Below are 108,430 nucleotides of genomic sequence, written 5' to 3'. Positions count from 1 at the left end.
GAGCCTCCAGCAATCAAAAGCATCATCAGACTTTAAACTTTTATATACATATTAATACATATTATATATACATTGTAATCGTGGCATGGATCTATTCAGGGAATCTGTTTTGAACTGAAGATAGAAACAAATTTGATTGATGAAAGTACCCTTCATGTTATGCTGAGGAATAATTTCTTAAAATATGACAAACATACTCATCCAGTATGAAGATGTGTTGAGGGGAATCAAGGGTCAGATGTAGGTCATGACCTCTTAGAGTATATGTACGAGAGGGTCAAGAATCTCTTCCTCAAGATTTGCATTTTCATTTTGAGATGCACCTACTCTTGATTATGTTAGAAAAATTATTATACACTATACGTATACGCCATACTAAAACTAATGCTAAAAGATAATCAAAATATAAAGTATAAATTACTAGTTTCATCTAAGAGCTTAAACGTTTGAATACACATTCACAATCAACATTTCACTCAGACTGATTTACACTGTCTCAAGACAAGCTTGAAACAGACGTAGAGTCATGACAACGTTAATTTAAACGTCGGTTCGTCTGCCCTTTTCACACCTTGGGTCGTGGATCAAAAGAACGAAGCAGGGACACACCCATGAGGGGGGTGGGGGGGGGGGGGGGGCTAGGAGACAGGAACCCCCACCCAAGAACATTTGAATGATTAGAAAAGGAAACAAAGTAGGAAGGACTCTCCACAGGAGATCGTGACACAGGAGTTTGAAGGAACCATTAGGGCGATAGGGGGAGGACCTCTCGGCCCGGAAATTTGCCTTAAATATAGCCATGTTTCTACAGTTTGAGACCGTCTCTCCCGGAGCTATTGACCTGAAGAGCTGCCGGCAGAGAGCGTGTCCGATCGATCGTAAAAGCTTGTATTTTGTTTGACTTGAAGTGGCGAATAAACACTGTGCATTGACCATTTGTCTCCATAAAGCAAAGTATTAAGACCCGGAAGTGACGGCGTATTACAGCGACGGAAACGGACTCCAGTTTTGACCGTTTTAATTAACATGTGAGCCGACAACGTACTGTATTTCTTATGCTTGCTCACCTTTAGAAAAATACATTGGACGCCTCAAACCTTACACTGCTCCAACGATCAAAATTGTCCTCCAGACTTCATGTCCACCTCCAAACAAATCCTTCTAAAACCTCCATGAAATCCACTCACACTTCTCTAGACTCACCACACTCTTAACTTGTCCGAGGCCTTTCCGCGTCACGTCGTATTGTTACCTCTGCCAAGGAGAACAAGCGCACGTTCTCGCTTGTTTTTGCTGTGCGAGCAAGTTCCATAGTTTTCAGCTACCAACATGTTAAATGGTAATGAAGAATGAAATTATATAAAGTAAATGTATGTCAATCATGTAGGATCAAACAATATCATCTGAATCTTTGCCCGACAACAGGACAGTCTTCTTTGTTTTTTTTTACTCAATCCTACGTCCTGCAGGTCAAACGAGGTCTGAAGAATCATGGGAAGTGATTTATTGTTGCTCTGCTATCAAACAAAATACTCACACGCTCTCACATGACGGTAATGAAAGCTTTATTTATAACCTGATCCACCCAAAACAGCTTGTTTATGACTGTTTGCTCTTGTGAAAAAGTAAACACAGTTGCCGCCGGGGGAGCGAGTAAAACCGGGAGCTCATGGAATGAATTCGGCTCATGACCTGAACGGTCTGGAAGGCTGCTCGCGTGTGCGTGTGAGTACGAGTGTGTCCAGCGCACACACGCAGACACACACATACAGCAAAGAGCACCTGTTGTCAGGGGTAACAATGTCCCACCATGGACCAACATTTCTGTCCGGGCACAGCTGAACTTTCTGCCTGTGCCTCTTTTCATTTTATGAACTAATACTACTGAAACCTTTCGCCCAGATCATAAATCTACCTTTTTAATACAAGTTTTTTTTACAGTCTGACAGTCAATTACTTCACACCGAAATGGACCTGCAAACAAAAGAACAGAAAGAAATCCTGGTGAGTCAAACAAGATTCTTATAATATGTAGGAGTATTGATTATTGCTGATCGTGCGTTTCAATCTTTTGTTTACTTTCTGCCTAACCAAACTCTTTGGTTTGATTTATTTCTGTGTCTGTGCTCCAAATATATTTAAAGTACCCAAGAAATACAAAAAAAAAGTTCGTAAAAAACTAAAAAACTTTATCAATGTGCAATTCCAAAAATTATAAAATGCTCACAAGCGTTAAAATACAGTAGTAAGATGTTTTTAAGTCGGCATAAATGTGTCAAAAAGAGGTGCAGGAAGGAAATACGATTTGAAAGCTAAAGAAAAGTATACAAATATTGTACTATTTCAAAAAAGTGATTAGATACTCACAGAAGTGTTTATATATGATCAATATATTTGGATCAACAGCAGCGTTCTTTTAACAAAAAAAATTCAACTAAATAAACCAAAAAATACTTCTACTAATATAAGTTATAATTATCATGTTACAGCAACAATGTTTATATTAAATAATAAAAGATTTTAAAGAGTAAACTACTATATATGTATTTAATCCAAGGTCAAAATGTTTAAAGTAATGATTTGGAAGAATTGTCATTGATGAATCTTCAAGTGATTTGTAGATCCAGGTGGTAATTCAGAGCAGCACTAGTTTTGCACGAGTTTCAGCATTTTTTAAATATGATTTCCTATGTAGCTATTTTGCTACGGATAGAAGGCAACGTTCGTTATGTGATAAAAATTAAAATTCAACCTCCCCAAGGTCTACAACTAGAAGATAAAAATAGCAGTTTTGTATTTTTGAGCATGGAGTTGCTACATTTAATTGAAGAGAAATCAAACTCAAATTTGAGCCATTTTAAGCAAAGGAAAAATGCATCATAGTTGAATTAAAATATAATAAAAGTTTGACTCACATTTCAGGATCAATAATATAGAAACTTAGAAACAGTGAAAATAGGGAATATATATTTGAATAAAGAGCCGAATGCATTGGTGTTGACGGAGCAGGAGCTCATATAACAGAGCTGGAATTGAACCCATGATTTTGTTGCTATGAAAACCACGTTCTAGTGCCTCGTTTGAGTCTAATGTAAAACATAAGTCAGCCGAGTAGATGCGATTTATCCAGGACATTGTTTTAATTCCAGCCGTGTCGTGAGTTTATGAGAGCATAAACAGCTTGCTGTCGTGTTCTCCCAACTCTCCAGCCACAGCTTTTATCAGCCACCAGTGTCTGTGGTAGAGTTGTAACTCTTGTCTGCATTATTGCTCCCTGTGATGCTGTGGAGGTGAGGCCGGCGAGCGCCTCCTCTCATGGAGACAAGGAGGAGAATAAGATCATCGACCCTGTGGTGAGAACTTATAACGGTATGTTTATATTAAAGCGATTATATTAACTGGTTTGTATCTTTAGTCAGTCAGTCCAACACAATTCATGAGTGCAGCCACTCAGGGCAAAGTTGAAGTCGTGGACCAGTATCTGGCTGAAGGTGGAGACCCTGATGTTCACGATGAGGTACTTCTTATCACGACTTAAAACAAAAAGACGGTTTTAATTTGATTCCTGGAACAAACAGCTGCGGAGGACGGCACTTCATCGAGCCTCCATGGAAGGACACACTGCCGTGATCCACGTCCTCCTGCAGGGAGGAGCCAAAATCAACTTCAAAGATCGAGTGAGATGATTTTATGTTGTCGAAAAAGGTTAAAAAAAACCTGAGCAGGAGGGAAGTATGATATTAAAACAGAAAATTATTATAAAGTAATAGGTAACACTTTAGAATGAGAATTAACTAGTTATAAGTTATTTATTCATATATGTATTAACAGAAAATTACCATTACAAAGAACTTACTCGCACCTTGTTCATTGTGATTATATTCTTCCCTTAATAGCATTATAATAACAGTTCAAGCTGAACAACACCTTAATAACTTTTTTTTAAAAGGAAATAAAGAAGTTATTGGGTTTGTGAAAAATCGTCTCTCTCTATTTAACCCTAAAGTACAATTAATCATTAATAATAATGTCTCTAAGTAAAAAAGCACAATTTATAAAAGTGTCAATTGCATCCTAATTACTCATAAATAAGTATTGGTGAATATGTTCCCCATTCTGAAGTGGCATCAAGTATTTGAACGGTTATAACGTCAAAAATATTTTACACTTTTTCAACGTATCTACAAGTATTAAAAGCATCCTAATAACTGTACATATTCACAATTACAAATACTTATTTTTGATTCATTATGATGCAATACAAGTATAAGTTGGCTTTTTTCTTTTGAAAGAGAATATTGTAAATAGTGAATTACTTCTCTCACTTAATAAGAGATAAATAGAGAGAAGTTAGTTTTCCCCAAAGTTTATCTTTAATTACTTCTTTATTTCCTGTTAATAATAACCAGTTATTAAGGTTCAGCTTGAACTCATATTATCATTATATATAGGATAGGATAGGATAATAAATATAGTCACAATGAATAAAGATATCAATAAGAATCTTATTAATAGTTAATATTTTGGGTGGAAAAAACTTATGGTTGTGACATCTTTTAAAAAATTAATACTGTGGATATTGTGTGTTGAGCAAAAAAAAAATCAATAATCTTCTGTAGATAACATAGTGATGTTGTGATGTTTGGTTGTCATAAGTGGGTCAAACAGCTTTTGATCTTTTGTAAACGAGAAAAGATTTATACGTAAACAACTGACCGTGTTGACTTTTAAAGCTCAAACTAGAGGGAGTTTAATCTGCTAGAGCAGGGGTCCCCGACCTTACTAATCTTACTTTAAATAAATTTCATATTTTTCCTTCACAAAGGAAATCTTTCATATAGTAATAATCCATTGAACAAAACATTATATATGTTTTTTTATTTCCTGTGTGACCCTTTACCAAATTCCTAATGCCTTCTGGGGTGAGATCTGTTTTTAAATGCACTTTTCGCTAACAATGCAGTTGTTTACTTGTTTTGCTAAACATGTCTTTAGCTGGGCTCCGGGGCCATGCACTGGGCCTGTAGAGGAGGAAGCTTGGACGTCATCAAAGCCCTGATAGATCGTGGAGCCGATCTCAACGTCAAAGACAAGGTGAGCGACGCTCGTCTCCATCCTGTGCCTGGTCATGTGACTCGTTTCCTGACCACAGCTGTCCAGCACGCCTCTCCACGTGGCCACCAGAACCGGCAACGCTGTAATTGTGGAGCACCTGCTCGCCTGTGGTGCCAAAATCAACCACAGAGACCGGGTATGTTGACACGCAACATGACAGTGATTTCAATACGTAATTCCGTTCATAGAACTCTTAAAATACATTGTTTTAACTCATGAAGTGCTGGTGAAGAGAAAAACGGTTTTCATTCCGATTCTAGTCGACGTCTGTCCTCGATGAGCTGAATATAAAAACACAAAACCTTCTTATTTACCAATATTATATATATATGTATATATATATAATTATTTTATTTTGTCAATAATCATGCATATTTTTTTAATTAATTAATTAAATAAATATATCTAATAATTGATATTATTGACAGAGGTTTTTGCTGTAAGTTCACCTCTTTATTTAGCTATTCTTGTTCCTCACGGTCCTGGTCACATGACTGTTCTCTGTCAGCCATCTTTCTTTCACTGCCGTTAAGAGACTTGTAGGCAGTGGTGATGGTGCCTCATCATTCTCTATGTGGTGTAAGCGGGACATGCAGGCAATTCTCTGGAAGAACCTTATTTCGTCGGCCCATATCTTCCTCTTAAAATGCTGTCAGTGTCTTGTGATTTCACTCGGAGCCTGTGTTCCACTTACAAGTCCCATTATGTACTGCAACACTTATCATTGAACAGCGTGTAAGTATGGAGGCTGTTCCTGAACACGGTCCGTGTCATAAGTGTTTTCACTTTTGCCTCCCTGATAATGGTGGCAACGATTCCAACGTGATGGCTTTTATTCTATTTCATTTGTTGAGTTTCACGACTAGTTAGATTCTATAGTTTCACTTGGATGATGAAACAAGGTTTAAATAATTTAAATAATTCACATTGTTTTTTTATTGAACAAGATTTAAGACCCAAAGTGGAGGGGTATGAAGACTCTGGAAGTAGCAATGGTACTAAGAAAAGTAGTCGATCTTACGAACATCTTCAGTTTTCAGTTAATAGGTCCAACTGCTGTTCAGAATCTTCAGCCAAACCATCCAAACATTTAGCAATATGTAAAAAAGTATTTCAGGAAGAAGATCTTAACCAGTTTTTCTCAAATCTTCAACAAGCGCTCGTTCACCATTAAGTAGAGGAAACTAAGAACAAGGAAACATCTGACAAATCTCAAAAAATAAAAGCTGGTTTTAATCTTTCATCGACTTTGTTTGTCCAATAAAAAGCTCATTGTCACCATTTCATATAAGACGCCAACGAAGCGATAACGAAACCAACAATTCATTCAGTAAATAAAAGACAATTTGTATTTGTTTTGGTGAAAATAAACAGCAAAACAATCAAAAATGTATTGTATAGATCCAGTTGTGCACAAGTCAATTGAAGTGAATCAGAATGTATTTCTTAATTTATAGCATTTTTCTCATTTTATTTCATTAACATTGGTTGATTACTAACGAAAAAAAAGTCAAAACTTAAAAAATACAAATGCTTTCACTCACCAACATAGATCTCCTCCATGTCGCCTGCTTCATTGAAAGCAAAATCCAGTCTTCTTTCTTTTCTCAAGAAGACCTTAATGTCTCTGTTTAAGAGTTTATTTATTTTCTTTAGCTCCAACATGGTTTTATATTCACATTCAAATCTATCAGTTCTCCTCCTTCATGGTGTATATTTGAAATATTTTGTGCCGCTAACAAATTGCTCATCCAATCACAGGACACGACACAATCATGTTAATCGACTGTAAGTGGTTCTTATCCAATCACGGGACACGTAAATCTCAGTTTACATTAGGCCAGAGCTGATTGGCTAACGCATTTGCCTCCATGTCTCCATTCACCTAAAGCAAAGGTACGCCAGCTATCTTGATTTTGCTGGCCTCACATCTGATGTCATAGTGTGTCATATTTGACACTGGAATGTTTTTCTACTTCTTATTTTGTGTGTTACCTTATTTCAATTCTTTATCCTGTACTGACACCATAAAAAACAGTGCATAACATGAAACATGCATTAACTTTTCTGAGTCCAGCAGATAAAACCCTTGCTGGCCCTGACGATCCACCACTGAGATCTACTAATGTCTCCATTCATGGTCCACTCAGGAGGGAGACACGCCGCTGCACGACGCTGTTCGGCTCAACAGATACAAGATCGCGAAGATGCTCATCGCAGCAGGAGCCGACGTGAAAATGAAAAACAACGTAAGTCGTTCTCGTGACCTGAATGTTCCTCGTCAAAAAGGGCGTGACCCTGTGTTTCAGGAGGGACTGACCGCCGTCCAGCAGATCAAACAGTGGCAGTGTGACATCATGGAGACTCTGGACAAGCCCGCGGAGGAGTCGGTGCCCGTGGAGGACGCCACCCGAGAGGAGCGACGCGTCGTGACCTAAAATTCCAGTAACTCCAAATGTCGTTTCATCCAGAATGATTCTGTGAACTTTGTGTTTCCTTTCCTGATTAAATATATAGAAACTTCAAGACAAAATGGCGCCAAATATCCCTGTGAGCTTGGAAGTCCTTTAATCCTGTCAATACGTTAAAATGAAGACAGACAACTGGGCTCCAGATGCTACATTAAAATGAACAAACATTTTTGTCTATAACTCTAAAAAGAAACAGTGAAAATAATCTCAACCGTTAGTCGACATGAGGGTGAGTAGAAACTGAGTGAAGTTTGAATTTTCGAATCACCTAAACTCTGAAAACTTTTGATCGGTGCCGATAAAAACGAAAAACAAATAATGACAAAGGAAATGAATTTGACACAATATTGAAATAAAATGTTGTAATGACATAATAAAAAGAATTATTTCCCTGATGAATCTTGACTGTAAATCGATAAATATATAAATAAATACGTCATATTTTTTATATAATTTTTTTTCTAACTTTTATAAAAATGTATTGAAGAAGGACGCTCATTGGTTAAACGTGTATCATTTCAATAAAACTTGAAATAAGAAAGAAAAGTAAGTCCTGAAACAAAGTAGTTTCAATAAATGTATTTAAAAAGACATCTGGAGAGAGAGTGTCCAACTTTTCAACCTCAATTTCATCCACTCGATCTCTGAGGGTTCGTCCAGACTGAGACTAATGTCGCCTTGTTCTTCAGCCAGAAAGGATAATCAGTCAAAGTTGTGTTCAGGGACCGACTATCAATTCTGCAAGACTTCTGATGAATGTTCGGACCGACCATTTGGACCGCTCGAGTTACAGAAAGATCTTCTCTGAACAGCTCCACTGTTCGTACCGACGACGGCGCCAACCCAGCAGCACCTGTCCCTGCGGCACTTCAAACGTGACTCGGCGGTAAAGATTACATCTCTTTGCATCACGCAGCTATTTCACATTTGTAAGAGGCTTGAAATCATGCAGGTTTCAAGCATGAAGTGATGCACCTGCTGACCAGGTGTTGGTGTTTTGCTTGGACAACACAGTCTTGTCAGTGGAATCCAGATTCCCTTGAAGCAAACTGACATCAGCTGAGGATGGCCGGTATGTCGCGCTGGAGTCACAGAGCCAGAGCGACTAACAGGAAATACTTTCCCTCTGTCATCAGGAGCTCAAATGTTCCCGGTGGACGTTCACAATTGGTAATCCAACACTGCCCTCAGCCAGTGTGTTTATGTTTGTTAATTATTGACAAATATATCTGGACGTGTGTCAAACATCGACTTTATATTAATGATCACATAAGAACACAATGTTCTTGTTAATAATACTTATTGATTATATCCTGTAACTACTCTGCTTTATTAGTGCACTAACATCACTGAGTTCTGGGATTGATGGCAATTGGTGACAAACTTCGATGCATGACCAATCACAGCAGAGTGGGCGTGGTTATGGTAAACAAGATTTTGTCTCCAGAAAGTGGTTTCAAGTACATTTCCTAATTAATATAATTTATTTTGGACATTAAATGTTTAAGTTTTCAAAGAAAATATCTCTACGAAATAAATTATCAGTGAAAGTTTGTAGTACATCGACACAACTGGACATTTTCTGTTCTGAAAGTCTGAATCATAAAAAAAAAAGAAAAAAGGTTGCAACTCTCTCAAAAATGACAAGCATTCTAACTGAAAACTGACGTTTCAAGCTCCAAATCTGACACCAAATGCTTTTAAATGTTTGATTTTAATTCTTAATATGAGGTAAATCTTCATCTCTGTTCTGGGTTCTGGATAGAAAATGTACATTTCACATCTTGATCACTGACCGGAAGAGTTGCAGCAGCAGCTTCTTCTGCCTGAACAACTTACTGATGGTTCCACTCATGCTTGTCGGTCCAGAGGAGAGAAAGTGTATTTTACCTGAACCAATCTGATGTTTCAAGGTTCCAGCTCTTCATTTAAAATATTTTTTTTACGACTTCCTAAAGTGACGCATGTGACTGTGAAGAATCTGATTTGACTCTCAAATGATGACATCACCAGCTCCTAATGCTCACGTGTTCAGTTAGCAAGTGTTCACCAGAGAAACCTGGACGTCCATTCATAATAGAAGTTGATGTGGTCGAGACTGCTGCTCTCATGACCTCAGACGAGTGAAACAAAAGTTGCGTGTGAAAATGTACCTTCAGGTTGCTTCAGCTGCAGAGGGCAGTCGTGTGAAATAATCTAAACACACACACACACACACAGATATACAGTCACAATTAAACACACGTCCTATTTCTCCAGCAGGCTTTTATTAAACACCAGCGGCCCTGATCGCCCGTCATACACTGTTCTCCAGGACTAGTTGGTCTAAGAGCACTAAAAGCAGCAACATTATTTTGGTGCTGAAAAAAAAAAAGGTTACCATGGCAATGATATTTCTCTAGGCAGGTGAGTCTAGAGAGGCACCAGCAGGAAAATCCATGTTTTTAATAAAGGAAAACATGTGTAAACATTATGTCGACCAGACAGATAAACCACATCGAGCCTAGATTTTCTATTCTTTTATTATGGTATTAAAACCATAAAACTGTTGAATAATCCAAAACCTTATTTGGTTCCTCTGATGTTTATTTCATGATCTAAGGACCGGTGCCCGATCATTGTCCGAGGTCACTCGTGGATCAACATCATTCACTCATCTTTGGACCCGAGGTCGTGTTCAAGCGACTGCAGACACGCTTCATAAGGCCTGTTAACGACAGTTCAAGTAATAAAGTTTTGATCACAGACGAACTTGTGATAGGCTAAATGGTGAGCTAACACCGCCACGCTTGCTAACCTACAGAGGAAGGATTACAGGTTTGATAGGTCCAAGTGATCACTTCAACACACACAACTACACACGTGTTCAGCTGCCGGGGACAAATCATGGAAACATTTGTTACAGCGTCAAGAATGCCGGAGAATCAACATGTAAAAGATAGAACTCTAAACCTCGTTTCCATCCTTTTTTAGAAATGTTTTATTCAAACAGTCTTTCTTTTGCTGCCACTCGTCAATCAGACCCTGGCGGCTAAAAGCGCACTCGCGCCGGCTGCTCAGTCGAGGACCCTCAGGCCGGTGAGTGGGATCAGATTTGAGTGCTTCGGCTCCTCAAGGCGACACTTCTTTCCACAAAAAAAATCTATTGAAAATGAAAATTCCAGCTGTGGAAGTGACCCGTTCCCATCTGATTTTTGACCACTCACGGACGACAGACCCTCATCAAAGCACTCCGTGGAATACTCTGAGTCTCTCACAGATGATGGTTGCGTTCTCCAGCTCTTCCTTTTACATTTAAGGTATAGTTCACCCCAAATTTGTATTTAATTTTCTACTCACCCTCATGTCGACTAAGGGTTGGGATTACAGAGTAATCTGGTCCTTTTTATAGTTATAGACAAAAATGTTTGTTCATTTTAATGTATCTTCGTCTTCATAATTACTTCCATGTTTGAAAGTCAACTCGCTGTATTATCATGAAGTCACATGACATATACTGTACGTGTGCACATCTTTAGCAGCCTGTGGAGGGCACCGAAGCTACTCTGATTTTCCAAGAGTCCGGTTTGTGAAACACTGGCTTAGAGTGACGATTAATCTGAGCGATGGAGGTTTTCAAGTGAACTCTCTGAACCTGTGACGAAGCTCGAACGCTTCCTTTAAGGCAAATGTAGAAAATGAACCTTCACTTTCAATGTCAAATTAACCTTGACGTTGAAAGTTATAGATAAGCATTCAGTGGATGACCTTGAAGGTCAAAGTGGATTAAAAAAAAACAAACATTGAAAACATGATCAGAAACGGGGTTTCATGTTCTGGATCACATGACCTTCTGAAATGAAAGGTAGAGGGTCCGGAGGCTCTCCACGATGGTCCGGCCCCCGTCAGAGAGCCAGACTGCGAGCATTGGTGGCCGCAGACTGAGCTTGCTTCACAACCGCCGGACACTTCTCCCTCCGCTGAAGCTTGTGGTCTTGAAACAAACCTTCATTCCGGGGAACGCCGTGGGTTCCGTGCGGGAACGTCAACAGGCCTGGAGGGTCAAGACAGAAAGTGCCGGTGACACCTGAACGGTTCGGGAAACATGACGGACTTTACCGTATCCTTCCACGCGTCCGTCGTTGAACTCGCCCTCGAACTTCATGCCATCGAAGCGACTGAAGATTCCGGAGCCCTGGAACTTTCCGTGAGAAAACTCTCCCTCGTACCTGACAAGAGAAGACAACCATTTGTTATATTTGTTTTAATGGAAGTAGTGTAGTGAGTTATACTGCTGTCTATGAGTCGATGATTTTATTCTAGTTCTAGAGTTGAGGCCGAAGACCTGAAATAAATATGTTTGTGGTATCCCTTGTGTTGTCTCTGGGTCAAGGTGACCTGAAGGCCTGAAAACAAATATGTTCTTGGTATCACTTGTGTTGTCTTTGGCCTTGACCCTGAGACAAGGTTTAAAAACATCTGGAACTAAATTTAAAATAAAAAATCCATAAGAATATGATGAATATAACGTTTATTTTAACATCACAGCTTATTACCTATTTATGACATTATTTATGTTATAAAGTTGTTTTTTATTTACTTGAATTTACCAATTTAAAAAACTGAAATAGTATAGTAACAATGATTAAGCTTTTAAGAGTATAATTCTTAAAGGGCAACTAATGTGAAAACTCAACTCTCCTGACTCATTCACATGTTTGAGTCTTCCTCTCCAAGATGCAGTAAGTCTCTCATCATGATGATGTTTTGAACTTATTACTTTAACTTCTACCCTGTCTGAAATCTGGGCGAATGAGAGGTTACGAGAGTGGAGTCCATTATGACGCAATAATGGCTTCACTCCTCCTCCAGCCAGCTGTAATAACGGTCTGCTTTGTTTATACAGCGAGTCCCTTGGAGGTGGAAACTTCCGGGATTGATGACACAGGATGACAAACCTTGATGCTTGACTAATCACAGAAGAGTGGGTGTGGTTATGGTAAACATGATTTAATCTCCAGATACACAGTATAAAAAGTATTTTTAATGGGCGGGGTTTACACATTTTCTAATGTAAATATTTAAATGAAAAGAGAGTTTTGTACAGACACATACTGATGAGTACAATAAAGGTTCAAGATCTATTTAACACTTAACACATTAATTGAACTTGAACAATCATCAGCCATAAAATGGAATTAAACCCAGAAGAGACCCAACAAGTTAAAATAGAGAACCACAGTTCTCAATATTAAGCTCCATGTAATTTGTTCACTGCGTATTGAGCTAAGCCAGAAGCCTAAGATTCTTCATTTAATTGACTCTCTTTGTCTGAATTGAAAAGCATCCAAGCAGAACCTACATTAGTGTCATAGACAAGGATCCTAAACCTAAAGTATATAAGATGAAGTGGGAGATTTTGAAACTTCTGAGCTGAAGATATTCAAGGGTGTTTCTTTATTGCACAACTTCAGCCAGATTTTATATCCTCTGCTCCCTCACTGTTACACACCTGGATCCATCCGTGAACAGCAGAACTCCGGCCCCGTGGAAGAGCCCGTTCTCAAACTGACCGGTGTAGCAGGTCCCGTCCAAAAACTTCAGCTGGCCGACCCCGTACCTCCGACCTGCAGGTCCACAGAATCCAGAGAGGCTTAGACGAAGAGGAGGCGCCGTGATCTGCTAATAACTCACTTCAATTTAAGGGTTTAGTGTCACTTTGAGAACATATTCAGCGCCTGCTCGCCACAGATTACTCGATCGCTCGGCGTCCAATAAGAGTCGACCAGTCAAAGTGACATTTGAATTGGCGACAAGGCTCAAGGCTTTATATATGATACAGACACTACACATGTCACATAAGTCAGTATGTCACTTGGATTTAAGTTAGCAGCATCCCTCTCTCTCTCCCTCTCCCTCTCTCTCTCTCTCTCTCTCTCTCTCAGTTAAAGGTTTACCACTGAATTAGGAGTCCCATCTGCCTCCTGTGCAGTGGGAATTACTGGCTTCTAATCCTGCAGATATTTTAGCAGGGATTTCTACTTTAGGATCCAGACTGTGAAAAGAGTCAAGGAATGTGATTTACTTCCTCTCAAAACACTCCTGACGAGAACCTGCAGCCACTGAGTATTGAAGCACTGATGTATTTAAAGAGTTGTCTTTCTTTTACGTCCATTTCTCCTCTCAACGTTTAATGGGAGATCTTTTTGTATTTTTAGAGAAAGGTTATTATGTGTGTATTACACGTTTTTAAAAACAAAAGCTACATTTGTAACAGTACTTTTTTATCACGATTTAAACACCACAGCTTAGCTTGAATGTTCTGTTACAAAGACGCTGTTTCTTTAAGTGATATCAAAGACAGCAGACCCTTGCAGGAGCCAAGGTATAAAGGAGGCGAATCCCAACAAAATGTATATGTTATTGATTGTTAAAGACCCGTAACACAGAGCAAATGTATTTAAAAAATCTTTTTTTTCTTTACTTTAAAATTTCTGGTTTACAGCTTTTCTTAAAAAATGTAAACATAAGAAAAGATATCAACCAGAAACTTGAATGACTTTAATATATATATATATATATATATTTATATATTCAATAGACTTGCTCCTCATTACAAGGTGTCTTACTACCGACAACAAATAAATTAAGTCAGATTTTCTAGGGATTTTCCTTCTTTGTTTCGTCTGTGAAACAGTGTCTTTGTAATAGAAGACTTAAGCTAAACTGTGATACCAACATAAATTGTGATACATAAAAGAAATGCACCGTTTAAAATTAAACTTTTATTTTTTTCAAAAACATAGTTTAGTATCGAAACATCATGTTAATGAAAAATCAATGACATTTGAAGAATATGTGCTAATTCCATGTTGGACTTTCTGGACTTTTAAAGCTTTATTAGTGGGCCACAGGTTTATGTTGGGCCCCTGACTCTAGTGTGTCAAAGGTTCAAAGGTTGAATGTTATGTCAATCAATTAAAGCAGCAACAAAAATTAACATTTATAAAAGTAGTTAATTCGTCATGAATCGGTGTTGTGTTGTAAAATTATTCTTAATTTCCTAGTATTGAAAAACGTTTCGACGGCTCGGAGAATAATATACTCATTTTGTTAAAGAAAAAAGAGATATTTCCAGTTTTATATTAAAAATTCTGAACATCTGCACCAACTTTCTACCGACCTAAACAACCCTCTCTCTGCACTCTGTTAACAGCCTTCTGTTTTAACACAGTCTCTCTGTCCAAAGTCTAATCCGGGAGATTTGTCAAATCCTGGTTCTGTAAATCTGGTTCTTTTCATCACGGGTTACCACTGAAGGCTAATTGGGATTTGACTAAATAGCTTGTGCCTGCCTGGTGTCACCGCGGGAGACGGTTTAAAAAAAAAAAAGAAATCGCCAATTTACGTCATCAAACGTCCAACCAAACCAGCAAAGTAAAGCCTCTCTTCATTAAACAAATTCTGATTTACTTGACTAATGTTTCATCCTTGTGTTGTCTCAGGGTCAAGGTGACCCAGTGGCAACACAGGGGATACTGTAAACATGTTTGATTTAGGGCCTCAATGTCACCTTGACCCTGCTATAACACACGGTTAAAGAGCTTAGAGATTTAACATTGTTTTAGACCCAAAGCTAATAGTAAAAATGATGTGTTTATGACTGATTCAACTCAAGGATAACGGCAGGAAACTTCTTTATATACCAAGTGTGACAGAATATTTCTATCAACACAACATATTCGAGTCGACACCAAAGCTCCAAGTCATGGATGCACGTGTTAACTGGAACCAAAATACATTATTTTATATAAAATTCACTTGGAACCGAGCAGTTTCAGACTATAATTACAACAGAATATTGATCATTTTGTTTCCTAAATTTGGGTCTTTCCACGGATAAATTGATGGCAACCGAGATTCTGTGTCTTCTGGGGATACGATGCGTATCACTATACAGGTACGACGATACAATATATTGTGATACTGGAGTAACAAGGTTATATTTGTAGTATTGTCAAGTACTTGACTCTGGTATTGCATAATTTACAGACCACATGACTCTTGATGAAGTCGTAACTGAAACTAAAACATGTTCAGACATCAGCTTTAAAAGCTGCTGGAGTCGACTGTATCCTCTCATTCTCAGTCATGGTCAGGTATTTCGGTGTTCATTTATCTGCAGAGGTCGTAACGACTGCCGTCATCTAGTGGTCAAAGGTTCAATTGCAACAGAAAAATGAACAAAATAATGGATACAGTGCTGTTGAATATAAACACAGTACAGTGTAAAAGAATAGCATGTTATATTACCATAATTACTGGAATAGTCCTCATGTCATCGGAACAAGCTGAAGAAATAACATTAGTGTGATCCTCAACATATGTTAACCTTATTTTCAATGTAACTCCCATCACTCATAATGCACTACAGTGGAAATTAAAATGTACTCTTGATGGTCAGTTTCAGAGACTTTAATTCATGTAAATCCTAAAGTTGGCGTGAGAAACCTCTTCCATCCTCGCCTTTTATTTGCATGCGATTCTTGATTTCTCACCGACACTCAGAGAACATTTGATCTTTGCAATGGAATGTCTTGCCTTCTTTCCACTCGCCATGGTACTCCTCTCCACTGGCGTAGGTGAAAGATCCTCTGGTCAGAGTCATGACACCCCTGTGGACCAAACACATGAAGGAGTCAAAGCAGAATATTAGTAATAATAGAGGATGTGAACATCAGGTATATATTTATTTTATTATCATTTAAGTGCACACAGACAGGAGGCTTCTTCTCAAACAAGTGTCTGCAGAATGGCAGCCAGGTGTAATTTTACACACACACACACACACACACACACACTGGCTAACTTGAATTACTATCGGTATGTCTGGATCCGTGCTGCCTTCCAGGACATGTTCCTGAACTAGTAGTGAGGACGTAACAACACTGACAGAAGGAAATCGTTTACCTTTACGTCGTCGTCTGTGCAGCATGGACTCGGAGTACGCGGTGTGAGGGGCGTAAAAATATGATAACACCGGCTCTCACAAACGTATGTCGCCTTCAGGGGCACCTCGTAAATTCGCGCTGCTCGTTCTCGTCGCAGACTGTTGATGATTAGCCGCGATGGGTTGAAATGCTCCGATAGCACCTGAAGGCATCACGACGGCGTCACTGCGGCCATTGCGATGATAGTGATCTAAAGAGAAACTATCTTTTCCTTGACAATGATTCATGCTCGGGGAGTTATTCCAGTTTGAAAAGAAAAAATAAATGTCATTTTATTACATTTGACTACGTACTTGTTTCATTTCGCACTTAAGCCATTGTGGTACCAAATAAAAAACACATATATCTATTTAAAAGAAACATGTTGTGTCCATTTCATGAGCTCTGGAAAACTTGTAAAAATATATATAATAATAATTATATAAATGAATAAATGTTTAAATTATTCACGCTCAAAGCGATTGATACATTGTATGTGCCTCACATAATTCATTTTTATTTTCTTTATAAATATTCATATTAAAAAGATTTACAAAAGGACATAGAGGATTTGAGGATAATGCTTGGAAAGTCCCATATAATTTTAAATATAACTATAACTAAAATAAAAGACTGTTTGTATTTGATATATAAAGTGTAGTTGTCTTATAAATTGAATATATATTTGTTTCTGCAGGAAACATTTGATGAAATACAGAGATGAAAATGAATATTTGGACACAAATAAAGTGAGTTATTAAATGTATGAGCAATAATATAAATAACCTACCTAACCTAACCTAATAGAAAATAAATGTATTTATGTTTGTTCCTGCTGTCCTTGTTGTTCCTGATACATTGTTTCTGGTGGTCGATCCGAGCTACTTGGGGCTTGAGATAAAAGACTCCCTTCAACATGAACAAAAACATATTATCATGTAATTATATTAAAACATCTGTCATAAAGTTTAAACAGAAGATTCTTGCAGAAGAAACTTGTTATCATTCCAATGCTTTCTTCATACATGCGAACATTATTTATAAAAAATATTAATAGAAATTACACTTTCATGATAAGAAAAAAAGTGAATAATATGTTTTTTTTATTTTAATTTAGAATTTCCTATATATTATATATGTTGTTTTTTCAACCACTTGAAATGCACATATGATTTGTAAACATTTGTATACCGACCACTGTGTAAAAAATCAATAGATGGTTATACATTTATTCACCATCCAGGAATGTAGATTTTTTTTCTTTAACCAAAGCGACAGAAACATTGGAGCGTCGCCCAAAAACTCACTCCTAGGCTCAGACTACTTCGTGGTCTTCTCCCAGATGCATGGAAAAACCAGATGAATATTTATACACCTCCTCGCTGCACAGAGAACCAGCATTTAGACACTTTGTAGGGAAACTGAACTCTGCATTTTCAATACTTGAAGGCTAAAGGTCAAGGTAGACACAAACATTGTTTAGAAAATATACAACGTATTTATTATTTACCCTGTGAAATATAATATTGGTGGAGCCTGGAGAATCTATCCTGGAACCAAAAAACAGTAAATGTACTTGTTTGCAGCAGAAAACTATTTAATAATAATATTAATAACAATGGCTTTTAACAAGTTGGTCAAACTGGACGATCAGGGTTATAGTGATCATTTTATCAGAGTTTGATTATTTGAATAATTGTTGTTATTTTTACTGTTTTTCTCTGTCGATGAATGTATTTTTATCTATAACTTGTTTGTTTACGTTTGGTGTTCTGTGGTAGGTTATGGCAACTCTTTCTCCAACAGTTTACAGAAACATTCATAAGTTCATTGGTGATTCAAATTTCATCTTAGAACAATTTTGAACGAGTGTGTGACTGGCTTGTGACTTGACAACTCTGTCCTTCCTTTGAAGTCAAAATAAAATTTGCATAGTAACACGACGCATGTCGACATAGATAGATAGAACTTTATTGATCCCTCAGCAGACAAATTATTGTGATTATTGTGAGATATTGTGACGCATCAAATTGTTCACGTTGTATAAACGAAGCGGAGCGTGATTACAGCTGGCTGGAGAAAGAGTGACGCCATATTATGTCATAATAGACTCCGCTCTCGTAACCTCTCGTTCGACGAGATTTCAGACCGGCGAGAACTTTTAACTTCAAAACATGGTCATGATGAGAGACCTACTGCATCTTGGGAAGGAAGACATTTTAACAATGAGAGTAGATCAGGAGAGTTTGACATTAGTTGCCATTTAAAGGGAGACATATCAGTGTTTACTATTTTCCCTGTTAAAGTTGATCACTGTGGTCGGTTTATTAAATATTTTTAATTTCCTATTCAGAAGTTTAACGTTTTAGCCTCTTTGTGTGATTAGAAGTATCCCACAGAGCAAATAATAAACAATAACTAGTTTAAATAGTGAACAATGCGCGTGTGTGACGCCGCCGCTCGTCTCACCCGCTCACCCTACCCTTCCCCCATGCGGCGACGCGCGCGTCCCCGCGGCGCCTCGCGCTTCCTCTTTCCGTGCGGGTGCCCGCCAGAGAAGAACGATAGAAAATGGCGAGTCAGTGTAAAAGGCAGCAATGCACAATCGACAGGCGCGGCTTTCGGCAGGAACTGGACTCTTGGCGGCACAAACTCATTCACTGCGTAGGTAAGAATGGCGCCGCTCACTGTCAACTTTGTGAGAACTTTGAAATATCCGTGTGCTTTTGAGATATGGCTGTAAATAAACGTGTAATACTGGACGCGCATCCCCGAGCGATTTTTTTTTTGCCTTCAACTGTTTCGTTTACTTCTCCAAAGTAATGCTGTGTAAGTTGTTGAGTCGCCATTTATTTAAAGTTCTTTAAGGAACCTTTTGGTGAACGGTACTTTGTTTAAAGGGCAGCGCGTTAAAGGGAGTGTCTTACAGGAATTATGCATTGCGTCGGCTAAACAACAGAGCCCGTGTGCTTAAATGCGCGCTCTCGTGTGATGATACTGTATTTTGGGTGGGGGAGGTCAAACATCTCACTCTCATGGAGCCCCTCTGTCCAACATCAGCTTGTGTAGGTGCATCGAGGCAGGCATGTAGCTGTGGCTTCAACGGTAATAAACAAACTATATCTGATTTAAGATCATCAAGATCATTTCATTTTTCTTCCACGTCGTGCAAAACTGCATTATAACTACTATTAACCAACCTCCTGGTTTGGTTCAACCTTAAATCAATACTAGATATGAACGAGCCATCTTGCTTTATAGCGGTGTTGAGCTAAGAAGCTAAAGAATATCTGCTATTCAAACCAAAAACGTGTCAACATATTGTTTATGCCATTGAGATTCTTGACAACCCTTCCACAATTCAAATGTTCCTCCCCTACTGCTGTTTTCATTCAAGGATTTGTTTTTAAATGTGAGAAACCAAAGTAATAAACAGTGCATCTACAAATCTCCTCTATGACATGTTCAATACACAACATTTCGCTGACCACTGCAGAAGATGCTACTTTTAAAATGTGATGCGTTTATTAACACCATAGTAAGTAAGTAAGTAATTTTTATTTGTACAGCGCTTTTCCAGACCAGGGTCACAAAGCGCTTAAACAATCAAAACAATATTCAATAAAGTATATACTTTAAAGGTCAAGATAAAACTGATAACAAAACAGGAGTTCTGGAAAAGCCTGAACAAATAAAAACTTCTCAAGATGTTTCTTGAAAGAGTAACTATAAAGTATAATACTTTTATGTTTTCCTGTAAAAAACATCAAACCAATTGATGGTCATGAGAGTCATCTTTAGCTATCCTTGTGAAGGTGGATGTTTGTACATGTTCTAGTATCTCGATCATTGTTAAAATAGTTATCATTTCGGTTATTGGTTCGTTTCCATTATTCGTCGATGCAGTTCTGAGATTCAAATACACTTCGCTGACCACTGAAGAAGATGATATTTTCAAAATATGATGCGTTTAAAAAATATAGTGATCAATGAATGTACATAATACTTTTTCGTTGTGTTCAAGCATCAAACCTAGTTTGTCTTTCAACCGCATCCAACCAATGGACATGACGGTTAGGGTTGAGTGGGATAGCTGACTTTATTAAGTGTGTGGTAACTTTATTAATTTAGACAGCGTCCATATTCTAGCCAGATACATTTCCCTTGCTCTTTGGTTTCAAATGTTCTCAATTTGAAGGTATAATGTCAGCGTTTATGATGAACAACTGCTGTTGTATCTTTGTTATTGATGGCTGTATCGGGTTCTACGACGGTATGTTGGAAAATTGCTTCCGTACCTGCTTTTTCGATTACTGTTAACTAATTGAAATTCCAAATGTCAAGTCATTTTTAATTTCACAACAGGTTAAGTAGGGAAATTGGGCCTTTCAAAAAGTAATGTAATTACTATCTTATATGATTGTTAATATTTAGCATGTATTTTTTATATTACAACAGGTAACGGTAGAACTCGCAGGTAATTAATATTTAAAGTGGAAAGCAGAAGGTTGGTGACTCATTTTTGTTCAAACTCTGATGTGTGTTTGGAAATGGCTTGGTAGATGTATATATTTTATGTAACAGCAGGGCGCATATTATAACTTAAGACAAGTCTTGCACTTAAAAGATTAAACATGTTGTAAGGCAAAAAAGATTCTATCATGCATATTCACATGGATGAATGCGTTCAAGTCTTCTAAAGGAAGACAAAGCTTCTTTTAAAGCTGTCCTTGCAGATGTTTCTCTTTTGACTTGTACAAAAGGGAAGGACTGAATGAATTGGCAATGAATATATGTTTAGCCTTGTATATTTGCACAACGTAAAACGCTATTACCTTTTTATTTTATTCGTTAATTTAAATGTATATGCTTTCATCTTTATTCAATTATTAATTTTAATGCCATGTCTTTGTGCCATTTTTAAACCACATAGTTGCACATTTATTGCTTAATCATACATTTATGTATGCTGCGTTTCTCCCAACATTGGATCCCAGAATTAAAGCAGAATATTAAAACAGCCAGTAGAGCATTGCACTCTCGCAGCTGCACTTCTGATGATGCTGGTCTCAAAATGTCACATTAAATCAATCACAAGTAAAATCGCTCTGTGCATGCCCTATTGAAACATGTTCCGTTCGGCATGCATTCCACGTATGACCAACAATTTTAACTTAGTGAGAAAGTGCCTATGTAAAGCTGGCGTCAGAGCTGCAACATGGAATGACGGGAATGTAAATTATTTTTAACAGCTTCTCACCAGTGATAATCAACCAGAGAGGTTTAATCTTTCTTTTCCTCACTTCACACCTTAACACTATTAAAGGAGATGGAAAAGCTGTTAAATTGATCAAGATTGGTGTATTTAAAAACGTTTTTAATCATTTAGTATGTGTTTTCGTTATGCAGAAAAAACCCAGTTGCAGCAGGTTTGCATTAATAATCTATAATATATAATTTGTTGGCTACTATTTGGTTATTTTGTGGCTGAATTGTTTTTATATCTTCATCAACAATTAATTAGTAAGGAAGTGATTTTACACCATAGTAAATATTTTGAGACTTGTAAATAAAAAAAATGAATAAAATCAGGAGGTCTGGGGGAAAATGCCTCTTTTTTAAACCGTTCACTTTAAATTTCATCATTGGTGTTGTTTATACTAACTTATTGTTTTAGTTTGAATATTTTATAACCAGTTTGACTGTAGATCAGTCTTAATAATGAATAAGGTAGCTGTTGGTGTTCGCTAATCCTGAGATTCCTCCCGACTAAAGAGAATGTTGTGTAGCCATTAAAGACCAAGAGAACCCAGTGCAAAGTTTTTGCAATTGTCCATTATGTTTGTGTTTTAACTATATCTCTAAAGATAAAGCAATATGTGGTGACATCAGTGTCTTTGGCAGAATGGTGTTCTCAGTCATGATAACAACACACTTCTGTTTGCCTTTTTGGAGGAAAGGGCTTCATGCCACCACTGCCACCCTGCTGATGCTGACATGGCCATTTTGTCTTTGTGTGTATAAGCTGTAAAACTGTGGACCAGAGACGAGGACAATTGTCCTGTTGAGCTGTAGACACAATTGTCTGTTTATTTGCTTAAACGTGTTCATTGGTCGTCGTCCCCCAGATGCACACCGTGTTTGGTCCTGGTGTGTTCTGTGCAAATCTATGGTAATTTTGTAAATGCCAAAATTGAAAATTATACATTTTGACATGTGGGTGACTGGTATGCAGCATGTATTGAGGCAGGGAAAAAAGAGCACCATTGTCACCAGGCAGATTGTCTTATGTTTAATTTAGGCATGTTCCATATTTTCACACCCCTTCTGCTGCGCTTTTGGCCTACATATCCCAATTTTGCACATGCAAATAAACCATTTGCAAAACATAAATAAAAAACTGATTGCCTTTCTGAGATTAAACAGATGTGTATAAAACCTCTTGCTTTTAAGTATAATGTCACGCATCTATGTTTTGAAAAAGCATCATTTTCATCATGTAAGGAATTCAGTGAGGGTTTTTTTTTGTGTGATGCTGGAAGCGACCATCTCACTGCTGCACACTCTGATGCCTCTACTGTATATTGCTCATAATAAACATTGTGTTTCGCAGCCATCTGACATGCACCACTTTGCTCATGAGCACACCACTGCTCACATTTTAATCCCAGTTGTGTTGCTAAAACAAAAAGACACTGTGGTTGTTTGGTATTCCACGGAATAAAAATAGCCATGCACTCAAGCCTCAGCCATTTGTGCAACTTTTACCTCTGTGCATTTTTATCATTGCTCCAATTAACAGGAAACATTGCTCAGGGATCTTGTTGACCCTTTAGTGTAAAATTAATTAAAATAACTGGATGTAAAGAAAACTCCTATATGCAGAACTGATCTGACGAAAATGATTGCCTATTATTTTGTGTTGGCTTCTTAGGGAGAGATGTAAGATTTTTGACAAAAGATTTTTTTTTTTGCTCATGTTCTCCCTCCCTTAGTTGTGAGTGTACAGTAGTTACAGTGGGGGATGGGCTGAGTGGGGGTTGATGCAGCGCTGCGCAGCCTCAGCACCAGTGTAGCATCAGAGGAAGGGTGGGTCTTCCAAAGAAGAGCTCTGCAGTTTCGTGATGTGCCTTTTTAATGTTTCTGTTTCTATGACATGTCAGTTACAATGATGCAGTCAGCGTTGAAGTTTGTACTAAATCAGAGATTCTACCCTCCCTCTGTCCCAGCTTTCATTCTGACGGGCATTCTTCTGTACTTCTAGTTTTACTTTTCATGAGAGTAAATACATTTTTAGTTCTGTCATCTACATCTTCCTCTATAGCAGTTGGCCCTATGAAATCACAACCAAAAGGTTTTTACAGTCTTGGGGGTTGGGGGACATCAAAAGATCTTTGGAGCTCATGGTTGCGTGAAGGTACACTGTCGAACATCAAGTTTCTTAGGTGCATCAAGGCAGTATGGGCGTTTTATTCTCCTGTTAAAAAATAAGTGGCATTTACTTAGCCAGCTGTCAATCATGAGCAGTCAAGATAAAAGAACTTGCTGTAAAAACAGAAATGGGGTTGGTACATCAAAGGAACTTGTTGTGTTTTTAATCTTGTTAATGTTATCTTTAATATTTCATGACGTGCCGATCTTTAGGGAAATACTTTTGGTTGTATTTTACCTTTTGAATGATCAGCAAAAGATCGATACCACAGGTTATGGAACTCATTCTTTATGCGATAATACTTCTGAATAAGTCAAATCAAATTTGAGCCACTTATTTACATCCAGCCCCATTTCTAAAAACCACATGTATGTTTGTGCTGATGTGGTTCTGCTTCACTGCCTGAACAGCTTCAGAGACACCGCATATTTTTAGCAGAGCATGGAGTCTTCTGAAAACATGCAGGGATATTTCCGGACGAATCAATTATGGTGCTGCACCATCTTTGACGATGACTGCCAGAACAGGGAGCCGCCATCTCTACTGGCATTGCTCCCTTAGCCTTTTTCTCAATGTGAAACACTGAAGCCAGATTCGGGAATGTAAAAGGATGTGAATTTATTCATCAGTCAGATAGTGCCTCAGGCTCTGAATATGATGTATTTCTCTTTCATTTAGTGATGGGCAGATCTAGATTTTTTTTGTTTTGTTTATATTCTTTGTGCAGATATTCTGGCACATTTTTGACTCCCTTTGTGGTAAACGTTTAGTTTTATTTATTGCATTATGAGGAAAATCACACTAAATCCCCTATTTTTTAACGCATTAAACATGTACCCGTAAAAATTCCAACATGCCAAACAAAAAGATTTTAACAAAACACATTTATGTCATCAGGGATGACAAAACAAAAATAATATGCAAAGTTAATTTTGGTTAGTCAAAACCACTTAAACTGGGACATGCATGCAAATGTCTATGCACATTATGGCAGCAAGACATAATTTGGTTATGTGCTGTTGGTCTATTATTTAGCCCGACTATATGGAATCAATCTTTTAAAAGCTAGTCAATCAATACACAATGAATATGAACATATGAAAAGGAGTCTGAATTGCAGTAGTCCCGGGTTGGGGGTAAAACAATTGGAATGAATACTGACTTTTAATGGCTCTAAAATGCATAATTAATACCAATTTTTTTAGTGATTTATTTTCAGGTTCTTAAAGTCTGTAAATAATCACACCTACACTGCATGAAACAAACCAGGTTAAATTTAAGAAAAAATAACAAGTGGAAATGAAATGTATAAACTGTGCATGGTAGTAGACAAACCTTCTTCCAACTTCCTTTTTTATAATTCAACATAACCATGTGCACAAATCAATTACAGATAATCAAATCCCAACCAAATGTTATCCGACATTTTAATTCTTAGTAAACTAATATATGTCCAAAAAACAAAAGTTAAAGTAATCAAGTTTTTATTTACATCTAGTATTATTTTTAAAATGCTATTATTATTTTCTTGTCATTCCAGTCTTGTCACCTGACAGGCTAGGGTTATCTTGACAATGTTTACTTCTATACTCCGTCTTGAGTTGAACTTGTTTTTGTCATGCTTTTGGTTGTTGATTCTTCATGGCTCTTTCTTTGGTTAGAAGTTTTTCTATTACAAGAATCCTTATGTTTTTAACAGATAAGCAATGTGCAGCCACCACAGTTAACTGACAGAGTCCAAGGTTTTGTTGAGTCATAGGTCAAATCTCTAATTAAAAAATGGATAAGAATTATTTTGTGGCATTTCAAGCATCTGCTGTTATTTCTCTTGCAGTTGTGTCAAGTTTATTATGTGAGTCTAATCTACCCCAAATTCTGAAATGCATGAAACCCTCTTGCCTCCTTCCTCGCATCGATTTCTTTAACTAAATATCTCTTAAAAAACTGAAATTTGTGTTACAATTATTAATTTGTTTTCAGGTGGCAGGCTCACCAAAGCTGGGTTTGACCCATGTCCCTGTCATTTTGAGTGGGGTATTAAATATGTAGGTCACTGGGAGGCTAAAGCATGTTGGTGTGTCCCAGCTCACCTTGAGCGGCAAGAAGCTTCACTGAAACACAACCCTGATCCCTTCACTCAACTGTAATCATCATGATCAATGTGTACTTTCTTTTAGAGTTTTACATTAGAATATTTCTGTGCAGAAGATGAATAAACACTAAATGTTATATTTATGACACTTACTTAACCATTCTCTATTGTTGGTGTTATAAGTGTAAATACTGTACTGGTATTGTCCCTGTTAGAGATACAGAATAAGTGAGGACAACCATTTTGTAACATAACATCTCTGGATAATATATTAACAATAATATTCTGAAAATAAGATTTTGTCCACATTATAGTTAACCAAAACTATTAATTATGTGAAAGATGATATTTACAAAAATAAAATAAAAAATGTATTTAAGATTATGTATTTTGATGCTAAATACATTCTAATTAAAATATGAAGTTGAAAGACTTCAACATCCCGTTCAAAAGCTAATGATATGTAAACGTATTGCTCAAGATTTAACGATGGAAGTTTTATTGAAGAGTTGGTGTTGTTGCAATGTAGCTGAGGTTCTTTAAAGTTTTTTTGCCTGCTCAATGGTTTTTCTGCTTGGAACCGAAACGCAAAATAATTTGAGATTGCTGTATCAGTATAAATGGGTTTAGACAAAAGGCTGTGTCAAATGTTCCTATATGTTGGCTCTTCACATGTCCCCTGTTTTGCAACTACAGGATGGAATAAATCAAAGTCATCCTATTAGGATACAATTAAAAAAATTATGTCAATCTACGGTTCAGTTCTGTGATTGTAGCATCAAATCCCCTTTTATTTATAATGACACAAATGTGTGCACATTGACTTCTGAGGTAATGCTGCTGTGAATGAGATTTTAAATTGCCCAAAGGCATGACTGTATATATTTGGAGTTGTATCCAGATAAACATTTGAATAACATCCTTGAAAATGCAGATGAGTAATGCTCTCAACCATAGGAGTCTCGAGCCGGGAAAATGAGACATCAGGGTGTAAGATGGCTTCCGACAATTTAGTATAGAAGGCCTTTTTTTTTAATGAGACTGAGTGACATGCTGTCAAAGCAATTAAACCTCTAGGTATTTCCTTCCATTTTGGTAGAAGATTCCCTACCTTATTAACCTGAAATCTTTGTCCCAAATGTCATTTCATTAGTTCCTAATTCTCTTTGTACCTATATACCCTATATACATAGAAGAATGTGATTATTCCAACTCAAACTAGAGGTATGTGGACGCCAAAAGAGTGACCTAGTTTCTTTAAATTAATTTTCAGGCGTTCTGTTTTAGGTGCGCTGTTTCTATTGTAGATTAATAGCTTATTTTCTTTTTATTTCGACATTGAGAAGCTATTTACAGCAGCACGAAAGGGCATCGAAGCCTTCCGGAGTCCCTTGTCCATCAGTAGCTTTTAGAAGAAATAACTGTACACGGTAGTACAAAAATGAATCCTGAATGCCTTTCTTAAAGGGAATATAGGTGTATAACTGCTATTTCATGGATTACTTTAATTTATTTTTACACCAAATATAAAAGGACTGATGGCAATAGCTTAGTTTGACTAATATCTCTGTCTTTTTTATGTAATGTAAGTGGCCTTTACAAAGCTCCTACTCTTTTAAAATAAATAAATTGAGCTGATCTAAGAGGAAACAGGATTAGCTATTATTAGTACTAAACAGATCTATTATGCTTAAAGATACACCAAACAATGGGTATTATGTGGTTGCTGTTGCAGGAAGTCTTCACAGATGCAGAGGCGCTTCATAATTAGTCAATCTCCACGTTTTAATAGTAGAGTAAAGAGAGTATTTAGGTGTTAATTCAATCTCCTACATAACACCTTATGTTAATTGTGACTATTAAGCTCAATATTATGAACCAAATGAATATTTCAGCAGGTCCAAATTGAAATTCTTGCCACATTCAATGCAACAAAAAAGGATGTTGTGCCCTTTTTATTTGTACATATACTGTGACTTTATAATGCTGTAATATGTTTTTGTGCACATTTAAAATATATACTGACCTTTTATTATTTTACCTGATGCATGTGTATACTGCTAGCGCATCTAAAAATACATTTGTGCCGCGTGCAGTATTTCTTTCGGGGTCTTGTGTGCAGATCTAGTCTTCAAGTGACTCGGATCCAAGATGCTCGAAACCAAAATATCTCAGCGTCACAATTGCCCTAGAGTCATGGTGTTGCTCATCACAGCCCTTAATGCCTGAAACGGAATTCCTCAAGAGTAGTTGGATGTCATTGCACTGTACTGTCAAAGTGGTTGACCTACTTTCTCTTGCTGCCTCTGAAATATTTCAGAAGTAGGATTGGATAGCTGAAGTCCTGTGCAGTAACCCAGAAACGCTGCCGCTATAGGCAAGACTGTGTTTCACCACTTTACGCTCACTCCTCCTCCTCTTCATACCCCTCCTCAATCTCTCTCTCTCTTTCTATGTTTGGCTGTTTAAAAGTGGGTGGGAATCTGTTTGAAAGGAAGAGGTATTAACAGATGACAGCTTTTGGCTGAATTCAGTGTGGAAGTGGAGAGAGGCTTGAGATCAGCTGTGGAGACCAGATGTAAGTAGGCCTTAATTGTGGTGTGAAGTAATTGAATGATATTTGATCACTTAACTGCTTTTTTTAAATTGGATATTTGAATCAAATCTCTGTTTGTTCAGCCTCGCTAACACATGGTATAGCTCTGTGCTCAGTCGAGTTGGATATATCCTTTCCTGCTGTAAGATTTGGATTAATGTACACATTTGAAATCTGGTCCACTGAACAGATGTGACCTCTTTAGCGCTTGATTTAATGCATGTAGTGGTTTTGAATTGGTTATCCAGACCCCCAAGCAGTCAGCAGACATTATGTGTTGTGTTAATGCACTGCAAAGTGAAGTCCTATGAAGCCTACACTGCACAGCTAGAAAGATAGGACACACTCTTTCCAGGCCATTTTTATTCTACATATTTTTTTGTTTGATTTGCAAATGTCCATCAGCTCAACAGGGCTTTAATGCAAACAGTTGATACTTTGGAAGCACAGGCTTTTCAGTTGTATTTTAATGTTACTGGAATAAAACATACTCGACTCTTTAGTTCCTTATGTTGCCTGGCAACAAGGATTGAGAACATATATTTAATGTTGAAGTAAAAACCTGCGGTTAAAGCTGATCTGTTTTTAACAGTGGGGGGTTGTTGAGATCAAAAAGATGTGGAGATGAAACTGGTGGATAAGATCTCATCATGTGAAAACCTTGAACATGTATAACATTATTCTCTCCCTTTCCCTTCACAGTACAATGCAAGGCTATGGTTATGAGGATTTAAAAAAGGCATTTTTCAAAGGTGGTTTTGTGATGGTAGAGAAAATATTCACCAAACCTCTTCTGTCTTTCAGGTTTTGAGAGCATACTCGAGGGTCTCTTTGGTCCAGAGCTTGTAGAAGATCTGAAACTCTTCAAAGGTAATACAACTTTTTTTTTTAACAACATAAGAAAGTTAAGGGTTTAGCTAAGTAAGTAAATCTATTAATTAAAATCGAATGTGTTTGGATCACTGTCTTCTTTGTACCATCTGGTACCCCTTTACATTCACTCCTGTCTAGAATGACACCCCCTGGTCCACATGAGAACATGTATTGTTTTCCAAACAACTTGGTGTATAAGATGGCGTGGGGCCAGTGCTAAAGTGTACAGTGTTCTCAGACATTTTTTTTCAATGCGTGATGAGGGTGAAACAATACTCTGTATTATACGGCTGCACAGTTTATGCCGTAAGTAACACTTATAATAATGTTCAATTTCTACTTGCACAAATCAAAGCACTTATTGTAGCCCACTAGATATGCATGAACATGTGCATTTTGTTCCTTTGTTTATTTTTACGATTGTACAAATCTAATTGAACATTTTTATCAATCCTACTAGCCACGTTCCTATTTTGATGAGTGCTTTGTTAATTGGACGAGTTGGAAATTTAAATAATAATAAATTCACCTAAATAATAAAAAAAAGTGCTGATGTAAAATAATATTTAACAACATTATTATAATTCCAGTGTATGATGGCAAATAGAAATAAATAGTATTGTTTAATCAATTTTTTTTATTTAATAGAACAATCTTGATATTTTTTAACGCAGTGAAAATGGATGTTTCTAAAAATGTTTTTGAATAATCTGATTTGTATGGAGAAAGTGTGATTTGTATCAACAATGCAATCACTCTATAGATTTGGAGCCTGTCGCTGCATCTGACTGGTCATCTGATGAAAACTGTCAGTTCTGCTGTTTGAGAAGAGACAAAGTAAAGGTATGGATTTCTGACCAAAAGTCTATAAAGATTGTTTCCTTATATGTTTTTATTCTTTTACTCTCCAGGAACACTTGATAGGATTAAACAAGGAGGGGCTTCCAGACCCACTTAGACCCCACCTGGCCAAAGATCATGCCTCAATCCGTAAATTAGAAAAGCAAGCAGAAGAGTTTCTCAATGCGGTCCTAAACAGAAAAGGTGGGACAACTTTGCTTTTTCTACCAGAAGCATTGTGTCTTTTATTTACTTGTATCTAAGTAAATGTTACATTTATTTTCAGACGTGCCAAGTTTCTCGGACCCACACATTCCAGTAGTGGCCCGTGAGATCCTACAGAGAATGATCCGACAGTTTGCTGCCGAATATACCTCAAAAACCAGCCCTCCTCAGGATAGTTTCTCCGATAACCAGCCAAGCTCCGACCAAAGTCTGACGAACTCGCAAGAAGCGCCCAGCAGCCCCACCGCTGCCGTGGCAGGACCAGCACATAGCCAGAACCCTGTTCTCAGCAAGCTCCTCATGGCTGACCAGGATGCTCCTCTTGACCTCACAATCAAGAAGCCACATTCTGAGCCCAGTGAGCAAGGTATTGACGCACCTAGTTACATGACGCACAAATATATTTTATACAACAAAGTGTATTTATCAAGTTGTTTGCTTACTTCTGTTCAACCATATTGTCATGTAATTGCATTATCCATTTTGTCTCCTGGATGAATTTTCCTGACATCATGGAAATGAATCCATCTTTTATTATTTTCTGGATTTGAGCAGATGGTGTCCTGGATTTGTCCATTAAAAAGAACCGCCACAGTAGCAGCGCTTCAGTCCCCAGCCCTCGTCTTTCCCCACTCACATCCACACTCAAAGGGTAAGTTTTATCTCAATCACATCCATCTTTTTTTCTTTTAAATGATGCTTCAGATTCTAGGGGGCAAATGGCCAGTAAAAAGGCATTCAGGCACAAGCCGTTTGAGGTTTATTCGAAGTTACATCGTAGCTTGAGACTTTTGGGAAGTTGGGGCAGGGAGTGGCTATAAATCCACCTTGATATGTCAGTATTTCCTGAATGTGAAGCGTCTTCATTGTGTCATTTTCCTTTTTTTTTCAGTCACAAATGTGCATGTTGTTGAATTTTTTTTGAATTCATTTGCTTGCAGTCTGTGATTGTCGCACCGTGTGATATATATAATTGTCATTGTCCTTTTAGTTTGACTATAGTTTTTTGTCTGCCATTCAACATTGATTTTTTTGCTTTAGACATGGAAAACCAACCTTTGATAAATGTAAATTTAAAGTACATCTGAATGAACTTAAAATAATTTAAAAAAGAGTTGGTGTAAAGTCTATTTGTGACTAACTAACAAGAAAACAAAAGACTATAACTTGTATTGAAAATAATTACTTGTAAAGATCTATATTCTGCTGGTAATTTTGTTTTCTAATTTAAACTGCACACAAATCAAATGGACAAAAATTCTTTAAAAAAAAAAAAATCTTGACTTCTTACATGGGGGTAGACAAATGAAGACCAATGCTTCATTAAGTGCATCTGTGGTTCCTCCGTCACACACAAAGTCCAATTGAGGACATATTTGGACTTTTTAGAATTTGTCAAAAATATCAACAATCTTTTAATTAGAAATTTGATATATATGTAGTACTACAACAGGATCTGAAGCATGACTGCAAGATTTTATTTTCATGCATAACATTGTCCCTTAAATAATCACCTTTATTTTATTTATCTAGTGAAATGATCACGTTCACTCACTCGGTTTTTATGTTTGCTACACTACCACCCTCTGCTGGCTAACTCTTTTATTGCTTTGCTTGTTCAGTGGTAACGTCACACACACAGACACGCAAGATAACTTCTCACATATTGATGCCTTAAATTTCACGACAATCAAGCTGCTTTACAGCTCTTATCCTTATATTTCTTATCTCTGACAATACTCAAGTTTCCCTACTTTCTTTGGTTTTCTTCCTTTCAGTTTTACTCATTTCCTACCTTTGCTTTACTTCTGAGCAATTAATAAAACAAATTTCGCACACATGACCAGGGTTATTCTAACAGTGATGTTACCAAAGCAATAATAAATAATAAAGGAGTGGCCATCATCCTCCCCTCCCCAACCCATCGTCCTTTAGAGAAAGAATGAGCACTGTGCAAGCTCTGCTTACACCCAATTTCCTTCCATCCAATCAGGCGATCGTTGAAAGCGGACGGACAAGATGGGAGGAGGCGGGAGAATCTCGGCCACTCCACCCGTTTTAAGCCTTCCTCGTCTCTCTCTTACTCGCTGCACATCAAAGAGGAGGTTGGTCTGGAGAGCGACCAAGAGTCATCTCCCAGTCAAAACAGATCCAGAACCCATGACCTCTCCAAAAACGGATCCTGGAATTCTAAAACACATTTTGGGGCGCTTCTTAAACTTAAAGCCAACTGTGAGACCAAGGAGCACCTTAAAGACATTCCCCGATTGTTGGAAGCCGCTGAACTTTTCTCAAAGTCACTGGCTAATGGGAATGGCTACCATCAGGATGCCTGTCAAGACCACAGCTTCTCAGGTTCTCAATCATCTTTTGACCTCAAGATTCCTCAGGTGCGAGTTTTGGCCACAGAGCCGGACTCCTCCTGGGATCAGCTACCCTCTGAATATTCAGGTTCACTCAGTGAAAATAGTCTGGGAAAGAAGCTTTGTTCCATTCTCCCCAGACACAGCCAGAAAAACGGCAATGGCTACTCCGGTTCTAGTTTGAAGAGGGAATATTGGTCGTACGACAATGACCGGCAGACCTTGGATTTAGATTCAGATCTTGGAAACAAGCAGCCGAGGAAGAAACGTGGGAGATACCGTCAGTACAACACCGAGCTGCTGGAGGAGGCAATTGTTGTTGTGATGGGTGGAAAAATGAGCGTTTCCAAAGCACAGTCCATCTATGGCATTCCACACAGCACCCTGGAATACAAAGTCAAAGAGCGACTGGGGACCCTGAAACATCCCCCGAAAAAGAAGCTGAGGCTGCTCAACCGGCTGGAGGAACAGGGCGTTGCAAAGTCTCCTGAAAGTAAAGAACTGCAGCTGTTGGTTTCGGAGGAAACTGTCAGTCCCTCCACTGAGAATGGGAATGGATTGCATGAAGAAAGCCTCTCACCAAACATGTGAAACTAAATAGATTAATCCCAATGTCATGTTTTTAACAAGAAAAACTGGATTTGCCAGACATTGAAATAATAGGATTGATTTTTAACCAATTTAATGTGAAGTTTAATAGTAATTTATGAATAATTCCAAAACACTCTTAGTGTAAATGTATTCTTCATCGTTCTAAGCACTTCAAATTGTGTAAATAGGTTTTTATTTATTCTTAATTTTGTTGTTGACTTTATTTATTGTTAAAATATTTATTAATATTACATGTTAAGATCCCTGACTCTTACAGTACTTAGAGCTTGATAACAATAATACCTATATTGTCCTCTAATGGTATTCTACATAAGGCTCACTCTTCTCATTCAATGTTCCGGAATATATCAATAGGTTTTAAATAACATAGCAGCTTACTAGTTAGCGACAAGAAATATATTCTATCAAAAATATTCTATCACTATTTCTTCAAATGCACTTGTGTTACTGAACACTGGAGTTATAACATACATATTACTTTAAAGAATAAATAATTTTATTGTTTTAATCTGTTCGATCAAGAGAGAATTCTTCATATAGTTTCTATCACAAGAGCAAAATATTCTATGGATTTCTTGTGTAGGAACCTTTTATTGTTGGGTTTTAAATCTCATTGCCTTCACAAAACCTCAGGACAGGTTCACACTGCAACGCATAAGTATACCTCATCTTGAAAATCCACAAACCGTTGCCTAGTTTGCCATAAGTAACCTCAAGCAGCCTCTATGAGGGAATGATTCAGGATATTTCTGACAAGTGTGTCAGAATCACTCGTCGTACAATGACCTCATGGCAAAACCTTCAGTAGCATTTCGGTGCCAGTGTTAGCCTTCAAAAGCATTTTTAGTGTCTGCCTCTTTTGTAGATGAAGCCAGATATGAGCCTTCCATATCACACAGAAGAATGGTAACCTCTCTCCCTACCAGTACACCTGACCTCTATGTATGCAGTATCCTCAATGCATCTTCTGTCCTCATCGCTCATCTATGGATTTACAAGACCATTTGAAATGTTTTCAATATGTATTTTATTTCTTCAATGGTATGTTGAGATTATCAAACCATTTATTTTCACCTGAACATTAATACAGGTTAAATAATAAGGTGTTTGACTTAAAGATTCAAGCCTTGTGCATCAACAAGTACTGATTTGCATCTTTTCAATCTCTTCGGTCAAAGTCGGTGGTGAAATAAAACTTCTACTGCCGTTACAAATGTACAAGTGAGTGGTTTAGTATCATGCTAACTCAGACTCGTACCCCCTCGCATGTTAACTCTGTATTTATCCCCCTTTCAGTAGTTGCTGATGCACAAAGTACATTTCTCTCGGGTCTTTACACTGTTCGATCGACCTTCTTCTTCGTACACTCGTCATAGACTCATGTTTACCGCCTAATGGATGTTTGATTGCAGTTCAACAAAAGAGATTCATCCCATTTTCAGTCAGAAGTTATTTGCTTCATATTTTTCTACTATCTTCATCGAAACAGATTAACAGTTTGTGTTACATGACAAAATATCACACACTGATAACAACGGCTGCCTCCGCAAATGAATATCTGCAACCATTCCGTGACTTCTCCGGGTTATAACTTGTATAACCACACAGACAGCAAATACTTTATCACATAGATCTATTATACCTGTATTTTGAATGTATTTTCTTTAGTGTGTTGGGTTGAATATTTCATCTTTTAAACACAACATCTAAAGCAATATTTTAAGATGCTTCCATAAACTCACAAGTCAGCCATCAGGATCATTGCCTTAGTCCAGACACATACTCACAGCTATCAGGGAATAAACTTCAAACTCTGGTCTGTACTGCCTTCAGGTGGACTAACACTTACTAGAAGATGCTGTTCTAACGGCAACCTTAGCATTTGAGAGAGTCGGTCTACTACTATCGATGGCTTCTCAACCTCTGTGACACACCTCACACCTCAGTCTGCATTACAGTAAAACCTCAGGACATAGTGGACGACAGGTTAGCTACTGTTGTCCAGAGATCAGGTTAATACAGAGCTGTAGCACTTCTTGGTGGTTCAGTGGTTTGGCAAAGGCATTAAGATGTAAACAAGGCTTCAGAGAAAGATTTACAAAATGGAATAGAAAAGTATACACAGCAACAGGATGATGACGTTCATAATGAGTCTGAGAGAGGATGACCACTTCATGGTCGTTTTTGCAAGCTAAGGGTGTTTTATTTTTATGTACATACAGGGATCTTTGTGTTGTCTGTCTTTACACGTACTTTTCTTAATTTTGTTATTAATTATGATTCTTAAATGGCTTATTAAACAACATGACCCATGAAATGGTAAATGAAAAAAAAATGTTCCAAAAATGTAGACAAGATAAAAAGATTTTTGCAAAGACAATCATGCAAAAAAGTTAAAGTGAAATAATTCTATACACATGATTGTTATTGATTGATGAATATTTGTATGCAACATACTACTTGTAATCGTAGCTAAATTTAGTCAAATTGATGCATTTACCATTTTTTTTTTACGCTATCCCTCTGTGGACATTAATTCAATCTTAATATGAATTTGGGTCATAAGGTTCTTTTTAAAATGTAATTTACGTGTAAATATAAAGTGTATTTGTGTGCATGCTGATGTGTTTCAGTTGACTCATTCTGGGCCTTGAGTGTAGGATTTTAGGGATAGAAAATGGAAAGCATTTAAAGTAATTTATAAGATATGTTTCAGTCTGACTTACCTCCTCTCACACCATCTTAAGCTATTTGCAGATGCAGTATTGAATTGAAACGGTCAATTGCCGCGTTTCCCAGATGTGATCATTCTTAATGACGTAAGAAAGGGTTCGGTTAAGAAAGAGCGCCATCATGGGTGTGTTTCCCGGGCGCTTTCTTAAATGCCTTCTTAGTAGAACCTTAAGATCAAGCCAAAGACTCCTCGTAAGAAGCTCTTAGTGGGCTTCAGAAACTCCTTTTCTATAGAGTAGCAGGTGGGGCCTCCCTGAGTTCAATGACACCTGTTTAGAGTTGTCGTTTTTGATGTGCGCTTGTTGGAAAACCCATGCTTTTTATTTTTTAATTGTTTCATTAAAAAAAACTCCTTCGCCCTTGAATGCATCATTCATGTATGACAATCGGTGCAGCAAAAGTTGAGCATGTTTTTTGGGGGGGAAAGTAGATGATATACATTTTCCTGACAGGACTTTTATCCTAAGAAGGCTGTTATGAGTTGGTCAGCGTAATCTTACGTTTCCTTCTTGGTGATAGATCTTCTTAAGCTAAGATCGACCATAGGAAACGCACCCTTCTTTCACAGTGATCTTAAAACCACTCCTAAGAAATTCTTAACCAATCTGGGAAACACGGCCATTAACAGTTTAAGTAACCATGAATGTAAGGCTTTAATACAACTACAGAAGAGTTCTATAGGTATGGTAAGTGTATGTACAGTGTGCTTATGGGTGTTTAGAATCACCTGATAGATGTGAAGGAATAACAACGTTTGCTTGTAACTTCTGCTAATGTGTTTTCAAGTGAAACTCTGTTGCACAGCAGGCAAATGGTACATATATAGATGCAGAGTTAGTTTGATTTCTGCTAAAAAATGTATAAAGAGTAAAACATTGTGTTCCTTGCATGCAACAGTTAGCTGTGTATGGTGTAGTTGATCATTCAAGAGTTTTTGTTGGAACTACTGGAGTTTTGTTGGTGTAATTGTTATCAATGAACTGTGAACAGGAAGTGTTGTAAACCAGCTTCAAATAAGGACTGATCATTCAGGAAGAAAAAGCATTCTTAACGTGAAGGATTGTCACGTCCAAGCTTGTGACATGTGGTGTGTAGTTTTGTTTGCTTTGCTTTTCATACAAGTTGTGTACCTTTTTTGTATGGACGCGGCAAGTGCATGGTATCGCAAAGTGAGACGAAGAGAAACCCCCCTCAGGTATAAAACCCCAAACACTGAATATTCAGGTACTTTTTCCTCAGATTTCACCAGCGGGGATAGAACCCTTGAGCCAGCGGGCTACGTCTGTTCACAAGAGATGTTATTTTTGTTGAAAAACTATTTTTAAATCAGTAATTGTTATTTTTAAAATATTTCTCTGTATAAATATATTTCGTCCCCTACACCCGTATTTTTTTATTGATTTGCGCAATGAATGTCGACGTTGCGAATTTGATAGTTGGCTCTCTGCCTGACATAGGACATTTTATTTTGAAGTAAACGTTCTACGCTGATTCGTCTCACTTGTTGTGCATGCGTTTAATCGTACACACCTTTTCTAATTATTATAACGAAACAGGTCTTCACTTCTTGAACTGTTCAAGTGTCGCCTCATAACTCCAAATACGTTTTTTCTTTTTTGTTGTTGTTTTTTACAAAGTATTGTATTATAGAATTAAAAAACAAAACTCTTATATTGCATCAAAAGATGGTCATATATTTATTCTGTGGTTCTGTAGAAGCATCCCAGATACTGGTGGGTTATGGTCAAACTACCTCGATGAAAGGTTTAACCAAATGTATATGTACATATAAAATTGACGGTTCCATAAAAGAAGGATTTTTTTTTGGGTTAAATTGGACCATGAAAGCAGTGTGATACATTCTTGTTATTAATTTATCTTTTTTAAACACTTGTACTTGGATATGCTCTGCACTTCGTAAAATGTATTGTAATTAAACTACCCCCAAATGTGTTTGCTCCTCAAGTGATATTAATGTGACTTGTTTTACGCAAAGTGGGCCACCATTACTCGATGTCTTGTGCATGTTTGACATTTTTGATGTATGTGTAATGTAACTTAAAAAAAATCACTGTGCAAAGAAGTTGTTTTAGTTGTAACACTGTAATTGGTCTGGATTGATGATTCACTTTAAATCACTTATTCTTCTAATAAATATGCAATTCCAAAAAAAATCTGTTAGCCTCTTTTTTTTTTCTTGATATTATCTTGAGTCTCAACTGCCTCCTGTTTTTCCTTCATCTCTAACCTTTTATTATTAAGGTTAAATATGACTTATTCCAAATTCTTGTGCATTTAAAAATCTGTCATTTTTAAGCAGGAATTGAACTACATTTATGATTGTAGCTATCCGTTTTTTCTGTTGATATCCTCATTAAATTGAACCATATTTGACAATTTCTTGTTATAAATTATCACCTAAAACCCTAACTGTGTGTTTGTCACTGAATACCGTTTAAATAACTCATTTTGTTCTTTTTTTCCCCCCCATTTAGTGAGTCTCATGACTTGCGTCTTGCAAAGACTAAAGAGCTACAGTCCACCCCATCGCTGGAGCATTTCATTGCAAAACTGTGCATTCACCATCAGAGACAAATCGTCACTGCTCTGGGTTATCTTCAGTCGGAAATGAAGGTGCTCTCAAATACACAGCCTTGCATCCAGAAGGCCACAAGACCGTCAGTAAAGCCCAGCACAATCACACCTGTGAAGTTCTTTGATCCTGTCAAAGGTCCCTGTACCTCCACACCAAAGGTGGAGCTCCATGACATTTCTGTAACTTTGCCAAGTGTTAAGAAAAAAGCTCAAGTTTTCTTTAAAAGCGACGTGAATATTTCAGCCATTGAAACCCACCGTCCTTCGTTGAGGAGTAAAAAATCGTTGGCCGCGGTTGCTTCTGTGGACCCCGCAAGCAACCGCCAGAGTGACCACGTACCTCTTAAGATGAAGATAATGAAGACAAGTAATGTTGCTGCCGGAAATAAGTTGTCCTGTGTTTTGACCACGTCCATTTCTTCCGACCTTGAAGACGGGTCGGATCACACAAAAAGCAGTCATTCAGCAAGACTAAGTTATCATACTAAGAAGCAACATCAGTCAAGTCATCTGGTCAAAAAAGCCAAAGTTGTACCGACAAACCCATCGACTGTCCATCCAAACATTTCTTCAGACTTGCCTCGGACCGCGAGGAAAAGCATTAGGGCAGCAATGGAACTCAATGGAAAGGAATGTGCTCAGAGGATCATCGTAGACCCCGATATTGGTCAGTGCGACATAGTGTATATAAACAAACCAATCACGGAGTGTTTCAACGAGCCGAGGCGCCACATGACTCCACGTCGCAATGCTAGAAAGAGCACAAGAGGACACCTGTATTCAGACGACGTCTGGGTTGTGAAGACTGTCCGCACACTGGCTGGAAGGGGCAACTGTCCTAATCCTATGCCTGATTTTATCACATTGGTCACCCCCAAGCAAATGATGGCAAAGCCTGAAAGTGTACCCCCAGTAGACGGGCCATTTGTAGGAGCATGTGTCGAAACTGTGGTCGACTCTGGGACCACAGACAAGTTGTTTGATCGCATAACAGCGGGCTCAGAAGATGTGGTGGAAGTCGCAGTCAGTGAGGCCGACATTGGTATCGAAACCAGCCAGACGGACCAACAACTGACCCCACAAGACTCGTACCCACAGCCTCTCGCAAGAGATGTTGACAATGACACGCAAGATGTTGACAGGAATATAATTGCCATTTCAGCAGAAAATATTGCACCAGTTGAACTTGAAATAAACGGCAGGACAGAAGGTCAAGAGGAAGAAAGTTGTACAGTTTCTGAACCGAAAGAAGACGTGGGCCATGCTGTCATGGAAGTTGGCAAAACTCTTTTGTTGGATAATAGTCATGCTGATGGAACTATGTTGGAGGCTGAGCAGCCGCCACAGAAGAAAACTAGTGAGGATGTGATGGAGGAAGTGAAACGGGTCACACAAGAAGAGAATCAATCTCAGGAACATTGGGCACCAATAACCAGTGAACATCACCCTGTGCTCGAAAAGAACAGCACAGCAGCTTCTAAACCTGCACAGGACGGACAAGCCATCGACAAAGTTTCATCTGTCCTCTTAGCGGAAGATACAATTGAAGATGATGCTGAATTCTCAAAGACGCCTGATAAGGATCTACCTCCTTTAATCGGGAAAGGGGGATCTGTGAATCCAGCTCTAGAAAAAGTAGAAGAAGTGATAGTTGGCTATGTGAATGGAAAACCAATCTCGGCCTCTGACAGAAGCCTAAGGCACAAGTTGACTACCAGCCCTTTAAGTAATAAAACTGAGAAATCCAAATCCAAAAAGACGCCCCCACCTAGAGCAACAGGACTTTTGTCACATCAAGAATCTGAAGGAATACCAATGGAGGCAGAACCAGAACCAGCTCCACAACAAACGCCACCGCAAATTCCTGTCCAACCATCCAGTGAAAATGCTAAAACTCCTACAAATAGCAAACAAGTGAAAAGGGAGAAGAGAAAGCTAAATGATTCAACTAGCAGTCCAGAACCTCATGAGTCCAAGCGACAGCTTAGATCATCAAGCCAAAAACAAACCGTAGAACTACCGAGCACCTCCAAATTATCAACATCTTCTAAAAAGCTATTTTTGACACCAACTGATATTCCAAACACGGTTTGTAGAGGTGAACTGGTAAGTTCAGTGTCCCCTCAAAAACATGAAGATGCTCAGGTTATTTCAACCCCCATTAAACCATGCAAAGTGTCTACAAAAGTGGAGGATTCTGATGCAGGTCCAAAATCTAGTTCCTCCCCTCTACCTCCTTCATCCCCAGTTATGCCCAGTGGAGGGTTAGCTTCTCAACCCCCATCTATTCCCCAGACAGTGCTTGATGGCAGACCACCACTTTCCCCTGCCGCTGAAAAGCCTGATGATGACATCATTGTTCCACCTTCTGCTTCCTTTGAAAAGCCTGACAACCAAGGCTCTCCAACTCAACCCATGGCAATCTCGGCTCCAACACTTGAAGCTCCATCTCTCGCCAGTACATCCAAAAAGTCATCATTGCAATCTAACACAGAAGACAAACCACTGGCAGACTCGAGAGACCCGCTGAAGGTTGAAAGTTCACAAGCAAAACAAAGGCTGAGATCTGCCAGGGTCAGCGAGCGATCTAATGGCACGGGAACTAAAGCCGCCTCATCCCAGCCTCCTCCCTCAGCTCCTCCAAAATCTGGAGTCGATGAATTACTTTCAGTCGGTGCAACCCAAAAATCTTTAGCTAAAGAAACACAAAAGGATGAGAGTGAAAGGTTGCAGACCAAACACAAACTAAGATCTGCCAAAGGTAAAGACCAATTGGACACGGTTGAAGCTTTTCCTCAAACATCGGACGCCAGTGAATCAACTCCCAGTACATCTCAAAAGTCTTTGGTTCAGACAAACACTGAAGCTCAACCAGGCGTTGTCAAGACTGTGGATACCCAAACGGACAGGTCGGAAAGCTCACCAGCCAAACAAAGTCTCAGATCTGCAAAGGTTGGTGAGGATCTAGAAAACTCGAAGGCCAATGCTGACACGATGGCTGCTCGTAAACCTGAGAGTCCGATGAGTACACGCAGCAGCAAGAGTGAAACGGAGGCAAAAGACCTTGCTCAGAAACCTGCACTCGGTGAACCATTGTCTGTAAACCACCCCACTAGTGCTAACAACTCCCCCGAGCCACAAAGACCCACCAGGATGCCCCTGAGGAGTGAGAGAAGTAAGGCTGACTTGCATAGACCAGATGAAAAGAAACCAGGTTTGAGGTCACAGAAGCATTCACAGGATGATACGAGTGATCGTTCAGTTGATCTCGCGTCACAAAGCAGAACGATCCCTAAAAAACAAACGACCCTTCAGCCAAGATCTCCATCTTTACCTGTCCAGCCTGTGCCCCAAACATCATCCCAAACAGTCAGCAGGTCAAGAACAGAGTCTTGCAAGAAGGTGAATAAATTCTTCGAGCTGCTAAATCACGAGGAGAACAAGCAACTTCTGACAAACATGAACATTAGGTTTGATAAAATGCAGAAGGGCTGGGTGCAGCTCGACAAAGAAACCCCGCCCGGAACAAAGAACAAATTCAAAGCTGACAGACAAGCCGCTATATGGAAAAGTAAACGCAGGGTTCGGAAGCCAAAGTTATTGGAACATCAGAAATATTCTCCAGTTCAAATGCTCTTCATGAGAGGCTTCGATCTCTCCAGCATCTGTCACTGGTTCCTCGAGTCGACTGAAACAAAGTCCCTCGTCATAGTCAAGAAAGTGAACACCCGTCTTCCATCTGAAACCCAGCTGTGCTTTCACAGTTCATCCAGTTCTTCGGTGGGATCTCTGGGGGTCTTCCCGAGTCTTCAGGCAGAGCGCTTAAAAAAACATTTGAAAAAGTTCGCAATAGCTTCGCCTGTGAAGAGCAACCCCAGGAGTCAGAAGCTCATCGCGAAGGTGCTGGGCCTGGAGGCGAGTGCAATAAAAGGGAAGGAGAAGAAGGATGTGTCAAGCGGCGCTCAAACGTCCACCAAGTCCCGAATGTCAGCCGAATGCCCAAAGAAGAAAAGTGAATCTCAGAAAACCAGCAAATCTAAGAACCCCACAAGTGCCAGAATATTGAGAAAATACTCCAATATCCGAGGGAAGATGCAGGTGCAAAACACCAACGCCAGACGCAAAGATACTTCTGGAGGTTTAAAAGCCAAAAATGTGAAGGTGGCTGCATCCAAGTCAAGTTCTAAATCCAATCCAAAACCAGCTGTCAAATCACACAAAAATCCAGTTTCCATTGGGAAACAAGCAAAAGAGTCAACAGAACACTCAGAAACCGGTAAAGTGAGGAAGACGTCGATAAGAGTTCCAGAGAAGACCTTCAAAGTCAAGAAGGCGGATAGAAGCCAGACAAAGAAATCTGAGTTAACAAAGAGATCTTCTCAACGTATTGGTTCTCCAAAAAGATCTGAGCAGAACGCCGGCGAGTCTTCGCGGACCAAACCTGAGAAGGAAGACGCAGAGAAGCAAGAGTTGAAGAAAAGTCCGATCAAGTCCAACACAAAAACTCAGGCAAATCCTGAAACTAAAAAGACGAGAGCCGCAGTGGAGTCCAGCGAGCGTAGCTCAGATGCAAGTGCGACGCCCACAGCAGTCCAGGTCCTAACCAGATCCCAGAAGAAGGAAGCAGCGGCTCCTCGAACGAAGACCAGAAATGTAACCATGAAAACGCAGCAAAAAAACCCGAAAGAATCTCGAAACAAATCTCAGAAAAAAGGCAAACCAACCAGAAGTGGGGCTCCGACCAAACCCACCAGGGGGTGTCCGGTCCCTGCCGGTCCCAGTGCGGCGAAGAAGGCAAAGAAAAGAGCTTTGGAGATTTTAGCAACTCCGTCGAAGCGCACCAGGGTTTCACCGTTAAAATAATTGAGTCCAGCAGGGGGCGCCGTAGGCCCTTTGGAGATGTTTAATTTATTGATGTTGGTTTTAGAATTATGCCGGTGCAGCTGTTACAGTGGCGGGCGGCGGTGAATAGCGCGTGACCAGGTGCCTTATTTATGTGTGAAGTTGAGGAATGTTTTGCGAAATGTGAATTCTCTCCGAGGTTCGGACCCCGATCCGGTGCTGGAGAGACAGAAGACATTTGTTTGCACCGCTGAAAGTGCTCTTGCTTGGTTTCTGTTCATCAGCTGAGTCGGCATCGTATAGCATTAGCTACTGTTGTAGCGCGTCAAAGGCAGACGACCGTTTCCTTCATTTTGTTTTTTCTCAGTTCTTGACGTTCCACTGCAGTTTTGTGTCCTATTGATCCAGAATAACTTGTATTTAATGTTTCTCTGCTTCCTACAGATTAACTTTATTTTCATTTATATAAAAAATGCTTTGAAAGAGTTTGGGTCTGAAGAAATGAATTGTTTGAGATGTAAATGTTAGTTTTTACAGGTTTTGACAACATCCACCTATTTTTTGTAAATATATTTTCTGTCAAACGATGAGTTGGTAAAATGTGCAGCACATGAGCATTTAAATGTGAACATTTCCCTCTTTTTGCTGATAAGAAAACACCTTATGGTTATTTATGTAGCGTTAGCAGCCCAACAAACTTGAACACGTGAATTCTTTACATCTGCTATTTAAGTACGTTTTTTTTGTATATTAGAAAAAATCTGCTTTATTTGTTGTTAATTACATATTCTGTTAAGAGTTTGTGTCCTTATAAAGAATATTTGAATTTTATCTGTGGTCTTGTCGTCTTTTCTCCGGAATTATCAGCGTGCAACCAATGTATCATCAGTGTCTGTTTGTACAAAACTCTCTTTTCATTGAAATATTTATATAAGAAAATGTGCTTAAGCCCCGCCCATTGAAAACTTTTTTTTTTTCTGGAGTTAAAATCTTGTTTACCATAACCACACCCACTCTGCTGTTATTGGTTAAGCATAGTTTGTCACCGCGCATCATCAATTATGGAAGTCTACACATCCAAGTGACTCGTTGTATAAACAAAGCAGGGTGTGATTACAGCTGGCTGGAGGAGGAGTGAAGCCATTATAAGGTCATAATGTACTCTCACACTTGTAACCTTTCGTTCGCCCAGATTTCAGACGGGGGAGAACATAAATAAATCCAGGATATTTTCCATGAGTTTGCGTATCGAGGTGAGTGTTGGTGACGTTCGAGGCCTCGCGAACCACTACCTACCACATTCCCTTGACATGGTAAATATCAGTGCCATATATTTTGCATTACGGAGGCAACAAGAAAGAGATTCTCTCCTGTGCGGCAGCATGTTGAGCTGAACTCTCCTATTAAAGTATAATAATGTTGTGATATATTTTCAAAGGCAGTTGAAATAATCAAAAAGAAAACAAACGGACTGTAGCCTAGCACTGTTGCAATTCTTGAATAAAAATAAATAAGTAATTCACGCATGTATTTTGTAATGATCAGAATAATGGAGGCAGTAAGTATCAAGTACCTCTGGCTGCTGCCTGGAGAGGATGAAGCGCTCTATGTTGAGCCCACTTGAAGTATAATAATAAGTGCTTGATAGACGGCTATATTAACATGAACCTTCATTCATCAATAAATCCGAATATTGTTTTAGAAATCATTTGAATTTTAATTAAACTGAATTGATCGCAATAAACGTACGGCGGGCAAACTGCATTTTCAATTTAGTTTATGAATATCTTCGTTTCATAAATACATTTGCGTGTCAGATGAGAAGGCTGTCAGAGTGCAGTTCAGTTGACTGTTTTAAAATAAGAAAACAGACAAAAATAATCTTCGTGCAGTGTAATCATTGTATTTAACCCAAACAAAACACACATAATATACTCAAAAACACAGACAAAATATAACACACTATGGAGGGAAACTGCTGATGAAAACTGATGGTAAATGCCTCCTTCATGTCACTCAGGAAAACATGTTTGAGAGAATGATAATGATTAAAACACGCATTAAGTGATTTATTTGTGCAATCTTTGTTTTAAATTATCTTGAGGCTGTTATCTTTGTCAAATTAAATAAAATGATTCGATATTGTTGACAAATTTCAATTAATAAAAGTATAATTACTTGAGGAAATTTAAAAAAATAGGTTGTTCACCGAATACTAAGCGTTTTTACCTTCAAAAAAACTCAACAGCTGGTGGTACTATTTTGCTTTGGAAAGTACTAAGGCGTTACTAAAGACTTAGGATTGATTGGGTCATGTCACTTATTGTCCACTCGATGGCGCAGTAGAGCAACACCTCAACGGTACTTCCTGCAGTAAAACGAACATAATCTCTAAGAGAAAGAGAAAAAAAAATGGAAACAGGTTTCGGCGACCATCTTTTATTTTATTGCTGCGAGTACATCTTATACCAAAATATCAACACGATACAAAACAAACAAACACTGAACCAATACTGCCAAACATGTTTGTGGAGTGAACAGTGATCACACGAGCAGGTCCAGTTCTCTGTAAAGTCTCTAAAACCTTTGAGATAAATGAAGTAAATGATAATACAATACATGATAAAGCGTCTCCACACATTCAGATTAATAAGTTCCAATAAAACAAAAGGAAAAAGAAGGAAATCTACGAGCAGCAGAAGCAAATGAAGTGACACACAACTCTCACGGCAGCAACAGATAATAGTGCAAGTTCAGCCCTGAAGAAAAATATAAAGAAACTCCCGGATATACGAGTTAAAAACACATCAAAGATGGAAGATCATAGACTAGTTCATGTTCCCAGACCTTTATAGTACTTTCAAATTCTTAGGTTTAAAATCAAACGTGGAAACGTTCATGATAATGATGGTGTTGAAGCTGAAAATAGAGTTGCATCGTCAATAATTTGATTAAATCTTACACACACTTAACCTTCAGATGCACACATGTAGTGAATATTGCACACAACATTGTTTAAATATCTGCAAAAGTACAATTCTTTACATCGACACACCAGTCACACATTTCTACTGCTATATCCAACGATTGCATAAAAACCCTGTTTTTTGTGCGTTTGCGTTTGCAAACGATCACAATCTTGACTGTCGTCGCAGGTTTGTTGAGAAACTGGAGCCACCGTCGCCATGGTAACGACAGGCAAGGACTGTGCTTAAAGAGGGTTTGTTTGAAACTCAGGAACACCAAGTCACAACGACTAAAAAAAATAACTTTTAGGGGAAAAACACAAACAAGAACTGAGTCAGACGTTAAAATGCTGCTAATATGATGAAAACTTCATGAGTTGTTCAAGGATAATCAGGTGCTTCTGGTTACACAACATTCAACACTTGTGCCCACAATCACTTCAGATGTGTGTGTGTGTGTGTGTGTGTGTGTGTGTGTGTGTGTGTGTGTGTGTGTGTGTGTGTGTGTGTGTGTGTGTGTGTGTGTGTGTGTGTGTGTGTGTGTGTGTGTGTCGAGGCCTACAGGCCCTTGTTGAAGTAGACGGTGGTGATGTCGGGGTTCTGCTCTCGTATCCTCTCCTGCAGATCTGCCTCCAGGCTGCTCACCTTCATGGAGCTGAAACCACACGAGTGACTCTGGGCTCCAGGTGAGCTGCAGGTGTGTGTACTTACCTTTTCTGAGGGAAGAGGGCGCAGCAGAGCGGAGTCGCAAACACCAGGCTGAAGGAAGAGAAGTTTGAAGTCAAGTTAGTGTGTGAGTGTGAGTGTGTGTGTGTGTGTGTGTACTTGCGTATGTATGCATGTGTATATATGCATGTGTACTTGTGAGGGTGTGTACTTGCATGCAGGCATCTGTGCATGCGTGTGTACTCACAGGCAAGGTGTGTACTTGCCGGCGTACTTGCGTTCATGTTTGTATGCTTGTGTTTACTCACGTGTTTGTGTGTATACGTGTGTGTACATGTGTGTACATGTGTGTACATGTGTGTACATGTGTGTACGTGTGCGTGTATGTATGAATGTATGTATCTACTTGCGTGCGGGTATCTTTGCATGTGCGTGTACTTGCGTGCATGTACGTACGTGTGTTGGGGTTATGTACTTGAGTGCGGGTGTGTGTGTACTTGAGTGCGGGTGTGTGTGTACTTGAGTGGCGGGTGTGTCTGTACTTGAGTGGCGGGTGTGTCTGTACTTGAGTGCGGGTGTGTGTGTACTTGAGTGCGGGTGTGTCTGTACTTGAGTGCGGGTGTGTGTGTACTTGAGTGCGGGTGTGTGTGTACTTGAGTGCGGGTGTGTGTGTACTTGAGTGCGGGTGTGTGTCTGTACTTGAGTGCGGGTGTGTGTCTGTACTTGAGTGCGGGTGTGTGTGTACTTGAGTGCGGGTGCATGTGTACTTGAGTGCGGGTGTGTGTCTGTACTTGAGTGCGGGTGTGTGTCTGTACTTGAGTGCGGGTGTGTGTGTACTTGAGTGCGGGTGTGTGTGTACTTGAGTGAGGGTGTGTGTCTGTACTTGAGTGAGGGTGTGTGTCTGTACTTGAGTGAGGGTGTGTGTCTGTACTTGAGTGCGGGTGTGTGTCTGTACTTGAGTGAGGGTGTGTGTCTGTACTTGAGTGAGGGTGTGTGTCTGTACTTGAGTGAGGGTGTCTGGTCTGTGTGTACTTGAGTGCGGGTGTGTGTCTGTACTTGAGTGAGGGTGTGTGTCTGTACTTGAGTGAGGGTGTGTGTCTGTACTTGAGTGAGGGTCTGTGTGTACTTGAGTGCGGGTGTGTGTCTGAACTTGAGTGAGGGTGTGTGTCTGTACTTGAGTAAGGGTGTCAGTGTGTACTTGAGTGCGGGTATGCGTGTGTACTTGAGTGCGGGTATGCGTGTGTACTTGAGTGTGTGTGTGTGTGTGTGTGTGTGTGTGTGTGTGTGTGTGTGTGTGTGTGTGTGTGTGTGTGTGTGTGTGTGTGTGTGTGTGTGTGTACTTGAGTGCGGGTGTGTGTGTGTACTTGAGTGCGGGTGGGTGTGTTTGTACTTGCTTGCGTGTGTTTGTGTGTGTGTAATCGAGTGTGGGTGTGTGTGTACTTGAGTGCGGGTGGGTGTGTTTGTACTTGCTTGCGTGTGTTTGTGTGTGTGTAATCGAGTGTGGGTGTGTGTGTACTTGCTTGCGTGTGTACTTGTACTTGTGTGTGTACTCACCACAGGCCCACCAGGCCCACCTGCACAGGAGCGTTGAGGAGGGGGAAACGCTGCAGGACGACAAGAGAAGTCGTTACGACGGCTCCAGTCGGACCTGCTCCAAGAATGCGGCCCAAAGGTGTGGAATGTTGAACAAACTCACCTTCATGAACGCTCGCTTCTCCAGGGCGTTCATTATGACCGGAGGGATGGCTGCAGTAGAACCACAAAACATTTAGTTTCATGACAACTTTATGAACAAAAGTTCAGACACAGTTTGACTTTTTTGACACCAACCACAACAAGTGAAAGTTAATTAGCATTTTATCTTTGAAGTTCAACTAATGTGTTGATTTAAGTGTGTCTTAAATAGATGTTGGACTCTATTGCATCATCAGTATGTGTCTGTTTGTACAAAACTCACCCATGGCGGGGACGGCCATGCCGATCCTGGACACCACCACCTGAACGATGGCTTGTTTGGCGGCACCGGGAGACTCTCCGAGTCGGTTCCCGTTCTCGTCCGTCACCGGGATGCCGAACTTCAGCTCCCTGGGCGAGGAGGCGCTGTCAGGCGGGCGAGAGCGAGCGGGCGTGACCAGGACTCACCTCTGTCTCATGAAGGGGATGTTGATGCAGTTCGCAGCAGCGACGGCAGCGAAGGGAACGAAACGACTGGCGATCGGAGGAAGACGCTGGAGACGCAGAGAGAACCGTCACTGACACCGGCGTTCATTTGTTGTCACGAGGACATCACAAGGTTGTTAAAGAAACTCGTGTGTGTGTATGTGTGTGTGTGTGTGTGTGTGTGTGTGTGTGTGTGTGTTAGCCCTGAGTGAATAACTGGTCAGATGATCTGAGAACAGAAGCTGAAAAAAGGCACAGATGATGATTTCAAACATTACCGAAGCCAGAGACTTGAATCCGAGCGCAGTGATCACAGCTCCGGTTGTAGCGCTGATATATGCTGCCCCCAGCTGGCTGAAAACAGGAACAACAACACAATATAAGGGTTGGAAAGCGTGGAAAAAGAAAATGTTACTTCTGTCATTTAAATCGAATTAAGAAGACGTGCCTGATAATACTCGTCAATCAATTAATATTTAACTTTTATTACTCATTGCTACATTTTAATGACTACGAGGTCAACAAAGGGAGCCACAAAAGATGGTTTCAGTTGTGTTACAAAGTCATTTTGAAACTACGCTGGTCTGATAAGATATTTGATAACTTTTTTATGACATTCAGTGACATTAAACTACCTGCATCGATCTTACCTTATCTTATCTATCTTTCTTATTGACAAAAACATACCTTACAAAGGGATCAATAAAGTTTATCCATCTTGATATATCTAATAAAATTACTTTTAATGAAGTTGGGGGTTTTAAATACAAACAAAATATAAAATGTATTTAAAAGTTGGTTATTCTGGACTTGAACATTGAACAAAAGGATATTTTGTTAAAAGGAGTTGTACTACAGTGACTAGCAGAGTTATACTACGGTGACTAGCGGAGTAATACTAAGGTGACCCAGGTAGTAATACTACGGTGACTAGCGGAGTTATACTACGGTGACTCACGGAGTAATACTACGGTGACTAGCGGAGTTATACTACGGTGACTCACGGAGTAATACTACGGTGACTAGCGGAGTTATACTACGGTGACTCACGGAGTAATACTACGGTGACTAGCGGAGTTATACTACGGTGACTAGCGGAGTAATCCTACGGTGACCCAGGGAGTAATACTACGGTGACTAGCGGAGTTATACTACGGTGACCCGGGGAGTAATACTACGGTGACTAGCCGAGTAATACTACGGTGACTAGCGGAGTAATACTACGGTGACTAGTCGAGTAATACTACGGTGACTAGCGGAGTAATACTACGGTCACTAGCGGAGTAATACTACGGTGACTAGCGGAGTAATACTACGGTGACTAGTCGAGTAATACTACGGTGACTAGCGGAGTAATACTACGGTCACTAGCGGAGTAATACTACGGTGACTAGCCGAGTAATACTACGGTGACCTGGGGAGTAATACTACGGTGACTAGTCGAGTAATACTACGGTGACTAGCGGAGTAATACTACGGTCACTAGCGGAGTAATACTACGGTGACTAGCCGAGTAATACTACGGTGACCTGGGGAGTAATACTACAAAAGCTTTGGTAAAATATAACTCAAAAAAAGGAACAGATTACTCTGAAAATATCCCAACCCTTAGTCATCATGAGGGTGAGTAGAAAATGAGTGAAGTTTGAATTATGTGATTATCACTTTAAGCTTGTCTGAACATGAAATAGCTCGGCATTACTTGTCTACACCATGGTTTATGTTTAAACCTATAATGACTGCATTCCTGTCAAAGAATAAACATGAAGAAATGACATTCTTGACTGTCGTCTGCACTAAACCAGTCGTGCCACTTGAAGGAAAGGAGAGAAAAAAGAGAGAGAGAAGATAGAACGTCGTAAAGATCCTACTTGACTGTGATGGGGGCGTCGCCGCTTCGGTTAGTGTAGTTAACCACCGCGTTGAAGGACTGGTTCACCCACTGCCAGAACACCACTGCGGGGGTCGTCCTGCAGACACGACAAACATGTCACGATCCTGCTGAAGTCTGGCTACACACTTTGAAGCAAACAATGGTGTCATGACACACAACACAGACACAAACTAGCAACTTGTTCATAATTGTGTCGTTTATAGATACAGTATACATTTATGTTAGTATAATTCTTACTGATGAGTTCTCAGTAAACATATTGACACAAAGTATAACACAACATTTATTTCTAAAACACAACGATTTAGGTCAATTTTACAATCATTTCACTTGAAGAATAGTTTAGTTGATGTCACAAGAATTCAATAATCCACATTTTCACTCTGGATTTTATCATTTCAATTATATTTATTCAGGCTTTTACACAGCGTTTACTTTTCCTGTAACCATTTTCTTCACTTGTTGGATAAAGATATTTGAACAAGAGCTTGAAATCTAAGTTTGCGTTTGTACTTAAAAACATTTTATTTATTTTAAAAAAACAGGTGCTTTTGGAACATTCCTTAAAACATTATCTAAGTTTCTATTCCCACAATAATATAATCAAAATAAAATCAGATTTCCAAAACTTAACTCTGTATTAAAATGATTTGTAGTGGTTTAAAAATCATCAATTAGATTAACTACAGCAAAGGCTTCATCAATGAGACACTAACTTAATACGTACATTATTGTTGTGTAATTTACTGAAAAATGAACCCAAGATTTGTACTACATGTAATTTTCTTCTTTCGATCAACACTCAGTCATTTTCGGATTGTTATAATACTTTAATCCACCCACTGACTGCATTCTGCATGAAATGTCTGAACTCTAAGAGGATTTTCAACTTTCACGGTGATTAAAATCTGCTCTGGTGAGGATGAAAATGAATGAAATGGAAAGCTGGTTACTATGGGGAAGAAAAGGTGACGATGAGCATCTGAATACCTGTAGAAGGTGAGCATGCAGCCAGTGATGGACATGTTCATCGGCACCTGAGCAGACATCCGGCCGACCACGAACATCTTCTCGCCCGTGTCGGGGTGGAAGGCGGAGTCGTAGATGTACTTGGCCTTCCAGAGTTGGTCCTCCGTCAGGCCCGGCTTCACAATACCGGCTCTGCCAAGAACAAGATTGTATGTTTTCAAACTACACACATCATTTCAAATATTACTCAAGCAAGAATTCAGGAAAATATTGTATTTTAAACAGTTTACAAATCTTGACTGTGGAGCTGCATTTGTTGACATATTTCAACAGTCAAAAAAACATAACAAATTCTTCATTAACGCCTTAAATAAAACAGATATCTACCTGTAGTTCTCCACGATTACTCTTGATTCATCCAGAGCCTGTGAAGACAGCAGGACTGTTCGGGGATCCGTGACCTTGAAGAAGTGCTTGGCGCGACCCATGAACGTGCCCTGGTCCCATCGTGGCTCCTTGATGTTGATGTCGAGCGATAGGTCTCCAGACATTGTGGCTTTCTTGAGGGATAAGACATTAACATCTTCTTAACAGAGCCTTGAAATAACAAATCAAGAAGAACAAAATGATATCTTTGTTATGAACCACAACTTTCCAGTGGTAGATAATACCGCCGATCGTCTGGTCAAGTCCGAGCAGCCATGTTTACTGAAATTTTCTGTCACTTCAAACCCTTATTTCACGAATTTAATCAATAAAAATACACTGTAAATGTGCTTTACGTTACCGTTACTGTATATTTAAACAACTTTTGTTATGTTTGTCCAATCTGTGCCATTAATGTAAGTAAGTAATTTGTATTTATAGAGTGCGTTTCTAGACCAGGGTAACAAAGCGCTTAAATAATCCAAAAAAAATACTAAAAAAATGTATACTAAAAAGATCAAAATAATACCGAGAACAATACTTTGCATATTTGAGAGACTTATTTTGTAATAAAACATGAATTAATTGATTAAAAATTAATAACTATTACATCTGTTTGTTTAGCAAGCTTTCGATGATTACAACCTTTTAAAAATGGGGTAAATATTAATAAAAATGTCGAACCTAAAATTTGAACCCTATTGACTCTGTATTAAGGAGGTTGACCAGAAGTTAGTTAATAATCCATAACTCTCTCAATATTTATCACAGTAAAATGAAACTTCTATCGTTTAAATCGAATTAAGAAGACGTGCCTGATAATACTCGTAAATCAATTCATATTTAACTTTTATCACTCATAGCTACATTTCAATGACTAAGAGGTCATTGAGGAAGAACTTTTTTTTATGATATTCAGTGACATTAAACTACCTGCATCCATCTTACCTTATCTTATATTGACAAAAACATACGATTCTGACACATTTTAAACAATTTCCCAAAGACCTTACAGAGGGATCAATAAAGTTTATCCATCTTGACATATCTAATAAAAAATATTTTTAATGAAGTTTGGGGATGTAAATATAAACGGAATATAAAAACGTATTTAAAAGTTAGTTATTCTGGACTTGAACATTGAACAAAATTATATTTTGAACTAAAGTTAACTATTGACATGAAAGTATGAGCTTTAATCGGAGATCGTACATTGAAAAAAAAATACAATTCCTTCACATCAAAATAACATATTTTCTAAAATGTTGGATTCTAAGAAACTCTTGTTGAGCCAAATTAAAAATATCACTTCGATAACTCGAGGGCCAAACGTGCTCGAAAGTTAAACATAGTTTCTCTGTTTCAGTGAGAGTTGGATCAGGTCAGTGGAAAAGACTGTGAGTCATCTTCACATGTTGGCAGCACTTCTTAATCGTGAGGAATGGCGTGTATCACCACAGGATCGTGAAGTCACGACACCGAACCGTCTCGTACTACCGAACAAACATCGAACCGTGAGATCAAAAAAACACGTAAACAAACCAAAACGTCACAATTGTTGTTGTTATTGCGAGTAAACAAGGTCGCCGAGTAAGCTAGCTCTGGAGCTACGCGGTTAGAGCTAAACTTGTGTAAACACGGAGCTTTTCGAAGGATAATTCGGGTAAAACTTAAATAAATAATAGACAATGTTTTCTTACAGTAAAGAAGAAGAGAAAGTGAATCGTTACCTTGAGAGCAGAGAAGAGAAGTGACCTCTCAATATCACAGCAGCACCGGGAGGACCCCTGTTGCCTTCACGGACTAGATGGAAAAAAACGAGTCACCACAGGTAATGCAAAAATACCGATACCTACATAAAATATAATAAAGTACAACAAATAAATAAATCAAACCATGACTTTAATGAAGGAGTAGCTGGTTAAAAAATAAAATAGGTTGTAGAGTATGAGAAAATAAAGTAGTAAACCGTTTTCAACGAGGTATTTGAACGCATCAGCAAAGGGAGGAGCATTGGTGTAGTATCGTGGGTGTTGTCAGAGGAAGCGAGTCACGTGGTAGGAACGGCCGCACATGATTGGTTGAAGTCAATCTTGTTTTATTTTCAGGGAAAGTGAATAAAACACATTCGCAAAAACACTCCAATTTTCTCGGACAAAATAGCAGGTAATTAAAGATTAAAAAATATATATTATTGTAATTTTTTTAATATATGCATTACAATTATATAAAAATATTGTCCTCTAGATGGTGCTGTTCTCCACGTTAGTTGCGTCCCATAGATAGAAAGATGGACATAAATCCTTCTAGAGATCTCCTTCGGGAAATAAGATCTCCAGTACACAGCAGACGATAAAAAAGCAAGTTTCATAAAAGCAAGAACAAGAACAAAGTTCAAATAAAAAGGAACAATACAAGAATAAAGCAATATTTACGCGACAAAAAAGATTAAAAACTACTTTTAAACGTTACATGATGTATTAATAACGCATTTGTCCGTTTTAAATTGACACTGCAGATTATCATTAGATCATCATTCTATTGTATTGTATTTAATGAATCTATTTTTATTCCATTCATATTATTTCATTGTATATTCTGTAATGCCGCCACAACAAATTCCAGTGTTGTGTTTACAATGCTGGTAATACAGTGTTTTGATTCTGATTCTGACAGGTCATCCCTTGAAGGTTAGACATTATGCCCATTTGTTTGGCTGAATTTAAGGTTATCCAGAAAGTTTTAAAGTAGGTTTGAGGTCAGATTACATTGTAACGTTTGACTGCAGAGAATTCTTTCACCTCAGAGACACATTTAATTAAACATGACTCAGGGGAAATCACCCTGCTGCGTCTCCGGGTACTGCTCAGTCAGGGAACACCGTAGTATCTCCGAACACTGATCTGGAGCCACAACCCGGGAATCGCAGGATTTTGGATTCCGGGTGGAAATTAAGTGTCTTTATTTGGAACAGTTTCAATGGGAGTTTAATTTTGTTACTCTTTTGGTGATTTTACAACATGTTTAAAAGTTGCCTGACCAAGAGTGGACCTGTAGTGTCATGAGGAACATCATCAAACCGGAACACTTTCAAATCATTTCTGTTGGACCATATGGTGCCTGGATGAGGAGGGAGGAAGTCGCCCGACACATATCATGGCCCACTGCTTTGGCTGGAAAGAGATGACAAATGGAGGAGGGCACCCCAACAGTGGACACCATTCTGGGGGTTCCAACATCCCTACACGCTATTTGCTGAAGACACAAAATGACCAGAGATGTCGGTCGTCCTCACCAATGGGAAGATTGATTCTCATCAACCCTCCTGACGACGGTGAGTTTAGTCTAAACTGTCTCTTTAACTTTACATCCTTTTTTTAAAGCTTCTTTAAACACTGTGAACAAGCAAACATGATGACAACAAATGTTAGTTTGTTTTGTTGTTTGGCGAGTTGTGTAATTTAGGTTTTTATCTTAAAAGCAAACAGTATTTAAACACTTTTACTGTCTTGGTTTATATTTAAACATTTACTTGTGTATTCTTGGTAAAATGTGTTTGTTCATGTGTCCTCCAGCCAGTGTTTTAGTGTGTTCACAATTAAAAAAAAAAATTTAAACAAGGTTTTTCAAACATTTTTCAATAATATTAATTATATTAATATTATAGGTAAACTAATATAAACCCAACTCTCCTGACTCACTCACATGTTTCAAATGTTGAAGTCTTCCTCTCCAACATGCAGTAAGTCTCTCATCATGAAGTTTTGAACTTATTACTTTATAAAGTTCTCTCCTGTCTGAAATCTCAACAAACAAGAGGTTAAGAGAGCTGAGTCAATTATGACGTTATAATGGCTTCACTCCTCCTTCAGCCAGCTGTAATGCGATGATTCGATTTGTTCATACAATGAGCCCCTTGGAGGTGGAGACTTCCAGGATTGATGTCATGCAGTGCCAAACCTCAATGTTTGACCAATCACAGCAAAGTGGGTGTGGTTATGGTAAACAAGATTTAATTTCCAGAAAAACTAAGTCTTTACAAAGTTTTTTAACAATAAGTAAGTAAGTTAGTAATACCACAAATACAAAAAAAAAACTAAAAATAGTCCCATATCTCCACCGTACCTGGGAATAAAGCAGGGAACAAAAGGAAACAACAGGAACCATCACAGAAAAATGTTAGATCTGGCACAAAGGTACCATTAGTAGCCTGGAAGAAATGGTAAAGGAAAGAACAGGAAGTGAGAGAACAAAATAAAACCAAAATAAAAGAAAACGTAATAGCCATAAACGTTCGAAATCCTAATTTGAAGACATTCAATATGTTTAAAATGCAAAATAAGTCTAATAAAAAAGAAGATGGATGGAGGGGTGGTAATAAAAAAATGTTTGAGTCTGGACCATGTTTCTTGCAGATGGAGACGACAGTGAAGACCTTCTCACCATAACAGTGGATAAAACTCCAGATGGACGACTGGGTTTCAGCGTCCGAGGCGGTTCCGAACACGGACTCGGTATATTTGTCAGCAAGGTGAAGCTCGACTGCCCTGCAGGTAAGTGTGTGTCGCTGTGAGAACACGGATTGTGCGTCTGAACTTTGTGTGTAGCGCAGGCTGGCCTGACTGTAGGAGATAAGCTGGTGGAGGTGAACGGGGTCAACCTGGAGAGCATCACCATGAGCAGCGCTGTGAAGGTCCTGACGGGGAACAACAGGCTGAGGATGGTGGTGCGACGGATGGGCAAGATCCCTGGCATCCGCTTCTTCAAAGAGAAGACCACATGGTGAGACCCCCGTCACCAGGTCCGGACAGGATGTGTGAACGTCAAGGTCGTGCAGGGTGGACCTGATCCACAGGCGGATGGTGGTGGAGGAGAACGGACACACGCCATCGGAGATCGGCTCGGACAGCGCCCTCCGCAGGATCGTCCATCTGTTCGCCACGTCCGACGACTACTGTCTGGGCTTCAACATCCGAGGAGGCAAAGAGTTCGGCCTCGGAATTTACGTTTCCAAGTACGACTCTAGTTCAGAGGGATAATAGTTTTAAGAATATGAATTCAAATAGAACATTCTTGATCCCGTTATTTTATTATTTCATTCAATGTTCTTTGAAATGAGCATTTTGACTGTGTGCAGTCTATGAGCTCTTGGAAAGATAACAAATATATTCAAATAAAACGTGTTCTGAATCACAAAATTCAAAGTCAATTTTAAATATAACAAGCAATAAACATTTTAAAATGTAAATATCTTAAATAAAATGAATTATATTTAAATTAATCTTTGTATTGATGCACTTGTCGCTATCCTTTATGTTGTATAGTATAGTTGCCAGTAAAAACTAACATTTCCTCATTACAAAAAAAAGGCCTAATATTCAACAACTTACATCAGTCAAACCCTTGCTGGAGCCGAGGTCTGAAGGTTCCATACTAAGTGATGATTTATTTCTAACCATTGGTACTTAAATAACCACCTTAAAACCACCATAACTGGTAAAATTAGATTAAATTGTAATTCTTTTGAAGTTCAACTTCATAGCAGAACTATCTAAGAAACAAACCTTTACCTTACCAGGCCACAAAGAAAGAAAAAACAATTTTATATACATTTTATAATATGTTCTATTGATAATTACTGCCTGTAAGTTTTATTTGGAAAAAACACCAGATTTTCCCTAAACTACCATCAGTTAGCTGTGTCTCTTGAATAGTGAAAATGAGTTAAAAAAAAATATTTAGAGGCAAAACTTCTGTCAAAAATCTTCACCCCATATAAATAATGACAAAACACAATCGCACAAAGGTCTCTAAAAACTAGGAGACACACACAATCAAATAAACATAGATGCAAACACATCTTGTTGTTACCGGTCCAGAGCTCTTACTGATTCAGCGTTATGTTGAGATGTTTTTTTTTTCTTAATTGTAGTTTTTTTTGCAGGTTATCCTATTTTATTTTGACTTTTTCAAATCTAAACATCACTCTGTGAATATAATTCTGACATTTAACCGGTCTGCGCTACAGACCACTTTACTAACTGTTACGATTCAGTAAGACAATAAAATGACAAGATTGGTAAATACTGTATATTCACACCTCACATAATGTCATAGTAATAATTAAAACAAAATGTGTGAAAAGATCACACCAAACATTTCCATCATGCCTGTGGTGTGTGTTTGTGGTGCATCTCCAGGTTGGACCCGGGGGGTCTGGCAGAGCAGCACGGTATCAAAATGGGAGACCAGATTCTCGCAGCCAACGGGCTGAGCTTTGATGACATCACACACAGCAGTGCAGTGGAGGTGCTGAGGAGCCACACACACGTCAAGCTTACCATCAGGGTGAGCTGTGTCTGTTAGCATCTTGTTGTGCTGCAAATAGATGGGCACCATGAGAGGGGTTACTTAAGTTCAAATCCAGGTTTCATTGAAATGTCCCCTGTTGTCTTCAAAGTTGATAAAGTCATTTTTGGTCACAATTTTAGGCCTTAAAGTCCTCATGTACGCAGGCGTGCAGGCCTGTGTGTTTTGACCAGTGTCGTGTCAAGATAAAGGGTTGTGTGATGAATGGGCCTCTGTGTTCTACAGTGTGTTCTACAGTGTGTTTGTAAAGTGTGTTAATGCTCTCTTAGCTTCTCTGCCATGGCTGTGCGCTCGTTTTACTCGCAGTGATCTCGGGTGTCGTGTGTGAAAAACGTCCAGCTTTCATTATTCAGAGGCGGTCGAGGGTCGGGTTAAAATCGACACGGAGCCAAAAATATACGTCTTTCTTCAATCCTCAAGGTCATCGGGCGTTGATCCTTGAAGTGCCTTCAAGTGGATGAACCGACTGTATAGATGAATAGACTGTTAGAAGTCGTGTGTAGTAAACCGGTCCAAATGAACATTTATTTCTCATAAATTATTTATTTTAATATTCCAAAGATCATATTTTATGAATATTATTTTGATCCTTAAATCTTCCGAGGGATGTGTCGATCCATGTGGAGAGAATAATCTACTACTGTGTGTTAAACGCTACTGCAGCTGTGCATATAAAATAAATGTTGTGTTGAGTAAAATTATAAAGAATATAGTTGTAAGAAGCAGCTTGATAAAGGTCTGAGTTATTATAATCAATTATCATATATAATTATATATATATCATATATATATATATATATATATATATATATATATATATATATAATCAGTTATAATTATCAATTCATTTTTTTTAAAGTTGTAACTTCATTTATATTATTTTAATATGCTCTTTATTTAACTTTTAAAAACGTTGAATTTGATTATTTTGGTGCAGTTTTAATGTTAGCCAGGAGATGTCAGTGTCTAAGAATGTGAATCAACATTTTCCTAAAGAGGTCTAATTCATTCTGGTTCATGATAATGATTCAATACTTAATATTGTCATGATGACTTGTTTGTACGCAGGAGGCGGGAAGATACCCGGCTTACAACGAGATGGTGGCGGAATATGGCTGGATGGACAGATGTATGTACAACCTTGTTGTTTGTTACAAACTTCACAGTGCCTTGAAAAAATATTCCTCCCCTTTTTTTTCAATTGTCTCACCTTAGAACTACAAACTTATATGTATTCTATTGAGATTTTCTGTGATAGATCAACACAATGTATCATACAATTGTAAAGTGAAGCGAAAATTATATAATATATATAATATATTATTACAAAAGGTAATCGTATAAAAATCTGTATTTGCCTCCGGAAATGAAATTGAGATGGACGTTACAGACGAGCAGTATGGAGGTATTTTGATGATTTAAAGTGTCTTTTTGGAGGAAGATGAAGACGACACATTACAAATGCACATCACTATTTTTTTGCAAAATATTTTGAAACGCAATTACAATTTCAGTTCCACTTTTCAATTATTCAAGAACAATAACCCACAACTTTTCTTGTTTGCATTTGAGATACAACCTTTCATAATTACCTACAAAACAATTTCACACTAAATTTGTCGTAAATCTTCCTTCTGAACTGGAAGACTTCTGAAAAAAAAAGCTTAAAAGCTTAGAGGTTCAGGAACACAACTTGAGCTGACATCTGGTTCTTTCTTTATCTCCGATTAATTGACAAGATGTCTGACTGATGGGTTCATGCTCTGTCTCCCAAATGTTAAGAGGATTATATGTAGGTCAAGCAAGTTCTGAATATAAAGTTCAACTAATGTGTTGATTTAAGTGAGTCTTAAAATAGATATTGTACTTCTATTGTACTCATCAGTATGTGTCTGTTTGTACAAAACTCTCCTTTAATTGAAATATTTACATTAGAAAATGTGCTTAAGCCCCGCCCACTAAAACACGTTCTGGAAATTCAATCTTGTTTACCCTAACCACACCCACTCTCCTATGATCACTCAAACATCAAGGTTTGTTATCAATCCTCCACCTCCAAGGGACTCGTTGTATAAACAAAGCGGGGCGTTAATACAGCTGGCTGGAGGAGGAGTGAAGACATTATTACGTCATAATGGACTCCGCTCCCGTAACCTCTCGTTTGCCCAGATTTCCGACTGTCAAATACTGTATGTCTTCATTGTTCATTTGTAGCTTTGTGTTTTTCTCTCAACAGTGGCTAACGGAGGTCCAGCGTCATCCTCCCGTGGTTCTGATTCCTACTCCTCCGCCTCGTCCAGGTCTTATGGGACGCCCCTCAGCTCCGTCAGTGGCCTCTCACAGATCTCCTCACCTCCTGTCTTCAGCTCAGAGATGATGGACGACCACAGCAGTCGACAAACGGCCGACTCCGCTGTTCAGACCGAGCCTTTAAAGTACCCAAAACCCACTACGCCACACATCACATCCTCCACGGACAGAGTTTTTAAGTCAGAAACTGGTCGATCTTTCGGCGCCACTCTGCTGCTGAAAGACACCGTCATACGTGGAAAAGGCGAGGGGCCAAGGAAGTCCGGCAGAGCGACGGGATTTGGACAAACTTGTCCGGATGTAGTGAGAGATTCACCCGAGACTTCTGCTCTGAGTGGACCGAGGAAGCCAATCAAAAGATCTCGGAGTCACATCACCGCGTCAGGTGAGTGGACAAGTGAGTTTGAGCTTTGGAAAATCTAGATTGTGTCATGACATTAAAGGTGGAGGAGGTATTTTAGAATAGTGGTGTTGGAAAATACAGATATGGCGATTGCTTGCCATATTTATTCAAAATACTGTATTGATATTCAACAGCACTTTTTTCTTTTGCTTTCAAATGATATTTCATTTTTTAACCATAGTTTTTCTTTTTTAGAGTTTTAAGTTAATAATTGTGTTTAAAATAAAATAAAAAATCAATATATTCACATTGTTTGTTAATTCATGTGTAGCAATAACCTTCCTGTCACTAGATGGCAGCAGTCATTACGTCCTCCAAAGCTAAATTTACTATTAAATCCCACAAGATTTCGGAGAACGCTAAGGACAAGAGGATACAGTCGACTCCAGCTTTTAAAGCTGATGTTTGGGCTTTTTTTATTTTCAAAACAATTGAAAGCAGTAACGACTTCATCAAGAGTCATGTGGTCTGTAAATCCTGCAACACCAGAGTCAAGTACTCGACAATACTACAAATATAGCCTTGTTACTACAGCATCACAATATATTTTATCGTTGTACCTGTATCATGATATGTATCGTATCACCAGATTCTTGTCAATACACAGCCCTGCTCTAGAATGTTTCTAAAAACTTATTTCGAAAGTCAAAGTACCTGTTGTTGATGTTTCGCAACTATAATGAAAAAAACTGCTTACTGTATTTATAACCCCTTTTTTTAAACTCCATATTACATTTTTATCAATATAATTTTAAAGCTTTTTAAGCAGCTCAATCTCATTATGAATTAGCACAATTGGACAGCAGGTGGCAGTTGTGTCTCAGAATTTCCTCTCGCAACATAGTACTGACATAATGTTGTATGACTTAATTATGGTGATTTAATTATAACTATCCTCTAGACAAGCATTTGATTGTAATCTGATTATGTCTTATTTTGATTATTGTCATTTAGGACAATTTTAATGTCTACAATATGATGATAATGATCCATTTCGCAACAAATGCTAAATTCAAGGTTTATGATAGTTTGTGGGTTGGTAGTCTACATCCTCTAGAAGAGATCTCATTCATTAATTATTGATTTATAGCGTCATCTTTGAGGATGACATACTGTATCTGAGTCAGAGCCTAAAATATGTATTTTTCACCATTAGTTTCTCTTTAATTTTACATTAACATGTTGTGATATTTTCTGGGATAGTAGTTTACATCCTCTAGAAGAGATCAATGGCAGTCAATGATTGTAACTCATGGTGTATAAATCACATCTTAAACTTCAAATTTTTAATTATCTGAAACATGTTAATAAGTTTAAAATCAATCAATAACAACAATCAATATGATATGGCACAAAATAAGGATCCAACGTTTATTATCATGTAAAAAAGTAAAGCTACGTATTGAATTGGTAAATATAAGAATGATAAATTCAATTTTATTTAACCTTTCATATTTTTCGTGAATGTAATATTTGTATATGTATAATGTAATATAAATAATATAGTTCTGCATAATTATAAAGTTATACAAAAAAAGAAAATCAGATCCTAGCAACTCAACAATAAGAGAATTATAGTGTGACATTTTCTTTTATCAGGCAGAAACCTTGGCAGAACCAGACTCAAATGATGTGACTGTCACAGTTAAATTCTTCACACTTCTGTGGAGAAACAGCAGGATGTACGTTAGGATCATTGCTATTGTGGCTCAAATTTTTCACGAAACATGTACTTAAAAGCAGCTACTCAGAAGCTGTACTTTGTTCAAAAGTTCTTTGTAACCTCTGGAGGTTTGTTTGTTGTGCAAAAAGCTCTCCGTCATGATGAATCAGCCTCTTCTTACTTGTTGTACTGTGAGGACACAGAACTTCCATCAAGCGGTTACGAACCTTCTGGTTTGATTCATCCGTTCAAACGTGGAGGGAGCTCAGAGGTTGATGGGACTTGTGTTATGAAAGCTGAATCACTGGGCTGTAAGTTCAGGTCGTGTTCTGGCTGCTGTCACCGCCATTCATCAGGATTACAGTGTTTCTTCTCCGCCTGGCAGCTTTACAGTGGCCGACACTGCAGCTGAGAAATGGAGCGTCAGTATTCATAGAGGAGAGAGTGTATCACCGAGCAAGTCCGCGGCTATTGAATGTTTTCAGCTGGAACTCTAGCAGGTTGTTGGTGTTAAACCTTGAGAACCAAATCAGTCATGTTTCTTTTCTCTTGAGGAATTCTTTTGAGTAAATAGGAGCTTGTTTGTAAATATATATTTTGGGCCAGGAGGCGTCACAAAGCTAATGCTTTATGCCAGTGATGTGAGGTTCATGGTTGGTGAGGCACTGACTCCTTTAGTGTCAGTTTTATAAACCCAAAAGGTAAACTTATTCAATTGGCTACTAGTTTTTTCATATCTCAACAGCATTCTTCACACAAACATGCACACACACACACAAACACACACACGCATGGTCTTGGGTGAAACTATGATGTCAGCGTTGTATTTGTTTAAAAATGTTGCAACAAAAAGACAGACCCGTCTTTTGTTGCTTCCGATTGGTTATTATGTCGTGGGGCACTCTGTTATTGGCTCGATTTAAGGACTAAAGTTTATTAACATGAAAAGACATATTTTGAGTATTAAATGGGTCAATATAAGTGTGAGAAAAACAAAGAATATTTTATTTAAGACCATAGTGTAGACTTTTTTATACGATTGAATTTAAAACCGTTTCTGGTCTTACATTTTATCTGCAGATAAAGTCCAGGTGCGTGTCCTTCGCCACACAAACCTCTGTTACTTTGTTGTAAAATCCATCTTATTTCCTTTAGTTTTAAAAGTCTCTCCACCTCAATGGAGATGTGACATAGTTAGTGGAGGAACATTAGTGTGTGCCGCAAACTTTGCCTTTTCACTTCGGTTGTATTTCCGATCGGCGAAACTAAATCAGACCCTTGCACAATGAACATTATATTTGCGACATCCAGAGATACGGTAACCGGCGCGGGTCAATTGCATGTATCAACGCGGTTTGTGATGGATTGCGCATTGAGAGGTGAGGCACTGCCTCACGTCCCTGCTACATGTCAAGTGCGTCAATTTGAGCCATCCTCACACCACACTTAACATTTATCTCGCTTATATTTACCCGTTCAATACTCTATATTTACTTTGTTCATGATAATACGTTGGTCCTTTTTGTATAAATCTAGCCAATCACAGAAGGAGCCGCGCTATATCAACCAATCACAAGGAACATAAGGCGGGTCTATCTTTTTAATAAAGGACCAATACACACAACACAGAGACATTAAGTCATCGCAACTTAACATTTTAACACAACAGCACCGACAGTGTACTGTGCTCAAGCTACCGTCGTTTGAGTTTCTCCAAACATCAGCTCACTTAATTGAGACTTCTTGCTTAACTTTGCGGTAATTTACCCCAAACGTCATTCAGAAGTAGGAAATTAACTTCTGGCTTTCAAATTAAGAGCATTTCATCGACTTCATCTTTCTTGTAACTCTTAATTTACTTTTTAAAATGCAAGTTTGTTATTCATTTATTTATTTGTGTTATTAATAATGGTTTGGTCTTTTTTGATATCTATTGATTGTTTAAAACTAATTTACGTTTTTACCATGTCTATAGGTTTCTGATCATTTATAATGTCAAGTTTAAGATGCAAAATATTCAAATATCATAATATTTCAATAGAGAACTTTAGAGAAATTGATCCAATAAAATATTTAGAAGTTTTGATCAATGACAGCCTCAGATCTCTTCTAGAAGATATAGACTATTACACAACTTGTACAATTTCAATGTAGACTTTTGAAGAAATTAATTATTTATTATTATTATTATTATTATTATTAATTATTTATATTTATATATATATATATATTTAATTACTTTGGTCATAAGGCACTGTCAAAGTGTCACTGTTGACAGGTTTATAGTATAGCTGGCATGGAGGTGAGGAAATCGGTCTTATTAATCATTTAAATCATGACATCGATGAAATAGTCAGTCTTTCTTCCACAGAGGAGAAGACGAACAAGAGACATCAGCAGAAAAAGGACAAAGAAAGTGGCCTGAAGCGTTCCAAGACATTTGTAAACCAACTGTTTCGGAAAGAACATAAAGAGAAGAGCCGCTCTAAGTCTCCGTCACGCCATGATGACAGAGGTAAGAGATGTTTCCTCAGTAGAGTCAACTCTTGAAGGTGAGGTAGATGTTCCTCAGAACTTTGAAGCTGCATTTTAAAAGTGATGTCCATTTTCTACTCACCCTCATGTTGATTAAGGGTTAGGATAATTTTCAGAGTGATCTGTTCTTTTTAGAGTTATAGACATGTTTGTTCATTTTTATGTAGCGACTGGAGCTCAGTTGTCTTCATCAAAATTACAATTTTGGGTGGACTATCCCTTTAACATGGACATGAATCTTGTTTTTTTTGTTTTCTCAGTAAGGAGGAGTCGTTCGTTCCAGCTCTTGTCATCACCCAAAGAGTCTCGCACAGGGTTGAAAGAGCCTCACTCAGACACCCTGAGGCATGTGGAGGACATGTCCAGGAAGTTTCTGGGCCCGGACGAGGTTTCTGCTGTGATGAGACACTGCCAACGAGTCAGTAATGGTTCCCATCCTGTGATCTCTGGTTAACTTCTCACATCAACTGTTGGAGATTCATTCATTCCTGTACCTTTGATACACTCATTTCATCACCACTAACAATTCGTCATTTCTTACTTTTTACAGTTTTTGTGTGAGAATATACTTGAGGATTTAGTGCGCCCCCTTCTGGCCATCTTTGATCGGCCTGAAAAACTTCTACTTTTGAGAGAAATAAGGTGAGATCTCTTTCAATAGCCGTAACCAACAGATCAAACTGGACTTGAGTCTGTTTCTGCAGAATGTTGGTTCCTGCATCACAACTGAGTCGTTTCGACAGCCTGGTGATGCCCTTCGAACTGGAGGCTTACGCCGCTCTCAAGAGTCGCTCCAGTGAGTTCATAGATTTATCTCTTGTCCTTTGTTTAGTCAGCTGACTCTCTTCATACATACTAGCATGTCAAACAAAATACAAATGAAAGAAAAGAGATTCATTTCTGGGCTGTAAGAACAAATGGACACATTTTAGTTGTTACAATTAGAAAGAACCAGCAGAGTTTCCAGTTCTCTGTTTTATATTTTATGTCCCATCCAAACTTACACAAGCAGTTAATAAGAAGTAGGAGAACAGATATTAAAAGGCTTTATCACTCAAGGCTGTAGACTGGGTTCAATTCTTAGGTAAAGACATAGACAAGACACAAAAAAATGAAAATTGAACAGAAACTATTTCCTTCAACTGAAAAAATCTCTAAACTTAGGAAAAGTATGTTACAACATGATCTGGAGCTTATAATCCATGTGTTTGTGTCTTCTCGTTTGGACTATTGTAACAGTTTATTTTCGTGTCTAAACAAGAAGGAGCTGTCTCGCCTGCAGTAAATACAAAACTCTGACCTGCTCTAGTAGAAGAACTCACATTTATCCGATCCTTAGGACTATGCACTAGCTGCCAGTTTCTTTCAGGATCAACTTCTGGTTCTTACTTTCAGATCTATTCATGGTCAGACTCCTCCTTTCATCAGTGATCTGATCCAGCCTTACACCCCAGCTAAGGCTCTGAGGTCTGTGGATCAGAATCTACTGATGACCAGAGGAGAGAAATCCTTCCAGGCAGTTGCTCTTAAGCTTTGGAACGATCTTCCTCTCTCTCTGTGTTTGATGGATCTACTGACTCCTTCAAGAAACATCTTAACACATTTTTATTCGTGCAGGCTTTTCCCTGATTTTCTGGGACTCCTGTGTTTGTCTCTATGTTATCTTGGCCTTTTTAAGCAAATATTTTAACTGTGTATTGCTTTTGATTGTTCAAGCTCTTTGTGACCCTGCTCTGAGAAAGGTGCTTTACAAATAATTACTTACATTACTTACTTAGGAATAAAAAGTCTTCCTCCTTTGTTTCTCATGGAAGAATTAATAAAATGAAACTTTATATATGTGGTTAAAGATGTAATAATATGCATCAAAAACGAAAGTTGGTCGACATAAAAATGTATGGGTGGAAGAATGTTTTTGATTTTGTGACGCTCTCGAAAATATTTGTCCGTTGGAATTCTCTTTGAATGATGTGAATATGACATTTTAAAGTATGTTTTTCGTGGTTTATACATTTATTGATATATTTTCATGTACCTCCCCTTCAGTTAGTTCACCAGCCTTACGCTCTCCTCGTAGTGGAACACCTCGGCGTCACCTTATAACCCCTATTCCAGGTAAGTTCACTTTTCAACACATTTTAACTCTGACGGTACAATAGAGGAGGCAGGATATTGTTGAGATGGGAATTAAACCAAAGAACAGGAGAAAAGATGAAGAAGCTTTCATATGGGAAGATTACGATTATGCAGAGATAAAAAAATATGAAAACACTTTGTTAATCTGGAGATTAAATCTTGTTTACCATAACCACACCTACTCTGCGTGTCATCAATCTCGTCGCCAGTCTCCACCTCCAAGGGACTTGTTGTATAAACAAAGCGCGGTGTAATTACAGCTGACTGGAGGAGGAGTGAAGCTATTATTATGTCATAATGGCCTCCGCTCTCGTAACCTCTCATTCGCCGAGATTCCAGCCGGGGGAGAACTTTATAAAGTAACAAGTTCAAAACATGGTCATGATGAGAGACTTACTGCATCCTGGAGAGGAATAACATATTTCGGTAAAGTTGTACTCTGAGCTCAGGTCTGACCTACAATGTCTCCAGACTACAGCGGGGGTTTCCACCTGCATCTGGCCCAGGACAGCACCAGAGAGCTTCAGCTGATGGAAAGATTGGAGCGGCTACAAGTGAGCAGACATCAGCAGAGTCCTGCATCTCAGATCTTGGTTCCATTGCTGGACGTACCAGTGGACAGCTACACGTCCTCCTCCCCCGCTCGCTCCATCAGCCCTTCACCCAGCCTTCTCGTCCCTGAATCTCCCATCAGGGGACTCCAACTCCGTCGCTCTCGGTCCAGGAGACAGAACGGAGGGGGCGAAGACGGAGTGGATGATGTCCATGAACGAGGGAGGTCACCTGTGAGAAGAAGAGCCAGAAGTCCAGACGGGCTTAGAAGGAAGGAGGTCTCCACCGAGGTGAGGGTTCCTTCTCAGCAGAGAGCACCTCTGGATGAGCCCCCAGAAGAGAGGAGGAGCCTTCAGGAGGTGAACGGACAATTACTGGGTCAGTCCACGAGGAGGGCATCTCTGCCAGCGGAGGAGTTTGACATCACAACTCTGACCATCTCCAAAACCAAACCATCTCTGGGTGAGTGTTTGGTGTTCCGTGTCTCACCTGAGCGGAAGCATTTCTTACCTGCTCAACAAGACTCCGTCTCTGCTCAGGGATCAGTATTTCGGGGGGTTCAGAGTCCCGAGTTCAGCCCATGATAAAGATCGAGAAGGTTTTCCCTGGTGGAGCTGCATCGACAAACGACGCTCTGAAGGTGAGTCCAATAGTGTAATAAATGATGTTATAAAAATGGAAATATTGAATTGAAATGAATTATTTTAAAAACAACCAGAGTTTTAAAAATATACATTTTTTTTAAGGCACATACCATAAAAAAATAATAATGGTAAGATAAAAAATAAAATAAACGAGTAAAATAAATAAAGTTAATCATCAGATATTTATGCACAACCATAGATCTTTTTTTTTAAATTAATTTTATATACAGTAAATATTTTAAGATTTTCAATAGGGGCTGATAAAAGGGTAATTCATCAGATATATTAGGCTGAGAGAATTTTAAATATCTAACCATGTCTTATCTAAATCTCTGGCAAACCAAACATTTTCGACCTCAACTGAGCAGCCCAATAGTACCACTGGATGTTTGGTAACCGTAAACATTATAGTGTAGGTATAATAAAAATAGTCCAACTCTAGGCTTTATTTTTTCTTCCGAAGAAATCTAAGTATTAACTTTGAGTTTGGGAAAACTTCGGCGGGGGAGACAAAGGAACATTCTGGAATATATATATAAATGTAAATTCTAGCAGAATTGTATGGTTTTTCTCTTACTTTGAGTTTGCGAAATCACATTTTCAGAAGATTCACATAAAAAAAAAACATTCTCAACACATTCTCAGTTCTCCTGAAGGAAGGAGAGGTTGAAAATGACTAGAAGAAAGAGGACATAAGTCAAGTGTCATCTCAAGTATCTAACCTCTTCCATGATTGATGAGGAACATGACAGTTAGCGTGCTAATGTGTCAGCTGCAGTACATTATCAGTCAATTATCTTAGCCTGCTTAAGATAATGAGCACAACAGAGAAACTCTTCTTCATGACGTCCTTGAACCAGTTTCAACTATAATTTATAATCCAGAACCAGTTCCAACACATATGAGTTAACTTTATTCTGTTTTTCAATAGTGATGTAAAGTAAAGGACATTTTTCAAACCGCTAAACGTGACTCAAATAGTTAACTATCATTCCATCCATCCATATTAGCTAAAAAGAGGTCGCGGGGTCAGCAACAAGAGAAAAGAGGTCCAAAGACAGAGTCTCGATCATGTCCTGTGTCTACCTCAAGTTTTCTTCCAAGGTTTACCTGCCGAAATACCCCTCAAGGATCAGGTCCAGGAGTTACATCCTAAAACAAGTTCCTGGTGTCTTTCCATGTGAAGGATTAGCGGCTCTACTTTGAGACTCTCCTGAATGACTGACCTCACTTCATCTCTAATAGAGAGACTCTTGTATCCATGATTTTGTTCCCTGGGTCAGAGTTGATGACCATAGATGAGAGCATGAATATATAATCATCTCTCCGAGGTGAAATTTTGGGCTGATCTAGTTAAAACAAATGAATCTGATCCAAGAAGAGAATGAAGGGATCCACTGGAAGAGGTTCCTGGAGAGAGAAGTCTGGACATCTTTTATTCGGTTGCTGCCTCCATGATCACCTTTCTTAGTGACAGAAGATGATGAAGGTGTTCCCAGCATTCAATGCTGCCCTCTTCTGGTGGTTTCTTTGTAGCATAAAGCATTTTTTGTTTTGTTTTTAAAGATCCACAACTTGTGATCCAGACCACAACTTAGTAGAGTGTCTTCATGTGAGCATTTATTATTTGTCCTCCAGAGAACGACCAACAACATAGGTCTGTATTCCTGAAGATTCAGAGAATCATCTCTCATATCATCTACACAACGATATTAAACTAAGACAACCACATGGTATTTTTTACATCTCTATTAACAAAGAAAATACTTGGTTTTAGGCCTTTATTTCAATCTTGATATGCAAGGCATTCTGGGATACCACCCACTACCAGAGGAGGTACCAAGATTCTCGAAACTGAGGAAGCTACGGCTCTCACTGTCGTTCCTCATTCCTCAACTTTTGAGTGTTGGGAATTTGGGACAACCCTCGCTCTAACGTATATTTTGATCTTGAGAAAGGAGTTTGAGGAAAAAGTAGATAAATGGAACGCAGCCTTAGCTTAGGAGTGATTCCAGAACACAATCGGAGAACTCTGGAATGGACAGAAACTTCCATCTTAGAGAGGAGGTGTGGTTGACCCCTGTTGTTAGGTACGAGTCATCATTTCCAAAGCTGTGATTGGTTGAAGCTACATACAATACTTTTGTTGATAATAGGCAAAGGATAGACCCTCAAATCGATGAAGTTTATCATAGAATCTAACATGTAAATTATATTTCACAGGAAAAAAATCTGATAAATGAATAGTAATAAATACTATTAAAATACATTTTTAATGTTTGTCCAAGGTATTGTGGCGTTGGGTTGGAGAACAAACATGATTCCTGCAAGATCTAATCTGTAGCATTTCATTTATTCAGCATCAGTGTTTTTGGGATATATTTTAAGACCACATCAGGAAGATTGTTTTGTTTTATAATTTGGTTACTTGGAGCAACTATTTGCACTTTACGCATACAGCCCCGGGTTGAACACATCTGTGTGGTCGAACATCTGCAGGTTTGTAATCTTAAAACAATTTATGAACAAACGGATAGTGCCAGATAAAGTAAGTAATTTGTATTCATATGGGGATCAGTTCTAGGTGAATGTGGAAAGAGAGTATTCATTTTAAATGTTTTAGAAGGTGGAGAAGGTGACAAAAACACAACAATAGGTTAAGAGCAGGCAGTTTAAACAGTTCAAACAACAACAAAAACAGAACAGAAATCACCTGAAAATAAGAAAAAAAAGTTCAACAGTCTTTAAAAATGAATTCAGTTCATAACATGTTATGGATATTCAATTTTGACTTTAATCTCTACTATTCTTTCTTCCGATTTACCTACTTTAATATGTACTGGAGCAAGTATCATCCACCTGAAACCACCATATTAAACAAATAAAATACTGCCATCTAGTGGTAGGAGGGTCAGCACTTTCAAGCAATGCCTGTGCATAATTCAAAATGTATATATCTTTAAACTTAAATGTTCTGAGTTTAGTTTTTATCGCTTGTTGCCTACTTAAAGTGATAGTTCTCCCAAAATTCAAATTACATTTTCTACTCACCCTCATGTGGACTAAGGGTTGGGATTATTTTCAGAGTAATCTGTCCCTTTACAGACGCACTTTACGACCTCAGCATGAACCTTGACAGGAGGAATTGCAATACACAACAACAATTCAATACAAGATGGACGTTACAGACGAGCAGTATGGAGGTATTTGGATGTTTTTAAGTGTCTTTTTGGACGAAGATGAAGACGAAGACAACTGAGCTCCAGTCGCTACATTAAAATGAACAAACTGCCTTGTCTATAACTCTAAACATTAACAAATTAATCTGAAAATAATCCCAACCCTTAGTCGACATGAGGGTGAGTAGAAGAATTTTGAGTGAACTATCGCTTTAAAATGATTCTGTGGGTCTTGTTTGACACGTGTTGGAAAACACGAGCCACTGACCTCATCGTAGCTGCCAACAGATGCTCGACCTCCTTGACAGAGAAATACCTTTTCCTGCCATGACTAAGAAGGAAAGGGAGGACAACAATGGACTGTGACTTCCTGTGTTTTCAACCTTAACTGATTTCAGTGCACGACAGGCAGGTGCATCCTCTGTAGAACCATGAGGAGGTTCGGGGGAAAACCAGCATTCAAAACTCTAAAAATATTTCATTGACTTCTAATGAAAAAATAAAAACTGTCGATGAAAGAGTTTGTGTCCACAGGCTGGTTATGAGCTTCTCTGTGTGGACGGCGAGAGCCTGGAGGGGGTCACGCACCAGCACGCCGTGGACGTGATCCGCAGATCCTTCAGCAACAAGGACCAGAACCCCATGGTGTTTGTGGTCAAAGTCCCGAAGGTCCAGCCTGGCTCAAATGTCCAATGGAGGTCTTCGGTCTAACAAGTTTTATACGAAGTATTTATTGCAACTTTTCTACAAAATCTGTGAAACACTTCTATAATGTTAATAAAAACTGGTTCTGAGAAGAGTGGACTTTGATATTGGAGCGACCCCGCCGGAGCGGGATTACCACCGGACCACGGCGGCGGATTTCTAGATCCAGACCCAGATTAGAGCCGTGCGTTATTTCAAAAGCGATAGTGTGGATTTAGAGGATGTTTGGCTGCGATTATTACAAATTGCTGCTCACTGCTATAGTCCTGGGTTCATCTGCCACTTTGGAGGCTTAATCACATCACGCTGGGACGTGAGATTACTGAGCCGAGCGCCAGACAATCTGCTGCTTCAATTTACATTTGGACGGTTTCGGAGACAAGGGTACTCTCATACACCAAATGTGCCATTCATAGTAGCACATAAACACAGCCATATCATTATGACCACTTTCCTAGAGCAACGATTTTGTAGAGATAAAATAAAATAAAGGAGGTGTAGAAGATCCGGAACATCGTACAAATGTTATGAATGGACATGAATGGACATGAATTTGTATCAAGAATCAACCAATTGCTGACTCACAAATTTTCAAAGAGTGTCCAAATATAGATTTATCAGTCAACAAAATAAGTTTGTAATTGTAGTTGGTACATCCAGGGGTTGGTAAAATAAGTGTCTTCAATTATGATTTGATCATTTTTCAACAATCTTTGCTGACTCAACGAAGGCTCGATACTCATTTATTCATTCATTCATTCATTTTATTTAGCTTATTCCCTTAGTCGGGAAAGTTCACTTAATATGTGAACTAGTTCAAAGCTCAGTTCACCAATTTTGAAATGAACTAGATAAGTCAGTTCGTAATTCAAAATATTCAAAAGTTCACGGCTCCAAGAATGATTTAATTCAAAGTTGTTGTTTTTAATGTTACTATGAACTCTTCTGTCAAAAGCATATATATATATACCCAAAGTCAGCATTTATTGTATCCATTTCAACATCTAAAAATATAAAAAATAAAAGTACACAGCAATAAAACCAAACTGTAAAGAATAAGTAAAAAAAACATCAGAATGAAAGGGTTCATCAGGCAAATAAACTACGTTTCATTCACATTTGTCCAAAATATGAAATAGTTAATGAACTATCGTTCAATGCAGGCACATCACTGCTCATGGGGGAGCCTATCCCAGCTACTTTGGGCAAAAGGCAGGGGACACCCTGAACAAGGGCGACAGTTTGTAGCAGTACACACAAAGATATCCAACCGTAAACACCTACGGACAATTTCCCCAAGTTCCCAATCAACCTCTGTATGTTTTTGGAGTTTGGGAGGAAACCGGAGTTCCCGGAGTAAATGAACACAACACTGGAACATACAAATTCCACACAGAAAGGTTCCAAGTTTCCTCCCTTGCCCTCGCAAAAAACGAGTTAATGTTATTCTGTTTTTAAACAGTCATGTAAAGTGAAGGACTTTTTTTAAATTGAACTACGTGCTAGTTTAGCTAGTGGCTAAAAGTGCTAGCTATCGACTATAAAGACAGATTTAACACAGTAGAAATTTTACTTTGAAGAAAATTGTGTTGTATATTGGAAAAAAAGCGACTTAACAAGATGAACAGTTATTCGTCCCACTGTGTGGAAATTTGAAAAATGAATCACAAGAGCTGGGACTCGAACCCTCAATCCTTGGCTGACCCATTATTAATTATCATTCATTTCTATTTTGATTTATGTCTTTTATGCCTCAACTCCAGTTCCATCCATCATCAAGTCTGCGTGTCACCAAAGAAACGTCGAGACAACGAGTGATATATCGTTCTTTAATTAAAAACATTTGTACAAGCAATGTACATAAAAATATATACGAGCTACAGACTGAGTGCAAGAGGAGACATCAACGTGTAAAAAAAACATACAATGAGGACGAGAGGAAGACAGAAGTGTGTTAAGTTGCTTTGGTCTAGTCACAGTGGCTACATTTGAAATATATATATATATATATTCATATATTTGAGTAAAAGACCATGTCGCTATACAGGCAAGTGTTTTTACATATGTACAAACATGATGCTGCTGCTCGTCACCTGTGCTTTGACCCAGTGGAGAGAAGATGAAATGTAATGGAGTTGGATATGATCCTTAAAGTAAGAAACTATCCTTGATTTGATTTGTACCATGTGAGAGCTGACATCATGACGCTGAAAATGGTTTGTTAGTCGGGAGAACTAGGGTCAATTGAAGGGAAATGATTAAAAATGGCATTAAAAAAAAGTTTCTAACTGGAGTTTAATGGGTAGAGTTGGATTTAACAAAGAGCTTAATATTTTGTATTTTGTATTTCCTTGACAGTATTCATTTCTGGCAACTAATGTGTTGATTTAAGTGTGTCTTAAATAGATGTTGTACTCTATTGTATCATCAGTATGTGTCTGTTTGTACAAAACTCTCTTTACATTAAAATATTTACATTAGAAAATGTGCTTAAGATAAACTTAAAATACTTTTCTGTAGATTAAAACCCTTTTTACCATAATCACACCCACTCTGCTGTCATTGGTCAAACATCAAGGTTTGTCACTGCATTTCATCAATCCTGAAAGTTTCTACCTCTAAGGGACTCGTTGTATAAACAAAGTGGTGTGTGATTACAGCTGGCTGAAGGAAGTGAAGCTATTATTACGTCATAATGAACTCCACTCTCGTAACCTCTTGTTCGCCAAGATTTAAGACGTGGGAGAACTATATAAAGTAATACGTTCAAAACATGGTCATGATGAGGAATTTACTGCATCTTGGAGAGGAAGACTTGAACATGTGAAACATGTGAGTGAGTCAGGAGAGTTGAGTTTACAGATTAGTTGCGCTTTAGGTGGAATTTAACTCCTTCACTTCCACAAATCAACTTTGCGACAAACCCTGCAGGCACTAGGACCCAACGTAAAAAAAAAAAAGTGATTCTGGATTCAGAAATAGGTTGAAAACTTGTACTTTTAAACAGCTATTCATTCTCAAAAGAGGAAGGACATTTAAAAAAATGAAGGAGGGAAAGGTAAGAAGTCATTTTTTTAGTTCTCTAGGTGACCATATAAGGAGTTCCCTGTCGCTCTACTCAAGTGCAAATTAGTGATTGTTGAGAAAACAGGAGTTAAAAGTGTGTCACACTTGAAGTGACCTACAGTCGTATGACGGTGATAGTGAGTGTATATATATATATATTCTCTCTCTGCGTATTAAACCCACCCGGATGATGGCACTACAACAAAAATATCTTCAGTTGCTTCATATAAAAAATATACAACCTTAGTTAAATATATTGATCTATTCCATTATGTATTACTTGCAATATCGTGAGCAGACGTCAACTGAGTCGACCCTTCAGAGACGAGGTGAGAGAACAAAGACATGCAGACTTGCCACTCCTATGAAAAAGGAGTAAAGGGGAAAGAGGAGTGGAAAATGAGTCTGATCACGCTGTGGAAATATAATCCTCTTTTCTATAGCCAGCTGCTTTTCAGCCGTTTAAAAGGAGAGCTGAGGGAGATTCAGAGGAGTCGAGAAAAGAAGAAAAAGCTGCTTCAGCACCGTTTGATTTGAAATGATTCTCTGGATAGTTGATATTACAGCTGTACGTCACAGTTTATCCTTTTTTAAAGCATTAAGGAAAGAGTCATTTGGATTCTCAGACCGTTAATCCCGACATTTCTGACAGTGGGAAAAAAATAAAAATCTAAAACACTTTCTTCGATTCTCTCTTTAATCTCAGAACACTCATTTTTGACTCAAATCAATGTATTCTCAAATGAATCTCATGATTCTGGCTTTAATTTAGAACGTTTGCTTTAATCTCAGAATTATCTCTTCAATCCAATTTTCACTTTTATCTCGTAATTTTTGCTTTAATCGCGAAATTCTCATTTTTATATAAAATAAAGTTATTATCACTTTAATCTCAGAATTATTGCTTAAAAAATAATTTGTGCTTTAATCTCGAAATTCTCATTTATATAAAAAATAAAGTTATAATCACTTTAATCTCAGTATTCTTACTTTAATCTCAACATTATAGTTTTGGTCTTAAATTCTTGCTTTCATCTCAAAATTCTCATTTTTGTATAAAATAAAGTTATTATCACTTTAATCTCAAAATTATTGCTTTAGTTTTAATTCTTGCTTTGATCTTCAAATTATCATTTAAATCTCAGAATTCTCACTTCAAGATCAGAATTCTCATTTTCATATTAAAATTAAGTTATTTTCACTTTAATCTCATAATTCTTACTTTAATCTAAGAATTATTGCTTTATCTCTGAATAAAATACTTAATCCAAGAAATTCTGCTTTAATTAACTTTGAATCTGATTTTAAAATGAGAATGTTTAGTTTTAAATTCGAAGGATTCTACAAGGATTAGGAACAGTGGTGGTGGAGATCTTAAAATGACATTCAAGGGAAACCGGAGCTCATTTGAGCCTGAAGGCAGATTATTTTTACTGAGATTTTCCTCAGAAAACATTTGTCAGATCAGTTCTAATAATACTGTTAAATAATCTGTTAATTCTGACACTGCAATGCAACTTTTGATACACAAACTTTGACTACAATACACACACATCATAGGTACAGAGTATTTCAATTGGCTTCTGCAGTTTATAAAAAGTTGTGCAAACACTGTAGTCGATCGTTTATGTCGTATTTAAACTGAATTTGTGTAATTTGAGTGTGAAAATACATTCTGTAAAACAAACTAAGACAGGTGGAAATTCCCTTTTGCTCTCCCTAGAAATGCTGCTGGTCGTCCAGTGTGTGACCTCTATCCAGGTTTGTGTTTGTGGTAATGATTTTTGCAAAAGTGGTTTGTGTTACCCTGATCATCAGTTTTGAACGGCGTCCAAGTCAATCATGTTCCAGAGCTTCTCTGTCACTTGTTCTTCTGGGTCATGTGCAGCGTTGTTGTTCTCTCGAGCACCGCTTTAGATCTCAGTGGCTGTAATTTCCTCAAAGTGGATGTCGTTGCTGCCGCTGCGAACCTCGTAGTCGTCCATCTCCCGGTTCTCCAGCTCCAGGCTCAGCTCCCTCATCACCCGCTCCAAGTCCCGGTTCCGACGGTACATCTGGATGTAGTTCTGCTGCAGCTGCTTCTGGTATCGGATCACCTGTTGGAGGAAGGAACCGTCAGGAACACTTATCGGGCCTCTGTTTGAGGAAGTCTGTACCTTGTCTTTTTCCTCCTGCCACACTCGCCTCTCGTCCTCAAACCGGGACATCTGATCTTCACCCGTCCTTCTCTCGTACATGAGCTCGGCCTTCAGCCTGTCCATCTGGAGACGACAACACACGCGTGTGAACAATCATGCTAGCTGCTTTAGCATCTCCCATCTAAGGATCTTGAGATATAATTTCTATCATTTCTTTTTTATTGATTATTACTGTCGTAAATACATGTTTTGTATGGAAAAATAGATGGTATTTTCCATTTTCAAGTAACATTAGTCTGTGACTCTTGATAAATCAAATCCTCTCAAAAAATAAACCTGTATAATAGTTGAAATATAGTGAATATAATGCCCACGTTAAACTGGTCAGTGGTTCAAAAAAGGCTGGCGACCCCTGATATAAGCTATTTCAAAATATTTCAGAAGATGGAAAATAATAGCGTTTTAATGTAAATAATAAAATAAAAGTTGTAAAAACTTTTAACCTGAACAACAGCTTCTTATAATGTGTATTTATTAGTTTGGATTAAGATGACTTGAGATTTTATTGCACATACATAAAGGATTTATTTCAGAAAACTTTGATTAAATATTTCCATTTCTCATTTGGTAGCTGCTGTAGAAGTCTTTCGCTGACATTGTGTTTTACCTAAAAAGTTGCTTTATTTACTAAAATGTGGTTCAACTGTCCCTCAATGTTGTAAATAGGTTTTAAAACAAGAAGAATCACATGCTGAGAAGTGAAAATCAACGGCTTGGTGTTAAACTGGATTCTACCTGCTGTCTGAGGCCCAGTATGTTCTCTGCATTCAGCCTCTGAGCCTTGACTTCGTCACTCTCTCCTGCCCAGATCACATGACGGTCCTCACTGTCGCGGTATACAGAAGGACTTGGACCGCCTCGGCTCATCAAACCGCGACCGTGTTGGCTTGGAAGACTCATGCACTGCCCTTTACTCGCTCCGTTGGCGAGCCCGACGTGTCCGGCCAGGGTGTCGCGGAGGACGGTCGCCTCCTCCTCCAGACGAGAGGCTTTCTCTCGAAGCAGCTCGGCCTCGCTCTTCCTCCTCTGGAGCTCGTTCTCGCAGACCTCCAGCTCCAGGGATCGGGTTCGCACGGCAGCTTGGGCTTCCTGGGTTTTGACCTGGCTGGCTTGTAGTTCGGAGCGGGCTTCTCTGAGCTGGGCCTTCAGGACCACAATGTCTCCGGCCTTCTGACTCAGCTCTGATTGGAGCTCCTTCAGCTGCTGCTTCAGAAGAGAGATCTCTCCAGACTTCTGACACACCTGCAGGGACCAAAACAACATTAAACAAAAGAACAACTCAAAGAAATAACTACAAGAGAAGAACATTGAGTCAAACTGTCGTATAAAAAAATATAACGCTTTTGCTTAAACAAAGAACAGAAATCAGATCTGGTTCAAAGTCACACATTTTACTTGTATAGAGGTAAGGTAAGGTAAAACTTTATTGATCTCTCAGGAGGTCTCCTTCGGGAAATTAGAGTAGAGTAGAACAGAGTTTACATGTTTATCTGAATCCTTTCTGAAGCACAGAGCTTTTAGTTTGCCGTTATATCTTCATCATAGTTTCACAAAAGTAGTTTTATATTACTTTAAAGGTATTCCCCAAACTTAAATTAGTCATTATCCCTCAGGGTCAAGGGTAAAGTTAACTCCTTCAAAGACCTGTTTCTGACATGAAGACATTCCTTTCTCACACATGTATTGATAAATCCCTAACAGTGACACAATTACAATATTATATATGTGGTTAAGTTAATTTTTAAATGTTATTCATATCAAATTAGACATCATTCACTAATATAATTCACCTTAAAACCTCAGTCTAGGCATATCGTTTTCAAACTCGACTATGAAAAAATGAGTCTAAATATGCAAACTCCATTTTAAGGAAACTTTTGTGAATGTTTTCCCTACTCCATATTTCTGTTACAAAGGTAGTTTGTTGCTTTTTGAAAAACATGTCATAGCATTCAAAACATTTTGTACGCTTTTTGTACGAAAAGTTTCATTGCGTTAACAAAGACGGTCAACGTATGACCAAACGAGGATCAGCGGGGGGTTATGAAAAAGTCGTGATGAATGACAGATCAAGGCGAGCCGGTGAATAGAAGAACCCGGAGAAGAGCCTAAGATGCAAACAAATCAACCCCCTCAACTGGCTGAAAAGGCAGAAGAATGGGAGTGTGAGACGGACTGTCCTGCATGAATGACTGTGGACTGTAGGCCGGTCTCTCCACTCACCTCCCACTTGGTCTCCTCCAGTCGCGGTCCCAGCTGTGTCTGCTCCCTTTGGATGGAGGCACACCTCCTCTCCAGGGTTTCCCGGTCCTGCAGCAGAGCAGAGAAGTCCTCCTGGAGCTTTTTCTTTTCCTGCTGTAGTTGGAACACCTACGGACAAGAGGTGGATTTGATGAATGGAGCTCGTTTGACAGTTTAGCTCATCCTCCAGCATGTTCCGTGAATGCTAAATAATGCTAATGTTGTTTTAACATCTTAAATCATGACTTTCATTGTAAGTAAGATGAAAAAGCTATTTAATAATGATGAGAGAAAATGGAAGCTGGACAGAGAGAACCACCACTTTCTTGTATACATGTTCAATTTGAAAGTACCTTATAACAACCAAACATTGTCTGTGTCAAAATATATTTCTACATGATACTCTTGATACCATCTACCGTATTTTGTGGACTATAAGGCGCACTTTAAAGCCTGTAATTAAAAAAAAAAAAACACAGTGCGCCTTATATATGGATTAATTCGGGTTGTGACCTAGAAGTGGTACACGGCGCTCCACACGTCCTTAAAAATATTTCAGCAAGAATTTGGTAAACAACTGCTTTCAGCATTATGGCCACTGCAGACAGGAGCATTGCAGAGTAATATATACTGTAATGTTTGCTGTTGCTGTGTGGAGGAAACTAATGTTCTTGACTTTATTTTAGAACTTACAGAGTTCGTTCCTGCCGTGCAGATCACCATTAAAACACACACAACAAACCTCACTGGATCCGGAAGCTTACTTTTGATGTCGTTATTCTCGCAATACGAACCGCTACCATAACAACATGAACATGAACACGCTCGCCATCATTCCCGGTGGATTAACTAGAGAACTCCAGCCCAGATATTGGCGTCAACCGGGTGTTCAAACTTAAACTGCGTGGGAGCAGTGGCTGGCAGAAGGTGAACACACATTCAATCCAGGGAGACAGTGTCGGGCAATTTATGCCAAGTTAACTTTAAACCTTCATTATCCTGTTATAACTAAACAATTTTGAGAGAATACATAACGTTTGATGTAGCAACATCAGAAAGGGTAACAACTCAACGAGGTTGAAAGTTATTGTGGACACGTTTGAAAATATATTCTTCATTCATTGAAAGTGCGTCCTTTATTCCAGTGCGCCTTATAGTGCGCTAATAATCCCAAACATTAGTCCACATGAGGGTGTGTAGAAAATGAGGGAAATTATTACTTTTTATAGGGATGCAAAGTATTATTGGAGGTCATATTCTTCATAGCATAACCGCCCAAAAAAATGTCTAGACTATTATTGGAGGTGTAGTTTCCAGAGATGCAGAAAGTGGGTTCTCACCTGCAGCTGCAGGACTTGCTGAGCTCTCTGGGCCTTCTGAGAAGCCACCTTCATCTTGGAGGCACAGCTCTGCCTCAGGTCCTCGATGTCTCTCTCACAGCGCCGCTGCTTTTCTTCGTACACCTGAAACATGGAATCAAATGAGATGGATTTTCTTTCATCATTTTCCGAGGGTTATGGCGTCACCTGACAGATCGCGGCTTCGTTCTCGTCCAGGTTCTCTCGCAGCTGCTGGAGCTCCAGGTCTCGTTCACGAAGCTTGTCCTCCAGCTCCCTCACGACCGCCTCATAACCCTCCGTTGGTTGCGGTGAGTGCCCACAAGACCCGCTGTCTGACAGGGGCTGACCACGCCCGCTTAAAGACCCGGAGCCTGTGCTTTTACTGGATGAGGAGCGGCCGCTATCAGAGTAAGGGTGTCCATGACTGTTACCTCCACCTGAAATATTCCGACTGAGAGTCTGTGCGGGTTCCGATTGCCCCCCGGAGCTGGACCCTTCACTGGGAGCCAAACTGTACCCAGTGCTGCTGTGGGTGGGGAGGCTGGAGAGTGAGTTCCTCCCAGAGTCCGACAGGGAACAGGACTGGCTGCTGCGAGCGTTGCGGCCTCCACCGAAAGAGTTGCGCTTCCCTTCAGAGCTGTTGGTGCAGACGCTGAGCGGCAGCAGCAGGTTGAGGCTTCCCTGGCTCTCGGAGAGACTGCCCCCTCCTGGCCTCGGAGACAAGTATTGCACGGAGTGGCGGTTCTTTGGAATGACGGGTTTGAACGCTGTGGGTCTGATCAGCACTTTCTCCATGTTCTGAAACACAAGATGACTCATTAGGAAAAGTATGATCGCGGGAGATTGATATATACCAACGTGGTGCAGCGAGAATTATGCCCTGCTCTAGTAGAAGAACTCACATTTCCCCAATCCTTAAAACTCTTCACTGGCTTCCAGTTTCTTTCGGGATTCATTTTAAAATTCTGGTTCTTACTTTCAGATCTATTCGTGGTCAGGCTCCTCCTTACATCAGTGATCTGATCCAACCTTACGCCCCAGCTCGGGCTCTTAGGTCTGTGGATCAGAATCTGATGATGGTTCCACACACACACTACCGGACCAGAGGAGAAAAATCCTTCCAGGCTGTTGCTCCTAAGTTTTGGAACGATCTTCCTCTCTCTCTGTGTTTGATGATCTACTGACTACTGACTAAGAATCTTATGACCTTTTTATTTGTGGATTTTCCCTGATTTTCTTGAACTCCTGTGTTTGTCTTTGTATCTTGATCTTAAAGTATATATTTGAACTGTGTATTGTTTTTGATTGTTGAAGTTCTTTGTGACCCTGGTCTAGAAAGGCGCTTTACAAATAACCATTACCTACTTACAGTGGACATTAAAGGAGTTGCCCCAGGGGCCTGATCAGAAAAATGAGTGTCATACAATAACCATCTCAATATGTCTAATTTTGTGTTTCCTTTCTTGTAGTCACATTGTTGATTATTGAATAATCAATCATGTGATCAGTGTTTATAAGTTATTTCCAAAGTGTTTACCAAACTGATTGTAGTTGCAGAAAGGTTGGTGACTCCTGCTGTAGCTTAACATGCTTTAATGGTTAGTCTTTATCTTCACAAGAGCCTTTGCTACAAATTTCCCTAAGTTTAAAACAAAAGTCAAAGTCAGTAGGGGGTCAAGTGAGAGGACTAGTCTTGTATAGGCAACAACTTATTGTATCAGGTTCTCCGTAGGGTGGCTAGGCAGGGTAAAAGCAAGGTCATCTGGGAGAGGCTTGGAGTAGAACCGCTGCTCCTCTTTGAGAAGTCAGTTGAGGTGGCTTTGGCACCTGATTAAAGTGGAGGCCAAAAGAAACTGGGATAGGCTCCAGCCCAACCCCTGACCCACGACCCCAATAGGGGAATAAGCGGCAGAAGATGAATGAATGAATTATTGACATACCTTTTCCAATTTTCCAGAAACTGGGACTAGCTTGGGTGGAGGTCCTCCTATATTTCCACTCAAGGTCCTGTTGTCGTTGAGGTCCTCCGGGTCACTACACGGACTCGTGGTGGTCAGTGCTACATTGTCATTCCAGTCAGCGACCACCACCTCACTAGTCTGATATCCATAGTTAGCATTAGCAACACCACCGGTGGCCCCAGATTCACTTGTGTCGCTGCTGCCGACTTGCTGGGGGGGCTTTTTGGAGGGCAGTGGAGGTGGAAGAACTTGGCCTTGTGGCTGCATATGGCTGCTGATGACCAGAAGCTGCTCCAGAGAACTTCCACTGCGGAGAGAGCTGCCCTGAATTCGGAAGCAGCTGGTCGCTGGCGTGGAGCGTCGTGGCTTGACGGGGAACTCGCTCGCCGCCCGACATTGTCTTTCCTGGTACGTCCTCCCGGAGATGAGGCTGCTGACGGAGCCCATGACTGCACCGGAGCTGCAGGAGCCTGACGGGGACTCGGATGAAAGGGGCCCACACTGCTGGATGTCTAGACCTGGATTGGGGCGGTCAGTCACAGACACTGGTAGGGCCTGTACCAGAGCCATGGTACCCCGATGGTCTGAGCCACACCACACAGCCTGCATAGAGAGAAAAACATGATTCCATTAAACATTACATTTTTCTCAACAAATTATGCAAGAATCTAATGACTTCGGTTTAAATGTAATCATTAAATTGCTGTTGCATTAGATCCCACCCGTTATTTATTGATTTAAGGTCCGTTGCCAAATACAGAACCATTAGGAGCATCAATGATTATCAGAGTAATTTTCTTACAGGCGACAGATAGTCTCCAGAGGGTGAAGACAGTTCTTTCTGTAAATACACAGAACTCTAACCAGAAAAAACAAAATCACTACTTGGAAGGATTAAAAACACATTCACAAGACGCCAAATGTGTTAGCACAGAACTGCAATTTGAAAGAACAACACACAGCATGTCTAAAAGAACACAGCGTACACTTATACTAATTAAACAGTCATCCCAGAGTACTATTGTATACAAGCTGGCAAAGGATTAACCATGCTACTTGTGATAGCACTAGCTTAGACCAGGAAATGACATCCACTAAGAAGGTTATTATGTTGATTGTTGGCGTTAAGCTGTCCTTCTGGTAGGAAAGGAAATAAAAATGATTTGACAAACGTTATAGTAGATTTTCACTCGTAGTTATTCGCACTGATGTTATCATGATATTTCAAATGCTAAAAAAAAAGTCGGATGAAATTGATTCGGGGTCATTTGAAACAGCTAGATGTTCTCAGGGGACAAAGTTATGTGGTAGACCAGGCTCTTCACACGTCACCGGAGATTTCCGTCATGACGTCGGGTGTCCAAATGATCCACGTTTGCACTTAAATCCAGTTCCCATTTGGGTCTCAAGACGAGGAGTGTACGTCACGAACCGTGGCACCGACATGATTCATGGTTCACAGGACAAACACAAGAAAGCACTCCCGGCCATCTTACCCAAAATTAACTTTCAAAGAGATTCAAAAGTGACTCAAGACTCAAAGGCTTTCAGCTTTCTTTGCAAACGTTTGTTAAATGGGGCACGATTATCATTCATAGATATGTTAAATGTACCAAGCACAAATCCTCAGAACAGTCTGGTGTGAATGACTGACCGGGCGAGACTCGCACACAGACACAACATGGCTTAAATATTCCCTAATTGACTTTTACAGCCACTTAACAAGTAAACATCCTTTAATTACTCTCTAGCACTTAACTGAGCCGGACTGGATTGAAGAGGCTTTTCTAAGTACAGTATTTGGTCTTCAATAACCAAAGGGCAGGATTGTCCCACTTTATAGCTGGGTTTTTCCAAGTTGAGCCCCAGCTTGAGGCCACTTATATCCCCAAACAATGAAGATGATGCCTTCCTCACACGGAAAAGGGCATGCTTGCTAACTTTAGAGCAATAAGACGGTTAAAAATATCCTTGGATGAGGAAGGATCACGAACGGTCAGTTCATGAAAAATACATTAAAGGAAACAAACTGATTTAAAGTCTGTGTAGAAGCTAGACACAGGCTTGATTAAAAAAAAAAAATTAAAAATCAAGGACTTTATTCTAAACATCCACGACACTGTATTGATATTCGAAAGCACTTTATCATTATTTATTTTCTTGAAAAATCTTTTTTATGTGTTAGCATAGTTCTTATAAGGTTCATAGTTCAATAATGTCTGTAAAAATAAAATAATTCATTTTTTTTACAATTAAAATACAAATATTCACGACATGTTCCTTTTTGTTTGCAATTAAACTTCCGGTCACTAGATGGCACGCCAGATCTCGGCGATAACTGAGGACGAGAGGATTCAGTCGACTCTTTTAAAGCTGATATTTGGACATATTTAGGTTTTAAAACAAATGAAAACAGTAATGACTTGGTCAACAGTAAGTTTGTAAATTCTGCAACACCAGAGATAATTACTTTGACGATACTACAAATATATTGTTGTTCCAACAGCATCGCAATATATCGCAATCGTTACCCCTGCACCGTGATACGTAACGTATCGCCAGATTCTTGCAAATAGAAAGCCCTAATATCTATACATCTACATATCTATGTATCTATGAGGATTTTTTTATTAGCCACAAATAAAAAAAACTATAGACTATATAAATAGATTTATTTTATCTTGTTAAAAACATTTATTTCTGTGTGGTGATGACCCGGTTGCAATCTGCTAGGTTCAATAGGGTGATACTTTCATGTTCTCATTTGTCACACCAATTTTTTGGGCCCACGGCCCACTAGTGCTCCATTAATCCAACCGTGGAGCGGCTGCGTGAGGAATGTGCATCATTATCTTTGTTTGGGTCGCAGTCGTGTGCATAAACTGAAGACGAGAGCAAAGACAAGACAACTGGGCTTGCTGGGCTAACACTGATAATGAAATTCCAACACAAATTAAATGGCCGACAGGATGGAATGTTGCCTCTATGGTACTTATTTTTGTACTTATTTATTGAGGCATTGACCTTCAACTCAGAAACCATCATGACTATATTCTCTATTAGCAGATATCGGAACCAATAAGGAATCAATAAACTGCTTCAACATGGTCAAACAGATATATTTTAAATGCAAAACTGTTTTTTTTTCCGAGGACCAGTTGTGGCATGTGGTCATTTTTCCATTCTACAAAAATCATCCCCCACAACCTCTCTCCCTTATCCTCGCTTCACTCCCCCACTCTGCCCAAACAAGAACCTCTCAGGCTGACATAATAGAATTAACCACTCTGGGAGACCCCCCGAGTGCAGAGACAGTGACCCCCCAACGAGACCCTGGGAGCCGGCCGGATTCAACCCTTCATTCACTCTGATGTTAATGGCCGCAATTTTGTCTCCGGCAATAAATCACAAAAAGACTATTTATCACTCTGGTCATGCTCATTGCTGAAAACCTTCTAAGCTCTTCAGTTCTGTCTACAACTTGCAGAATACTTGCTGTCAACACAGAAACAAGAAACATTTGTCGTCTCCAAAAATAGAGAAAGTGTTTGAAGTCAACCCGAGAGGAATTTCATTTGATGTTCAAAAATACTCACCAATCGTCGAGCAAGTTGCTATTACGAGGTCAAATATGAGGCATCATTTTTTTTAACTACGACTGTCTCAAAGTGCTTTAACGTACTATAACTAAAACCTAGGAAGACATATGTAGATGATCCCTCTGTGTGGGACCAAGAGCCCAGAGTGCATCACAGAAGCTTTTGACAGAAGAATTGAGTTCCCGGGTGGCTTCACACATGATCTAGAAATGAGGTTGTGTGAAGGGAAAGTAATCCTGTTAATCATTATTCTGCTAATACCGTCTGCTTCCCCCATTATCTGGCAGAAACAGATCAGCCCTGGTGACTCAGGACAGAGGTGAGAAAAAGAGTTGAGGAGTCAGATGGTGGTGTGAAGCCAAGTCAATGTGATGTGGAAACAGGCGTCCTTGAGTTTGAGTGTCACCTTACAAAGACTTATTTAGTTTTTACATGTGTAACAAGCCATTTTGAAGCAAGTAAGTCAGTAAGTAAGTAATGGTTATTTCTAAAGCACCTTTCTAGACCAGGATCACAAAGCGCTTTAACAATCAAAAACAATACACAGTTAAAACTATATACTATAGACACATAAGACAAACACAAGAGTCCCAGAAAATCAGGGAAAAACCTGCAGCCCTTGAGCTGTCTCAGGGTCAAGGTGACACGAAGGCCCTAAAAAATCCATAAATATGCAGTGGTGGAGGTCGTTCACCCTGACCCAGAGACAACACAAGGGATACCTCAAACACATTTTATTCTATTTCTCGTTTTTATTTCTGGGTGTTTTTATTTCTCTTGCTGCTGTTAAACCGAATTTCCCCTCGCGGGACTAATAAAGGTTTTCTGATTCTGATTCTGATTCTGATTTGTTTTTGGGCCTCGGATTTCACTGAGAGAAAATGTGAGTCATTTATTAATTGTTGTTGAGGATTCATATTGTTGAATGTGATTGTAAAAATGATGGTGACATTTTATTTTCTATCCAGCCTCCATCATAGGTAGAGTTGGAACATCTTATGGTTCTTACAAGAAGTTTTTCCTAAGGATAGCTGCTAATGCCCTCCTGTAGCAATGGTTTTCCTCCTTAGTTTCTGTGAACTGGGCTGATACCAGCATGAATCATTAACTGTATATTTCCTATTAGTCTGGATTTTGGAAGGCGAGAAAGTCAGAGAACTACCACTCTTTTAAGTAATCCTCTCCTCCCCTTCTCACTTCCTGTGCTGATTATTCCACTGCACGTCTCTCCATCCCCCCTTTTCCGAGCAAACTCCCCGCTTGCTGAACTATGCAGCGACCCTTCTCCGGCCTGGGTCAGAAGAAAAGAGCGACAGGTGGAAAGTCTCAAACCATCATGGTATCTGTGAAGGAGATGTAATCAGAAGAACATCTTTGAATGGAGGTTCATGGGAGGTGAAGAAGATCAGGCCGACTCTGAGAATTTCTCAGAGGAAAGTGACGAGTCATCGAGATCGTTGCCCACAAATAAACGGCAAGAGCAGACAAGACCGGAGCGCACACCTCATCTCCCGCACATCGGCCTCACGATGCAACTTCAAAAGGGAACGAAAACGTGTATTGTAGTGAACTCGGGCGGCTGTAAAATGAGAGCGCTTTTAATCTCTTGCCAAATAGACTTGAGGATATTTTGCCTCCATTCCAGCCCAGTAACTGTCTGAGTTGTTGCTCACTGTCACCTCCCCCCACATGGCCTTAAGGTCCAGCAGTGTGTGTGTGTGTGTGTGTGTGTGTGTGTGTGTGTGTGTGTGTGTGTGTGTGTGTGTGTGTGTGTGTGTGTGTGTGTGTGTGTGTGTGTGTGTGTGTGTGTGTGTGTGTGTGTGTGTGTGTGTGTGTGTGTGAGATTGCTGAATACTTTCAAAGCTGCTCATTAAACCATCGCCTCGGTGCCATGTCTCTTTTCACTCAAACTAGGCTGAAATTGTCCTGTTTGGCGATGTAACATGCTTGACATTGTAGCTTTGAACAAAAGTTGTGATTTGGAGCGCGGCGGCTCGCTGAGGGGCTCCGACTTCATTAAACCCGCTTTGCTCTGACGAAACCGAGAGAGAAGATTTCTAAACAGTCTTCGTAGGAGTAATTGGCAGCAGGTCCTCACGCAGCTTACTTGGTATTTCCCTTTCTTCTCTTTTACAACCGACTTATTGCCGCATCAGACTTTCGCTGCGCGCCGTGTTTGGATGAGTTGCCATGACGACGCGGGCCAACAATTTTGAAGTGCACCAGGCAGAAAGGAGATTAAAAGAAGAAAGAACAAGAAGAAAAGGAATGTCTGAATAGGTAAGGGAGTTAAGGGGCGCCGTGTGAGTGGTCTCCAACTTTAAACCTATTGAAATCTAAGCTGTTGGGACATCCTTTACTTTTTGTTGCACATTCCAACGATTTAAAAATAACCTTCGCCATGAAGCATGAAGTGCCCACGTTTGTTATAAGATCCCAACTTGTTGAGGTGAAAATGTGATGGAAAATAAGTTATTATAGCTTACAGGACAAGTAATGTGATGATTTAAGTGTGTCTTAAATAGATGTTGGACTCTATTGTACTCATCAGTATGTGTCTGTTTGTACAAAACTCTATTTTCATTCAAATATTTACATTAGAAAATTAACTTAAACTGAAAACACTTCATTTTTCTGGAGATGAAATCGTGTTTACTATAACCACGCCCACTATGCTGTGATTGGTCAAGCATCAAGGTTTGTCACCGCAGGTCATCAATTCCAGAAGTCTCCACCTCCAAGGGACTCGTTGTATAAACAAAGCAGGGGGTGATTACGCCTGGCTGGAGGAGTGAAACCATTATTACATCATAATGGACTCCACTCTTATAACCTCTCATTCGCCGAGATTTTAGACGGGGGAGAAGTTTATAATGAAAACCATAAAAAAAGAAAGACATGAAGAATGTTAACATGTTATGTAGTTCTGCTTTAATAAAAGTTATCTTAACAAAATAATAATCCTCAATATGTTAAAAGAAGCATCACCTTTAGTAGTTATATTCTAAAATATCACTTCATTTTAGCTTTTTCAAAACCCATACACTGTCTGTCTGTTTTTCTCTCAGATGTGATTGACACTAGTTAAAACAGTTGCGTGTCATCAGAACTAGCTTAAAACAATGGACCTGTACAGACCCAATCATCTCTGCTACTATAACTTCAAGTGAAAACTGTCACTCTCTCCACATTTAATCCAATTCACAACCCGAAAAAACTCCACCCTTTTAGTTGGGGGGTGTCAGGGCTTCAGTTCTCTCTGAACAAACCTACAAAAGGTCCCAGTGGGGGTTGATGGGGAGAGCAGCCAGCACGCTATTGAATCTGGGTGCGATTGACGTCAATGACATGCAGGCAGTGACACTGGTCTGTTGTGAATACACTATGGGCTTTCAGAGATGCAAACTGTCAATCAGCGGTTTGTTCAGCAGATTTGTTTTCTTTTTGTTTCCCGTAAAAATCTCAGTAACATCCCACATTTTTAAACAGATTCTTCAGCATAGATAGTCAGCAACATCCTTTCATAATGCCATTAGTCTTTATTTGAGAGTGAGAAAATATCCATACAGCAATTTATCGTTTATTTATTTCATGATACTGTATCGATATTTGACAGCACTGTATTGATTTAAAATACATAATAATACATATATCCTTTTTACCATAGTTCTTGTATGGTTTTCAGTTCAATAAAGTGTGTTTGAATTAAAATACTTAGATGTTTGTACTAACAATCTTAAAAAGTCTTTGTTATTTGTCTGTGATCTATGCTCTTTATCTTTAGACTTAGATTGATGTTATCTTTCACTTTCTTTTCATAGAAACTTTGTTCTTGTTCTTATTTTGATTTTCATGAATCTATCGCCTGTGTTGCTGTGTGCTAATTGGAAAAACAACTTCCCGAAGGAGGTCTGCTAGTTGATCAATAAAGTTTTATCTTAGTTTTAAGTCTTATCTATCTATCCATCCATCTATCTAAATATTCCAAGCTTTTTTATTTTTTCTGTCCATATGCCCTCCACATAAAGAAACAATGAAATCACCCAAGATCCAGGAGTTGACTGAGGACGAGAGGATATAGTTGACTCCAGCAGCTTTTAAAGCTGATGTTTGGAAATATTTGAGTTTCAAAACAAATTAAAACAGCTTCGACTTTGTCAAGAGTCATGTGGTCTGTATATTCTGCAACACCAGAGTGTACTCGGACAACACTACAAATATATCTATGATCCTACAGAATCACAACATATCGCAATAGATCATATAGTTTTCCCTGTATCGTGTGATAAAATATTCTCACGGGGCTGCAACTAACTGAGCAAGAAACTAAAATTGCCTAATTCCGAGTTCACAGAATGAGAATTAAAAAATCCTCAAATCCTTGAATAAACATTAAGTAAAGTAATATGTTAAGCTTTGTCTTATTTCTCTTGTTGGCAAATGTTAATGCTCAAGAAACTTAAACTAAAGCGATGAAACAGTCACAAAATTCCCCAAACCCCTGACTGAGACTACATTTTTGTTACCCTCGCTCCTCCTGATGGACACTTCTTCCTGCCACCGTCTGGCAGAATTCAGCTGAGTCGTTCAAGTTACAAACCGTGACTGCGTTGACAAACACAAAACCATATTTACTCTCCAATTTACCAAGACAACTATTTTGGGTTTGTCGGAGTAAAACAGAACACACACAAAAAACCCAGACAGGCTCAGAAGACCAGAAATAGATTTTACTGTGAGGCAAAATATAAACGTAAAAAGTCACACGAAAAAAGGGAAACTAAGAAGCAGCTTACGCAGAGCTGGTTAAGTCTCCTTGACACCCACTTTTAGCTCAGATTGAATTGAACCACTTCAACCATTATTAAAACTCATAATTGTGTTTTATTTTAAGATCCTTTCATCAGACTTTGTTGCTTCACCAGCCCGTCGAGGGGAGAAGTGAAAGATGGCTGACATTCCAAGTGTGTTTCAAATGTTTCCAGGAGTCTTTCCAGCCACTCTCAGTTATCCCTTTGCGGTCAGTGGTCGGACAGTCAGACACTGGAAAATAACAGAAAATCCTGGAGTTTGAGACTATTCAATGCGCCTGGGCTACTGCTTATTAAACCCAAGTGTCCGACAGTAAATATTTGTGCAGCTTGGTAAATCCAGGTGTCTTATTCTCTGGGTGAAGAATAAAAGTGTCCCCTCCTCGACCTCACTTCCTACACCCCCCCCCCCCTTGACGACCATTGTTTCAACAACAGAGGGCAGAGATAACGCTGCCGCCTCTGACTTGAAGCACATGACAGAGGAGGTCAGAGCAGAAGCATATTTTCGATCATCGACAGCAGCCGAGCGCTCGTACAATAATAATAAATGCAGAGCGGCAAATGAGTCCCACAGCAGTTGTTACATAAGCATCTGTGCCCCGCTTTTTCTGTGCCAGCTGTGATGTATTATTCACGTCGCAGAAAATACCTGACCTGTCAAAGAATACAAACACAGTCGACGGTGCCACGGACTGGAGAAAGATCAAGGAAGGACACTGGCTGGGAAAACGCTCTCGTTCAGCAAAAAAAAGGAGAGGAGCCAGAACGACTGCTAATCGCTCTCCATTTTTCTTTCAGCTCGTTCCAGCTTTGTTCACGGCTCGGCTTTACACAAATACCCTGGCCAGCCATTTGTTTCAAGTGGATCAATGGAAAAATGATGTAGAAGGCACAAAGGAGGGTTAGAACACCTTCTTGGACTTCCTCTTTGAATTAGCTGATGGCTGGGCTGTCGAACTCAATCACACGAGGAGCCAAAACAGTTTAAATCAAGGGCCAAACTCAAGGATTATTGACGCGTCTGTAACAGGAAGTTTGAGCTTCATTGTTAAATTATCTTATCTATCATTTCCTATCTTATAGATAATGTGGAAACTCAACTCTCCCGACTTACATGTTTCAAATGTTCAAAGGTCGTCCTCTCTTATTACTTTATAAAGTTCTCTTGGTGAAAGAGAGGTTACAAGAGCCCATTATGACGTAATAATCCAACCAGCTGTATTTACAGCTTGCTTCGTTTATACAATGAGTCCCGTGGAGGTGGAGACTTACAGGATGGATGACTCGTGGTAACAAACCCTGATGCGTGACCAATCACAGCAGAGTGGGTGTGGTTATATGGGCGGGGCTTGAGATAATTTTCTAATGTTCTAATGGAAATTAACTAAAGCTTGAAAAATAAGCTCAAGATATGACCTATGGTTATAAAAATTGATCTTATAAAATTGGTATCAAGAGAAAGTATCGTTGACTTGGTAGTGAAGGTATCGGCATCAGTGCCGGTGTCAGAAATGTATGATCGATACCCAGCCTTAGATCACGGGACTAACTTTATAAAAATGTACTGATTGAATGTAGCGTAGAGAACAACCTTGACCAGTCCTGACCATGTGACACTGGTACCAGTGTACCACAACTTCATCACAGAACTCCACACATACTTCTTCATTACACACTATTTTAGTCCCACACTTTAGTTACATCAATTAATCCAGAAAGTCCTTCAGATAAAAAGTATGTGTTGATCAGAAAATGCCACAAATTCAAACACAGATTCACATGAGACAGTTATGTTTAAAACCTTATACCAATACCTCATGAGCAAAACTCAAAAGTACATCCTCTTTAAAGACTATAACCAACCTCTCAAATCTAAATATTTGTTTCATCAGTCGCTCAGAAGGATTTTTTCTGTCGAGTCCACAACTTAGTTTGTTTACAATGTTCCATCGCATGCGATTGAGCTTGACTCTGAAGTGAGGCAGTCACACATGATCATGAGTCGACGAGACATCAAAGCGACCTGCAGTCGTGACACACGTTTACCTCATTTGTTATGTTGAGCGGGAGTGAGGTAACCCACCTTCTCAGCCCGTGACTACCCCTGACACCGCACGTCAGCCTATACATGGCAACGGCTGCCCATTTATGGCCGTTTCCAAGATTTACAGAAAGAAGATTCAAAATCCAGTGCGAGTGATGTCAGCTCTACCTGACGCCCCCAGGAGACGTGATGAGTGCGACCTCGTGAAGCTGTGAACACATGTGCTGACCCACCACTTTTGATTTTTGAGGAGGTTGCACAACAAACTTGAAGAGAAACTTTGATCTGAGCCCCAGGCACAGGAGGAATCGTGTAATTACGGGGGGGCATTGGAAGAAAACCATGAGCCATTTTTCTTTGTTGTCAACAACTTATTTTTAGGCTTCTGTATGAACCATTTCTTTTTCAGATGCAGGGTTATTGTCTACTCAGTGTGTTCTGCCTTCTTTAATCTCTAATAGTTGTGTGGGTTGGAGCAGGCGTATTGAATAACACCCCCCTCCCCACTCCCCCACATTCTCTCCCTCCTCCGGGCCAACTGTCTGGAGGGTGGAACAGCTTTTCACAAGGCTGGGATTTCAAATCAATAGAGCGACAGCGTTGAGCAGAAACGTATCCATAACCATCATAAAATACTTTTCATCTGTGGCGAGTGACCCTCTGAAGACCTTTGACATCCTCTTGCAAGAAGTTTCTTCTCATCTCACACACACACCTTCATTCAATGAGCCCTCCTGGCAAGTTACGCTCACACACACACACACAGTTTCCACAATGCTTATTAAAGTCGTGTGTGTGCACGAATCTAAATCATGCAGCCATTAGGGAAAACTCACCCAATTTCTTCATCTCTGCCGCCACTTTGGAGTCACTTAAGTTTTGAGAGTCACTTCCTGTCGCTGCTGCTGCTGCTCCTTTGTTAGAAACACTCCACGTTGTCTCGTCCACATCTCACATCACAGCACTTTTTTCTTCTGCCAATCTCTCTACTCGCTTTACTCCACTCTTCCTCTTCTCAGTTTTCCTTCCCTTGCTGTCTGCTCTAGCACCGCCCCCCCCCCCCACACACACACCCGCCTCACTCACTTTTGTCTCACCCCCGCCCTCCCTCTTTCGAGAGTTTTTCAATCCCCCCACCACTCTCTCCATGTGCTTCTGCACACACCTCCTTTTTTTCACCTCCTTCTCATCTTCACGATCCTGCTGTGATTCAAACGCATTTCCCTGATCATTAAGAACAAGGAAAAAACCCTGGCAGATAAATGACACCACAGAGCGATTATAGAACGACATCACTGTCGAGCTGCAGCTGCTGCAGACACAGCGGATGAACGTTAGAGTCGGAGCGAGCAGGTCAATTAATACAGATGTGTTAAATTACATAACCTGCCTTCGTGCTCTGCACTGCGTCTCGGCTCTAATGAAGTCTCATCTACACAACAAACCTACACACACACACACTGTATACAGACCACAGCTGTATCCGTTCACTCAATACGACTTTAGAAATGTACTAGTTCAACTTTGCAGTAGCTTTGTCACTGAGAAATAATGTAACAAGAACTTTTTTATGTTTACAAGTTAAACCGTTTACATCAAAGCATCAACTACTTCAGACTTAACATAGAAGTAATATCTATACCATCAGACTGACTTAAAGTTCAACTAATGTGTTGATTTAAGTGTGTCTTAAATAGATCTTTAACCTCTTTTGTACTCATCAGTATGTGTCCGTTTGTACAAAACTCTCTTTTCATTTAAATATTTACATTAGAAAATTGCTTAAGCCCCGCCCACTAAAAAAACCATTTGATTTTGATTGGTCAATTATTGAGATTTGTATCCGCACATCATCAATCCTGTAAGTCTGCACCTCCAAGTGACTATAAGAAAAAGGCGATGTATAAAATTTAAAAAGTCAGTGCTTGTTAGTGCAGTTCTGCTTCCACTACTGCAAGGGGCGACAAAGAAGCCTATGTGTCACCATCAAACAGTAGAAGAAGTAATCTTGCAATAAACTCCAAAATAAGCATTCTCCAAAGGTGTAAAATAAGTTGCTGAAGGACCCTATTTTTTTTTTACTCACAACTTTACTGTTGTTTATCTCCTCAGTTTAAGCACCATCAACTTTATTAAAAATTCTATTTTTTTCTTCTATTTCTCTGTTGATATCTCTGTAGTATTAGCCTAAGCAAACAAATCGTTGTGGTTTCCTTGAAACACAAATGAGGATTTTTTTTTTTTAGGGCCAGTTTTGAGATGCAAACAGGGGTTAAAAGTACAACAGATGAAAAATGTAGACCATGACCTCATCATTTCAGGTCATTTCATAATTTGGATTATTCATCCCTCACTGATTCAACACACATCAGCGTCTCTGCCACCAAATGTGTTGACACCAGCACACTCATGCCAGTGTCATGTCACAAACTCAACGGCAAGTTTTAGGAGCAGGAGGATTATTTGAGATTTGACAAAAGACGAGTGTACTTTTGTAGTGTGTTTGCATTAGTCGTCCCTGTGAGTCACTGTTTGAACAAGTTAAAACTTGGCGAACACACAGCCCACCTCCTCAAACTGAAAATACCAGCAGCTGTTTAAACACTTCCTCAGGTAACAGCAAAACAGCAACAACAAAGAGCCAAAAACCATCCTTTTTTTAGTAAAGGTGCAGTCAGGAATTGAAGACATTTGGTGCAGCTAGCTGTGTTTGTTCAGCACTAACATTCCACTTTGTGCTTGAAAATGCAGCCTGTATTGATTCTGGTCGACAGCGACCTTGTTCTGTGAAAGTGGCCTTGGGTGTTTAGGGGTCGGAGATTGAAGGAAGAGGACAGCTGAGCGCGAGGAGAGGAAAGAAAAGAAGACAGAAGATCTGTAACAGAGATGGTGCAAAGCGGAAAACAGCTGCTTCAGAGTGTTGATCCTTATCAGTGTGTGGAGCCGGAAAAACAATCATCTGAAACGTTTGATATTTCTGGAAAACTAATCATTACGACAGCACTACTCCATATTATCTGTAAAATAATGTTATAATACAGGAAGTCAGCAACACTTTACCCAGCATGCCATACACATTCTCAATATAATATATTTAGATTTAATATCATAAGACTTTGATATATTTAAGTATAAAGATAAAATTAAGAGAATCAGTAAATTGTGAAGATAAAAATTAGGTTATTAATATAATATAATAATTGTTCATACAAGTTATTATTAAGTCATTATATAAACAAAAATAACAAATAACAATATCATATAAAACACAACACAATGAAATACACTGCACTCATTTGAATTGAGACAACTTGTATGATTCCTATCGTATCCAAAGTACTACTATTTTACTGATTTATAAAAGTGTTTTTTAGGTATACTCAAAAAATGTGTTAATTTGTTATTTGTAAACCTGAAGAGCTTTTAGTGGATTTAAACTTGATACAGAGGAAATGAAACGATATGATCTTTTTAGGATTATTTTATGGATATACACTTACACTGTATTGACAGTATACTAAAATAATACAATATTTTAAATATAATTTTTTACAGTATTAAAAAGACAAATATATAAAGATATAAAATATGTATAAATGACAAAAGAATCATTTTTTCAGAAAAAATGTGTATCGTACTTTCTTCAACAATTTTTTTTAACCATGTAAACTAGTGGTGATTATCTCGTAAAGTTAAAAAGTCTGTTTCTATAAAATATTAATATGTTTTCAAAATTTGACATTTCATTTTTATGGGAGAAACATGTTGGAAACAAAGATAATTCTTAAACACAAATTCACTTTCATGCAGAAAAATATTTGCACATACTTATCACAACAACAAAAAAGATTAGTTCTCCACTGAAATTACTTCAAAGTCGTCCAAGATTGCTATTAAGAAACTCTCCCACAACAAACTTCTAACTGTACATTCCAAGTGTAGGAGAGGTTGAAGGACAGAAAATAAATCCATCTTCACTGTAACATTGTAACATCTCTTGACCTCAAACTTCCCCACTCAGAGTCACACACTTCCCACCATCAGTCCCCAAAAGTCTTTACTAACTGTACACTTAAGTGTATTTACCTCAGAGTGATTCTCCACCTCAAAGTTTGAGGGTGACTGGGTGAAGATGAACAGGAATCATCCCAAGACTTTCTTCTTCCAAAACCACAGTGGGACCTGGAAGGAAACGTAGTCTTTTAAAAACCAGTACTACTGGATATTGAACATTTTTGTTTCTGGCTCCCCCCAGTGTTAGAACAGTGCAATAGCAAGAGTGAAAACTTGTGAAATAATAACATCAACTGAAAACAATTATAATCAAAACAACAATTATTGAAGGAAAGTAACGAGTGGGTTGACTCAACAACTGATTCACAACATTTCAGATTCATTGATGAAGATGTTTGTAATGTTTTATTTATTTGAGGAACACAACAGTGAATGTGAATATTCTTGCTCGAGGGACACAGGTGAAGAAAGATGTGGCTCCCTCTTGTGGCAATTTAAAACTACAAGCATTCAATAATGAAGAAAAAAAACTTCAGAAGCTAATCTTATTTCAATAATTTATTTCCTTAATTAATTGTGGATTTATACTTTAATAAACCGCAATCACCTTCACTTTTGTCATCCTGGACAGATTCCTATCTCATCATCTCAGCTTCTTTTGTCTCGGTTTCCTGCTCACAACCTTCCGACTCCCACACCAGCGACGATGAGCTAATCAGTCGACTCGATGCCGTGTGATAGGTGATGCGATAACGTTATTGATTCTGGCTACATGTCCCCATGCAGGGGTCAACTCAGCTCCAGGCTGCCAGGCTCCCAGGAGCTCGGGACAGATGATGACCACAGACCTCTCAGGACACACATGAGAAAGATCTGACCTTGTAACAGTTGTTTTTCCAAAATCATCCCCAAATGTTTACATCACTATGGATAAATCCTTCTTAAATGGAAAGTAGTAACCATCCTTTGAAAAAGTCAAAGCAATATTTGTCATTTTTTTAATTATTATAATATTATCGTTATAAAAAGGTGTCAAGTTAACTACAAAACAATTGTATTTGCAGATCACATAATTGAAAATCAATGAAATAGTGTCATGTAGAAAATGTGCTGTAGGCCCTTTGTTGATCTCTGTACAATACATGTTGCTCAACAAGTAGAATGCAACGCTACTGTCCAAATTAGCCAATTGTGATGCTAAAAAATGTATCCAAGGTAAATTCATGACTGATGAAGCAAGCCAGATAAAACATCATCTATAGAAGGTCAACAACAAATAGAGAGAGAAAAATATCTAAATAATGTAAATTCACAGTTTTCCTTGAAAGAAATAAACTGTTTATTTGTCTGGTGGTTCTGCTATATATCCTCTGTAGTCTCTTCCCAGAAGAAAATGTGCAAAAAAGAAAGGTATTAACATATTAATATTATTGCTTAGTAAAATGACAATACGGGTAGAAATTGAGCTGCATGGTAAATGTTGTTTTATACTCTACATTATGTTAATGCAATTTGACAATGAAATGCTTTCTATGGGTTCCTTTTCTCATTTCATTTAAAATAAAACTATATTTTTCCTTTTTTATTTTCAGTAAAATATGGATGACACTAACCAGGAGAAAGAGAGGCTGCAGGCATGAGTCACAGAAATCTTTGAAAGGCAAAGAAAATATGAAAAAGTTTTCTTTTATAAATATTAAAGGTGGTCATCACCACTGTTTGGAGACATAATAGTTGTAGGTTATTTATTCACACATTTATAAAACACAAATGTTTCTGATTGCTATTATACTTAAGGCTACTCAACACTGTTGAAATGTATAATAGTGGTTGGTATTTGGTTATTTGTGCATAAGGAAACAAATGTTGCCATCACCACTTTTTGAGGTGAAAAGATTGTTAGTTTCCTTTATTTAACAAAGTAACTAAATGATAAATATTTTTTTATTTTAACCACAGAATCAATAAGTATTGAAGTATCGAAAAAATGTACTGGTATTGGTTTTGACCACAGAAATTGTGGTATCATGACAACCATATTATATTATTTAAGTAATAAAACTTTTAAAATAGATAGATAGATATATAGATAAAACTTTATATTTAATTTGGAACTTCTTTATTTGTTAGTTTAAATTCTGTACTATGAGATTTACACTGATAGTACAGAGTAGGAATCCACTTTAGTACAAGGATGTACTCATCAATAATCCTTAGATCAGCAGTCCCAAACTCCTGGTCAGGGGATCGGTACCGGTCCATTAGTAACCGGGCCGCAAAGAAATAAAAAAAAAAACAATAATGAATCTATTCTATTGATAATTGCTGCCGGGAAGTTGTTTAATTTGAAAAAGCATCAGATTTACTCTAAAATAACATTAGCATCTGACTATCTTGACTAGTGAAAATGAGTAACGAGTACTGAAAAACAATACATTTTTAGAAACCTGGTTTCTGTTTCAGATCATTAAATATAAATAATGGCAAAACACAAACTCACGCATTGGCACAACGTTTCTAAAAGCCAGGATGCACGCACATACAGAACACCATCATCAGCATACAAAAATACAAATACATCTTGCTGATTCAGCGTTATGGTGAGATGTATTTTTCATGCACTTTGTAGTTTTTTTTTGCAGATCAAGCTATTGTATTTTTGCTTTTTTAATCTGAATGTTGGTCGGTGAATATAATCCTGACATTTAACCGGTCTGCGGTACAAAAAAGTTTGGGGACCCCTGCCTTAGATGACACAGAAATTAGAAGCTTTAAAACAAAAGGTCATAATGTTACTGCTGGTCAGTGTGGGTGCAGCAGCTATCTTCTAATCAAAAGATGGGGACACAGGCGAGCCGATGGGAAGCTACAGCGGTAGATTAGGGAGGAAATCTTTCAGCTAGATTAGACAGTGATGGCAGCATATGTTGGCACTGCAGGGGTCTGCACTTAATGTGAGAGTAATGACACCATGATTCAGAGTTTCACTCTCGCCACAGCATTAACTTCTGCTCGGGTCGACCGCAAGGTCACGCTGCAAAGTTTGTCGGTTCTTCTCGGGTTCACTTGACGTCACCGTTTGCGGGTTACTTCAGGACTTAACAGTTTAGTGTGTGTGTGTGTGTGTGTGTGTGTGTGTGTGTGTGTGTGTGTGTGTGTGTGTGTGTGTGTGTTTGTGTGTGCAAAAGAGAGAGAGAAAGCCAACTGCCCCGAGAGAGAGGAGACAAAAAAAAGACTTTTAAAGTAAACAAATTCTCCCAAGGTGACACTGATGGAGTAATGCACCACTTTAAGAAGCCAAAGTCTGCCTGAAGACGATCAGTCGTGCCATGATTTTCAGAAAACTTTTTAAATTGAATAATTCAATCAAATTTTGTTTCAATGAATGCAAAGCAGACCATTGTTTTTGTGAAACATACTTTTCCACTTTTAACTATATTACTTAAAATCTCCTTAACATCAAGTATTTAAATGCTACGACACAAAAATAAAACATACAGTAGTCAAGTTCATCAATTGTGATCAATTATGCAACCGTTACACTTTCTATGAAGGTAATAAAAACATGCAGGAGACATTATAACGCATTATAAGGCTCAATAGATGAAGTTATGACAGTTTATCATCATGTATAAAAACATTATTATAAGTCGAAAGTATCAAAGTAAGCTTTAGGCTTGAAGAGATTTCACTATGGTGGGAAAACTGTCTTGCGTAAATGCAAATAACATTTAATTCTGAACACATTCTAATAAATTTAAACGAATACAGTGTGGACACTTAACACTGTATTTAGAACTCATTAAGTCACCAGAATACTTAATAAATCATGTAATAAGTTGATTATAAACTGCCAAAGCGTCAACCACAACCACTTTTTAATTAACATTTCAATGACGGGTGAATGATTTTATAACACATTATTTGGAAGAACTTCATAAAAATGATTGTGGTATCATTTTCTTTTGTGTATTAGTTATTGATCCATAGACATGTGCCATATATAACAGAATGCTGAATTACTTAAACAGTTGCAGCTAAAGAAGAAGGAGATACGAAGGACAGCTGCCACATTCTTTTTTAATATTTCTGACAATAAATACTTTTTAATTTCACATCAGGAAGTAGTCTTCTCCAATAAGTGTTCTCAGCATTTGTGTGTACAACCATGATGTGTGATGTGTAGTAAAGTATAAAATCAAAGAGAACAATTTAGGTCAAAATATGGCACTTTCTCTGTCACTTTTCCGGGAAAACCAAAAGTGCTTTGTTGCCATAATATTTCAACGTGTAACACTCGACCCACTTACCAGTCTGCCTTCATTGTGAGAGCAGCCATACATAAAACATAATTTGCTGCTTCGCTTTCTGACTTTTATTCGGAGCCGTTTCGCTTCAAACAACAACAGAGATGTGAGCAGAAACTGCCTGAGCGAAGGACGGAGAGCGAGGAGTTGGCAACATCTCAGAGATCTGCTTTAATCACAGACCTTCAGGCTCAGAGCGACGTGATTAATGACAGTCGTTCATCTAACAGCTCACTGGGAAACAATAGAAAGAGAGTTTGACCCTTCGTATCTGAGGATCGATCTTCTCATGGATTTAACAGTACAGTAAACTTTAGGAACTACCTGTGGCCACTAGAGGGCGCAATTTGAACCATTGGCAACTGCAGAACCTCTCCATGAACTACTAAAATACTTTCTGTACATTTTTTTAAATAACTACACAGCACTGAATTGATTATTTTAAAATATGAATAAATACTTTTTTTCTTTGCTAGCAAAACATATTTTATGTGTTACCAGAGTTTGTTTATGGTTTGTACGTCAAAGATATGTTTTAAAATAAAATCATTCTAATTTTTACAATTACTTTACGAATGGTTTACGCCCTTTCTTCTTTTTTGTGATGCAATTAAACCGGTCGATAGATGGCATCAGTCATAACTTCCACAACAGCTAAATGAACATATTCAGCGATATCCAGGTAATGACTTTGGACGAGAGGATACAGTAGACTCCAGCAGCTTTAAAAGCCGATGTTTGGGCACGTTTCGTTTTCAAAACAAATGAAAGCAGTTACGACTTCTTTAACCCCTGAGTTATCCATAATTTATCGAAATATATCGTATTATATCACCAGTTTCTTGCCAATACACATGATTAACAAAAAACATTTTCACTTATTCAACATTAACTCACCACTTAAATCATACCTGATGCCCAAATTCTTACTGATAAGTTATGAAATATGTGAAAATAATAAATATATCATTATTAGTATATTAGTAGTCAGTATTTTCATATATAAAATATATATTTCAGTATCCCTAACCTTGATTCTCCTTGATTTCGTGTAAAAAAATAAAAAACCTAATAAATAAACTGTCCAACTGTTACAGTGGTTGCAGCTGCCTGCACAAGTGCGTGTCATGAATGCCCACATTTGTGTGTACTCATGAATGTTTCCGCATGTGTGTACTCATTAACAGTAACTGGTGCCGTTGGAGACAGAAGGCGAAACAAGGTTCTGACTGTTCAACGGATCATCGACAGTCTCGTGCAGGAGCCAGACTGTCCACAGCTTACAGTCACTGTTTCCAAATACAACGTTTTCTAGGTATTGGGCCCTCGAAAGTAAAGTTTAAGATTTGTGTTGACAAGTTAAGGATTGTTTGGAGTCAAAAAGGTATAAGACCTTCAACATAGTAACGTTTGCTTCGGTACAGTTGATGACAAGCTCATGAAAGTGAGGCAGGTTTTTCAATGTTTTCTGTACATTTGAACATCAACACAAACATTGTTATTAATATTTTAGTTGAACTCAGCAACCATCCGTGTTCGATCTAGATGATAATCTATAACAGCTGAGGTCTCCAAGTTTGGGAGACAAAGCCTGAAGGTCCGCATGTGTGTGATGATTCCGGGTGACACAAGGAAACACATGGATGTTCTGCAGCGCAGACCAGCAGGGATCTACTATAAATAGATCATTTCATCTTACCCCAACATCCCCCTTCCCCCAATTTCCCTTTTTTTTTTGCCGACTTCTGTGGTCCTGACGCCACTCACATTCTGAAGATTTTGAAATTGTGCTCTCATGTCTGTCCCATCATTTCTATGTTTGACAAAAACAAAACAAAGAGACGTTGAGCATTTGTGAGTGTGGTTACGTAAGCCAGATAATCCCCCTCCGACCCTGCATAGTAAATGAGGGTTTTCTTTCTTCCCAACTCTCGACATCAGTTAGTCTGTGTCGCTTAATTTTTTCCTTTCTTTACGTTACATGTCCGGTGAGAAAAGAGCAAGTCCACATCCACCATGGTTGGTCAGTATGAGTTTTTTTTTCCATATTCCCTTGAGGAGTAGTTGACATATGACACATTTTCTGTCCTTCACAGCTACAATTCAATTCAATGTACAGCTACTACTTTGTCACAAACTCTTGATTCTACACTATCTTGAGAGCAAGGCGTTCAAACGCTTGCTTGCTCGAGGACACTCGGGCAGTTCCTACCAACCAACAAACCAAAACTGTGTACGCAGCAAAACAAAAAGGTTAACCTTTTAAATAGTTAATTAAAGCGATCTATGTGCAAACAGCAACAACTTAACGATCACCAGATTAAACTTAAACCTCCAGACCTGTCTGACAGTTTGTCTCTCTGTCCTCATGAGACACCAAATCACTGTAATCCTCCTGGGGGAGAGATTATTGCACCAGCAGCTTGACAACAGATTAGAAAAACTTGCTCAAAAGAACTCTTGTGTAAAGTGAAAAAAAATCATGCAACAGCTCACGGACGCCCAAAATATTTGCGATTTTTGAACATTTTCAACCAGATGTTGAAAGTTTAACTTCAGTCTGACCTGGCGAGATCCAGGAAAAGACACTCTGGACAAGACAATAAAAATAAATCACACAAAATAAATATTTTCTAGCATTCTCTTTCCCTGCAACATAAAAAACCCCAGATGTTTCAGGCATTGACACCCAAGACAACTGAAAACAATAGTAGGAAATGTAAAGGAGTTTGACCACTTTGTTACTCATAAAACATAACAGAATTAACATAAAGAGTAAAATACAAAGTACATCAGTGTCTTAAATAGATGTTGGACTCTATTGTATTCATCAGTATGTGTCTGTTTGTACAAAACTCTCTTTTCATTGAAATATTTACATTAGAAAATTTGCTTAAGCCCCGCCAATTGAAAACACATTTTTCTGGAGATGAAATCTCGTTTACCATAACCACACCCACTCTGCTGTTGTTGGTCAAGCATCAAGGTTCGTCACTGCACGCCATCAATCCTGGAAATCTCCACCACCAAGGGACTTATTGTATAAACAAAGCAGGGCGTGATTATAGCTGGCTTGAGGAAGAGTGAGGCCATTATTAATATAATGGACTCCGCCTTCGTAATATCTCGTTCGCTGAGATTTCAGAGAACATTATAAAGTAATAACTTCAAAACTAGTTCATGATGAGAGACTTACTGCATCTTGAAAACATCCTGGGACCTTAAGTCAATGTTTCAGTATGTTTAAAAGTGACTCTGTTTTTGTGTGGACGCGCCCTCGTATCACCAATTAACCTTTGTATGTTTGTGGACCCTTGGATGAAATTGAATGGAGGTTAAAAAAAATAAAATATGGAGAGATATATAATGTCCACTCAGAATAAAACCAGATTTGCCACAAGCTCCATGTACATTTGAAACTGAATCTTCTTTACAAAAATGTACGCATCATGTTGAGACAACTAAGAGTATTTTAAAGAAATCTTTTTTTTTTAAGTAATATTTTCTCTATTAGTCATTTTCCTCCCTTCCAAGCATGTGCACTGAACACCCTGAGTAGAGAAACACCTGACAGACCATCCATCACTGGTCACTGGTCAGCCATAAAGAACCACATGTGTCCAAAAACAAACAGCCAGACCCCAGTTTCCCATACTAATCTCTCTTGTGTGTTCTGACAGAAGACGCCTTTTAATCCCCCACCCCACCTCACCAATCCTCCTGCTCAGACGGGACGCTCCACTAAACTTTGACCCACTTATGTCTTCCCCGAAGTAGCTTCACACTAGCCCCTGCTCAGAATAATGAGTATTTAAAGCGTGTTTGGACAATACGGCTTTTCAATGTACGCTTGAGGGACGCTTGTTTATGAATCAATCGCCCCCCTGACCCATTGTTGTTTACAGTGCCGATCCAGAAAACACATCCCCGACCACTTTTATTACACCCACACTTCCAAAACAACCCCCAAACGCAGGCTATTGTTACGTAACCAACTTCAGTTCTCACTCAGGAAACAGCAGCGCAAACTTTATTGAATATATTCACGGTAAACAAAGAAGATATCATGGTCAAAAGCAACATCGCTGACTCATCGGAGGACGAGCCTATTTCTACACGTGACTTGCATCTTTTCTAGCAAAAGAGTGTTGAGAGCACAAACACGCGACGAGAGGGAGGAGGTCTGGATCTGACCAGAGGGTGGTGGGAGTTAAGTTACAAACACAACTGGGCCAGGATCCCAGAGGTTCCTGGAGGATTTCTGGGAACCTTTTGGGCCGGACAAGTGTGCATGCCAGAGAGAAGAAAAGGAGGAAAAAGCGCCAGCAGAGGAGGGGGGTGGACATCTGTCACCCATTACATTTATTCCAACATGAGAAAAATACAGAGAGGTCTGCCTGCAAACTGGTTCGAAACATCCTCGCTCTCTAAACTGAAGCACCGACGGAGACGAGGGGTCATCTGGCAGACGCATCCTGTGACTTTACAAACACGCAAGCATGGAAAAAGTACTTTTCTGGACTTCAAGAACACAAGTACACCGATCAGAGAACAACTTCATTCTTCAGAGATTGGAATAAATCGGTAAAGATCAAGAGGATTCCTTTCACAAGTAAAATAAACGATTTCCAGTTCCTGTCGAGGCACAAACAAGATTTCCAATACAATCTATGCTTCTTACAGCACTATAAGTGAGGTCGAACCTCAACTGTGTCCGACCAAGTTTTTTTATGATCTCTAGCAAGAATAAAACCTCAGAGATAATTACCTTTTTTCCAGCCAGGTTTCTATGCAGCAGTAAAAGTTTCTAATTGTTGTAGTTCCCGTCTAACTCCTACTAAAACGACTGGACCCAGTTCATCCACCATTAATCTCTCTGTTGTATGTGCTCTGTGTTTATGTCCGTGTGTGATTCAGTTTTGCATTCATTACCTCCATCAATTCACAGAGAACAGTTGATGGTGAGTTTGAGGACAAATGACTGCTGCTCCGTATTGATAAGCTTTGTTTCTTGTGAACATGACCCACCTGTCCACTAGTCTTGGCGGCGCCCATCACTTTGGGAACATTTCACCTCGAAACACGTCAAACTGTTGTTGAACGAGTCAAAGTCTCACCAACAGTCTAGCAGACTGAGAAGTCACACACAAAACATTGACTTAAATGTATATTTTATTTATATACATGGAAGCAAAAACCACTTGTGTTGAGTTCTGCTGCAGTTACGTAGTTTACGTATGTTCACTAACACCTTTAGTCTGTGATAAGTTAAAGTTAAGGTTGTGTAATTGGTTTGATGCGTATAGTTAGTAATTGAATCAAGGAAACTACCCGTTTATTTTTCACATCTAAAGCCAATTGCGTGAGGACAACTCGATGTAGATGTGATGTAGTTTTTTTTTTAATCATCACTGAAACATCTTCTTGTTACTCTTAACAACGTCACAATTATTGTACTGTCTGCAATACTGGAATAAAGTTAAGCAGATGACTAATGTTCTATGACTGGAA

The 108,430-nt window shown here is 38.9% G+C and overlaps 6 protein-coding genes across 6 annotated transcripts; 3 read left to right on the top strand and 3 right to left on the bottom strand.

Moving 5' to 3' along the window:
• Positions 1-1,968: 1,968 nt before the first annotated feature.
• ankrd2 (ankyrin repeat domain 2 (stretch responsive muscle)) lies at positions 1,969-7,553 on the top strand. Its single transcript, XM_087803297.1, has 8 exons — positions 1,969-2,004; positions 3,210-3,353; positions 3,416-3,517; positions 3,579-3,677; positions 4,996-5,094; positions 5,153-5,251; positions 7,266-7,364; positions 7,425-7,553. The coding sequence occupies exons 1-8, from the start codon at positions 1,969-1,971 to the stop codon at positions 7,551-7,553; spliced, it is 807 nt and encodes a 268-aa protein (XP_087659423.1).
• A 2,537-nt stretch (positions 7,554-10,090) lies between these two features.
• On the bottom strand, positions 10,091-16,605 carry morn4 (MORN repeat containing 4). The gene is made up of 5 exons (XM_087802745.1): positions 16,536-16,605; positions 16,167-16,240; positions 13,078-13,192; positions 11,685-11,794; positions 10,091-11,619 (listed from the first exon to the last, which is right to left on the bottom strand). The coding sequence occupies exons 2-5, from the start codon at positions 16,231-16,233 to the stop codon at positions 11,471-11,473; spliced, it is 441 nt and encodes a 146-aa protein (XP_087658871.1). The 5' UTR covers positions 16,234-16,240; positions 16,536-16,605; the 3' UTR covers positions 10,091-11,470.
• A 2,437-nt stretch (positions 16,606-19,042) lies between these two features.
• On the top strand, positions 19,043-44,589 carry LOC148069625 (uncharacterized). The gene is made up of 7 exons (XM_087802064.1): positions 19,043-19,223; positions 29,480-29,545; positions 30,312-30,391; positions 30,460-30,592; positions 30,675-30,980; positions 31,169-31,265; positions 38,817-44,589. The coding sequence occupies exons 1-7, from the start codon at positions 19,127-19,129 to the stop codon at positions 43,777-43,779; spliced, it is 5,742 nt and encodes a 1,913-aa protein (XP_087658190.1). The 5' UTR covers positions 19,043-19,126; the 3' UTR covers positions 43,780-44,589.
• Positions 44,590-47,162: 2,573 nt separating this feature from the next.
• sfxn3 (sideroflexin 3) lies at positions 47,163-54,663 on the bottom strand. The gene is made up of 11 exons (XM_087802894.1): positions 54,570-54,663; positions 52,801-52,973; positions 52,435-52,605; positions 51,422-51,520; positions 49,829-49,904; positions 49,533-49,618; positions 49,348-49,475; positions 49,087-49,136; positions 48,945-48,994; positions 47,436-47,483; positions 47,163-47,379 (listed from the first exon to the last, which is right to left on the bottom strand). Exons 2-11 carry the CDS (start codon positions 52,962-52,964, stop codon positions 47,283-47,285), a joined length of 969 nt encoding a protein of 322 aa, XP_087659020.1. The 5' UTR covers positions 52,965-52,973; positions 54,570-54,663; the 3' UTR covers positions 47,163-47,282.
• Positions 54,664-56,022: 1,359 nt separating this feature from the next.
• LOC148069623 (PDZ domain-containing protein 7-like) lies at positions 56,023-73,357 on the top strand. The gene is made up of 16 exons (XM_087803296.1): positions 56,023-56,173; positions 57,255-57,392; positions 57,447-57,621; positions 57,677-57,853; positions 59,040-59,187; positions 60,277-60,337; positions 61,445-61,778; positions 61,827-61,903; positions 65,956-66,099; positions 66,380-66,537; positions 66,670-66,761; positions 66,824-66,915; positions 68,166-68,234; positions 68,727-69,269; positions 69,347-69,447; positions 73,165-73,357. Exons 1-16 carry the CDS (start codon positions 56,023-56,025, stop codon positions 73,339-73,341), a joined length of 2,637 nt encoding a protein of 878 aa, XP_087659422.1. The 3' UTR covers positions 73,342-73,357.
• A 1,791-nt stretch (positions 73,358-75,148) lies between these two features.
• On the bottom strand, positions 75,149-95,589 carry LOC148069622 (leucine zipper putative tumor suppressor 2 homolog). Its single transcript, XM_087802810.1, has 8 exons — positions 95,435-95,589; positions 84,121-84,744; positions 82,367-82,978; positions 82,181-82,303; positions 80,823-80,969; positions 79,335-79,841; positions 78,558-78,662; positions 75,149-78,497 (listed from the first exon to the last, which is right to left on the bottom strand). The coding sequence occupies exons 2-8, from the start codon at positions 84,709-84,711 to the stop codon at positions 78,315-78,317; spliced, it is 2,268 nt and encodes a 755-aa protein (XP_087658936.1). The 5' UTR covers positions 84,712-84,744; positions 95,435-95,589; the 3' UTR covers positions 75,149-78,314.
• Positions 95,590-108,430: the final 12,841 nt, after the last annotated feature.

Source organism: Callionymus lyra, chromosome 11 (genome assembly GCF_982586985.1).
Source record: "Callionymus lyra chromosome 11, fCalLyr1.hap1.1, whole genome shotgun sequence".
Classification (NCBI taxonomy): Eukaryota; Metazoa; Chordata; class Actinopteri; order Syngnathiformes; family Callionymidae; genus Callionymus; species Callionymus lyra.
Note: the sequence above shows the minus strand (reverse complement) of the source record. Positions and strands in the feature narration are given on the sequence as shown.

Excerpts from the sequence above, each read along its gene's own strand:
- ankrd2 (XM_087803297.1), top strand. The coding sequence starts at position 1,969 with ATGGACCTGCAAACAAAAGAACAGAAAGAAATCCTG. Across the intron at positions 3,354-3,415 it reads ATAAGATCATCGACCCTGTG|TCAGTCAGTCCAACACAATT; the intron begins GTGAGAACTTAT and ends TTGTATCTTTAG. Across the intron at positions 5,095-5,152 it reads ATCTCAACGTCAAAGACAAG|CTGTCCAGCACGCCTCTCCA; the intron begins GTGAGCGACGCT and ends TCCTGACCACAG.
- morn4 (XM_087802745.1), bottom strand. The coding sequence starts at position 16,233 with ATGACTCTGACCAGAGGATCTTTCACCTACGCCAGTGGAGAGGAGTAC. Across the intron at positions 13,193-16,166 it reads CCATGGCGAGTGGAAAGAAG|GTCGGAGGTACGGGGTCGGC; the intron begins GCAAGACATTCC and ends GTGGACCTGCAG. Across the intron at positions 11,620-11,684 it reads CGGACGCGTGGAAGGATACG|GCCTGTTGACGTTCCCGCAC; the intron begins GTAAAGTCCGTC and ends TTGACCCTCCAG.
- LOC148069625 (XM_087802064.1), top strand. The coding sequence starts at position 19,127 with ATGGCGAGTCAGTGTAAAAGGCAGCAATGCACAATCGACAGGCGCGGC. Across the intron at positions 30,392-30,459 it reads TGAGAAGAGACAAAGTAAAG|GAACACTTGATAGGATTAAA; the intron begins GTATGGATTTCT and ends TTTACTCTCCAG. Across the intron at positions 31,266-38,816 it reads CTCACATCCACACTCAAAGG|TGAGTCTCATGACTTGCGTC; the intron begins GTAAGTTTTATC and ends CCCCCCATTTAG.
- sfxn3 (XM_087802894.1), bottom strand. The coding sequence starts at position 52,964 with ATGTCTGGAGACCTATCGCTCGACATCAACATCAAGGAGCCACGATGG. Across the intron at positions 52,606-52,800 it reads GTAATCGTGGAGAACTACAG|AGCCGGTATTGTGAAGCCGG; the intron begins GTAGATATCTGT and ends TGTTCTTGGCAG. Across the intron at positions 49,905-51,421 it reads GACGCCCCCATCACAGTCAA|CCAGCTGGGGGCAGCATATA; the intron begins GTAGGATCTTTA and ends TCCTGTTTTCAG.
- LOC148069623 (XM_087803296.1), top strand. The coding sequence starts at position 56,023 with ATGACAAATGGAGGAGGGCACCCCAACAGTGGACACCATTCTGGGGGT. Across the intron at positions 61,904-65,955 it reads GAGTCACATCACCGCGTCAG|AGGAGAAGACGAACAAGAGA; the intron begins GTGAGTGGACAA and ends TTTCTTCCACAG. Across the intron at positions 66,100-66,379 it reads GTCACGCCATGATGACAGAG|TAAGGAGGAGTCGTTCGTTC; the intron begins GTAAGAGATGTT and ends TTGTTTTCTCAG.
- LOC148069622 (XM_087802810.1), bottom strand. The coding sequence starts at position 84,711 with ATGGCTCTGGTACAGGCCCTACCAGTGTCTGTGACTGACCGCCCCAAT. Across the intron at positions 79,842-80,822 it reads TGGAGGAGACCAAGTGGGAG|GTGTGTCAGAAGTCTGGAGA; the intron begins GTGAGTGGAGAG and ends TGGTCCCTGCAG. Across the intron at positions 78,663-79,334 it reads TACTGGGCCTCAGACAGCAG|ATGGACAGGCTGAAGGCCGA; the intron begins GTAGAATCCAGT and ends TGTCGTCTCCAG.